Source organism: Trichosurus vulpecula, chromosome 4, assembly GCF_011100635.1.
Source record: "Trichosurus vulpecula isolate mTriVul1 chromosome 4, mTriVul1.pri, whole genome shotgun sequence".
Taxonomy (NCBI): domain Eukaryota; kingdom Metazoa; phylum Chordata; class Mammalia; order Diprotodontia; family Phalangeridae; genus Trichosurus; species Trichosurus vulpecula.
In genome coordinates, this window is record NC_050576.1 from 233,648,269 (window position 1) to 233,792,447 (window position 144,179).

At 45.5% G+C, this 144,179-nt stretch overlaps 2 protein-coding genes across 3 annotated transcripts in view; one reads left to right on the plus strand and one right to left on the minus strand.

The window, feature by feature from the left end:
* Nucleotides 1–36,275: 36,275 nt before the first annotated feature.
* On the plus strand, nt 36,276–120,767 carry PPM1L (protein phosphatase, Mg2+/Mn2+ dependent 1L). The gene is made up of 4 exons (XM_036755671.1): nt 36,276–36,302; nt 36,763–36,937; nt 98,036–98,197; nt 115,970–120,767. Exons 1-4 carry the CDS (start codon nt 36,276–36,278, stop codon nt 116,314–116,316), a joined length of 711 nt encoding a protein of 236 aa, XP_036611566.1. The 3' UTR covers nt 116,317–120,767.
* A 19,769-nt stretch (nt 120,768–140,536) lies between these two features.
* The window catches only part of B3GALNT1 (beta-1,3-N-acetylgalactosaminyltransferase 1 (globoside blood group)), an 11,563-nt gene continuing 7,920 nt past the window's right edge, over nt 140,537–144,179 (minus strand). Inside the window, exon 4 of one of the 2 annotated variants that reach the window (XM_036756304.1) lies at nt 140,537–142,873. In XM_036756304.1, the coding sequence (XP_036612199.1) occupies nt 141,846–142,799 (954 nt within the window). In that variant the 5' untranslated portion in view covers nt 142,800–142,873 and the 3' untranslated portion in view covers nt 140,537–141,845. The remainder of the gene's footprint in view (nt 142,874–144,179) is intronic. The other variant, XM_036756303.1, reaches the window with a different exon arrangement.

Consider the following 144,179-nt stretch of genomic DNA (forward strand, 5'->3'; position numbering starts at 1 on the left):
TTTCTTCATTTGCACAATCCTCTTCACACTGCAGTCAGTGGGCTGGGTTCCTCAAATATTAAATGTTCCATCAGGGTCTCCAGAGGGGACCATTTGTTTACAGTGTGATTTCCCATTAACAAAATGGTATCTTAAAATATTAGGTATTGATTGTGTAATTATGCCCGTTGGTTTGCATCATCATGCAAAGAACAAGGGGATGTGATGCTAGGGAAGGTGGGATCCAGGTTCTAGAGCTGGGGGGTGGTGTTGGGGGCCATCCCTCTCATTTTACATGTGAGAAAACAGAGACCCAGTGAGGAATGTCCCATGCCCAAGGCCATATAGCAGTGGAGCTGGGCCATGGACCCAGGTGCCTCTTCTGTGCAAATCCAGTGTTTTTTCCTCTCTGCCTTCCCTCAAACGGATCCCATAAGCCAACCCTGGTGGATATTGCCATTTTTCCAATGGTAATTCACTCCATTTCTAAGAAGAAAAAATGGAGGGCACAGAAACAACTTCCGTTGGCCAGAACCGCAGTCATTTAGTTGTTCGGGGCATCCCAGCAGTCTTAGTGCCTTTTGGAATTCTATAGCTTCTCTAGCCTCTGGCCTTCAACGTGGCATTAAGACTTTTGGGATACCCTGCCTAAAAGGATTTTCAGTTAAACGAGCATTTATGTTCCAGTTTCCTTCTTAAATGTTTTATTGATCCTCTTCCATTAGCGTGTGTGTGTCTATGATATCTTCCTACCCACTCCATTCGCTCTTATGCGTCGTGCCTTGATTTTCCTGTGGCTCCATCGCAGGCCCTTTGTATCACTTTAGCTGCCTTCACTGAGGTTTATTGAGTAAGTCGCTGCCATTTAATGGATGGATTTGTTCCCTGTCACTAATGTGTTAACATTACTGGGATCGCTGGGGCCCTTCCTACTCTGTAGCTCATTTGGATATCACAGTAATGACCTTGCACTGACGATTGGTGAGCGCCAAGTCACTGGCGCTCTCTCACAGGTTTAGTGGAAGCTTTGGGCCTAATGATACATGAAATTATGTGCGTATTTTTTTTAACCTTCAGGACAATCCATATGCCTTCTGTTTGTCAGGCCCAACCAATTTAACTTTGAAAAAAGTCCTGCTAATAAGTGAAATTGAAAGTCGAATTAGGATTGTCCAATGTATTTTTATTTGTTCCCCCTGCTCTGTGAATCCTGTCAATGTTATAGCCAATCTCAGTTATTCCCAGTCTGATTGTGGGACCCTTGTTGCCTGGGTTTGTCCATTATGTGATTCATTAACCATCTCCTGGAGGCTGGACTAAGTAGAGAGAAGTATGAGGGAGCTACCCGGTGAACCCAGTTGTGGATGGCTTTGAGTAGCATCCATGCTTTAGTAGCAATCGGGCGAGATGACGTCCTAGAACCCCTCCAGCTCAGGGCTTTCCCTGCCGTTTACAATGCAAGACAGTCCAGTCAAAAGCATTTGTTAGGCGCCTACTGTGGCAGCTCCTTAGGGCCATCACCAGCCTGTACTGATGGGGAGTGTCCTACACTTGTGAAGTCATGGGTCTGCCCCAAAAAGCAACACAAACACGTACAAAGTCACCTGTTCCTGACTTCAAGGCACTTACATTCTGGGGGTGGGGATACAATGTGCAATGAGTAAGTAAAGTATAGGAAGAATAATTTAGGGATGGACAACCAGGAGGACTTGGGAAGCCTTCCCATAGGAGGTGGCTCCCAGGCTGGGCCTTGAAGGAGGCGGGGGTGAGGAGGGAGTGCAGTCCAACCATAGCAGAGACCCATTCTGAGCCAAAGCTAGACACAGACAAAGGAATGCGAATTTGGGTAATAGGAAGTAGGTGAAATGGACTTCTGAAGGGCGATATAGGTCTGGAAGGGTGGGCTGGGATAGATCAAGGGTTCACACCCTCAAGGCTGTGAACTTGGGTTTTTAAAAGGTGCTTTGATAGCTGCCTGCCAGTATCCCCAATGTCCTTGGTAACGGGACAGATTTTGTTTTGTGCATTTAAAACCATGATCCTGGAAGGAGCTTCAGCAGCCTGCCAGAGCAGCCCATTACACAGCCCAGGGCTGAGAATCCCCAGTCTGGTTTGTGAGGTACTTAGAATCTCAAATTGAAGAGTTTGTATTAAAACAGAAATGAAGCTGTAAGAGCCGGAAGGACTTGGGGGATCGTGGGAACACAGATTTAGAACCGAAAATGACCTTAGAGGCCACTGAGCCCATTCCCTTTGATTCACAGATAAGGAGAGTGAGGCCCAGAGCAGTGCAGTGCCCCTTCCACTTCACTAGTGGGGCTAGAACCTGCGCCTGGGGAATCCTAGGCAGTCCTCCCTCCACCGGTGCTAGCATGGGCCAGGGAGGATTCAGGCACCATGCTGGAAATTTGTTAGTGAACAGAATATCAGAATCATCTAAGTCCTCCCTGATATCCCCAGGGCAGGGAAGAGTTATTGACATATCTCTCCAAAGGACCTTGTCACAAGACAGTCCTGTTCTGTGGACTTAAGGCCCCCGGGACTCATCATGGCCAGGCTCCAATGGATTTCTAACTGGAGATTTGGGGATTAACAGTGGATTTCATTTTCATGTGATATCCACAGACAGCTGAATTGGTTATTCTGAGCAGAAATCACTTCAAGGGTTTAACCATTTGTAAATAAGTCCCCAGTGAATGAGATTCACCAGTACCCAAGGACAGGAAAGGAGAGTGACCTCGAGGCTTACCTTTCTTTGTCCCCACCCTGGCTGTCTGGTGTCCATTTAGAGAACAAAGCCCAGCTGAAGCTTAATGTCAGGATTCGGGGGGTCAGTGGGGAGTGGTAGGGCTTGATTGGGGAAGGCCATAAGAGCTAAGGCAGGGGGAAGAAAGCAGCCAGCACTGAGTGGAGTCTTCCTAGCCACGGAAGCTCTCTCTGCAGTGAGGAAGGTAACAGAGTATGAATCGGTCAAACAACATTAAACACCCTGTAGTGACTGGGCACAGTGTTAGGCACTGGGGGCGCAAGGACAGAAGACCTACCTGGTAGACCTGACAACATCCATGAGTGAATCCAGATGCAAACTGGGGGAAAGGAGGGGTCTCCAGAGCTGAGTCAGGAAGGTTGTCATCGAGGAAGAAGTTGGCCGTGGGTGTGTGTGTGTGTGTGTGTGTGTGTGTGTGTGTGTCTGTCTGTCTATGTCTGTGTTTTAAATTCTCACTGGCTTTGGAGCCTCTTTAAAATGCTATCCTCTGTATTCATTTGGTAGAAAAAACGTTGCTTATGATAGATTATAACTTAGCCAGTTACCCTCCTTGGATCATCTCTAAATGGCGCTTCCTGACGCTGAATGGTATTCAGTGCATCTTGGTCTTCATATTTGAAGATAATTCTTATGGCGCAGTTTTTTCCCTTGGACTTATTTCTGACGACTGAATCATGGTGAGAAAGTTGGACCATTCACAATCTCTTCTTTTTCACAAAGTCAGTGCTCAGCCCTTGCTTTACCCTCTCTGTCCTTTTCCTCCTCATGCTCTTCTGACCCATCCCTGTCCTAGCTCCGTGTGTCCTGAGGTCTCCATCCATGTGGCCCTTTTGGAAGTGTATGCTTCTGATCTCGCTTCTTAGCCTTATTACTGGAATGATAACAACCACTATCCCATGGTTGAACTCACACCCTCCCTGGGGCCTAGTGGCATTGAAAGCAAGAGGATCACTGGGGACAGAGGTGTGCTTAGTCCCACAGGAAAGGCACATGCCTGTTTGTCCAAGGCTAGATATGGAGAGTCCAGAAGAGTGGACATGGGTGATGGCTGTGAGCCCCTGAAGTGTGTAGGTAGTAGTATATTACAAGTATATAAAATGCATGGGAAAATTCACTGTAACGTTGAATGTAATCCAAATCAGGGGGCCTCATCTCAAACTCTTATCCCAGCAAGATAACTGGGTCAGTTATGAAAATATCCTGAGAGGACATTTTCCTATAAAATAAATCCAGAGAATATTTTAAGAAGGCTCATCTAGTGCCGTGCAGGAATGTTCTTTTTTTTTTAAATTTATTTACTTATTTTTAGTTTACCACACACGGTTCTACATAGTTTTGAGTTCCAGATTTTCTCCCCTCCTTCCCCCCTCCCTCCCCAAGACGGCATGGAATCTCATATAACTGTCATGTATAACTTCGCATTGAATTAATTTATGCACTAGTCAAGTTGTGGAGAAGAATTTTGACCAATGGACTGAATCATGAGAAAGAAGAAACAGAACCAAAAAAAAACAACCCAAAAACAAAAACAAAAGAGAAGCAAAAAAGGCGAGCATGTAGTGCGCCTCTATCTGTATTCAAACTTCACAGTTCTTTCTCTGAATGAAGATAGCATTCTCCATCATGAGTCCCCTGGAGTTGTCCTTGCCCCTTAGGTTGCTGAGAAGAGTGCAGTATGTCAGGGTTGGTCCTCACGGAATCTATATATCTGTGGCTGTGCACAACGTTCTCCTGGCTCTGCTCCGCTCACTCAGCATTATGTCATGTAGGTTTTTCCAGGTTGTTACGAAGTCTGCATCGTCCCCATTTCTTATGGCACAATAGTATTCCATCACCTTCATATACCACAGCTTGTTCAGCCATTCCCCAATTGATGGGCATCCCTTTGATTTCCAATTCTTGGCTACCACAAAAGAGCTGCTATAAATATCCTTGTACATATGGGTCCTTTTCACGCTTGTGTGATTTCTTTGGGATACAACCATAGAAGTGGTATTGCTGGGTCAAAGGGTATGAACATTTCTATAGCCCTTTGGGCATAGTTCCAAACTGCTCTCCAAAATGGCTGGATCAGCTCACAACTCCACCAGCAATGCAACAATGTTCCAATTTGCCCACATCCTTTCCAGCATTTATCATTTTCCTGTTTTGTTATTTTAGCCAATCTGACAGGAGAGATGTGGTATCTAAGAGTTGTTTTGATTTGCATTTCTCTAATCAGTAGTGATCCAGAGCATTTTTTCATATGCCTATAGATAGCTTTAATTTCTTCCTCTGAAAACTGCCTGTTCATATCCTTTGACCATTTCTCAATTGGGGAATGGCTTGTATTCCTATATATTTGGCTCAGTTCCCTGTATATTCTAGAAATGAGGCCTTTATCAGAGATACTAGTTGCAAAGATTTTCTCCCAATTTTCTGCTTCCCTCCTAATTCTTGTTGCATTGGCTTTTTTTGTACAAAAACATTTCAATTTGACATAATCAAAATTATCCATTTTGCATTTTGTAATGCTCTCTATCTCTTGTTGGGTCATGAATTCTTTACTTTTCCATAAATCTGATAAGTAAACTATTCCTTGCTTTCCCAAATTACTTATAGTGTCAGCTTTCACTCCTAAATCATGAACCCATTTTGACTTTATTTTGGTATATGGTGTAAGATATTGGTCTATGCCCAGTTTTTGCCCTACCATTTTCCCAACAGTTTTTGTGAAATAGTAAATTATTAGCACAGAAGCTGGCCTCTTTGGGTTTATCAAAGAGTAGATTGCTAAACTTGTTGATTTCTCCTACTTGTGTACCTATCCTATTCCACTGATCCACGCCCCTGTTTCTTAACCAGTACCAGGCAGTTTTGATGACTGCTGCTGTGTAGTACAGTTTAATATCTGGTGTGGCTAAGCCACTTTCTCTAGCATGTCTTTTCATTAATATCCTAGATACTCTAGACCTCTTGTTTTTCCAAATGAATTTTGTTATTATTTTGTCCAGCTCAGTAAAATAATTTTTTGGTAGTTCGATTGGTATGGCACTGAATAGATAGATTAATTTAGGTAAAATTGTCATTTTTATTATATTAGCTCGGCCTAACCATGAGCAACTGATATTTTTCCATTTATTTAGATCTGATTTTATTCGCGTGAAAAGTGTTTCATAGTTATGTTCGTATAGGCCCTGGGTTTGTCTTGGCAAATAGACTCCCAAATATTTTATAGTGCCTTCAGTAACTTTGAATGGAATTTCTCTTTCTATCTCTTGCTGTTGGGCTTTGTCAGTAATGTATAGGAATGCTGAGGATTTTTGTGGGTGGAATGTTTTTTTAATTATGTTAAGGTCATTGTGGCTGGGTGGCAACGTGGCTAGAATGCTGGACTCAGAATCAGAAGGACTTGAGTTCAAGTCCCACTTCATATACTTATGTGACCTTGGATAGGTCACTTCATGACTAACCTCTGTCAGCTTGTTTCTTCATCCATTGGGGTTGGGCTCAATGGACCTTCTAGAACCTATGATGGATTGCTGCACTTGGAGTCAGGAGTCCTGAATTTGAACCCCCTACAACATTTTATCACTGTGTAACCATGGATGCGTTGCTTTACATCGCTGAGCCTCAGCTTCCTTGTCTGTAAAATGAAGTAAATGATACCGGAGTGTTTACCTCCCAGCCTTGGAATGAGCTTCAAGGGAGATCAGAAATGTCACGGCTCTGAAAAAGTACCCTATGAGTATCTTTTCATCCTCCTCTTCCTCCTCCTCTTCCTCTTCCTGCTTTTTGACTTCATCGTCATCACCACTGTCATGGTCATGTTGTTACGATTGCTGATGTATCACAGGAGAAGAGAGACTGACAGGAAGGTTGAGTTTGAGAGCACTGACGAGGACAGACAGGTCTAGACAATGTGCCTTTCTGCCCGAGAAGAAGGCTTTTTGCAGATGGCGAGTTGTAAGAAGTGCTTAATGAACGCTCTTAAAAAAAGAACAGCACCGAGTGTTGAAACTGCTCATTTGTCTCCATCACTGCCAAGATTTGGAAACAGAGCCCCAGGTCCCCAAATGCTGTCTCCAGAAGGCAAATTAAAAATAATAGCCAAATTCCTGATAGAGGGAAAACAATCAAACCCTGGGAATGGCTTGCTATGCGATCAGAACCCTGTCTGCACTAGAGTCCTGGGAGTCAGATTTTCCAAATTAAGCATGGGTGCCATGGATGGTTCCAGAGATGTCATTCCGGCACTGTGAGGATGTCCTCTTTCTGTCATTCTGCAAAATGGAATTCCTTTATAATTTTATTACTTGTACTTTCCAAAGGATTAAAAAAGTTTTTAAATACTTTAAAGCAAACACTTGGGAGCACTCCAATGACTGCCATGCCCAGGGCTTATTTTAAACATAGACTATGATGGAATCAGAGGGCTGGAATCATAAATTTAGAATCAGAAGGAGACTCTAAGGTCAGCTGGTCCAACCCCTTCATTTTATAGATGAAGAAACGACCCAAAGATGCAAATGACCCCCAAGGTCACACAGCTAGGAAGTGGGATGTCTAGAGACTTGGAACTTGGCGTTCTGACTCCACAGATGTTGGAGCACTGACTTGAGTCAGGGGAGATGGTTCAGATTCCAGCTTGGAATTTTCTCAAACTGTATGACTTTGACAAAGTCACTTGTCCTCTGGGGGCTACATGTTTTTCAACTGAAAAGTGAAGGGGCTGGTTGGACTAGATGGTTTCTGATGTAGAGGCTTCCAGACTTCCGTCAGCAGTCTGTGGATCTTTTTGGAACCCAAAGCCTTCCTTGCCATAATTCATCATTTCTTTTTTTAGGAGCAGAAACGGTCGTTTTGGTTTCATGGCCAAAATCGTTGACTATATAGGCATATAAAACCGAATAAAATTATGTAACAAGATTAATATTTTTGGATTCACATGAAGGTTTATATTTGAAGGTTGGTTCCCTTATCTCAGACTCCTTGACTCTCCCATGTGTACCCTTGGTGTTTATTGAGGATCTTCATGGCCAGTTTTTCTGTAGCATTTTTAGTGATGTTTCTTCTCACAAACCCAGACAGGAAAACTCTCAGTGTGCTCCTGGGCAAAGAGGAAATATAGACTTCTCATTACACATTTTCACACATACTGTAAAACCCCACATCTCTGAGAAATCAGCTTTCTAGCAAACTCAGCCTTCTCGAGAGTGGTCTTGAGCCTGGAAGGAAGGGGGGATGGCATCCGAGGAGCAAAAGAGCCCACTTCTCTTACTTCTCAGGAAAGATGGAGCACATAAACTCTCAGGTCAGACGATTGTATAGAAAATTAAATGGAATTTTAGGAGCAGGAACACAGTGGCAGCAGAGAAAGAGATTAACTGAGATCAAATCTCCAATAATCTAGGGCCCTGCAATCTCGGGGCACGAGCTACTAAGGACATAGCTGAATAATGGCAGACCGTAGTAAGCGAGATTCATTATAATGACCTCATCAAAAAAATTAAATTATACTTACAAGCTTAGAGCTGAAAAGCACCTTGGAAGGCCGTCGAATCCAACTCTCATTTCACAAAAGAGGGAACAATACTGCTTCACAGGATTGTTGTAAGGATCACATGTCATATATATCCATCCATACGTGTATACACACACACACACACACACACACACACACAGTGCTTTGTAAACCTTAAAGCACTATGTAAATCATATAAATATTTGTTGTGGTTCATTCCTTTCAGTCACGTACAACTCTTTGTGACCCCATTTGGGTTTTCTTGGCAGAGACGCTGGAGTGGTTTGCCATTTCCTCTACAATTCATTTGACAGATGGGTAAACTGATGCAAACAGGTTTAAGTGACTTGCCCAGGCTCACATAGCTGGTAAGTGTCTGAGGCTGGATTTGAACTCATGAAGATGAGTCTTCCTGACTTTAGGCCCAGCACTCTATCCACTGTGCCACCTAGCTGTCCTTCTATAAATGTTAGCTATTATTATTAATAGTTTTGTGAAATGATGTTGGTCAAGGCAACCTGTGTTGACATGTTTAAACCAGTAGAATACACCTAATAAAATGTGAAAGTCTTATTTTAAAGTTTGTTCAAGTACAAAATTTCCTTTTGTGTAGTTGTGGAGTGTGTGTGTGTGTGTGTGTGTGTGTGTGTGTGTGTGTGTACACCTACGATTTCATTGGCATGAAATCAGCTTCCATAGTGTAAACTCTACAGATCAGCCACTTTTTTATTACTCCTACTTTTGGAATCGAGGGTTTAAGTGACTTGCCTGTGGTCCCATAGCTAGTATGTGCCATAGGGAGGACTTGGACCCATGTCTTCTGGACCCCAAAGTCTGCCTTTTATCAACTGCCATGCCATCTTTCCTGGTGGGAAAAACCCCTGGTAACCTGACTCCTCTGCTTCTAATCAACTACTGAAATCCTATTGACCCGAATAGAGTTATATGATTAATGTAAGGAATCCAAGACTGTACCATTTACCTTACAAATGGTGTTGACTTACTGAATGACTTCTTTATCCTCGGGTGCTTGAAGAACCCTCTTTTCTTTAGGGAGAAAGTGGCTATATCTTGGAAAATGAAAGTCACGGTAATTAGGGGCTCTCCAGGGTTGTTGATCATCTTCTGGCTGCATTCTTCCTTGATTCAGTCTCCAGGGATTCAGAGCCTCAAACCAGGACTTCAGCTTCAGCCAGATGGCCCTTTCTTTCCATTCCGTGGACAACGGCTCTCACTAGACCGTTCATTATTTTCTACAGTTGAAGCAGCTGTGGATTACTGTAATTATGGACTTAATATGTCCCTGTCAATCCGCTGTGAATCCTAATTCAAACTTTACATGTCTCTTTGGAGCTGTCTTCATTTTTTATGGTTGTGCTATGCTGGATAAAGGCAGAGTTCCAAGAAGCTCAGGACACTAAGTCTGCATTTGCTAGGCTCCTGCGTTTGCTGGCCTCCCTTGTTTTCAGGAGGCTGGTGGCCTTTGCAGTTTTAATGCTACAGAAGGAATCAGGAATCAGGTTTCCAAGGTCTGGATGGTCATTAAGAGAAAAAACAACCACATCCAGCCCATCCTGCTTTTAACTGAGAAGGGCACATATTCTCCAGACCACTCTTTGGTTTTGGAGCTCTCCTTAATATAGCTCTTTCTTTCCAGAATGATGCATGTTATTAGAATGTGATCTCCTTGAGGGCAGGGGACAATATTGCCTTTCTTTGTGTCTCCGTGCCTTACATATAATAAGCCCTTAATAAATGCTTGTTGGCTGACCTGCTGTTTTACTCAAGACATCTTACTGAATCTCACTCAACCTGGGAAAATCTCTGCTCTGTCCCTCTGCCAGTGTGACCTTGGTCAAGGCACTAGCCTTTCCAGGTGTCAGTTTCCTCATCTAGAAAGTGAGGGGCTTGACCTTGATGACCTTTAAGCTCTCTCCCAGTTCTAAATCTGCACCTGTGGCCTGTTCCAGTGCCCTTTGCACTCTCTAATCGGGGAGAGTCCACAAAAATGGGTTCACTCAGAGGGTAGTAGGTCTTTGGGTAGATAATTTCTTGGGAGTGAATCAGGGAATTGGTTTGAATGTTGGGAGAAGTAGCTTTAATTATAGAAGATGGTTCAAAATTCTGTCAGTGAGGAATCCGACTTACATTTTCTGCCCCCTCCCCAGCACCTGCCCATTTAACGCGTAGTGATGGTGCCATGGATGTTGGATTTGGAACTGACCTGCTTAGGAGATCTCATGGGATTGAAGGCAACGGATGCACCCAAAGAGATCATGGAGCTCAGTGAGGAGGAACGAATGCTGGGCTCTTTCAGGACATCAGGGTTTGTCAGAATCCCAGCTTTGATACTTACTCTCTCTGGGGTTATGGGCAGGCCTCCTCACCGGTGGAAGCCCAGTTTTTTCTGTAACCTGGGGAAAACGATAATCAGACAATAATCAGAAAAGTGCTTTGGTGAGCCTCACAAACCTTGTCCTCTGATGTTTTCCAACTCCAATTCCTATAAATAGAAATTATTATTAATAATAATTTAAAAACCAAAAAAGTTAAGGATTTATTGCTTCACTCTGTGGTTCAGGGCCTGTCAGACCAATTGCTAACAAAACCTGTGAATGTAGAAGACTTCCAAATTATACCATACCTAACTACACTTTGCAAGAAAGCAAAAATGAAGAAATGCAGAGACAACCACATGGGCATTGGATGTCTCCGTGCTTTCCTTGGTCTGAAATGCTGATGTCCTTCAGTCCAGTGTGCAAGAAGTGAAAAGAAGGAGCAAGCAGATTCAGGGGTAAAGATAACAACTGTTACTTTTTTTCAGAAATGAGAAATAAATTTCATAATTTGCTAAAAATAGCTACACCCCATTCCACAGGCAGAAACCAGTGGGAGCTTTGCCAGCATGGGAAAATAGGAAAAGTCCTTCTTATTAATCGGCCAGCTGCCCTGTGGCCTTTTTTGGAGTTTATCTCTCAATGCTTCCTCAGCCTTCTAGCAGGCGTCTGCCCCCCCTCCCCGCCCCCCCTCCCATCAGGCCTTGACCACATCTCTGGTAGTAAGGGTGAAGCTGGGAAAGCCGGGCTGATGGGGCTTTGGAGAAGTGGCCCAGGTGTCTGTGTATTCTCAGTTACTGTTTAAAGGCTGCCTTTTGTGCTTACCTGCTATTTTGGGGCCAGAGAAGAAGGACCGGAGCACCGGGTGGGTACTCTGAGGACCTGAGTTCAAGTACCAGGTCTGCTGAATAAAATAACTAGCATTTCTGTAGCACTTCAAGGGTTGCCTAATGTTCTACCACTGCTCATTTTATCCTCAGAACAACCCTTGGTGGCGGGTGCTGTTATTATCCCCATCTGTCAGACAAGGAAACTGAGGCAAACAGGCTGGGTAATGTGCCCAGGGTTACACAGCTAGTGTGTCTGTTATAGGACCATAGACCTCTGGTTTTATGGGCTGAGAGAGGGTTAAGTGCCTTGGAAGGGGAGCTTTCAGGCCGAGTGATTCCATTGTACCACAGCGCACCTTTACTGATCTGTGTGAACGTGACCTTGGGCAAGTCCCTGGATTCTCTTCATGAGCTTATCCATAATGGAAGGGTAGGAAAAGGCAGCTTCTATGGTCCCATCCTGCTTGAGATCTTGTGAATTGCCATACCGTATTGTGATGCAATATTGAGAGTATTACGTTATATCAGGATCTCACGGCTCTCTGTCGTGATACTGGTGATCTACACTGGCTTGGAGCTTGCCTCTATATGGAGATTTTGCTACGTCAGACCTCTGGGGGAGCTAGGAGTGCCTCCTGCACAGATTTGTGCCTAGCACAGTGTGAATGACACTTTGGCCCAGGGACCCAACATGGTGGTGATGGGATCTCTCTGCCTTCCCAGCCAACCGCTGTTCCTTCCTCTTGCCTCCAGAGCCTCTGATGATGAGCATTGTCCCTTGGTGTAACCGGCCTGGGCTGCTCCCCCACCTCTGTCACTGCAGAGCCTTTCCTGCAGGGCCCCTTTCTCCCTACATGTCCCCAGGAATGAGGATCACGCTGCCCCTTCTTCCAGGATGAGAACATCCACCTGTGAGAACATCTTCTGGGCTGCTGTCCCTGTTCTTGACACCATGCAACAGTTTCCGTTTTTTATGTCCCAGGGAAAAATATTCATCATTGTAGTTCTCTTCCTATACATAGAAGTCTGTGCACCCCAGAATGCCTTCCTTAGCTATTCTCAAGGTTCCCCACTTCCCACAGTTCTGTCCCACCTGTCATGGTGCCTGTCTCTGCCGGGGACCCTTTCCCCCTTCACCCAGCCCACTTGTTTCTTAGGAGCTTTGCCCTATTTCCCAGCTCCAAAATTAGAGACAGATGTGGTCGTCATCCAGACATATGAGATTGCATGGGATGCTAAGATTTAGCGTTAGAAGAGACTTTGGAAATGGTACAGTTAATGCCCTCGTTTGGCCAGCAAGGACAAGAAGGGCTAGAGAGGTGGCTTAGCTTGCTCCAGGCCACAGAGGTGGTAGCAAAGGGCAGCGCCATCGTGTGGTGGGGAGGCCTCCCTGCCCATCTGAGCTGGGTCAGCTCTTGCTGAGAGGGGAGGGGAGGCCCTGGGTGCGCACACACACACACACAAATACACACATACACAAACATGGACACACATATTACACATGCATGCTCACACAGATATAGGCATACACACATACACACATATTACACATCCCTGTGCACATACACACACACTCTCTCTCTCAGAGAATTTCAGATCTGAAGGGATGCGCTAGGCCAGCACATGCCTGACCAAGAACCCATCCTACAAACAGACCCCAGCACGTCCCCTGTTGAAGATGGTTTCCCTTGCATTCAGCTCCACCCCCTCCATTTCTTCTCTGCAGCTGCCTCCCATTGGTTTTTGTTCTGTGTCCTGGGGTTCCAGCATGCCTGGCCTAGGCTCCCTTCCATATCACAGCCCATCAGATAGTGGAAACCAGCAGCCCCTGCCACCACCCCCTTCCCCAAGTCTTCTCCAGGCCAGACTTTGCCACTTCCTGAGAACCTAGTCATTTTTATTGGAGAGAAATTGTGGTATAAATCGAAAGGTGGTGCTTTTTTCCCTTTTAATATACTAATTAAATCTTTGCAGGATGAAGGAACGACTTGACTTCAGATTGCAAAATATTATATCTCTGTAGGCACTTGTTGGGGAAAGGAAATTGGACAGAAGAGCTAGATTCTTATGACCTTCCTAAGTGTCAGAGTCAGTGAGCATTTATGAAGGGCCTACTGTGTGCCAGGCACTGTGCTGAGGCTGGAGATACAAAGAAAGTCATCAGACAGTCCCTGCCCTCAAGGAGCTCCCTCTAGCTGGGGTGGAAGATGACCATAAGAACTGACTTCATCTTGAAGAAAGATCATGAAGTCCAGGAGGGAAGCCAGGTGGGAGGTGAAGGAAGATTGCTTTCACTTGCATATTTGAACGGTCTATTTTTATAGGGTCATCTTTTTAAATGAAGTATAATGTGCATCCTAGATGACAGATCATGGGGTCATAGGTTTGGAACTGGAAGGGTCATCTCATTGTATAGATGAAAAATGGAGCCCTGAGAGGTCAGGGGATTTGCCAAAGTTCGCAGAGCTAGTAAGGATTCTTCCTCATTCAAACCCAGGTCCTGGGACTCCAGAGCCTCTAGCCTCTCCATGGGGCCAGGCTGATCAACATCTCCTGTTTATCAGATAGCTTTGGAGCAGGAGTTGGCAGCCTTTGGGGAGGGGGCAGGGGGAAAGTGCTAACTCTATTTGGGGGGGCAAGCTGGGGGTGGCTGACCATCATAGACCACTTCATGAGTATTTATTGATTTTTAAAAATGTTGAATTTCTAGGCTCTCCCTACCCAGCACTTCCTCCTACCCCCCTTTCAAAATATTTCCCTAATACTTCCCAGCAATTAGAGATCCATTTGGATCTCATGTTCCTCTTTGGAAACCCCAGGAGTGTTAAGTTTCATTCTCACTGTACGGTGAATTTCTTTAATCGCATAATTAGATTGCTTTCTTCCTAGCCGAGACCAGCTGCATATAAAGGGAAAGTCTTAATTGGGGAAGAAGGAGGGCAGGTGGAGTGGAGGAGGAGGGTAATTTTAGAGGGTGGAGTGCTTTAGGGGAAGGCAGGCCTGAATGGGGAGGGATCTCGTGGGGTGCTGCGCATGGTGGGGAAGAAGAGGTGCCCTGAACTTCCAGAGGTGAGTGGGATGGCAAGAATCATTTGGGGACTAAGGGAGAAAGGCTACCAGGAGCTGATTGAGGGTGAAGAGAGGTGAGGAAGGTACCTGGCAATGCCAAGGACCTAGAGGCCCCTTCCTTGGGTTCTGAAGACCATGTTCAGTTCGGATGCACTCCTCTCTTTCTATTATGTATAATGTTAATAGGGGAGTAATGAATGTCCAGATGCCATCAAAGAAAAGGTGAGAGCCAGGGGTGAGCAGCCGATAGCCTGGTCAACCTCCAGTAAATGTCAGAAAGGCTCCCCTGTATATAGGTCTGTATATGCATGTACACACAGACACATGCACTCACATATACACATGCACACATACTTACACACATATATACATATTTGATCCCAATCTGAGATTTCATCAGTGTAGGGAATTCCCAGTTAAGGAAGCTCCCTGCACCAATGCAGATTGGCACCTGCTCTACCAGCTATAGTCTGCGAGGGTTGCCTGCCTGGGGTCACATGGCTGGAGCATGTCACAGGTGGGGCATGAAGCCAGCTTTTATCCACCATGCCACACTGACACACACATCTCTGATTTTACTTGAGTTCGCTCCCAGTGTGGGAACATGAGGCCCCAGTGCACGCTGGCCACTCGTCCATAACGCGGAGTCTTTACAATTTCATTGATACTTTATTGGTCTTTTTTTTTAAGCATCGCTGTCAATTCCCCCACCCTCCTCTGCCCTTGTAACCAAGAAGACTGTTGATAGTTTAGGGGTCCAGAGCAGGCCCCCAGGTGGTGCAGCGGGTAAGGCATGAGACTTGGGACCTGTGTTCGGATGCTGTGTGCCCCTGGACAAGTCACTCACCTCTCTGTGCCTGTTTCCTTGTCTGCTTTTGTTGTTGTTCAGTTGTGTCCAACTCTCCCTGACCCCATCAGGGTTTTCTTCGCAGAGTTACTGGAGTGCTTTGCCGTTTCCTTCTCCAGCTCCGTTTACAGATGGGGAAACCGAGGTAAAGAGTTGAGTGACTTGCCCACAGTCACACAGCTAGGGAGTGTCGGAGGCCAGATTTGAACTCGGGAAGATGAGTCTTCTGACATCGGACCGGGTGCTCTATCCACTTTGTCACCTATCCGCCCTATAAAATGCCCGATTGGCAAAATGAGATAACAGTACTTACCTCCCAGCTCACAGGAGTTAGCATCCATAAAATGCTGCCTGTTATGGTGGTGCTGTGCCCAGGGGCTCATGGCCAGTGTGTGACAGAAGCAGGGTTCTGGGCCTTCCTGATTCTTCACTGGGCCGTGCTGCCCTTCTCTAGCCCAGGGCACTCCGAGCCTTTTTTGTGTCTTGGACCCCTTTGGTGATATGGCGCCTTCTCAGGATAATGGTTTTCAGTGCATGAAGTAAAATTTTATTTTAAATTTATTTATTTAACATATTTAATTTTCAGCATTGATTTTCACAAGAGTTTGAATTGCAAATTTTCTCCCGATTTCTACCCTCCCCCCCACTCCAAGATGACGTATATTCTGGTTGCCCTGTTCCCCGTCAGCCCTCCCTTCTGTCACCCCACTCCCCTCCCATCCCCTTTTCCGTTTCTTTCTTGTAGGGCAAGATAAATTTTTACGCCCCATTGCCTGTGTATCTTATTTTCTAGTTGCATGCAAAAACTTTTTTTTTGTTTGTTTTTGAACATCTGTTTTTAAAACTTCGAGTTCCAAATTCTCTCCCCTCTTCCCTTCTCACCCACCCTCCCTAAGAAGTCAAGCAATTCGCATGAAGTAAAATGATGAGTCCAAAAGAACAGATCGCATTAGAGTAGTTAATGTCCTCAAACAACAAAGGCCATGCTCACAGAGCCAGGTCACAAAATCCCTGCTAGCGGTGGGTCTCTGCAGATGGACAATTTAAGGAGGAAAAGGTGGGCTCAAAATGGAACCTGAATGTGGCTCATTGGGGTGATGATGAGGAGTAGGACAGGAGCCCAGATTCCAAATGAAAAGACCGGGAGACTCAGCCTGGAGGACATTTACCAATGAGGTGACTCATTAAGGGGGCCCTACCAGCATCTGTGATCAGGCCCTGGCCTTCTCTGGGCATCTTCTCAGGAACCCAGTGAGCTGCCTGTCCTCACGGGCTCCCCACAGGTCTGTTGGGAAAAACCTGACGGAAGATCCCTGCTGCCCGGAGCTCATCCTTATGGTCATCGTCATTTCCAAGGTTTCACTTAACCACCTAAAGCTGCACATTTTCATGTTTTTAAAAGGATGGGGGGTGGGGCTAGACCTGTGATTTTATCAGAACAGAAGTCCTGGATGATAAAACGCCCTCAGACAATGCAGATGGGCACCTTCTCCACTGCGCAGGGCACTGAGGGGTGAAGAGGAAAGACTTGAACCTGGGCCTTGCTGGCTTTGAGACTAGTCCTCTATCCACTGTACCATGTTTCCATTAAATGCGCATGCGCACACACTCACACACACACACGCGCGCGCCCGCGCTCACGCACACACACACCCCAATTTTTTAAAAAATGTCAATGTTACTAAGACGGTGGATAGTGATCCCTTTTGGGGCTGGGCAACATCGGCGGTACGGAACTGATTTCTCTTTGGCATTGGGGAGTGTTTTTGTACCTTATTTAAATATGAAGGATCACAGATGAAGTTCGTCATTCCCTTTCTGCAGCTGTGGCCCAGTTTCTGAAAGTTAGAGTCCGGGGAAAATCACCATTGACCACCCAGTATATCTTTCTCAGCTCCCTTCCTGACACAGTGATCCGGGTAGGCAATTTTGAGGAAGATACTGTATCTGGTGAACACCCTCCAATGTTTAAAGGATGAGAAGATCTCCAAGTTGGAAAGGACTTTGGTGGCCGTGTGCGCCAACCCCCATTGGAGTGAGAATGGACACTCCGCAGGTAGTCATCCAGACTTTGGGCAAAGAGGAACCTGCCACCACAGGAGTAGGTCCAATGCACTCTGGTTTCTGTCCTCCCATGATTGCACCAAGATGGCGGCCTCCCCATCATCTATCACCTGCCCTGGCTGCATCCTCAGTTCTCGTTCTCTCCCTCTTTCTCTCTCTCCCTCTCTCCCTCTCTTCCCCCCTGCCCCATCTTTTGGGATCCAAATGATGCATGGTACAATGATAGCTTATATTTCTTTGGAAATGGTTCTTGCTAGTCTAGGAGGTGCTTTCACAGGCAGTATGTCCTACGGCGCTCCGTGCTACTACCTCTCATTGTCAAACGGCATATGACTAACACAGCCTGGTGTAGTGGAGAGCGCCAGGAAGGCCTGGGTTCGAGTCCCCACATCTAGCACACCTGGGTGAGTGACCTTGACCTCTGACCCAGAGCCCCAGGCAGCTGTCTGGGACTAGACATGGCCGAGGCTGGGCGACCTGTATTGGCCAAAGGAGTTTGCTCATCCCAGTGAGATCGTGGGTCCAGTCCCTATTCCTCTCCACACAATCTGCCAAAATAACATGAAATAATGTATATTTTATACCATTACGATCCTTATATCATTGTCTATTCTGTTAACCATTTTTGGTGACTTGTAATTAGAAACCCCAAGGAAGGGATTTGTGAATGTAATTAATGAATATTAATTGGATAACTCTTAATTATTTGAATTACAGAAAACTCCGAGAGGCTCACATAACTTATGTGGTTCTCGTGTCCTACAAGGGGACAGAGCTGGATCTTAAACCCATCTATAAACAGGGCTTGACACCAATATTTATGTGTAACATGTGTGGTTTTTGCCAATGTTCACTGATTTTCATCTCATGGGGGAAATTTTTTTGGTTCCTGTTTGTGACGAGTCTTTTCCCAGTCTTATTTCATATTATTCCCTTCACAAGAGCATTTTTTGCTGTAGTGGACTGAGATCTGGTCCAGAAGCCAGAAAGATCTGTGTTTGAGTTTTGCCTCAGATACATTGTGGCTGTGTGACCCTGGGCGAGTCATTTATTTAACCTGTCAGGGTTCTAGGCAGCTCTCTCAAGTCTATGACTTGTAGGCCTGCACTGCTAGAAGGTTCTTCACCTGGGAGGTCCCAGGCTCTTATGCCCTCCCTGTTTCAGCCCCCTGGCTTCCTGGCTGTTCCCCAGCTGTGGGCGCCACCTTCTGTCTCCCACCCAAGTACCCTTGGCATAGGCTGTCTGTCCCCAATATCCATCCTGACCCTAAATGCGCTCCACTGACTCCCTCTTCTTAGACCCCCTAACTTCCTTCCAAGCAGTCCAGGTGCCTTTCCTGGTCACCTCCCCCTCCCCAATTGCACTTCTTCTCTCCCTCTTGAAGTCATACAAACTTTGTACCTATTTATGTCTGTACGTGTCCTGTCTCCCAAGTAGAGGCTAAGCTCCTTGAGGGCAGGAACCCTCATTTTTGTCTTTGTAAACACAATGCCTTCTACATATTAGATCCTTAATAATTGTTACACTGAATTCTACCAATGTGTCTATATGGAGAGTCAGCCTGATAGCAGAGCCTGCATCCGACCCAGAAAGGCCTGGGTTCAAGTCCTACTTCGGACATATTTGTCGGCTCTGTGACCCTCTCAGTGTCTGAAGCAAGTCAACTCAGCAAACGTTTATTAAGTGCCTACTAGGTACCAGAGACTTTAAGACCACCTGGGCTGCAGGACAGTTTCAGGTCTTCATTGGTGGAGGGAATGACCTCCCTGTGACTCACAAACTACCAAGGAAGGCGGGGGACAGACCAAAGGGAAAGAAAATCGTGTGTGTGTGTGTGTGTGTGTGTGTGTGTGTGTGTGTGTACATGTACATGTGCCCATGCAGAGAGCCTGTTAATAACATGGTGGGTGGCCTAAGGGTCTGGACACAGTGATTAGGCCTCTTTGATTCCTGTTTTGCCATTGCTGTATTTTTAGACTTTTAAGAGCAAGGCCATCTGAAGTCTCTTTCTGGCTCTAGGGTCCTGACAGGGGTTTCTTGCTTTAGTCTCTGCTTGCCACCATCTGAAATTCCAGACTGATTTCCATAACCCATGTTTTTAAGGAGACTCAGCCAAGGGGGGCCAAACCCCACGAGAGGGGCCTGTGTTTCCAGAGGGGTTGGCTTCAGATCATTTTGGATTCTCTTGCCCCCAGTGTTGACGAACATCACCTGATTGGCACCATGAGTTGCTGGAGAAATGTCCCCCAGGGCTCTGTGCATCAGAAATTGTCACAGTTGGTGTGTTTGCTCTGACGGAGACCATGAAGTTTGGGGGCTGAGCAGATGGGCCATCCCTGCCCATGCAGTCTGTGGCCCTGAGTGCAAGGGCAGTATGTGGGGCACACCCGGGCACCTTGTGGTGAGCCTTGGAAAGTCTTTGTGGATGAGCCAAATGCAGCATGCATCTGCTCAAATGGACCGGTCTGGGGGTCAAGATCATAGATTGCGACAGGCAGAAATGGCACCTTTAGACCCTTGCTGGGCACTGTTGGTCAGCATCGTTTTCCACTCAAAGTTTTTCCTCTAGCCTTTGCCACTGCCCTGGGATCTGTCTGCATATTCACACTGGACTTCTAGCGTTCTCACTCTTCTCTCCCCTCCCCAGGCTACAGTCAGAGAACCTGGGTTCGAATTCGGCCACTGCGGCCTATGTGACATTGCCAAGGGGTTGGGGCCTCAGTTTTCTGACAGGTGAAATGGAAGAGCTGGGCTAGTTGACCCCCACGGCCCCCAAATGTTTGAGGTCTGCTTGTTCTTTTTCCTTCTCAGACTCTTTACCCTTTTTTCTCCTCCCCCATCCTAGTGATCTCCAATCTAGTCAACCCTTACTAAGTGCCTACCGTGTGCCAGGTGCTGTGCTTGGCTCTCTGAGACCTTGTCTCTGAAGTGCATTCAGTTTAGTGTCAAATCGATGCTGTGATTTCACGTTCTTCTTATCACATGTTGAGGCCAATGGAGGCTTCCTGAAGGCCTCTTCCCGAGTCTGTAACTTCGTGCTGTCCAGTCTGGGTTTAGAGCTTAGCCACCAGTCCTTCATTAGGAAGATGGCATGGCACCATGGGAAGTGCCTTGGAGTTGGCTTCACAAGGCCTAGTTCTATCTTTTATCTTGGGAAAGTTCTGGGATGTGCTGGAGACAACTGTGCACCTGCCTCCCAGGGCTCGGTTTACTGTTTTGTTAATTGTCTGGACTTAATATCAATAATGCAGATTAAACCTAAAAGTGTGGCAGATATGCCTTTTGTTTTCTTTCCCTGAGAGCCGGTTGTTAAATATTTACTAGCACACCGTTGCTTATGCCCTCTGGGCCTCAAAATGAGGGTTGGATTAGATGATATTTCAAGGTCCTTTCCAGCTCAAACATTTGGTGAGTCTGCGTTGTTTATGGGAGTTTCCCCAACGTTAACCAAGGAAACCAAATCTCCAGAAATGATGCATTTAGCGTTAGATGAGCAGCCAGGCCTACAATGGCCAACGTCACGCAGGTCCAAAAGAGCAGCAGCTGCACAGATCGCGTGCATCTTCTCTGTTCCTCCAACTGCTTCTAGTCAGGCCCGAGTGAAGGTCACTCTGTCATCTTCCCTAGAAGGCTCATTTGCAGCGAAAGAGATGGATCTTACCTGCTTAAGGGAAAGATGAAAACACAGTAGGAGACTTAGCTAAATTCATTCACCGTTTACTCTTGAGTTAGAAAGAGTCAATATGTTTGGGTTTTGTTTTTTTTTTTTGCTAAGTTAGCCTCAAACGTACTGCGATCGCAGAGCAGATCTGGAAGGTGAGATGCCCCAAGTGGACGCGAGTGAATCCTTCAAGCTGCTTAGAATTTTTATAAAATTCCTGAGATTCCCGATGATGCTGAACCACTCCCGAAAGAGAGGGGGTCTGGCTTCTCCAGCCCTGGAGTCAGGAGGGCCTGAGTTCAAGCCAAAGCTCTGGATGGATGGATGTGTATGTGTGTGTAAGTGTATATATGTGTGTGTGTGTGTATAATTATGCACATATATATTTATATACACACACATAATACAGGACGGGGCCACCCAGTGACTCCGGACAAGTGAGTGCCTTCACTTCTCACTGTCCCACACAGCTCTAGAAAGTGCAGGACTGTTGACCTCCACTGGTAAAATGCCCAGAGTCCACATCCCGAAGAAATCAAAGACCTGAAGAAAACAGAATCAAAACCCAGCTCTCAGGCTGTATTTAAAGCCTGGCCTTGTTTAGATTCATCATCGCCTTACAGGGTTTAGCTTCTCAAAGTCTCATCCAGCTGCCAGTTGTGTAGAGATGGAAGTTGAGGCCAAGAAGGAGAAGTAAATTCCCTGAGATCACACAGGTCTGAGGTGGCAGAGGTGGGTTTTGAACCCAGGTCCCTAGTCTCAGATCCACCACTCTTCTTGACTGATCAGAATCAATAACCATCCCGAGGCCCTGTGACAGGAGCAGGAAGAGCCCCCCCCAAGGGAAGATGGTCAGGTTTGTCCTTGATTCCCTCCCTTCTGCCCTCAGGGCTTCCAGGTCATCTCAGGATCCCCAGGGATTTTCAGACAGGCCCTGCCTCCTCGGATATCACCCAAGGCTCTGGGTTTCTCATCCCCTTCTCAAATGAGATCATACTTGTAATGTATTTAGCAGAACTCCTGGTATATAGTAGGCACTTAATGAATGCTTCTTCCCTCCCCTCCCCTTCCCTTTCCTCCTCCCCTTTCCCCCTTCCTCATTCTCCATTGTCAAAACCTCTCTCAGCTAGCTGTAATCGTTGCCCAGGATCATATGAACTAATTTGGACTCAAGCGATCATGGCTGACAATGTCTTGCAAGTGTTCACCTTAGGTTGAGGCATTTGCATTTTGAGGAAACAGTGCCTTCCCTCAAAAGCGTGGTGTCTTAAGTGTGAGAGCTAAGTGGAAGGGGGTAGGATATTTGGGGCTGGCTACCTTTCCTAATGTTCTCCCAACACACGTAAGCCCTTGACTGTTCTCCCTGCAGGTAAAACTAGTCCTGCCCCTATCTATTTCTAGACAAGCAATGTATTCACAGAATCCAAGTGTCTTCTTTAAATTGGTGGCACACTGGAGAGCACCAGGCCCACTAGCATCAAAATGGGCCTGCCAGCCACCACCCAAGACCTGGAAGGGAGCCCTTGGTTCCTTCCTTTCTTTCTTCCTTCCTTCCTTCCTCCCTCCCTCCCTCCCTTCCTCCCTTCCTCTGTCCCTCCCTGTCTCTGTCTGTCTCTGTCTCTGTCTGTCTGTCTCTCTCTGTTTCTCTCTCTGTCTCTCTCTCTCTGGTTTTTTTTTTTTTTCCTGGTCTACTTTCTGGTCAGGTATGGACTAGCCAGGCCTTGTGTAGCAGAAGACAGCCCAGGGACAGAGGGTGCAGTGGCCCCCACAGACACTTGGCCCTGGGCTCCCTCTGCTTGAGAGCTGGCTGCCCACCGAGGAAGGCTTTGTCAGCCCATGGATTCAGGCAGTGTCGTTGCTCCACTGAGCCCTACTGCTCAGCTCTCTTGCTGTCGTTGGACTTTTTAAAAATGAATAACTCATAGGTGCTTCATAATTTATTTATAACAGCTGGTCTTGTCCCTTTCTGGGTCTCCAAGGCTGTTCTTACTTAGCATTCCAGGGCTACCTTGAAAATCTAACTTGCACAGAATCCATCGGGGCTAATATCCTTTTATGGTGTGTGCGTGGCAAGAGACTGGAGCATGGCAGAGCTCATGATGGAGATCATCAGGGATTAGCTGTCCTTTAGATGGGGATGACTTTTCTCTATATAAGTCGAGAGGGCTTTAAAAACACCATTCGGCTGGTGCTTGTTTCCAGGGCTGCTGAAAAAGGACAGGAGATCACCTAGCCAAGTAATCTGATGTGACTGCTTTGGCCGGGCGCCACTCGCGTCTGCAGGAGATTTATGAAGGGCTCTGAGAGGAAGCTATTTTTAGGATGACATCTCACAGGAGAATTTTGGTGTTTTTTTTTTAAAAGAAAGTGGCTGCTGAGGAAGCGTGGTTACATTGAGTGAGTAGATGAGTTTTTCCTTAGAATGTGTTGTGAGAATTGAATTGACAAGACTCAGACAAATCATAATATTTGCAATAGATTTGAAGTTGGAAGGGACCTTAGAGGTCATCCTGTCCAGCCCCCTGGAAAGTGAAAGTCTAGGTTAGGGGACTTGTCCAGGGTCACAACAGTAAGTGGCAGAGTTGAGATTTGAACCCGAGACCTGTACCTCTGAATACAGTACATTCTCTAATATATCACACTATAGAGAAATGTCATTATTAGCGCCTGCTGTGTACCAGGCACTGTGCCAAGTGCTTTACAGATGTTATCTCACAACCACCCAGGGAAGTAGGAGCTAGGATTATCTGCATTTTACAGATGAGGAGACCGAGGCAGACAGCAGTTAAGTGACTTGCCTGATGTCACACAGCTAGTAAGGGCCTGCTGTGTCACGTAGCTGACTCTGCCCTAACAATCTTCTGTCTCCTTGTGACTAGAAAACAAGAAGGAAGGGCTTTGTTTTCAGAGTCATAGCTAACGAGCTAATGCAGTAGACACACACTTCAGAGGCCTTGGGCTTTTTTCCTTTTGGAAGCTGCTTTTATGAGGACACCTGTGGGCCGTGGTGACGCCCTCTTCTCTAATGATACTTTCCAGTCTGTTCGTAGAAAATACGGGCGTGATTTTCATGAGAGCTGCGTTCTGTAAGGGCTAGAGGCTGGCAGTGCCCGAGACCTCAGTGTATAATGTGAGTCCGTTAGAAGGTGAGGGTCCCTGCTGCCCTCGCAGGCGGCCTGAGGTGAAGGATGGGGTCGCTGCTGGCCTTGGAGCAGCCCGGGTGAAGGAGGTGGCAGGAAGGTCAGTGAGGTCTTCTACGTGGAGGAAGGGGGGACGTGGGAAGGGTCAGCAAGCACTGGGACTTGTGTGATGCAGATCTCTGAGAGATGCCCTCCCAAGGAGCAAGAAACTGAGAAGTCAGAGCCGGTAAATCTCTTAGCACAGAAGCCTCTCCCTGCCAGTCTCACCCATCTTTAAGAGTCTTTGGGGATGGTAGAAGGAGGTGGCTGGGAAGATATTTTGCAGAAAGGTACTCTATTCTTCACCTCTGCCCCCTTGCCTGTAACAACCTGTGACTTAGGTACCACAGGTTTGTCTGTATTTTACAGATGAAGTTTAGGTAACAGATTAATGTCTTGCCACACTGGCTTTGAGACTAAATATAATAACATTAATGTTGTAGTATACAATTACACATTATACAATATATAAATATATAATATTAAATATTATAAAATGAATAAATGATATTTTTTAAAAATTTGAGAAGGGTACTTGGAGAAGAAGGGCTACAGTCAGCGTTGCTGTTATCCTGCCCTAAGACAGACCGGTCTGTTTGTGGCGGGAAGTAGGCCGCTTCATCATAGTCTGGAGCAGAAAATCTTGAAGCTGATAGGAGCTGTGGATAACGTCCCAGTAGTTAGCCTATTTGTGAGATTGGTGAGCCCAAAAGGATGCTGATTTGGCAGGAACTGTGATGCCAGAGTGCGTGAAAGCTCTCCTGCTCTCTTCCTTTTAAAATATAATTGAGATGGGTAGCGGGCTGTGCTCCTTTATTATAAAAGATAAGCCCAAATCAGAGATTTTCAAGATGAAAATTACCATCACCTCTCATTTTTCAGATCACTAGAAGCTCTTATATTTCTATTTTTCATAATTCTGAAAATGACAATAATTTGCAGACTGGCTAATTTGAGCCTTCTTTCTGCCTTTATCATTAATACTCTCATTTTGAAATTATTTCAGGAAAGGGTGCTGAATGCCAAGATCCTGGGGTGGTGAGAAACAGTCAAAAAGAACAAACTTTCTCTGAATTAACTTAAGAAAGGTTCTTTCCCCACTTTTGTCCTCAGTGGTACTGATTGCTTCAGGAAGATGTCTGCATGTAGCACAGATAGACCTCTAACCTGGAATTAGTTATGCTTTCTAAAGAGTAAAGAAACAGGGAGAACTTAAATGCTAGTGGCTAAGGAAAAAGAAAAAAAAAATAACTGGGCAGAAAATATCAGCTTGCTTTGTGAAATGTTTGAAAATTCACTGTTCCCAAAGTCCAGGAATAATAGACAGGGATTCTTTGTATCTCGATTTTTACCTGAATTATTTTGAATAATAAGGGCCATTGCACTAGGCCTTTATAGGATCTTTGGCTTCTTGGCTAATGTCATCCCAGATACACTTCTAATTGCGCATTCTTGTAAGAGATGGTCCACCTTTTAAGGAAGGTGACTTGGCTTTTTTATTTCACCATCATCGCCTCTTCCCCCACCCCCATTCATGCATATCCTAGAATGCTTTGGTTGTTAGAGGTTTCTTTTAATGATCTTTGAAGGTCTAGTTCTTTTAGAAGATGAGAACACACTTATTTTCTGATATTAATTACTGTAGCAGAATTGCTTCCTACTCTCTAGTGGTCATAGAAGGAGATTGCCTTTGGTAAAATGGATTGTGTTTTATGAAAGCTGAATTTGAGATCTGAAGTGCACGTGAAGTGAAGGGGCATAATAGCCACTTGTTTTTCTTTTAATATTGACTAGGGAGCTGCCTGGGGGTGGTACAAATCCTTGTGACAGCATCTCGACAATTCACATCTCTAATTCGATCAGAAACTACAAGAGCTAATAAGATCATAGGGTCACAGATGGAGAGCGGAGAGGCACCCCAAGGCCAGGAAATCAAATCCCTTCATTTTATGGATGGGGAGACTGAAATAGGAGCCTAGGGTTGAGAGGGACCGATATGTTCTCCATTGTAAGCCTCTCAGTGCTCAATCCATGTGAGGCAATGCTCATCCTTAGGAGGTGAGAGGTCTTCCTGGAGGAGGTGAGATTGGGCTTGTACTTTCATAACTGGAACGAGAGCGAGTGCTGACCGATTTTCCTGTGTTGTGCTGTGAGGGTGTCTAAGGGACATTGATTTGAAGAGTCCAGGATCAACTGGGTGAATTCTCCTAATCTTATCTGGATTACAGATTGTGGGCCTTTGATTGAAGGCATCTTAGAGGTTCAGAGATTCTTGATCTCTGAAACCCAATCAGTGGTCCTCTGTTCCCTCCCCTCCTCCTCCCTTTCCTTCTGTTTTATTACTGTAAGAAACTCCTGAATGAGAAAGCTCCCTCTGCCCATGAAAGCTGGTACCTTCTGTGCTCATCGTCCACCTTGGGAGTCTTCTGGAGTATTGCGATGTTAAGTGACTCCCAATATTTAGTTCCATAACAGGTGGGTGTCAGAGGTGGGACTAGACCCAGGTCTTCCTGGTCCTGAGGCAGGCTCTCTGTTCACAAAGCCACATTCTCTATAGAGCGATGATAAAACATAAAATTAGAAACCCACACATATCCCTTGTCATTTAGTTACTCAGCAGATAATTATGGATCCTTAGAGGTGGAAGGATCTTTGCCTTCTTAACCTTCTTCATGTCATGGGCCCCTTTGACAACCTTTTGGAGTCTATGGGCCCTTTCTCAGAGTCATGTTTTTAAATTCATAAAATAAAATACATAGGATGACAGAGGGAAGCAATTATGTTGAAATAATTATTGAAATAATTAAAAAAAACAAATTTGTGCTGTAGCCATCTATCTAGTGGCAGGTCTAATTACAGTAATTTTGAAGTCATGATGAACGTAAGTGATATTTAGAAGTAGTTGCAACAACTGTCATGTGATATGAAAATATCTGTGATTTCTATTGGCGACAAAGTCCCAGGTACTGCTCGTGCTACTGTGGTTTGTTGTCTACATGCATTATTGAAGGAAATGCTAAATTTCAGTTAGAGATTAGTGAAAATAAAAATGCAATTTTCCCCTCATTCACTTTCACAGATTCCCGCCCCCCATACAGACCTTCTCCATGGATCCTAAGTGACCTCCCCCCCCCCCCCGATCTAGTCCAACACTGTCACTTAACAAATGGGAGCCAAAGGCCAGCACAGAAATGTCGTTTGTCCAAGCCAGTGTATCTAGTCAGTGAGAGAGCCAAGTCTTTTGCCTCCCGGACCAGTGGATATCCCATAACATTATTGAATGCCTGTGATGTGCTCGTTTTTTTGGTAGAAGTGAGGGACATACAACTGTGTAAAATGGAGTTTCCTGCTCTCAAGAAGTTTGTAGTCTTGGCGCAGGGTGTTTTGTGTGTGTGCATGTGTGTGTCTGTCTGGAGAGGAGAAGGGTAGTTCTCGTTATGTTTTCTCTAGGACAGGCGCTAGCTTTTTGTGTACTTAAAGTTGGACTTCTTTTTCATGATCTTTTCATTCTTTCTGATTATAACCATTGTGTGTGTATTGTCATAGAGTTCTGCTTAGTTTTTGTCCCATATTTTTTTCATCACATCTTTGCATGTTTCTCAGAATTCCTTATTTTGGTTCCTTCTTACCCCACAATACTGCGTGGGCATGCACACCTACCACGTTTTGTTCAGCTGTGCCCCACTGTTCCCACTTCTTTTCTGTCACCAAAAAAAAAAGTGTTGGTATGGATATTTTGGTCCATGCTGGGACTTTGATTCTGTCTTTGACCTCCTCAGAGTTTGCTTCCATTGTTGGGATTGCTTGGTCAAAAGTAATAGACGATTAAGGTCATTTTGTTTTGGGAGTTTTTTTTTTTTTGCATGATTTTGCATGGATTCCCCCAGCCCTTCCAAATCAGCTGTTGCCAGGTGACCTCACTTGACAAAGTGGCTTGGCCTTTTACCCCCGGACTTGGCAGTGAAAGCAGAGGGGTGGCCACTGACGAAGATGCCTCCCTCCATTTACGTAATACTCCCAGCGAGGCTCAAAATGTCGTTGGGTGTTGTTGCCAGCCAGAATCCTACCAGCCCTCACAGGGGGAAGAATAACTCAATCTAGTCCTTGATGTTTTCTAATTTAATATCCTGCGCTCCTTTCCGAGCAGGCGAGTGGACTCATTCTGACATTGTTTTCCGAAAGAGCCTGGAGCCAAAGAGCAGCTGTCAGGAGTTAATGATATGTTACCATAAGGAAGATGAATTCCATGGTAGACACGAGTAAATTAAAGTGCGAGGCTGTGCCTCTCGCTGCTGCCAGATCATCACGTCCATCCAGCATCCCGCAAGGGCAGTGAAACCTTGCCCATGTCAGAATGTTTGGCCTCCTCTCATGGCTGCCCTGGCTCCTAGCTCTCCGCCCAGGTCCTGCTGGGCCCATGTGACTTCTCCTGTTCTTTACACAAACCTTTCAACGTTACCTCTCCATGAAATTCAGCCCCCTTCCTAACTATTATTTCCAGGGTGGCTCCTTCATCTCCTTGCCCTTCCTTGATGCCCAGGCTTATGTGCTCAGGGAGGCAGCCCCAGTATGCTCAGGGGAGCGGGAAGGGGAGGAGCAGCTGTCCTCTGCAGTTGACCTTGGCCCAGAGAACTGGCACTGTCTCCTTCTGACCCAAGGGAAGAGGGGCTGATTCTTGTCCTCATTCCCATCCGCCTCCCAGTCTGCAGCACAGCCTGTTTCCAAGAGGATTCAGTGCCTGCCCTGCACAGTGTGTGGGAGCACAGAGATGTTTGTGTAAATAAAACTTTATGAAAACTTCTACTATTGCCTCCTCAAAGGGAATATTTGTCCCATCCAGCTCAATGGGCCGTGAAGATTCCTCGAGGCTCAAATGTCAGTTTGCAATAAAATTAGAGTGAAATATGCTTAATGAAGTCAAAAGGAAGTCAGAAGACTCAAGATGCAGGAGCTAGTTTTATGTAGGACCCAGCCCAAGCCAATGAGCACTGATTGAGTGTCTCCTAGCTAGACACAGGGGAATAAAGGCAGAATGAGAACTCTGTCCTGGCCTCAGGAAGCTCCTGTTCCACAAGGCGAACGCAGCACTCACCCATATCATGAAAGGCCCTCGTGAAGGAGGTGGCACTGGAGTCCAGCCCTGACTAGTGTCAGTGAGTGTCATGGTCATGGTGTACTGGACAGAGAACCAGCCTTGGAGCCGGGAGGATCTGGTCCTGCCATGCGGGCGCCGTCAGTCATTCACCCTCGGTGCTCCTGGCAACTATCTGAGCCGAGACCCTCTCCCAGTGCAATGACAGGTCCATTCCCCATTGCCATCCCTCTGTCTGGCACTCTTAGGGTTTGCAAAGTGCCCAGCACACAGGAAGAGCTTAATAAATGCTGTTTGTTGGCCACCTGTGTCTCACTGGGCCCTTACAACCATCCCATTATCATCATTTTACAAGAGGAAACAGGGTCCCATGGTTTGCCCAGATCCTACCAGGGTCCCCGGCGCCTGGCAAGCTTCATAAATTTAGCCTGTTGACTGAGGAATTAGAGCTGGGAGGGAGCCGAAGTTTTGCAAAGCCCTGGGGCAGAGCCTGGCTTGGGCTGGACTTTAGGATGGATATCTTTGGAGGGGTCCTACAATCATTGAATCTCAGCCACAGGACTTCTTCCCAAAGGCACTTTGAAACTAGTGCTGCTTCAGCCCCAGCGACTGAGATCCAATTCACACCAGCCTTAATGGGAGAAAAAGAATTCTTAGTGCTATTTTGAAAGTAAGATTTCATGGAGTTTTTTGAGTTTCTCAGAACTTGGAGGAGTAGTTGCTTATCTTTGGGCTTACACATGTTGAGAATCTGGCTCATTTTAGCCCTCAAATGTGCCCCTTCTCAGCTTTTCCCATTAAGACCAAGGGAACTACCATTCTCCAGATCAGCCTGCCTAGTAGCCCTGATGACTGTTTCTCTCTCTCCCCCTCGATTTCCCCTCCTTCCCCTTCTTTCTCCCCCACTCCCCAGCTCTTTCTCACTTTACCTGTCCCTTCCCTCTTCCTCTTCCCTGCCTGTATTTAATCTGTCCCCCCAGACCTGCTATTGGCACTTCATGCAGTGTCCTTTGAATTGGCCTCTTTCTATTTCCAAGCTCTCACCCTAGTCCAGAACCTGCCCCCTCATGTGGATTGATCCCCAACTTCCTCAACGTCCTTCCTGCCTTCACCCTCCCACCCACCAAAGCATCCTTCCCCTGGGAGCTGCCCGAAGAGTGTTCCCTCGGCACCATTTCGCCACCCTCTCTCCTTCCTCACAAGCTTCCTGTGCTCTCTTACCAAACATGAACTCAGTGTAGGAGTCACACGTTCCTGGAGCTTCCCTGCTCATGTTTCTGTGACTAGCCTCATTTCTCATTTTCCCTCTACTTGGAAAGCCATCTTCTTCTCTCGACAAATCTGTCACCTTGAAAACCTGTTTCTGATATGACCGATGTGCCAACGTGTTTTGTGTGACTTCATCTATATGATGGGCATGTATTTCTTGACTTCTCAATGGGTTGGGGAAGGGTGGAAGGAGGGAGAGAAATTAGAACTGAGGGAAAAAATGAAAACCTGTTTCTGAACTTCTCCCAAAACATCTCCTGCGATTGATCCTTCCTCCCCTGCCCCCATATTCTGTTTACTGTGCCTTCTCACTCCTCTGGTACCCTCTTAATCCTTAGGAATCCACTCTGTAATCAATATTGGTAGTGCATTGGATAGAGGTTTGGCCTTGGAGTCAGGCAGACATGGGATCAAGTCCCATCTCTGACCCTAGAAACTTACCCTCCCTGGTGGCAGACACTCTTTAAGACCGTGGCATCTGGTCATATTGTCCATCTGCATCAGTGAAGGGACCACGAATCTCCACACTAATTAAATCTCAGGTCTGGACAGTGACACAATAATAATGATAATCATGTTATCTGCTCGATGGATTCTCGTAATTTCTCGATGCTGGTGTCTCCTTCAGTTTGAGCCAGTAAGCTTCTGCTCACACCTGCTGAGTCTGTTTTTGCTTCTTGCTTATGTGGGCACCAGACAGCAGAGGGCAATGTGAGCACAGGTGTGTGTTTACTACCAAGAGGTATCACAGGAAGGAGGAGGTAGTGGTTCTGGGGATGCACACTCTCCTTAGTAGACCAAGTTAACATCATCAGCCTCTACTCCAAGACAGAGCTTCGTAAACAAACCATGAATAAGTGGCCTTCTTCCCAACGTTGTGCCTGAATCTCTACCGTGGATCTGGGGCAAATGATACAGGTCTTAGGGTCCTTTCTTGTTAACCTTCCTAAGGGAGAAAGCAGTCAGCAGTCAATAGACATTTAAATGGCTGCAGTGTGTCAGGCACTGTGCCTATACATATATATCAATCTATACAACATGTACAATATATTAATTGTATTTACAGTGCCATTTTTAACACTGTCACCTTTTTTAACATTGGAGACTCTTCCAAGCATTCCTAGGTTGGTGTGGTATTCAGGCAGATGACCCTTTAAAAATGATCCATGGTTCCTTTGCTCTTTAGGAGGAGAAGGGTATGTTAATAGTTTGAATTCCACATGAGCCTGCATTCACTGAATAATATATTCATGTAATTCATAGAATCTCTGAATTGGGGAAGGGGTCTCAGAGGTCAGCCAGTCAACCCCAGGTCTGGAAGAAGAAGTGTCTGCATTATACCTGACAGCTGCAGCTCCGCCTACTCTTAGACAGTGTTTAGGAAGTTTGTCCTGAGCAAGCCTACATCTGCCTCTTTGCCACATCTGTCCATTCCTAATAGTTCTGCCCTCTGGAGCCAAGCGGAAAATGTCTAATTCCTTAACCGTAGGGAGTGATTGAGTGATTCGTAGTATCCTTGTTCAATGAAGGAATGAATGAGAAAAGAAGTTCAGCAGAAAGAACCCGAGTTCTTGACCTCGATACCCATGTTCTCCTCCTAGCTCCTAGATGTACTAGCCACATGACCTGGGAGGGCATAGTCTTTAGAGCTGGGAGGGACTGTAGTGATCATAGGGGCATAGGTCTGCCATCCTAAGGGATTCTCCAGGTCCACCAGGCCCTTTCCTCCTTCTACAGAGGAGGAAACAGAGACCTCAAGAAGTGAGGGACCTGGTCAAGGTCCCACAGGTTGGAGTGACAGCCAGGATTTGCACTCGAGTCCAGGGACTCCCAAACTCATCACCCTTTTTGTTTCACTGTGTTGCCTCCCATCTTCTTATCTCATGCCCTGTTTTCACAGGTGATGAAAAAGGCCCAGAGAAGGCAAATGAGTTAATAAACAATTTCTCTAAGCCTCCATTTTGCTCATTTGTAAAATGGGAATGAACATGCATATGTTATCTAGTTGACGGGTTTATTGTGAGGAAAGTACTTTGAAAACCTTCAAGTCCTATAGAAATATGAATCCAGTGAACAAGCATGAAGTACTTGCTCTATGCGATTCCCATAGTAACATCATGGTAGACTCAAATATCATTCCAAACATAGCGCACTGGGCACTAGGGACCCAACACGGTGAACGAAACACTCCCCACTCACCCAGAGTTTCTGTTCTGATGGTACTTCATCGTAGGAGGTATTTGAGCAAATAAATCCTGTATAGAAGACGCCCTGTGCCATGATGTATTCTTGGCTTCATGTTGGTCACTACTAATGGTCCTAATGGTTTGGAATGACCCTTAATGAATCTTCACATTTGGGCTGGGTTCACTGGGCCGCTCCAAATTCGGTGTCAATCTGTAAGTGAGCAGATTTGTGAGCAGTTCATTTAATGGCTTCTGAATGGCAGCTGCTAACGCCATAGAGCAGTTCCATTTGCTGGGGACGGAAGCCCTCTTCTCTCTCTGGGGTCGTGAGAGTGGTCCTTGATGGTGCGCCTTCCTCACGCAACCAATACGAGCTTCTGGAAAGCTTTTTCTAGGGGCCAGCTTGGATCAGCCCTTATCAACAGAACACCGGCGTCCCCTGCCTCAGGTCATAGACAGGAAACACCTCGAAACGTATGAAGCATTCCATAGATACGAGAGAGAGAGACCATGACAATCGCCGTTGTTATTTCTGAAATGAATACTCGGTTTGGCCGGCCCAGAATTTAAACTCCCCCCAGGTAAAATTTAAGAGGATAGACTCGAATGATGATTTTCTTTCTAGTGGCATTAACCACTAATGTCGGATGATGATGGTGATGATAGCACATGTGTGTATTATATATATACACATACCACTTTAAGGTTTTCAAAGTACTTTATGGATATTTGATTTTAATCTCACAACCCTGCGAGGCAGGTGCTGCTATTATCCCCATTTTACAGATGAGAAAACTGAGACAAACAAGTTAAATGACTCGCCCAGGATCACACAGCCAGTAAGTATCTGGGGTTGGACTTGAACTCAGATCTCCTGACTCCAGGTCAGGCGTTCTATTATCCGTGCCTCCTCTTCCACTTCAGTCAGTTCATTAAGCATGTATTAAGCACCCATCCTAGGCCCGGGACATATTCATGCTCAGGGACCACTTGAGCATCGGCGATCTCATCCCTCTGGTTCTTCCCTCCAGCGGCGCTGACTGGCACCCATCCACGCTTCCCCATGCTGGGGATGCTTGTCCATGCCCTCCTGTGTGTGTCCCACAGATAATCCACTCAATATGCTAGAACCCTTCCTCAGTTCTCCTGCCATCTCCAGCGTCCCAGCGGGGAATTCTGGGATATACAAAGACAACAAAGAAAGAGACCCAATGTTACTCCTCTTCTGAAAGGTTGCACAGGAGGACCGTTTTAATAAGGAAGCATTGTGATGATATTCAATTTCTGGAATTCCACCAAGGTTCTAGAATTTTAAGTTCTCCTTTTTGTTGTCCGTTGCTTGCTCACATTGTATTATTTCCACAGGCAATTAATAATCTGGCAGAGAGTCTGTGTAGGCTTCTCTTGAACATGAGGTTAAACTATCATATGAATGCATTTAGAACATCAGCCGAGTGTAACAGTGGTTTCCTTGACACAGCCTGGGAAAAGGGAAGACGTGGCCCGGGGCCATTTTCCTCCCAGAGGTTTCAGAAACCTCTCACAATGAAAATAGCCTGCACCCAGAAATGACATTGTTTATAAAAAATAATGGAAAGGATGGACCCCAGTTTTATCCGGCTTTGCATTGTGATTTTGACAGAAAAAAAATTAACCTAAATGGGAAGGAAATACAGCGTGGTACAGATTCACCAGTATTTGGTCCATCGATTCTTTTAAAATGTGTTGGGGATCTATTTCCTGGACATCTAAGTCATTTCCAAGGAAAAACCAAAGCTGAATGTTGTATTCAACACAGCTAGATATTGTGAGTTAAAAATAGTCCTTCTCAGATGTGCCTCTCAGGCTCCCAGTGTCAGAAGGAAATCATTATTAAATGCTAGAATTAAATGTGTTGTGCTTATGTGGTGAGCTCATTTACATTTTATGGAATAATTTCATTCATTCTGTACTGACTGGCTTGCATGCAAATTGAACACAGTTTCAGTGAGATTTTCAGGTTGTAATTTAATCAGCAATTGACTTACAGAATCTAAATATAAACCCAGGAAGATGTCGTTAGGTGCTAGCATCTGGCCACTCCCCAGGCTGAAATATTCCCCTTTATTCTCTGGGGGGCTTTTCTTGGTGGGCAGGGGTTCCACTGGCCTTACTTTCTTTTTCCACTCTGAGTTGCAAAGAGGTAGCTAGGAAAATGCCAAAGAAACGGACTGAAGAACACGAGAGCTGGGCTGGGTCCTCTCTTTTTTCCCATCTCCACCCACACCCCTCCCCCCCATCCCAGTAACACAGTACAAATGAAGAAGAACACAATAACTGTCTAAAAGCATGTAGGGATGTTACACAAAGGGTACAAGATAAAGTACGTGGCATCTCACTGCCCTCCAACAACATGGAGCCCCTTTGTCAGAAGAGAATGAGTCTAAATCAGGAAAGCTACAGGAGTGTCCTCGTCGCAGGGACCACTGGACCCGGTGCTGGACCGCATATGGGCAAGACCATATACGTACAATTAAGAGTCTTCCTTTCCATTCACTTCAGCAGTTACTAAGCACCTACTGTGTGCAAAACTCTAAGTGAGCAGCTGGGAACACAGTAATGAAAATGATAAGGTCCTTTCCCACAAGGAGCTGTCTCCTGTTTCCAGATCCTCTTTGGAGAGCTTTAATGCCACCCTCAGTCCTTCAGAGGCGTGACTGAGTAGAAGACCACTTTGGCCATAGGGTCTGAGGGAGATTGGAGACTGGGAGGATGGTTAGGAAGCCGTTGCAGTCATCCAGGGATTAGGTATTGGGATATCTCTATTTTTGGGAGGGGACAGATGGGCCATGCAATACAAAAGGAGGAGCCCGCACATGGAAGAAATGGGAAAGAAAGACTCCAAAATGTTGAGCCTCCTGCTTTGGGGATGACAGGAAGAGAAGCGCATTTTAAGAATATAGACTCTCTTTACTAATAATTGTCCTTCCAATGGCATTTACAGTGGATGCCCAGTGAAGAAAATAATCCAGTTCAGCCATCATTTATTAAGCACCCAGGTTGTGCCAGGCGCTGTGAACTCACTAAAGAAGAATCCAATCGAATGTGAGGACCTTCGCGGCAGAGACTGTCTGTTTTTTGTCTTGGATCTTTAGTGCTGGGTTTCAGAGTCGGGGGGGACGCCTAGGTGAAATTAGTTTTAAATTTAGGTCATAAAGGGATATGTAAATGAAAATGCCCTCTGCAGTTGGGATCCTGGGGACAAGTTCAGGGTCATCTGTGAAACTGTGATGATTGTATAGAGGTGTACGTTGAAAAGTTCTCCCCAGGAAAGTGAGGAGTGAGACGGGTGGAGATTCAAGGACTGAGCCCTTAATTTAGGGAGTAGGGAGAGAAAGAGGAGGCCAAAAGGAAAAGAGAAGGTAGGAGACCCACAAGAGGATAAGGAGTTAATGGGAGAATTTCCAGCGATATTACTGTGACCCTTGGACCCCAGACCTTACGAGTACTCGGCATGCCTTCATCCTTGTCCATGTTCTCCGTAAGCTCACAATGGGCGTCCGGTCAACATGCTAGAGGCCTCCTTCTGTTTCTCTTGACATCTCCAGATACTAGTGACAAAGAACTTGGGACAAAGATCTTTTGGAAGGGGGAGACCGAGGACCTCTTGAATATTCACTGTCTGTGTTCAAAATGAACCCTTTGTGCCTACTGGAGTCTGGGGCTGGGGGCCAGAACACAATGTGTAGCTGTCATAGCCTAGCTGACTGGCCTGAGGGTTGTTGCAATCATCTGTGTGTTTTACTTCTCTCTTGTCCTATCAATCCATCAGTCTTTGATTGATTTTTACATATCTCTTGCTCTCTGTGTCCCCTTCTGGTTTTCAGGTTCTGGATTTTAAGCTGCACCTGGAGCTCAGAACTCTAACCAATATATAAAGGTTCAGGTTGAATATGTGAAAGACTAATCGGGTTTGGTTTTTCCCCCTTGTTTTATGACAGTCAGCTGCTGAATATGTGAAATCCCGCCTGCCTGAAGTCCTGAAACAGCATCTTCAGGACTACGAAAAGGACAAAGAGAACAGCGTGCTCTCCTACCAGGCCATCCTGGAGCAGCAGATTCTGTCCATCGACCGAGAGATGCTAGAAAAACTGACTGTCTCCTATGATGAAGCAGGTACGTCTGGTAGCTTCCTTCTTTGCCAAGGCTAGAAGAATGTATCTGGGCCATGGCCAAAATCTGTGCATTTTAAAAAGGGAGGAGATGAATGGCAAACACAGGGTTCAGAGCTATAAAGCATGTGAGAGAAAATTTTCTTATACAACATGAAATGTAAGACATGTCTTTTGATTCCCGAAACAGGTGGTTAAATACCAAATTACTTTAAAAAAAAAAGCTGTTTTACTAATAGGATTTTCTGGTCTCTTATCTATTATGTGTTCCTATTGATCTAATCTTAAATGTCACTTCTCTAGTTTGCTCTCCTTCCTTGAAAACTTTGTTAGTCTAGCTGAGAAATCATTTACTCATTCATTCAGTAGGCATTTATTAAGCATCTACTGTATGCAAGGCACAGCGTTCTCTTCTAGGGTAACAGAGGCAAAAATAAAAATGGACTCTGCCCTCAACATGCTTATGTTCTGTTGGGGGGCAGAATATCTAATGAAGGCATGAGAGTCTGACAAACCTTTTCCTTACTCTGGGCCTGACACATAGTAAGCACTTGATACATGTTTTTTCCTTCCTTTCTTCCATGAGGGTTATTTGGGGTCCGGGCCTTCCTCAGTTTGGAGAAGGCTTTAGAAAGCCAGGAAGATGCTTAGCTCTAGGCAGGATGGCTGCGGTGCCCTGAGAGCTGGACCAGAAGAAGATGGTGGCCCCAGTCATGCCCCTCAACCACTGTATGGCTATTGGTCGAGGCACTGAGTCCCAGTGGTTTTTGGTTTCTAAATCTATACAGTGAGGATTAAATAACTGTGAAGCTTAAGTAATTTAACATTTATTATATGTTAACATACAGTATGTGTTATAACATATGTGTGTATATGTATCTATATCCATTCATCCATTCATCCGTCCATCCATCTCTCTCTCTCAAATTGTCTCCCCTTCCATCTCCCCCTTTCCTCCAACCCCCATTAGATTGTGAGCTCCTTGAGGGCAGGGACTGTCTTTTGCTTCTTTTTGTAGCCTAAGTGCTCAGCACAGTCCCTGGCATATAGTAGGTGCTTAATAAATGTTGATTGACTGAGATAGCTCTCACCTGGAACACTGTCTTTGCCCTTCTCACCACCATTGCATGTGCATCATCTCCCTCAGTCTTGGGCTTAAAACTTGTTTCTTCTAAGGCCAATAATAATTGCTAGCATTCATTTGCAAAACACTTTACTTATGCTATCTTTGAGCCTCATAATAACCATCGAAGGCATTTTAGAAGGAGCTCTCCCAAGAGCATTCAGCATTTCATTAGATCCTCTTGTTAAGAAACCCTACTCCATGCTCATTGAAGGAAATCTTTTCAATAAACAGAAAAGAAGAAATAAATTAGGAAGATCTGTAATCTAGTCAGGAACAATTTTTCCTAATAGCACAGAATATATCTGGGTCTGATTTTGGGTGGGTGGGGGCCTGTAGAGATCAAGTATTTCCAACAACCAGTGGGAATACCACTGGACTTTGAAGCCTGTGATATGTGTGTGGCTCCGGTGCTTGGTGCTGGGTTAGTACCTCGCACATTTTCCACTTGACTCCCTCCTCCTCCTGAAAGGGCCCTCTGAAGTTTAGGAAGTGGCTCACTGGAAAGTAGCCCAGTCTCTAGGGAGGCCTGTCCTTGGACAAATCCTCCTGAGCCACATAATGGAGATCTCCTCCATCTGTGGCTCCAGAAGCCAAAGAGTGAGGAACAATTCCTGAGGAATTGCTTCAAGAATTGGCACAGAATGCAAGACCGCAAGTGCTCGGCTCCCCATCCTGCTCTTCTCCCCCACCTCCCCTTGAATTGGTGTGGATGCCTATGCCTACACCTGCCCCTCCCCCGTGCAGAATCTTAGGATGACAAAGCTTGAATGATGGTAATGATGCCCTGGAAGGTTTGCAAAGAGCTCTGCATAGATGACCTCCCGACTGTTCTTCACCACAACCCTGGGAGTTAGGTGCTCTTTTAGCCTCATTTTACAGCTGAGGAAACTGAGACCTGAGCGATTAAAGGACTTGCTAATAAGTGTCTGAGGCAGGATTTGAACCCAAGTCTAGCACTTAAGACCTCAGCAGTTAACTGCCCGGAAAAGGACTTCAGTAATCCTCTAGACCAGTCCAGTCTCTCATTTTATAAGTGAGGACAGAGAAGACCCAGAAGGGGATGCACAGCTGCTGAGTGATGCAGCAGAGAGAGTGTGGGACTTCTGAATTCTCAAGAACTAAGTTTGAGTCCTGCCTCAGACGTTTGCTGTCTGTGTGACCCTGGGCAAGTCACTTAACCTGCTTCGTTTTCTCATCTGTAACATGGGGATTATATTTGCACCTATCTGATGAGATATTTATGAAACACTTTGTGAGCCTTATGGTGCCATATAAGTATTGTCATTTATTGTTGTTATAGCAGCGTCACAGCCTGATCTGGAACCCAGGGGTGCAGATTCCAAGCCCAGTGCTCTTTGCCTTGTACCCTATTGCATCGATTCAGTTCACTTCCACAAACACCCACTAGGTGGCGCCCAGGCCTGCCAAGGACTAGGGAAGCAGTTCCTGTCCTCAGGGAGATTATAGCCTGCTCAGAGAAGGGCACAGGTGTAGAACACCGGCATGGATGGAGGAGTCCAAACCTCCTTTGTCTGGATCACCAGATCCTCCCTTCAAGGAGTGTCCCTTGGGGGAGCCAGGCCGTGTGCACAGATTAAATCAGTCCCTTAATTACCTGGAACACCGAGAACCTGAAAGTTTCCCAAAGCGCTTCCGAGTCACTGAAACACTTGTCACAACCTCTGTGGCCTAGAGCGGTGTTCTTTACCCCGAGGAGAACCGCCAGCCCCTAATTTATGAGCCGTGCTTTACCCCTGAGCCTCGTGAAGTCAGTGTCCTAGTTTTCAAGATTAGATGAGAAGCAGCCCCCATTAGAAATGGAGCCGAAAGCAACGGCAGAGAGAGAGAGCAGAAAAGGACAGACACATGAGCTCAAACACACTGTTCCTGGGGCCATTTAGTGCTAGGGCAGTTCACCCCTGTGCTCCTTCCCTCTCTCTGAGTGGGCAATGCTGGAACACAGCGTAGGACAGTGGGGGGCCAGAAGGCCCACCCCAGGTTTTAGACCAGCATGCTGTGTTCCAGAAAAAGATGGAACGGGCCTAGGCAAAGATGTTCACCCAAAGGGTAAAACAGAAACAAGCATTTTGGTGCTCGGAGGGTATGCTAGAAATGGCAGGAGCCTGGGAGGTGGGGAACCTGGGTTGTTGTCTGAGTTCTGGCTCTGGGCACCCTGTGACCTGGAGAACACCACCTGACTTCTCTGGGACCTAGCTTCCTCATGTCCTTTCCAGCTCAAGATTCCATGCTTGTAGACTTAAAATACCTGGAAAGCTTGGCTCTGTCCAGAATAACTTGTTCCTCCTGGGGTATATGTGTGTAAATGCATTTGTGTTTATATACGTACCCACTTGTGGCAACGTTCATGGCCTAGAGCTACGTTGTTTACTTGAGGGAGTGTATACATTTCAAAGAATGAAAAGGACCAGAAATTGACTTTTCATGATTTGTTACATATGTTGGCATTCTTGGTCTTACACATTTGCATCCTTTCAGTAAAAGTACAGGGAACCTTCTTGAAGATTAATCCTTAACTCATACCTCTCACCTCTCAAAGGGGTGGCCTGTTGGTGTGGAAGGAGGCATACGTTACCAGACTGGCCAGTGTGCTACTTTACCTTGCTATACCCTACCCCTTTGTTAAAAAGTGTTCTCTGGATGTAGGGGGAAGGGTGAGGGTGGAATCATCAGGAAGTGATAGTTATGTTTTAAAAAGACTATTAATAAAACACTTATTGAAAAAATTAATCCTGAAATATAAAAATACAAATGGGCGTATCTCGTATTGTTCCCTATTTATACATGCAAAGACAATACAAGCCCTCCCCAGGTATCTGCATTTCGTTATCTTCCTGAGGGAAGGAAACTCAATCTGGCTTGAGTCTCTCTGCAGATCTATTCAGTCTTACATTTCCTGGTGGTGTGGGTTGGTTCTGAAAGACTGTGAGTCATACTGTGTTTTGAGAGAAAAAAGCTTTTCTAAGCTATCTGTCTTTTGTGAATCGATGTTTAGTTTGGGAGATTCCCACGTTCATATATCCCAATGCTCAACGAAACCCAAGTCTATGCTCTTGGGACCATTGGGATGGATGGGTGCTAATCTGTTTCAAATCGTGACAGAAACTCGGCCTCTGTAGAAAAAGGGCTTTGGGTAGAGACCTTTCTGAAGAAGTCACTTACATATATGCACACGTATTTAGGCATATACAGCCATCCATATATATGCATACATAGATACACACACATGCGCGCGTGCGCGCGCACACACACACACACACACACTAAGCAAGAGACCTATGAATGTCCTCCATAAGGGAGAGTTTCATTAGATCTCAGGGAATGTCATGTCCCAGAGAGGAAACTTTTATAATTATTTGGGCAGAGAACCATTACATTCTCCTCCCCTGATTCAGTCTCCATATTCTGAAAAAGAGGATGGGGCCTAACCTATGGGGTCAACAGAATTGAGAGAAAGTGGTTACTTACATCTGGAAGTTTCTGTTCCTTCTTACCTTCAGGCTGAATTTCAGAGTGATTGGAGCACACACACCCTACCAAAAGAGGAGGAAGAAAAGCTGAGTGATTTTTCCTTTAGGGGAAGAAAGGAGCCCAGCCTGTAGAACCCTTCTCAGAATCATGTATTTAAATACAGAACATAAAATGTTTAGGATTACCAACGAATCCAACTTTACTGAAATTCAGCCATCAAAATATTTTTTAAAAAGTTGACTTCCCCAGGTTAGGAACTCCTGAGCCAGAGGGAGTGTAAAGCAGCCCATAGGATGCTGACTCCTGAGTTATGCCCACTACAGGCCCGTTGGCTGCCCAAGGCCCCTCCTCCTCAGAGATGAACACTCAAACTTAGCTCTTATCAATGGTTTTCCTCTTGTGGAAGTGGGGGCTGCTAGAAGCCCATCATCTTCCAGTATTTGCTTACTGAGGGCTCCATTCAGTTCCACAAACACTTATTAAGCACCTGCTGTGTACCAGCCTTGAAGGTGGTAGGGATACAGAGACCAAAAAAAAAACCCAACCCCCAAAACCAGGCCCCATCCTCAGGGTACTTAAATCTAACTTGGAAACAGATAAGTAAATACAAGATCATTTAAGGAGGGAAGGAACATGGACCAGGAAGGAGAAGGGATCATCGTAGGCTGCATTCCTGGATTAGTGAGGCCATCTATTAGGCCAGTTCTTTATTGAATAGAGAGGAGTAGTCCCACAATGAGGCTGTCTGGTGGCATCAGCTGACCCTTGGTCATCAGAGGTGAGGCAGTGAGGCAGGACCATGGAGAGCGTGCTGGGCCTGGAGGCAAGAAGATTCATCTTCCTGAGTCCAAATATGGCCTCATTACTAGCTGTGAGACTTGGGCAAGGTCTCTGTTTGCCTCAGTTTCCTCAAATGTAAAATGAGAATCATAACAGTGCCCACCTCCCAAGGTTGTTGCAAGACTCAAATGAGATCATGATTGTCAAGCACTTAGCACAGGTCCTGGCTGACAGTAGCTGCTATATGGAGGCTAACTACTGTTATCATTACAATTAGTTATTCCAGTAGGGCACAAGTAGGAAAGGCATTGAGTGCCAGCCAGGTAACAGACCATCCTAAAAGCAACCTCAGGACCCATGGAGAGGCTCATCATCAGAGTTGGCCGTGAAGTTATACATCTTTCAGGCACAGTAACTCTCGAAGCTGGCCCCTGAGGGGATGATGGATTTACTCTTTGTGTTGACAAAGGGAATTACCAGCTCTCTGAGCAGAGAGGAGCCTCTACATCCGCCTTATCTAACCCATGCCTGCATAAGAAGCCCTCCTCAAACATACCTGACAAGGGGCCAGCTGGCTTGACTTGAGGTCCTCCAGGGAAGGAGAAGTGACCCCTCGAGGTAGCCCATGCCAATGTGGCCAGGGTTCCTAGTTAATCTGAAATGTTGAAGTATGTATGCGTTGGTTAAGCATTCGCTTTGAGCCAGGCATTGTGCTAAGCACTGAGGAGACAAATACAAGTGGAAAAGATGGTTCCTACTCAAGGAACTTACATTTTAAGGGAAGACAAAGCTTAAAAGGTGGTGGAAGGGTGGGGAGGTTTCTGGGGAGGAGGCCAAAAAGTCCAGAGAGTCAGGAATGAAGTGAGCATGGTCCAAGCATCTCGTGAAAAATGGTGATCCTGGCCAGGGACTCCCTGAAGAGGAGGGGCCACAGGGTAGAGGCATCACCAGGGTGGGGAGGCCAGAGCACTCAAGCATCCTTTTGAGAAGGGTCTGCTTCTACCCACAGGCCTTACTAGAAGAGGGAAGGGAGAAAGGAGGAAGGAAGGAAGGAGGGGAGAAAGGAAGGAAGGAAAGAGGGAAGGGAAGAAGGGAGAGGAGGAAGGATAGAAGGAGGGAGGGGAGGAAGGAGGGAGAAGGAAGGAAGGAGGGGAGAAAGGAAGGAAGGAAAGAGGGAGGGAAGGGAAGAAGGGAGAGGAGGAAGGATAGAAGGAGGGAGGGGAGGAGGGAGGAAGGAAGGAAGGAGGGAGGGAAGGGAAGAAGGGAGAGGAGGAAGGATAGAAGGAGAGAGGGGAGGAGGGAGGAAGGAAGGAAGGAGGAAAGAGGGAAAGGAAGGCCGGCATCTTTTTTTCAGATTCCACACTGCTTCTCCCACCCAACTCTAGATGCTGAAGACCTTTGAGACACAGCTGCATGCAGTTAAGATCCCGGGAAGGCAGTACTGTACATTCTGCATAAAGAACATTTAAAAGGGAAAAACAATTGCCCTCAGCAATTCAGAAAGTGGTAACAAGAGGATTCTTTGCTATTGAGCTTTTTTTTGATGGTTCTAAAAAGCCACCTTAATTGTGCTATTAGAGGCCTTGTAGCTCGGGGCTCCAGAAAGAAGCTGATTTGCCATCAAGAAGAAAAGAAATGACTAAGCTTCAGAAACTGAGCCTGGGAAAGGTCTTGGGAATTATTTAGGATCCTCTTCAGTTTTTTAGGAAACATAAAAAATGCAGTAAAAGGCTCTTTGCAGGAGAGTCTCCCGTTCAAACAAATGAGGTGCATTTCTCAGCTGTGTCTGAAGGGGGCAAAGCTGCCCGAGGTGTGTCTTCAAGCTCTGCCCCCTTCCAGCTGTCACAAGCTTGGCTTTCAGGCAAGGTCTGGGGAATCTGACAGGCAGAGTCAAGATGGGGAGAAGAGAGATGTTTGTTACCCACCTTTGGCATTCTCTTAAGTCTCCAGTGATTTTGGGGTTTAGCCCTTGTCTCTTTTTCCTTTAATGCAGTTCTCATTACCACACATGCCCTTAGCTTGGGGGTCTGCCTGGACTGGGTCAGACAGCAGAAGATGGAACTAGCGTTTTTGGCTACTAAGGCAGGTGGCAGGAAAGGTGCTTTCAAGTGGCGATTTTAAGGACAAATGGGGGCAGGGTGGGGAAGGTAACACTTTTGGACTGTGTGAGATGCCATGAAATCACTAATGGGGAGCTTGGTGGAGAGGGGGAGGTGGTGTGTGAAGGAATAGTCCATGGATGGGGAGGAGCTGAGTGGGCTTGGGAGAGGCCCTTAGAGGGAAGAGGCAAACTCTCTGGAAGTCTCCTATTATATTTGACTGTTCTTGTTAACTAGGGGCTAAGCTGGGTTGTTTCTAAGCAGCTGAAGGAGAGAGTACAAGCGCTGATAGCACCCTTTAAATTTTGGTGCCTGGGGCAAAGCCCGAGTTTCTTCACCCTGGTTCTGTCTCTAGAGAGCACTGTGGTAAGATAGTTCTTCACTAAGTCACACTGTGATGTCTCATCGGTGTAGAGAACCTTTGGTTCTCAGGGTCAATGCCATAAGGTCTGATAGGTTCTAGGATTCTGGAAAGGTATCCAGTTAACTTCCTGAAGCATGTGGAGTCCGCTTCCCGAGGACCAATCTAGCTGAGTACTAGAGGCTCATCAGCAGTGACCTTGATAGCTAGCATTCACATAGCCCGCTAGGGTTTGCAGAGTTCTTCACAAATGTCATCTCATCTTCTCTGTCCAACAGCCCTAGGAGATAGGTGTTTTTACTCTCCCCATTTTACAGATGAGGAAATTGAGGCAGACAGAGGATTTGCCTAGGGTCACAGGGCTAGTAAATGTATTGGCAAAATAAGTATTTGCAGAAAGACCAGTCATTCAATAAACATTTATGAAGTACCTACTATGTGCCAAGCATAATGCTAAACACTGAACCACCATGAAAATAATAGCAACTTATTCACTACCATGTGTTGCAGAGGGTTAAGAGGTCAGAAATTGTATAAACACTAATATATACTTTGATAGTAACATCTGTGAAAAAAAAGCATTAGTAAGGATGGTAAAACCTATTTGGACGGGTCAGAAACGAGAGAGGTCAAAGCTGAGAGACAACTCAGAGGCCTTCTGCAGACCACGCCAGAAATGTTTTAGAGACAAGGATTGCTGAGCAGCAGCTATGGCAGGCCTCAAACCGCATCACCAGAAAATGAAGTCGGGAGTGTTTTAACCGAGAGGAGATGACTCCATTCTTCTAAGAGAGTCATTCCTGAATCTGCTGTCTTTGTTCAGTGAGACTGTGACTCCTGCCTCCCACTGATGAAGAGGGTCAGGCCAGACACAATGTAGGGAGCCCCGAGTTTGTGAAGAAGAAGGTCTGGTAGAGAGTCCTGACTGAAAAGGGCTTCCCTGTGGATGGCAAGCTCATCGCCATCCTCCCGACATGGTGCTGGTTGCCTCTACTTCCAAAACACTGTACTCATTCAAAAGAGTTGGGCCTGACCATCCGCATGGGAACAAGAATTTTTTCCCTTAAAAGAGAATCACACTGGTGTATTTTTTTCCCCTGTGAACAAAGATAAGGTTTAAAATACAAATGTGTACAGCAGAATGCTGGGAATCAAGAGCCGATGCTCAGCTCCATCATTAGGAGGTGGCAGCCCTGCAATTAAACCATGCACATAAGTGGGAGATGACAGGGGTCGCCATCTCATCAAGCCGCCATTGTTTTCCACAAAGGAAGTAAATGTTTCTACCTGCTTCCTGAAACAGCATTTGATTACACAGACTGAACAAGATGTAGCCACTTAAAAGAAAACTGTGGTGGCAGATGTTCACCCTTCCCTTTAGCTGCCTAGGGACAGGTCAGGGGTATCATCTCCATGTCTTTGTCCCACGGTACAGAAAAATTCTATGATTCCCTAATGCTTGCCATTCCTTTGAATAAGATCCGAGTTCAGACGAGATCTGTAGTCTGAAAAAATAGATGTACTCAAGTCAAATCACTGCTGCTACCTGCCAGTAGCACATAACTGGATGTTGGTCACGATGGGATGTTCTTCTGAGTAGAAAGCAAATGCATCTAGGACCTGATAGTCTGGAATAAGCTGCAGCTGGGTGGCTTCATGTCCCACTGAGATAGTGTTCAGTTCAACCTTGGGGAGTGAGTAGCCCTTGAAAATTCCATCTGGTCGATGGCCTACCAAAAGACAACATTTGTGTGGCCCCTTTTGGCACGTGAGATCATTTGGCTCCTTTGGCTACTGCTGGAAATTCACTGTGTCATCGGTATGCTCTTATCTAAAGAACGTGTGCTCAGGCGGGATTGATGGAGAATTTTCACTGTGTGCGCTGTTCCCTGCACATAACCTCGCTCCTGGGGCTTTGCTATAAATCTGAGGGAACTTTAAAATAATCCTGCAGAAGTTGCTAAGGCAGTTTGTCACCTGAGAAGCCTGAGGTGGAGCAGCCGAGAGATGGGAGCAGGACGTCGGCCGTTGCTGGAATTTGGAGCTGTTCTCCCTCCTGCCTTAGCCATGAGCCAGCAGCCCCGCTCCACGCCTGTAGGGGCCAGCTCCCTGGCTCATTGTCAGTTGGTCTGTCAGTTCAGCAAGCATTTCATTAAGTGCTGGGCACTGTCCCAGGCACTTGGGATACTGAGATGAGAGTCCTCAAGGACTGCCCTTAAGTGAAAATATATTGAGGGGTAAAGGGGTGGATACTTACAAAGGTATGTACTGCAGAGGAATTAGGTGGGAAAGGTAGACACTGGCAGTTCTGAAGATCTCTAGAGGCTTCACAAAGGAGGTGGTCCTAGAGATGAGTCTTCAAGGAAGCAGCAGAAGGAGCATGTTCCAGGCAAGAGGGCCCAGCCTGCACACAGGCCTTCCTTCCTTCAACCTTTACTCTTCACCCAGGGGCCTGAGGTAGGCCGTCCATGCTGTTTGTCGGCTTGGGAAGTTTGTAAGGTCTCTATAGCATTTTGATATACCTCATTGCAGAGAGTTTCCAAAGGAATTTATATGAAATCCCATTTATGAGACAGAGAACCAAGCACTCTTCAGGGGAGTAAGGCTTGCTTTTGTTTTCTCTTCATCTTTTTCTTCTCCTCAACGTGAGGTCCCTGCAGAACATGGCCATGGATCTTAGGGTTTAGAATGGGGAAGGGCCTGCAGAGGTCTAGTCCAGTCCTCTTGGTTTTATAGAAGAGGAAGCAAAGACCAAGCTTGTTGAAGTTTTGTAAGGATTAGCAGGGCTATGATTTGAACCCTGGTCCTGGGCTCCAAATGTATGACTTCTTTTGTTACACCAAATCTACAGTGGGCCAATATCAAAGTAAATTAATCTACACTTTTATGAACAGTGAGTTTAGGAGTAAATACAGAAGCAGCGAAATCTAGAAAGGCCTGACAATGGATTGTACAAAAGTTTGGAGGTGGAACACCAGCAATTTAAGAGTGCCGTGTTGAAATATAGTTTTTGAAACATGTGCTGCTTTTCTGTGCTAATGTAATAGCCAGGCCCCTGGAGCTCTGAGGCCTCTCGCTCTGGACCTCCTGGCTAGCAGCTTCTGTAGGTCCCTTTTAGGTGATGAGTACCACATCCTCTGTTACCTGACCATACAGTAGCAAAAGCATTTAATTAAGATGTAGAGGGACCATCTGTTGATTTTTTTTTAAGCAGATCTAAACTCTTTGACTTACTGTGACATGAGTCTGGGGTTTGTTTGAGACCCTGGTGGACTACCGGATAAGGTTTACCTCTTGGCCAAGAATCTCCGAGTAACCAACCCTAAACACTTAATCTTTTTAAGGAGGGAGGCTCATGAATCTTTGAGAGTTTTCTGAGTTTGTTTTAGGTTAGCCTGCTTATTCTGGTGAGAAGCGAGTGTGGACCTCCATTGGATTGCTCTTTGTATTTCAAAGACCCCCTCGAGATGTTTCAGTGGTCCTATGTATTACAGGGTCCCAGAGGAATTTGCTCTTAGGACAGCTTGATATTTACCAGAAGGTGAAGGCATGACTCCCAATCAATCCCAGGTGGGAAGAGCCCACATTATGTCTGGAAGCTCTGGAGGGACTGGGCTTTTCCTCTTATGGGGTGAAGCTTAATTTCCTTTTGTTTTCTTGATTGTCTTTGAGTTGGAGATTTTGTTATTGTTCAGTCCTTTCAGGATTAGAGAAGGGCTTTGCAAATGCCAAGCTAGGCAGCAGCTTGGGCTAGCATCTGGGGAGAACCAGCTTGCTGTGTAAACACGGCTCAGACTCCACTTTTACCCCTCTGGGGACTAGACGCCTTAGTCATTCATCAAAGCCTTCTTCTCTTTCCACTGCCATGATGCTCCTGGCATCACTTCTCCACCCCTTGTCACTCAAGCATTAATCCCAGTTATTCTGCCTCTCTTGTTTGCCTTCATGAAAATATCATTAGTAGGGAGTTAGCATAACCCTGTACCAGCTTAGTCCAAGCTCTGTTGTTGGGGGAAGGAAAAGATTCCCCCCTTGTCTTGGTAATGTCCTTCCTGCCCTTGAAATTCAGTGGTGGTTCAGTCATTTTTCAGTCATGTCTGGCTCTTCATGACCCCATTTGGGGTTTTCTTGGCAAAGTTACTGAGTTCATCCTCTGGCTCCTATGGGTTCTGCTGGTCCTGTGTCCCTGGGCTCCTTTTATGGCCTTCTGTTCCATCCTGTTCGTGTCTAGCTAGTTCCATGGGTAAATGTCCTTTAAGGATAAAGGGTCTGCTTCCTTTCCTCCATCTGGCCTCCTCTGATTCCCTTGAGAGTTTACATTTGAAATAACACATCCTTCCCAAAACAAAACAAGTATTCAGGTTATTGCCAGTATCCTGAGAGGCCCTCCACTTTCACATGCCTCCCATTTAAAATAGGATAAATCATCACACTGTAAGCCTTTATTCTTTAATGAAAATGGAAATTTAAAAAATTTACAATTCATGTAATTAATTTTTAAAAATTTTAGTGTCAAATTCTCTGCCTTCCTCTCTCCCCTTTCATTGAGAAGACAAACAATTTATAGGTTATATATAGGTTATACATGTGCAGTGGTGTAAAACATATTTCCATATTAGTCATGCTGTGAAAGAAAACTCAGGCACTCCACCCCCCCCTCCATAAAAACACCAAGACAAATAAAGTAAAAAAAAAGTATGCTTTGATCTGCTCTCAGACACTCTTATCAGATCTTTCACTGAAGGTGGATAGCATTTTTCATCATGAGTCCTTTGGAATTGTCTTAGATCATTGTATTACTGAGAATAACTAAGTCATTCACAGTTGATCATCCTTACAATATTGCTGTTATCGTGTATAATGTTCTCCTGGTTCTGCTCATTTCACTTTCCATCAGTTCATGTAAGTCTTTCCAGGTTTTTCCAAAAGCATCCTTCTAATCACTTCTAATAGCACAGTAATATTCTGTCACAATCATGTACCACAACTTGTCTCAATTTCCCAAACCTTTGCCACCACAAAAAGAGCTGCTATAATTTTTTTGGTACATAATAAGTCCTCCTCTCTCCCCCCTTTAAAATCCCTTTGGAATATAGACCTAGTAGTGCTATTGCTGGGTCAAAGGATATGCACAGCTTTATAGCCCTTTGGGCATAGTTCCAAAGTGCTCTCCAGAATGGTTGGTTCAGTTCCACCAATAGTACATTAGTGTCCCAATTCTCCCACGCCCCCTCCAACATTTATCATTTTCCTTTTCTGTTATATTAGCCAATCTAATAGGTGTGAGGTGGTAGCTCAGAGTTGCTTTAATTTGCATTTCACTAATCAATGGAGATTTAGAGCATTTTTTTATATGACTCTAGGTAACTTTAATTACTTTGTCTGAAAACTGCCTGCTTATATCCTTTGACCATTCATCAATTGAGGAATGTATTCTTAAAAATTTGACTCTCTCTCTATGTATTTGAGAAATGAGACCTTTGTTGGAGAAATTTGCCATAAAAATGTTTTTTCCCAGTTTTCTGCTTTCCTTCTAATCTCAGCTGCATTGATTTTGTTTGTGCAAAAACTTTATAATTTTAATGTAATAAAAATTATACATTTGACATCCTGTAATGCTCTCTATCTCTTGTTTGGTTGAAAAAGGAAATATTAGGCAAGCCGTCCAAGTCCCTGTGGGCAAGGCAAGCAGGTGGGCCATGGTTGGTTAGAGGAGGGAGCACCTTTGAGTCTCAGCAGCCTTATCCAGCCCCTGCACACCTCTCATTGAGAAGAGAATTTATAGGTTTTATGTATAGACACACAGCGTCTCCTCTATTTATATGGTTCAACCTGGCAAGCATGACCTTTGGCATATTAGAAAAAGAGCTGGATTTGGAGTTAGACGATCCGAGATCCAGTCCTGGCTTTGCTGCTTAAATGCCGTGTGTTGACTGGTAAGCCAGTACGCTTCTTAAGGCCTCGTCTTTCCCATCTACAAAATGAGGGATCAGATGATTTCTGAGTCCCAGGTCTCAGTGCTGTGGTCATCGCCCCTCCTAGCTCAGCCTGACCATTTGTCATAAATGGGGTCAGACTTCTTGTGTATTCTAACTGGAATAGACCCAACCTGGGGAAATGCGGGACTGGACAGAGAGTTAGTCAGGGCCACCAGATGGAGGGAGGGTGGAGGGGAGATGAGGTGCCAGGGCACGGAAACAAGGCCAGGTTGGTTTTTTCTAGAGGTTACTAATGAGGAAATGGGCCCAATGTGAGTGGCTGGTCAGGTGGGGTAGGGAAGGTGTTATCCTGTGCCTGGCACATAGTAGGTACTGATTGAGTCAGAGATTCCAGGAGTCTTTTTGGCAAAGCTGGGGTGGGGTAAAGGGCCTGGGGAAGGCCAAGGGCCTAATGACAAGGGTCCTGAGGTTTGGAAACAGAGAATGCAGCTTCTGGGGACACAGGTGAGGAGGCAAGATGGGGACGCTGGAGTAGCCAAGTCAGAGTAGAGACCAGTGGTCAGCCTCAGGATCAGAGGATCCTGGACTGGAGCTGGAAGGGGCCTCAGATGGCATCATTTTATAAGTGAAGGTACCAGAACTCCAAGAGGTGAAACATCTTTTCCTTGGTGGGTCTCGGTGGCCCCGGGGCTAGAGCAAGGCCCCAAGTCAGGAAGTGCCAAGTTCTAATCCTGCCTTGGACATCTCAAGCTCTGTGGCCACTCTGTGACTCTGTCAGCCTCAGTTTCCTCTTACGCCCATGGTCACTCAGGCAGTAAGTACAAAGCCAAGGTTAGAAGCTAGGCCCCCTGACTCCTTGCCTACTGGAGTATGCTGATTGCCACAGCCTGAAAGCAGGAAGGTGAGTCATGTAAAATGAGGCTGAAGTGACTTGCCCAGGGTCCCCCAGCTAGTAAGTGACTGAGGTGGGATTCAGAGTCCGTTGTGGGTTAGAGGCAGATGAGGCTCCTCCATCTAGCCAGGAGACCCACCTGACCCCAGGACAGCCTCCCCACTAAGTCTCAAGTGCTCCTGAGGACGTTGCAGGGTCATTCCAGTGTGTAGACAGTTGTTCATGGTGATTTTGCCTTTCTCCCCGTGGCCCTGTGAAGGCTGGGGTGCCCCAGACTTTAGCAGGCCCCCTCAGCTGCCTCTGCCTCCTTGCCAGCCATGCTCCATGGGAAATCAGCATTCCAGAGCCGCCAGAGAAAATGCGCTTGTCTAAAAATAGCTCCACGTGGAGAAGATGTGAGCCACGTTTAAGCCACGCTATAAAAGCTTTAGAGAAGCGAAGGAGGTCGAATGGGACAGATGTAGTCAAATCCCTTTTAAATCCAGAAATCCCTCACTAGCTGCCACAGGGCTCATTTTTTAAAGTGTGTTTTGAAGTCTTGTAGAATCCAATCTCATCCTCTACATGTTCCATATCTGGAGGTTTTTAGGGGTACTCCGTAGGACTCTGTCCTCTGTTCCCTGACATTGGGTCCTGAGGTCTCAGTCATAAATGTGAGTCCCTGGCTTTCATTGACCAGGATTGGGTTTTTTTTTTCTGAAAACAATGACACCTTGCTGAAATTCGTTGCTTTAGTTCCTAAGCAAGTTGTTTTAACTTTCTGGGCCTGAGTGGGTAGGACTAGATGACCTCGGGGTCACTTCCAGCCCTGGACCCACAAGAAGAGGCACCTGGGCCGGGGTTGAAAGAAGCTGGTTACAAGCCCAGAGTTTAGAGATGCCAGGTGGAGGTTCTCCATACCTAGACTGTGCCTCCTGACATGCTCACTAAGGCCATACTGTACCTAGCATACTGACTGTATCTGCTGAGGGCCCAGTTGCCATGGGTGTAGCCAGGCCAGCACCACACACACATCATAAGGTGACAGAGATATGGTGAAGGAGGAAGGATGTTGGGTTTGGAGTCCGAGGACTCAGGCCTTCCACTTATCCTCCAGGTCAACAAGTATGGTGCCTGTGATCTTGAACAAGGCCTGTTTCTTCATCTGTAAATTGTAGGGGTGGGGCAAAGAACTGAATGTGCAGGAAAATGGAATAATATAAAAGAAAAGACAATGAGAAAGGCTTCAGCTCAGCCTCTAAGGTCCTTTCTGGCTCTAAATCTGTGCTCCTTGTCTCTGTTCATCTCCTTGGTGTGGTGGTATTCCTATAAACAAAAGTCCCATCTCAGGATTCCCCATCTAAATCTCTGCTCTTTCCCCCTTTATTTCTCAACAACCCCGCCCCCCCACCTTTAGAATTTGGGTTTGACACCATCTTGGGAGGAAAGGGCACCCAAAGAGCTTTGGCTGTAATGTTGTTAGATGATGGGATTTCAGAGCCCAAAGTAGTTCCAGAGTCAAGGTCTAAGGTCCTGGTGAGAGGGAAATGGGGGAGACTGAGAACAGTGGCTAGAAACCAGGTGACAAGATTTGGAAATAGACCACTGCCAGCATTGTTTCGAGAGAACCCTTTCTGGGTGTATCTGTGCCTCTCATGGAGTTAAAGAAAACCACATTTAGGGAAGTGTAAGGGAAACAACCTGTCTCTTCCATCTCACTTTTCTTCTGTATACTTTGCCATCTTCTTCTCCATGTCTTCCTCCCTTCACACTTTCTTCTCTCCCTCTCCCCATTCTTCAGTTCCGTTGTTCCCCTATCTCTTCCTCTTCCTCCTTTCCTTCTCTCTTTCTCTCCTATCCCTTCCAATTCCCTTCCACTTTACTTCTTTCTCTTGCTCCCTCTCCCATCCAGTCTTCTGTTTTCCATTCTCCCTTCATCTTTCCCATCTGTTCCTCTCTTTTTCACCCTCTCATTTGTTTCTCTCCCTACTCTCTGGTCTCTTTCCTTGTCTTCTCTTTTCTCCCCCTTTTCCTCTCACTTTCCTTGTTTTATTCTGGTTCTGTGGACTTAAGAGGACCTTGGTTTACATTCCTCCTCTGACACTTCTTACCTGCATGACCTTGGACAGGTCACTTGGCCTAAGTTTCATGATCTGTAAAATGAGGGGGGTGGACACGATGCCCTACAGAGGTCCTTCCTTTTTCTAATTCTTTCTGCCTTCTGCTGCAGCCCTGTCTCCCTCCTCCCAACACTCTTCTTTCTTTTTAAAACAAGCTCTGAGCCCTGGAACACCAACAAACAAGACTATTGATCAGTGGTAGGGTTTCTTGAAAACAGGAGACCTCAAAGAACATCTCCAATCATGTATTTCCAGAGAGTAACCTCATGTATTAGACTCTGGCAAAAGTAGCAGCGTCTTTCTGGGCCATATTAGTGATGTTTTCCACTCACTTCCTTTGGCGATTCCTTTCAAACCTAGTTCCATTTTGTGGCCAAAGAGTCTTAAAAACTGCTTCATGTTTTCAGGAAGATGAATGGAGGTGGGGGTTTTCAGTCAGGATGAGGCAACATGAAGATCTATGGATGTGTGTATAAATGAATGAATGAATGACTAGGAATGAAGGGGGGAGAGCCTTTATTAAGCACTTACTGTATGCAGAGTACTTTGCTAACATCTTGAGGAGCTTTTGGTCCATGGGGAACACCACTCACAGGGAGAATTTCAGCTGCTACTCAGATGGGAAGCTGCCATGGTCCTGGTGGCCCAGCTGCAGAGCATATGGTGCTAATGCCTCTTCCTTAATGCCATTTCCACTAACAAAGTCACATTCGTTTGTGATGATGAACCATTTGACAGGGCCAAGGACTTTGGGACAAACACTTTCTTTCCTGGGTCTCCATTAGCTGTGGCTGTAGCCTGTGCAGGAGCAGTCCCCAGGCTAGGTCTCTGTAGGAACTGCTTCCAGGCTGGGGGCCTGGGCTGGAAGCCCAGCTATTCCCAAGGCTCTTGGGTTCAGGGCCTGAGGGGAGATGGAAGTCTTGGGGCAAGGAGGTGACTTGCCTGCCACATGCTGCCTCCTGCCTCTCCCTTGGAGTGTCTGGCTGCTTCGGCTAAGCTGCCTTTTCTGCCCTGTGCTTGGCATTTGGTTGGCTACGGCTGGCCCCTTCTCTATAGGAATTGTTTCCCTGAATAGTGACTGTGTGGACTGTTTGGAAGCAGGACCGATGGTGAGGGTGGGAGTCTGGAAGACTGCCTTTCCCAGGTCTCTTGTGCCTGTTGGTAGCACTTGGTCCGCAGGTGTTGCTAAAGAAGATTGCCCCTTCAGAATAATGATTTCTCTCTTCAATGGTGGCCACGGGGGCTGGACTAGAAGTTGGCTTGGCAGTTTGTTGGTGGGAGGGGATGACTTCTGTTTCAAGGCTTTTGGTGTCGGGGTACTGAGCTCTCTCCGTCAAGGTCAATGGGAGATGGTGGCCGAGGTGATGGTCATGTGTTCTCTGCTTCTAGTTCTACCGGAGCCCCTGGGTCTGATGCCCTTGAGGAAGCTCTGGGCTTGCCCTACCAGCTCTGCCCCTCACCTGTGCACCCTTGGATAGGTCATTTTGCTCCTGGGGCCCAGCTTTGAACTGAGCAGATTCTGAGGGCCCCTCTCCTTCTAAAGCTATCAGCCTCTGTTAGGTGATGGGCAGGATCACAAGCCAGAAAGAATCGAGAGGATGTGGAGGGAGACACGGCCACCAGAGCACTGTGAGGATGCACTTTAAAAAAGAAAGAATGGAATACCTGCGTAGAGATCTGTCACAGACATAGTTCTGTAGTTCATTCGTATCGTAGACTCATAGGAAATTGAATTTAGAGAGAAGCGAGGTGAGGCTGTCAGCCCAGCCCCTTCATTTACAAATGAGGAAACTGAGGCCCACAAGGTGAGGTGGTTGTCCCGAGGTTACATTGACTGCCTGGCTGATGTACCCACCGACTCCCAGATGCTCTTTCTACTATACCATGATGTTGTACCGAGTTTTGAAAAGGCCCGAGAAGCAGGTTTTCCAAACTCCAGGCATTTGATATTTTTTTAAAATAAATCACCCAGGAGAAATCTGGCACTTACTAGAAATAATTTGAATTGATCCAGAGTTCAATTGAGTCATTTACAGTTGTTCCCCCAATAGCAATTTCTAATGGCAAGTTGTTTGGCCGTATTTTTCGTAAATGCGTAGCATTGTACCAAGGCAGATCTTACTGAAATCTCATTAATCTATCTGTAATCGGGTTAACAGAGATACCAGATGCTTTCCCTTCAGTAAAGATGAAGAACGTGGTGATCGATAGGTCATTTACAGAATCAATTCTACTCACTCAAATCTAGGTGCTTTTAAAAGGGTTTCTAGATATTTAATTTCATTGACAACATGATCTGAAAGCTCTTTACCCTCCTTGGGCTTGAGGCTTTCTATCAGTAACTCAGACCTTCTTATTAAGTCAAATGACAGTAATTGCTTGTTCCTCTCCCGTATCACCTCTAAGAAGCACAAGACGATTACTTAACCAATTCCTAGAACAGCCTGCAAATGAGATGTCAAGGAGGATTTTTTTTTTAAACCGAATGTAGTGTTTCCCAGAGGTTAATAAACCTGATGGAGCTCCTAGCCCCAGGAGAGAAGAAGGGAGCACAGAAAGATTGCAGTCGGCTTCCTGGCATCTTTGTCTATAGGGCTTGATGTAAGGGCTTCGGACTTCCCTAAACTTTAAATGCTTGTGGAATTATAGAAGTTTGGAGTTGTGAAGGCCATCCAGATCCATCTCGTCTGCTACAGACCCAAAGAAGAATCCACACTACAGCCCACCCAGTGCAGGATCATCCATCCTTTCCTTAAGCTGGGAGCCAGCATCACTTTAGGACAGCTCCCACCATTAGGAAGTTTTGTTTGTTTGGGTTTCCTTTCTCAAAAGCAAACTTAAATTTCCCTCTCTGTAACCTCTACCCATCACTCCTGGTTCCATCTGATGGGGCCAAACCAAGCAACCATAAGCCCTCCTTGCCATGCCAGCCCCTCAGGCCTTAGCAGACAAGCTGCCTTTTCCCAGCCCAAGTCTCTCTTCTCCAGGTGATACATCCCCAAGCACCTTCAGCCTGTCCTCATGTAGCAAGGACTCTGCAGCCTTCGCCAATGTGGCCATCTGCCTCCAACTCTCCCCAGCTTATCGGTGTCCTTCCTATGCTCTTTTGCCCAGAACTGGCCACAGTGCTCTAGATGACCAGGGCAGACCATCTGCACCGCGGGACCACGACCTCCTTATTCCTGGAGGCCATGCAGCTGTTAATGCAGCCCAATGTGGAGTCCACTAAAACAGTCCAACCCTTTCCAGACAAACTGTATTCCAAACATCTTTGCTGCATTTGTGAAGCTCATTTCCTGATCCGTGTTGAAGACATTACATTTAGTTCCTATTCACATTTTATGTTATTATTTTCAGCCCATTATTCCATCCTATCATGTCATCCATTGTGTTAATTATCATTGTTAGCTTTGTATCATCTAGAAACTTGATGAAGATGCAACTCAGACCAATTTTCAAGTCACCGAAAATTTTAAACTGCATAGGGCCAATCCCTGGGGCACTCCGCTGGAGACTTCCAAAAACTTCAAAGTTTGCATGGAATCATTAAAGCCCATCCACTTAGCCAGATCACAAGCCATTTCACTGCACCCATGTCTAGTTCACATCTTTTTTTCGCAGCAGCCCGGATAGACTTTATCGAACACTTTGCTGAATCTAGAGAAACAATGTCTACACCAGTCCTCTGACTGACCACTTTAAGTGACAAGTGAGAAGAGAAATAAGGTTCATCCCACATGACCTATCTTTACTGAAGACATGAGGATTCTACAGTTGCTGATTCCTATGCTCTAGGAGGGTCACCACCACCACCACCCCGGGGATAACAAGTCCAGCTCCCTGGCCTGGAGTTGGCAGATTCCGTTATCTCCCCTTTCCTGAAAATCAGAACAGCATTTGGCCTTCTCCAGAGCTGCAGTACCTTTCCTGTGTGCCCCAATTTTTCAGAATAAATGGGCCTAGCCTTTTAGTTTGTTATTTTTAAAAGAAGGAAATACAGTAACCATAGCCTCGTATTGACAAAACAGTTCTGTAAAAATATCACACCACTTTCTAAAGCACAAGCTCGTTAAGTTCCCAGCAACGGCTCATTGTGCCAAAGAGCTGTGTGTGTGTATGTCTCTGAGCCGCACCGTGGCGAGGACAAGGCAAGCAGGCCTTGGTGTCAAAACCTAGAATTTGCTGAAACAAAGGGAAGCTGCTTCCCGGGCAGAGGAATTAGTCTTTGTTTTTCTCACTAGGGGCATGGTGGCAGAATTAATACAGACCAGCAAGACCTGGGTTCAAACCTGCCTCTAACCCCTCCGACTTTATGACCCATTGAACTTCTCAGGCCCCTTGCAGGTCCCAAGCCATTAGCATTCCCTCTACCCATGAACACAAGTCTTCTTCTCTTCTTGAATTGCAAAGCTGAGTGGAGGGCCCATTTTCTTGCTGCTTGCTCTGAATGCCTTTCATGGTGCTTGGGCCTGGTCCTGAGGTGGCTGCCTCCATCCTTTAGGTGCTCCCCTGATGACTGGTGTCAGTGGATTCTGAGCTGAAAGGGTTCCAAGGGCCCACTCCATGGCCCTTCAGCCCATAAAAGGGAAGCTTTCTGGCCTGGGAAAAGGAAAACCCCCAACTAACCCTTGACCCCTGCCACCCTCAGAATCCGTGTGTGAATTCCTGGTGTTCCTGGTGTACTTCAGCTGGTCTGCTTCAGCCAACTGGATGCAGATTCCTCAGGGTCTGGCTTTTCAAATGTCCAAATCCTACTCCTGGTTTTGAAGAACGGGCAGGATTCAGAGAACTGAAAAGCTCAACCCTGAGGAATCTGCATCCAGTTGTTTAAAGCCGAACAACTTGAGTGCACCAAGCACACTTAAGTATTATTTGCCAAATTAGAGACTTAAAATATCCTTGATGTTGACTGATGCACATCTAATCTATGAAGAATTAAAATTGCACATGACCCAAAGGGCCGTGGGAATGAGTACCCAATGGCATGTTGCTAACAATGAATTATATACAAGAAAGGACCCCATGTTTGATCCTCACAGCCACCCTGGGAAGTGTCTTTGTTATCATCCCCATTTTTTTGATGAGGAAACTGAGCCTGGGAGGTTAAGTGACTTGCCCAGGTAGTCACACAGGTAGTCAGTGTCTAGAGCAAGAGTCACACTCGGGTCTTACTAGCCTGAGTCCAGCCCTCTCTCTACTCTGACACCCAGCTGGCAAAATACAAGGAGAATTCAAAGATGTCTCTCTCTTTTTTTTTCTTCCCCCAGCCTGGCTGCTCCTGCCATTAATGGAGTTTACAGATTCTCTTTGCCTCTCAGTGGAGATGACTGTGTGTGTGTGTGTGTGGGGGGGTGTTTTGGCCAAAAATTGCCTCAGCCTGACTGAGGCCACCCTGGTGACCAGTGGCCCCTAACTTAACCGGGCTGGTCCTTGAAGGACAGGTGCCTGGCCCATCACTGGAGTGTGCACCCCAAGCCCTTCCAACATGAAGAGCCTTGCAGAGCTTGTCCCTGCTTACTGAGGCAACAGCCAGCCATAGTCACTTCCACATTGGGCTGAGACATCACCCTAGAGATTTAGTGGAGGACTTCAGCTGCTCTGGATCATAGGCCCACAACACTCATACCATTGACTGATTCAGCTAGGCACTCAATGTATAGTGCTCAGGAAGACCTGAGTTCAATTTTAGCCTCAAACACTTAATAGCTGTGTGACCTGGGCAAATCACTTAAACCCTGTTTGCCTCAGTTTCCTTATCTGTAAAATAGGGATAATAATACCACTTATCTCCCAAGTTTGCTTTGAATATCACATGAGATGATGACAGTAAAATGCATAGCCCAGAGCTTGGCACATAGCAAGCGCTGTATAAATGTTAGCTATCGGCTATTGTGAGTCCCATCTTTCATAGCTGACAAGGAAAGTGTTAAGCTTTAATGGATTTCCCTCTTGGATGAGCAGAAAGAACCATTATCACATATAAAGCCATAGAGTTAACTGCATAACTTTAGCAATGAAATATTGTGCTTTAAAAAATAATTCAGCCCAACTTCTGAAACAGTCTCAAATGAAAAAAAGTTAGAAATCCAACTATTGGTAAAAGGATATCAATGGGAAGCTTTTAGATGAGGAACTCCAAGCTGTTAATAACTGAATTTAAAATACTCCAAAATCGCTAATAATTAGAAAAATACAAATGAGGATATCTCCATGGTTCTATCTCACACCTGTCAGATTGGCAAAGATGACAAAAACAGAAAATTGTTGGAGAGGCTGCAGGCAGACAGGCATGATTGGTACAGTCATCCTGTAAGGAAATTGAAAGCTAAACTATATACCCTTTGACCAAAAAGAACCATTACTAGGTAAAGACCCTCCAAGAGATCAGTGAACAAATTATGTACAAAATTGTTCACAGCAGCTCTGGGTTGTAGCAAAGAACTGGAAACAGAAGGGGGTACCCATCACCTTGGAAATGACCAGTCGAATTATGGTCTATGGATGTAATGGAATGTTAGTGCACTATAAGAAAACATAAAAGGGGTCACTTCAGACTTGGGAAGACTTTTATGAATTGTTGTGAAGTGAAGTGAACAGAACCAAGAGGGTAATTGACACAGTAACAACAGTATTGTAAAGATAAACAAGTTTGAAAGACCTAAGAACTCGGATTGATGTAGTGACCAACTATGCTTCCAAAGGTCTGATGATGAAACGTGACAGCCACCTATTGACGGAGGGACGCAGAATGAGACTTGCACCTCTGGACATGGTCACAATGGGCATTTGTTTTGCTGAACCATCCATGTTTGTTGCAAGGTTTGGGGTGTGTGTGTGTATGTGTGTGTATGTGTGTAAAATAATGGCAGGGGGAGAAGGAAGGAGGAAAAAATAAGAACAGGGTCCTCCCCCCAAAAAACCCACCCCAAAACCGAGAATAGAAGGAATCCAAGACAACCAGGACAACTTTGAAAATTACATGTTAGATTTTTTGAATGTCCTTTAAAAGAAAAGCAAACTCTGCATAATGGAGACTTACAGTTTCATGGATAATCTTCTCTAGTCCTATAATATATGTGTAAAGGTCTATATTGTTTGGTGTTTAAGTTCAGATTTTTTTTTTCAAAGGTTGGTGTTTAAGTTCAGGTTTTTTAAAAGGAAAATCTGAACAGAAGAGAGCAGAAAAAAGTTTAGAAGGAAACAGACAAGCTAGACAGCTTTAGAATCAGATGGTGAATTTATTATATCCTTTTAAAAAAGCAAGCTGTACATAAGAGAGATTTCCAGTTTTACATATAATCCTCTTTTTTCTGTTCTACTTTATATATGGAAATCTCTCCCTCCATCCCCCTCTTCTCTTCTCTTCTCTCTCTCTCTCTTTCTCTCTTTCTCTCTCTGTCTCATAATTTTTTTTTCCCAAATGAAATCCAACCACTGCCTAGGCTAGTTTCCTAGCAGCCTGTTTCCATTCCCCACTCATCTCACAGGCCTCTAAGAGGAAGGAGGCCCCCTTCTCCCTGGTGATGTCTTGAACTGTTGTGTCAGACCCTATTGATTTCGCTTGTTATCTCTCCTCTTTCTTCTCACACCACAAATTAATCTTTGTCAAAGGCAGTGGTGAGATAATAAGTCTCTATATAGACTGCCCTTTTCTCAAAACATCCCTTCTATTCTTTCTGAAAAGCCTTCTTCAAGAGAATTTGAGGTAGAGGGGTCTAGGATTTAGGGGGATGTGGAAGGAATCCGGGCACCAGACATCAGGCATCAACAGCAGCCCAGAAATGGAGAGTGCATAAGTGCCCATTATATGCCTGGGGGTGGCAATTTATTTTGCTTTAAACCACAGTGTTTGGTATGGTATATGGTGGCATTCAACAGCATAGAAAATGCCTTCTCCATGATTAAAATGAGACAGCACATTACATTAGGAGAGGGACCAACATTCAGTGTGAACGGCGTTCTCCCATTCCACAAGTAATTCTGATCAACATCAGGGTAAAAATGGAAACTCTTCACATCTGCCTGCTTTGATATCCTCATTTTCCAGAATAACAGACGGACACAATTATACTCGTAAATCCAAATCACATCCTGGTATTTTTTCAGGTTAATATGTTCAATGGGAACAGGAGCCAGTTTAAACACTGAGGCCCTAAGATTTTCACCCTTGTTTTTGCCTTTGGGATTTGGTGGGGGAAGACTCATGGGAATCATATGTACACAAAAGGAGTATTCCTTCAGTCTCCCATGTGTCTGTGTTCAGGACCCCCCAGTCCTATGTGTGGCCAAAAGGCCAGCCGTCGTGTTTGGGGAAGGTGACCTTGACAAGCAGAAATGCAGAAAAAAGCAGCCTGATGGATGGGTGGGGATGAGCAGGTGGGAGGAGAGGACTAGGGAAGGAGATGATAGACAACAGGATGAGAAAGGGTTGGACTATCCATGGATTGCTGTCTTAGGTTGAAAAGGAATTCTGTCCCACTGCTGGCATCTTAAATGTCATTATATATGTTACATAAAAACAAATCAGTGCATCTTCATTATGACAATACTGTTTTTACTTGTAAGTTACCATATGGAACATGATATCTCTTAAAAATATGAAAATGAACTCACTCAGAGCCATGGAAAGGTGCGTATAGGATATGAGAGAGGACAGCAAGATATCACAGACAGGAAATGAGGATGGAGAAGCAAAGAAAAGGATGGCATCCCAGAATTGTCTGGGCTGCTTAATCAATAAACAAGCATAAGCATTTAACACATCCCCACTGCGTGCCTGCACTGTCCTTGATACTGGAGATGATGCAAACATAGGAAACCATCCCTACCCTGCAGCATTTTACACTCTAACCAGAGGAGACAACGTGTGTGTGTGTGTGTGTGTGTGTGTGTGTGTGTGTGTGTGTGAGAGAGAGAGAGAGAGAGAGAGAGAGAGAGATGATTGGATCTGTGAGCTGAATGGATATGGGAAGTGAGTGAGAGTGAGGACTTGAGTAGGACCCCACGCTCATCCTCAGCAGAAGGAAGAAACCACTTCCTGCAGAAGAGGAGCGATTTTGGGAGAAGACGTGTTCAGGTTTGAATAGGAAATGTGGAGAAAGTAGGGGTGAGCCAATGGAGGACCCATGTGCTCCTTACTATATCAAGAGAAACTAGAAGGTCCAGTGTAGGCAGGCTTGGATGAGTCACTGCCTATAGTATCATAGGGAATGTGATTACAGCTCCTTTCAAATATTGGAGTATTCTTTCAGTTGATACCATGTGATATCAAATCATGGAAGACCCCATTCTCTGAAGAGTTAAACTTGAGGGACCTCCAAAGAGCAGTGGAGAGGGGGCATTGTGGGTGTGAGTAAGGTGCAATACCTGACCAAGCCAGAAGTCTATAAGAGAAGGTGACATAAGGAGAATCTAGAAGAGGTGGTGTAAGGGAAATTTATAAGAGAGGGTGACAAGAGAGATGGATGTCCAGCAAAGAAGATGGACTGGTCATGAGATCTAGAAGGGGGGTAATAAGAGCAAAGTTCCTGTATTCCTTGGAATCTAGACAATGTTGAGTGTTTTCCAGTAGAGTCCCCAGCATACCGGTCAGACTCCTCAGGATGATTGATGGGAAGGTGTGGACAAGCGTTGCACCAGAGGAGAGAGTATGGATAGGTTGTGGCCTGTATTGTTGGAAGGGGTGCCTCCATTAACAAGATCAAAGGTTTTTTTGGTGCTTCAGGAAATTCAGAGTTTTATCCCAACACTTCTTCCCCTTAGCAGGGAGTGTTCAGGAGTTGTCATGGCCAAAGATTTCATCACCTGGTGACTGGGCCTCTGACTAAGCCTTCAGCTTAGCTAGACTAGTCATTGGTAACAGACACCAAACCCATCACTAAGCACCCCCACACATACACCCTGTGCCCTCAAGGAGTTTCCATTCTTGGAAGCTTTTCTGTCTTGCCAGGGTTTGAATTCTTCTCTATTAGCAGCCTTCAAAAGCCCAAACTGCCTCCGTGGAACAGTAAGCCCATCCAAGTCAGGCACTAGTGGAGGGGGTAAACGAATAGATGAGAAGAACATCAGGTCACCACACCAAGATCTCTATAGCTTTTTCCTGTGGTTGTCAAAAGCTTTTTTTGTTGAGGAATTAATGTTGGTGGTCTTTCTTTCACTTAAGGGCCTATGAACCAGCAGGAAAGCAAAGTGGTTGTTTACAGGGCACCTCAGTAAATTAGCTGCCGTCTGAGAAATGATTGTGTGACGGACATGTGCTAGTCCTTCATAAAAGCTGATTTCCAGAGCACAGGGATGGTGTAGTTGTAAAACAATTCGTCAGAAGCATCTGAAATCCTGGAGGGGGTTTTCCGGCAGCTGTGTCCTGTTAATTCTGTTGCTGGCTGAGTGAGCCAGGGATGTGGGCTCACATCTCTGAAGCGGTCATCATTTGTATGCTGGCGATGCATCTGCTAATTAAATCCATGGAGTTCTCTTCGTCACCTTCCACTCAGGACCCACTTTCCTTGCTGTGCTTTGCTGTGGGACGTAGCCCAGCAACATCTGATACCTACTTCAGGGTGGAGCTGGTATTTTAGCTCTGGTGTCTCTTTCCCTTTTTTTCCCAATTGGATTCTGTGAAATCCACAGACTGTTTTCCATTACTTCCCCCTGGAGAATCTGTTTTCCAGGCTAGCACCTGTTTAGCCTGGCTAGTTAAAATCTGCTCAATCCATGTGGGAGATTCCTGTGAACTGGATGCCACCAGGCATGGAGTAAGCAAGGAGGCCTGGCAAAGGACTGACAGTTTATTCGTTAGAGTGAACGGTGTGATGTACCTTCTAACAGCCAACCTGACCCTTGGTTCACTTATTTATTGCCTACTCTGGGAAAGATCTAACCATAAGATGCCCAGTGACCTGTGCCCAGCTTAATCCAGACTGAGAATTGGAGGAGCCTGTAGCCCAGAAGTTCTTAAGAGAGTCTCTGGACCCACCGTAAGTTCAGCTGCTGACTGGATGGCTAAGATGATGTGGCCCTGGAGGACCATAGAGGCTGGGGCCCTTGGGAATGAACATTTTAATCTCTGGATCCTTTTACATTCTTAAGTATTGATAGAAGAAACTAAAGAAGTACAAGGTAATTTGGGGGAGGGAGAAAGCTCTATCAGCTGGGAAGGATCAGGAAAGGTTTTGTGTAGGTTTGTCGTATCTCTCTTCCCCACTGTCTTGTGTCCCCAGCTCTCAGTAGTTGTTTAGTAAATATTTGTGAAATTGAGAACTGTCCCAGATAACTACAGCAAGACAACCACCTACTCACTGTGTGGCCTTTGGCAAATCACTGAACCTCCTGGCTTCTCAGTGTCCTCATCTGTGGAACAACAGGCTTGGTCTGGATGGCTCTGAAGCCCCTTCTGTCTTCAGAACGATCCCTATTGTCCATTTCAGTCCTCTTTGGGGCTTAGAGATGTTCCTCCAGTGCCAACCAAATTCATTCAAAAAATGATGAAGGCATTTTCCCCAGTGAAACCTTGGATTGGGAAGTACCAAGAGTGCTGCTTTGAGGAGGGTGTAATCTGAGGCAGGGGAGGGGGTGAGGAGGAGAGAAGATGATGTTTGGTTGACAACGAAGTAAGATTCAAGGCAGAGTATGGTAAAGGCAAAAAAAAGATCTGAACAAAATGCAATCAGAAATTTGAGTGCTTCTCTTATGTGGGAGGCTGTGTCATCATCATAGGGAGGACAGAACACTGGACTTGGGATCAGAGGGCAGGCTTGGAAGCCTGGCTCTTCCAGCATGACTTGGCCCAGTCACCTGAGTTCCTTGGCTCTCAGTGTTCTCTGGTATAAGATAAAGGAGTTGGGCTGAATGATCCTTCCAGCTCTAGGAAGGAAAGGGTGAGCATCTCTCAAGCGCTTATTATGTGCCTGCCAGTGCTAAGTACTAGGGATACAAAAACAAGCCCCATAGAAGACAGTCTTGGCCCTCAAGGAGTTTCCATTCACGCCAAAGTCAGCTGAAAGGGGGTTGGAGGCAGGGCTGAAAGGGCCCCCCTTGGGAACATGGTTTTGAAGTCCAGAAGCCTGGAACAGGTTCAGGCAGGGAATACTAGATAATATGCGAGAGGCTGCATGGTTCAGTGAGGGCCTTGGGCTAGGAGTCAGAACACCTGGGTTCTGATCCATCCAGAGCTCTTGGTAGCTTGTGACACTGGACAGATCTCTTCCCCTCATCTGTGAAATGAAGGTGTCAACTGGATTACAGTCCAAAGCAAGGGTCCAGAATCACAGTCTTGTTTGTGATTTCTTGTGCATGTTGCATTTCTCATATAGCATTTTTCTATCCAGGGTACGTAGTATCTGAACCAAACAGAATCCACCTTTATAAAAAAATTTCTCTTTGTTAATATATTGATAAAATAGGCAGTATCTCCTTATAACATAGGCAGGCAGGGGGCGGAGCCAAGATGGCAGTTGGAAAGCAGGGACTTGCCTAAAGCTTTCCCCCAGGACCCCCCAAACACCTATAAAAAATGGCTTTGAACAAATTATAGAACTGTAAAACCCATGAAATAGCAGAGGGAAGCAGAGCTCCAGCCTAGCAGATGGTCGCTGGGTGAGGTGTTTCATATGGAGCTGGGAGCTAAGGGGAGCAGAGCCCAGCGTGAGCCATGCCCAGACCAACCAGACCAGGAGCCGGGGCAGAACAGGCCCTAGCACCCTGAATCAGTGAGCTGTGGCAGTTAGCAGACTTCTCAACCCACAAATACCAAAGACAACAGAGAAGGTTAGTGGGAAAAGCTGCTGGGACAGAGTTAAAGGAGTTTGCGGTTCGGCTACTGCCCTGGGGGCAGCAGAGGTGGTGCAGCTCTGAGGACAGAACTCCAGCTGCAGTTGCTTCCAGCCACAGGCCCACCTGGTGGGAGGAATTAAGTGGCAGATCAGAGCAGAAGTGCAGACCCTGCTTAAGATCTGAGTCACAGTCCAGGTTGGCGGTTCTTGGGGAAGAAGGAGTGCTGCTGTGGCAGAGCTGGCTGTGTAGAAAATGCTCTGAAAACAACAGCGCAACCCTTCAAGCTTGGGACAAAGTACTCTCTACTCTACAAGCAGTCATACCCCGACAAAAAACTCAAGGGTCAAGAAAGCTGGCTGGGAACATGGCCAGGCAGCAAAAACAGACTCAGATTCAGACTTTGGAATCTTTCTTTGGTGACAAAGAAGACCAAAACATACAGCCAGAAGAAGTCAACAAAGTCAAAGAGTCTACAACAAAAGCCTCCAAGGAAAACATGAACTGGTCTCAGGCCATGGAAGAGCTCAAAAAGGATTTGGAAAAGCAAGTAAGAGAAGTAGAGGAAAAATTGGGAAGAGAAATGAGACTGATGCAAGAAAACCATGAAAAACAAGTCAATGACTTGCTAAAGGAGACCCAAAAAAAATACTGAAGAAAATAACACCTTAAAGAATAGATTAACTCAAATGGCAAAAGAGCTCCAACATAGGCAGGCAGTGTGGTCTAATGAACCTTTTGGTCTCGGGACCCTTGAAGACTCACCTCTCCCCAAAGAGCTTTTGTTCATGTGGGATAGATCTATTATATTTATCATAATAGAAATTAAAAATCTTGGTTTATCATGAAAGTAGTTTTGACTTCCAAGGACTCCTGGAAGGATCTTAGGGGACCATAAGCCACACTTTGAGAACTGCTGGGGGACACTCAGCCCCCTGGAACCAGGAACAGCTAGCTTTCGACGGACCCCAGCAGCTGCTTCTTGAGGCCGGGTGACCCTGGTCAAGTCTGAGGCTCTACTTTCTTCTCTGAAAGAGGATGGGTCAGTGACCTCCAGGGTACCTTTCCAGCTCCAAATCTCTGATCCTGTAGGTCCTCCATGGCTGGAACTCAGGTGGCATATTGACTGTTTTAGAAGCAGCAAAGGGAAGGGGCTGCCTTGTGGCAGGGGTGACCAGCCCTGGTTTGATGCAGTCATCGGAAGAGGTCTGTGTCTATCCCAGCAGTGCAGGGGATGAGAATCTCCAGTGTCTTGCAGACAAAATTAATTTGGGCTTTTTAAAAAAGAAGCATTTTTGGGAATGGTGGGAGTAGCATCAGACCCAACTAATTGTGAGTTTTGCCACTTCCGCAGGGCCAACGCAGCCTGAACACTTCTGTTTTGTGATGGGAGTCACTAACCCTGGAGGCTTTGCTCCAGCCCTTTGGGAGGAATGGGGATTGCTCTGGTTTCCACAGCCTCTGGAGGGTTGGGAAGTGCTCTCCTTACCCCCAGCAGCCCTTAGAGGTCAGTGGTACAGCAGTATTTAAGAGCCTTGTCCAGCTGCCATGCCCCACTCTCACAGCCACCGCACTCCTCCCCTCCAGCTGTTAACTGCTAGAGGTCCCCAGAAAGGCAAATCCATCCCTGCCTTCAAGGGCCTTACCTGCTAAGGGGGAGGATTTATCTAAGAATGGAAAGCCAATGAGTGGCAGAATCAGGATTTGAACCCAGGCCTTCCCTGTTGACTGCTCCTCTCACCATGCCAGACTTTCACTCACTGTATTTCAGCCTCATCAGTCAACACCCTTTATGACCATCCTATTACCATTTTATAAAGCCTATGATTGTATTTGGATAGTGAAGCCTAAGAGAGAAGGCAGTTAACTCATTTGACTCTCTTTGGTGACTCATCTTGGCCTATCTTTACCAGAGTAAATTAGGTTTTCACTTTGACATTATTTGATTCACCTGCCAATGTCAGGAAGCACTGAGTGGACCGTGGACCAAAGAAAACCGATACCAAGTGCCGGACAAGGCATCAGCCAGGTTGCCACAGATTAAAGTCCTTTCCTTACAGTGTGTCACTTACACCCTTCTCTGCAAGGGTATTCAGGGGGGAAAGAATCTGGAGCACATCACAAATATGTCATTTCTATATTCATGTCAAAGAGGTTGAGGAGGTGGTTTTTACAGGCCTCTCATAGGATGTTTTTTTTTTTGAGAGGGGAAGGCAAGGCGATTGGGGTTAAGTGACTTGCCCAAGGTCACACAGCTAGTGAGTGTCAAGTGTCTGAGGCCACATTTGAACTCAGGGCCAGTGCTTGACTCACTGTGATGCCTGGTTGCCCCCCTCTCATAGGATGCTAGAGCCAGAAGGGACCACAGAAGTGGTCTTGTCCAATATTGTCAGTTTATAGATGAGGACATAGAAAGGGGAAGGGGCTTGGAAAAGGTCACCCTGCTGGCCAGATCTCCTGATTCTCAGAGATTCAGGATTTGTTTCTCTCTATTTCATTGCACCGGTCTTCCCTTCGTTTATTAATGAATTAGCCTCTAACCTCAAACAAGAAATTTGCAAATGTAGCTTATCACATCCTGACGATTGCTTGATGAGGCTAGATTCCTGAATAATTTTCATTTAGAAATAAATAGAATAATAACAAATTGATAATAGAATATTCATCTACACAGAAGGCAAAGCCTATCTCATTCAGATAATTTTATGAATTGTAATTGTAAAATGTAACTTTTTGTATTTAAATTAATGTCCCACACACATCATGCAAGATATAAAAAGACCAGTTATGAAAAGGAAAATTAGGCTCAGTTTGGGGTTAATTTCACATTGGTGAACATGACCCATACTTCATTTTTAAGCAATTTTTTTAGCTTTCAAAATGCATTTTTTTCTTCTCATGTACAGATATTCTAGATTGCCTGACCCCAGTGAAATGCTGGATTTTAAATTTAAACTCAAGAATATTTTTTCTTATCAATTCACTTTCACAATTCACACAAGAAACCACAGAGAGGAAGCTGTGGAGAGAGAGTCCTGGGTTCAAGTCCTACCTCAGACACCTATGGGCTATGTGACCCATGGTGGGGTAGAGGGGTGGGCGGTGCTAAAGTCAGCTTTTACAGAGAGCTCGTTGTTAAATTTTCATTTTGGGGGGCAGATCCAAGATGGCAGCTGGAAAGCAGGGACTTGCATGAGCTCCCCACCAAGTCCCTCCAAAAACCTATAAAAAATGGCTCTGAACAAATTCTCGAACTGAAGAACTCACAAAATAGCAGAGAGAAGCAGGGCAACAGCCTGGATGGTCACTGGGTGAGGTCTATCACGCATGGAGTTGGGAGCGGAGCCCAGCGTGGGTGGTGGCAGGACCAACCAGACCAGGAGCCAGGGCGGAACAAGCCCTAGCACCCTGAATCAGTGAGCTGTGGCTGTTACCAGACTTCTCAACCCACAAATACCAAAGACAACAGAGAAGGTTAGTGGGAAAAGCTGTGGGGAATGAAAGGAGTTCGTGGTTCAGCCTCCACCCCAGGGGCAGCAGAGGTGGTGCAGCTATAGAACTCCAGCTGAAGTTGCTTCCAGCCACAGGCCCACCTGGTGGGAGGAATTAAGTGGAGGATCAGAGAAGGAGTGCAGAGCCTGCTTAAGATCTGAGTCACGGTCCAGGTTGGCGGTTCTTGGGGAAGAAGGAGTGCTGCTGTGGCAGAGCTGGCTGTATAGAAATAGCTCTGAAAACAACAGCACATACACTCAAGACAAGGTACTCTCTACTCTACAAGCAGTCATACCCCGACAAAAAACTCAAGGGTCAAGAAAGTTGGCTGGGAACATGGCAGGGAGCGAAAACAGACTCAGATTCAGACTCAGACTTTGGAATCTTTCTTTGGTGACAAAGAAGACCAAAACATACAACCAGAAGAAGTCAACAAAGTCAAAGAGCCTACATCAAAAGCCTGCAAGAAAAACATGAACTGGTCTCAGGCCATGGAAGAGCTCAAAAAGGATTTGGAAAAGCAAGTAAGAGAAGTAGAGGAAAAATTGGGAAGACAAATGAGAATGATGTGAGAAAACCATGAAAAACAAGTCAATGACTTGCTAAAGGAGACCCAAAAAAATACTGAAGAAAATAACACCTTAAAAAACAGACTAACTGAAATGGCAAAAGAGCTCCAAAAAGCCAATGAGGAAAAGAATGCCTTGAAAGGCAGAATTAGCCAAAAGACCACTGAAGAAAACACTACCTTAAAAATTAGATTGGAGCAAGTGGGAGCTAGTGACTTTATGAGAAATCAAGATATTATAAAACAGAACCAAAGGAATGAAAAAATGGAAGACAATGTGAAATATCTCATTGGAAAAACCACTGCCCTGGAAAAGATCCAGGAGAGATAATTTAAAAATTATTGGACTACCTGAAAGCCATGATCAAAAAAAGAGCCTAGATAGCATCTTTCAAGAAATTATCAAGGAGAACTGCCCTGATATTCTAGAGCCAGAGGGTAAAGTAGAAATTGAAAGAATCCACAGATCGCTTCCTCAGATAGATCCCAAAAAGAAAACTCCTGGGAATATTGTTGCCAAATTCCAGAATTCCCAGATCAAGGAGAAAATACTGCAAGCAGCCAGAAATAAGCAATTTGAGTATTGTGGAAACATAATCAGAATAATCCAAGATCTAGCAGCTTCTACATTAAAGGATCCAAGGGCTTGGAATACAATATTCTGGAGGTCAGTGGAGCTAGGATTGAAACCAAGAATCACCTACCCAGCAAAACTGAGTATCATGCTCCAAGGCAAAATATGAACTTTCAGTAAAATAGAGGAATTTCAAGCTTTCTCAGTGAAAAGACCAGAGCTGAATAGAAAATTTGACTTTCAAACACAAGAATCAAGAGAAGCATGAAAAGGTAAACAAGAAAGAGAAATCATAAGGGACTTACTGAAGTTGAACTGTTTTGTTTACATTCCTACATAGAAAGATGACATGTATGATTCATGAAACCTCAATATCATAGTAGCTGAAAGGAATATGCATATATATATATGTGTGTGTGTGTGCGTGCGTGTGTGTGTATGTATGTATATATGTATGTGTATGTGTGTGTATGTATATATATATATATATACAGAGAGAGAGAGAGAGACAGAGACAGAGACAGAGACAGAGAGACAGAGGGCACAGGGTGAGTTGAATATGAAGGGATGATAGCTAAAAAAAATTAAGGGATGAGAGAGGAATATATTGAGAGAGGGAGAAAGGGAGAGATAGAATGGGGTAAATTATCTTGCATAAAAGTGGCAAGAAAAAGCAGTTCTGTAGGAAGGAAAGAGGGGGCAGGTGAGGGGGAATGAGTGAATCTTGCTCTCATCAGATTTGACCTGAGGAGGGAATACCATACACACCCAATTGGTTATCTTACCCCACAGCAAAGAAGGAGGAAGGAGATAAGAAAGGGGGGATGATAGAAGGGAGGGCAAATGGGGGAGGAGGTAATCAAAAACAAACACTTTTGAAAAGGAACGGGGTCAAGGGAGAAAATTGGATAAAGGGGGATAGGTTAGGAAGGAGCAAAATATAGTTAGTCTTTCACAACATGAGTATTGTGGAATGGTTTTGCATAATGATACACATGTGGCCTATGTTGAATTGCTTGCCTTCTCAGGGAGGGTGGGTAGGGAGGGAAGAGGGGAGAGAATTTGGAACTCAAAGTTTTAAAAGCAGATGTTCAAAAAAAAGTTGTTTTTGCATGCAACTGGGAAATAAGATATATAGGCAATGGGGCATAGAAATCTATCTTGCCCTACAGGAAAGTAAGAGAAAAGGGAATGGGGGGGAGTGGGGTGACAGAAGGGAGGGCTGACTGGGGAATGGGGCAATCAGAATATATGCCATCTTGGAGTGGGGGAGGGTAGAAATGGGGAGACAATGTGTAATTCAAAATCTTGTGGAAATCAATGCTGAAAACTAAAAATATTAAATAAAAGAATTGTTTTGAAAAAAAAAGCATAGATAAAAAAAGAAAAAAAATTGCATTCTGAGCATTTACACTGCAGAAATCATCAAATGCTACAAACCAGGGCTTGATTTATTGTTTTGTTGATTGGGTAGGCTTAAGAAAATGTTAATCATATAGATGAAGCTTAAAAATGTGTTGTACTTTTCAGAGAGCCAGTTGTTAAACATTTACCAACAGACTGTTGGGCCCTGGGTACAGCACTTGACTTCTCAGGCAGCTCTGTAAGACGGCGTATTGCAGAGCGGTTACCAGCATCCATGAGCCGAGGACGTCCCTCACCAGGAGTCCCTTACCATGGCCTGTTTTTGCACAACTTCTGTCTAGCTCACTATTTAAGCATGGACTTTATGTTTTTAAAAAGCGTCATTGTATTTAAAAATACTAACGCCAGCCTTAGCTCTCAGGCTGTCCACAAATAGAGGGTGGCTGGATTTGGCCCTCAGATTCCGTGGCCCAGCAGTTCGCTGGCCACTCCCTTAAACTAATAAAGTCACGGGTCCAGTCAAAAAAGAAAGAGGGGAAGATACCAGTCCTGGGACACTTAGGGCCAGCAGAGTGATCGATTCAGGGTCATTCAGTGGATTGAGACAGTCCAAACATCCAGCCCACAACAGAAGATTGTACTATTTCTTAGCCCACTATGGTGCTTAAAAGGCCTAACTCAGAGACACATTTGGTCATTTCAGGCCCTGTCTGAAGTTTATACTTAAAACTTTGGACTGTTTTAGCTTCGACAAATGGCTTTTCGCTTGGAGGAATGCTGTCAAATCCAAGACAGCTGTCTCGAGACCGGCTTTTTTCAGCTGTGCTTTCTCAGTTCAGTTCAACAGACATTAAGCCCCTGCTGTGTACAACACACTCTGCTGGGCACAAGCTATACAAAGACAAAAATAAAGCAAGGCTCTGCCCTCGAGGGGCTTACATTGTACTGGAGAAACACAACATCAGGATGTCTCACACAGAGTTAATACCCTGAATGAGTGAATGATGAACGAATGACACTTATTAAAGGCTGATTATCTGTACCAAGCTCTGTGCTGAGTCCTGGAGATACAAATACAAAAACAAAGATGCTCCTGGACCACAAGAAGATTACGTTCTAATGGGGACACAATGCACAAAGGGGAACGGTGGCCAGGAAGAGTGACTTTGGTCCTCAGAGGGACCGAGATGGTGAAGAAAGGCATTGGGGTGAGATCGACACACCTCATCCAAGAAAAATGGTGGAGTTGGTTTGGTCATGGCTCTGACTTGGTTGTTGGGGGAGAGAGGGAAAGCATGGCTAGGGCTTTCTGGAAATAATATTCTGGGAGAAGCTGTCTCCAGTCAGGAGAGAATTTTCCACCTGGAACATCAGGAAAGACATTAAGTAAGAGGGGCGTATGGCACTAGCACCTGTAAGGGGTGGGGCTGAGAAGGGAGAGCCTTTCAGTCAGGGAGGTCCAGCCAGGTGCATGGAGGTCCAGACCAGTCTGATTGGGATGGAGGGTACGTGAAGCAGGGTAGTGTGAAATCACAAAATTGGGGATGGAAGTGGAAGGCTTTAGAGGTGGGCTGCAGATTTTGTACTTTATCCTACAGTCAATAGGGAGCCACTAGACATTTTTGAGTAGGGGTGTCAGATCAGTATTTTAGGAGTGTGGTTTTGGCACTGTGTGGAGAGTGGGTTAGAGACGGAAGAGGTTGGAAACAGCAAGGCAGTGAGGATGCTGGCCAGCAGCGGGCAGTAAGGAAGGACCTGTCCTCTGGGTAAAGGCCTCATCAGTGCAGAGCAAAGGACAGATCCGAGAGATGTCCTAGAAGTGGAATTAACCAGATGGCAAATGACGGGAGCAGGGGCATGAAGGAGGACAGAGAGTTGAGGATGACGCAGGGTGGGGAACCTGGAGGTTGGGAAGGATCATGGTGTCCTTGGCTCACCAAGGGGGTGAATGAAAACCGATTTGTGCTAATAGTCAGAGGAGGCTAAATTCATTTATTTAGTTATTTTTGGTGCCAACTGCAGGTGTGAGCACCAGGAACCACTTGACCCTCTGGGTCTCAGCTGCATTTTACATATGAGACATTGAGGCCCAGAGGACAGTGACTCGGCCCAGGCCTGTCAGGGAGCAGATCACAAAGGCAGGATTCCAACAGACATTCTCTGACCCAGTCTGGTGCTGTTTCTCCTGTATCAGTGGTGTCCTGATGCAGCTCAGAACAGATTAAAATGTAATTGGGAAATAGTAGCAAAGCATAAATCGTAGTACATTTTAAAACTAAATCAATGTGTGGCCCACAGGGATCTTCCTATATGGATCATTATGGTGTTATTAATTATAGCATACTGATTGTGTTACTATTACACGCATTAATGTGTTATTATTGACGATAATAATAGCCACTCTGCTAAGTGCTTTATAGTCGAGGTCTCATTTGGTCCTTACAATGCCCGGGGAGGTGGGTGCTGGGATTTAGGGGTCCCATTCCTATTTGGGTTGGACACCGCTGCTCTAGATCCTTGCCTTCACAATATTATGTGAGAATATTCCCCATTATTAGTCAGTCATCAGGTATACCTCCTCTGTGCCCAGAACCGTGCTGCTTACGATCTATAGGTGTGTCTGTGTGCATATACATACATCTATGTATACATATGTAATTATAATGCAAATATATATTATAATACGATACATTACAATATTTTTATGATATATGCAATACATAAAATACAAAATTATCTTTGGGCTGACCCCAGTGGAAGGATGGGGCATTGTTCAGCCAGCTGACCGTAATCTTCAGAACTTGTTAAAGTTAGAACAGAGAGCACGTATCCTCAGACTGGGATGTGTTTCTGCCCCGTGGTACTACTGAGCCATACCCATCAGAAGCCCCCCTCTCCATTCATCGTTCAGATCGTGAATTGGGCAGTCAGGCATATTTCATGGGGCGGCCCCTGTAGTCCATGGTCCCATCTCATCCATCCGTCTTAAAGTGAAAAGGGATTGGAAGAAGGTGATCTGTAGAGATGGTTTTCCTTCGCTTTCCCTCCTTAAGGAGAGCCTAAGAAGGACCCTCAGATTTAGAGCTGGAGGGTCTTGGAGTTTCTGTTCATCATTTGTCTAGTCCATCTCCCTCCTTTTACAGATGAAAAGACTGAACTCCAGACAAGTAAGTGACTGGTCTAAGGTTCCAGAGGTACTAAAGAGGGCAGAAGCAGAGTGGGAGGGAGAGTCAGAAAATATTTCACCGTCACGAGGATGAGATCTCTAGAAGAGCATTATGCTGGGGGGCAGCTGGAAGCCTCAGTCCATGGCCCACGTGTCTCCCCTAACCCATGGAGGTTATCAAGGGTGCATATCACCGTTTATGCCAGTAGTCATGGAAACACCCTTCTAAGGACCCTCAGCTTTTGTCTGCTAAAATGTACAAGATGAAGCTGTTCTTCCACCAGAGCCTGTCTCTGTAACTGGTCAGCTTTCCTGGGTTCTCTCTGTGTCTGTCCTCAGCCACTGGAGCACTCACACAGGCCCTGACTACGGAGAGTTTATAATCTCACCCAGGAGGCAGGATGGGCACCTGCACGGAGCCAAGCCAGCATCCTTCTGAATTGGACCAGGCTCCTCACAAATCATAACAATGGCTTGAATTTATATAGAGCCCTAAGGTTTACAAAGCGTTTTACATACATACTACATTTGTTCCTCACGATAACCTTGGGACACGGAGCTGTTATCCTCATTTTTGTAGATGGGGAAACGGAGGCAGAGAGAGGTTAAGTGGCTTGCCCAGGGTCACACAGCCAGTAGGTCAACATCTGAAGCAGAATTCAAACTCGGGTCCTACTGACTCCAAGATCAGCGCTTGATCCACTGAACCACATAGCTGTCTCATAAAAATGCATACCCATGGCAAGCCTCATGAAATGGGCTATCCAGCCAGCTTTTGAAAGAGAAATTCATTGGCAGAGAGAGAGAGAGTCTGGGGTACCCGCTGGGCTGGGTTAGCACCTCCGGGCGCTTAGCTCCCACCCCTGCGCGGGTCTGCCCTTCTCAGACGCATGTTTGTTGTCTACATCCACAAAGAAAGGGAAATGCCAAATTGCAGTTCATAAAAATCAAGGTGCGATGGATTTTCCCATCTGTGTTCACAGCCTCCCTGTTATGTCTGTGGACCCTAAGTAAAAAGCCTCCTACTGGAAGGCCTCCAGCCTGCCGGCTCATCTGGGTGGAGCTGAGAGTCACATCCTCAAGGCTTGGTGTCCTCACTCATCCCATGACAAGCTTTTTCACCAGGCCCCGAGGTGAGCCAGGGCATGGAGAGGTTCCCCACCCCCAACCCCCATCGTCCTCCCTTTCCTTTGGGAGAAACATCCACCCCACACCAGGGGCCCCAGGAGAAAAAAATCTCCAGGACTCGTATCCTCAGTAGCCCCAAAGCCTATTAGAAGGCAGAGTCTGCCATGGCAAGTGAGCATGGCTTTGACCACCGACCTCTCAGTGACTGGCCAATAAATAGACTCACATTCCCTATAAATTAAAAAAAAGAGGGCTGATGGGATATTTTATACCTCTTGCAAAACAAAATCAAATCAGGACCCTGGGCTGTAGAACAGGAGAGAACTTGGCCATGATCCTCGAGTTCCACCTGCTCATTTCACAGCTGAGTGACTCTGGCCCAGAGAGGTTAAGTGTACCGTCCAAAGTCACACAGTGGGTAGCAGGGCCCAGAACCAAGCCCTGGTCTTGTGACTCCAAAAGCCCTGTTTTTTCCACTAGAGCAGGCACTGTTTTCAGGGCTCTTTTCTTTTTGGCACCTTAATTGCTTGTTTAAAAAAACATCCACCAAGCGTGGTGTGGTGACTGACCTTCAGGAGGAAGAGGCTTCTTCCACAGGGGGCCTAGAAAGGTGGTTTCTGCCACCATGGCCACTGAGATGACCCAGTTCTGTGGCTGGGCTGTGGGGCTGACACCACATCACATTCTTTGACTTGCTGGTGGGTGATAAAGTGGCCTGGGCCAAAGCGGAGGTGCCACCACCTTGTTGTTGGACATGACCCTTGGTCAGCCTCTGCTCGGTCCTTCCGACCCACCTCTTCCAATGTGACCGATAGCCCCAGACAGCTGATGGAGACCTGCCCTCCAGACCTCATGTTCTGGGGCAGATGCCCTCCTCACTGCTGACTTCCTGCCTGACTCCTGGCTAACACTTAAATGATGGAAGCCCATGGACCACCAAGCCCCCTCTGCCCTGGCCTGGAGGGAGCTAAACCTGTTCTGCCTGTCTCATCTCACCTAAACATGGAAGGAAAGGGAAGATAGTGCCTACTGTGTGCCATAGCATCTCATTTTGACCCCACAACCACCCTGGGAGTTAGGGCCTGTTATTATTTCCCATTTTATAGATGAGCAAACTGAGGCAGGCATCAGTTAAGTGACTTGCCCAAGGTCACCCAACTAGTAAGAATCTAAGGCTGGATTTTAACTCAGGTCTTCCTGATGCCAGACCCCTTGGACCACCTGGCTTGTCTCACCAGCTGCTCCCCTTCCGCTTCCCTATTTTATCTCATCTAACATGAACTCAGTTTCTGTGATGGCTAGTGAGGTGCCCAGGTGTGGTAGAAGGGAAAAGAACATTGTATTTGGAGCCACAGGACCTGGGTTCAAATCCCAGCTCTTTTGGGCAGGTTGGGTTAACTCTGGACTTTGATGACTGGAAGAGAGAATGAGGCCTTGTACAGTTAGGCCTCTCTTCAGTCCAACTTCTGCTCTAGTCAAGCCATCACCCACAATGCCATCGGTCCTCTTTGAACAAAGGCGAACAACAACGCAACACACTGGCCTGTGTGCCCAGGATGCCAGGAAAAAAGCAGAGGCCCTGCCCCAGGACCTTATGTTCTCCTAGGGGGAAACACAGCTTCACCCATAAGAAAATGCCAGACAAACAGGAAGTGGGGGAGCCAGGGAGTATTTGTGTTTTGTCTTCTCCTACTGGACCTGTGCTGCTATCCCCACATCCCCTACACCATCCCCCCCCCCCCCGCCCCCGACAGACAGACACACGCGCACACACCAAACACACCCCAGAACATACTTGCACACACCCTTACAGGGAGGCCTCCACTCTCTTCAGCTCACTTGGTTGTGGTTCAGAACTTGCCCGGGGGTGTGGGACGGATCTTTTTGTGATCCCTTCCTAGTGGGTTGAGTCCCCAGCTGTTGGTTTTTGAGGCCTGATTCCTCAGTAGATGGGAGCCAGGCCGCTGATGGCTTCTTCTAAGAGGGCAGCATTTTGGCTCCAAGGGTCAGTCGTGTGTCCCTTCAGAATCACGGTCCCCCAGAGTGGCTGGAACCCAGCCAGCAGGTCGGCCACTCATCCCTGCAGCTGCCTGTGCCTTCGGACTCCCAGAGATTTTATAATGAGAACATTTGAAGCTTGTGATAGGTGTTGAAGTAGATGAGCTGAACAGGGTGTTGGTAATCTGCCCTTGCGCTGTTAGAGCTGCCTGCACACCTGGCTGTTTGAAACCAAAGACAGGATTGGAGGAATGTGGTCAGTAAGAATGCAGCCTTTAAGACAGGGGTCTTGGTGTAAAATTACCACCCAACCCACCCCCCACACACACACACACATGCACTCAGTATTCTCTGAAAAGAACTCTGGCCAATATTCGATCTGTGAATGCAAGGATATTATTGTCCCATAAGAAATGACAAATGTGTCAGATTCAGAGAAGCGTGGGAAGAGCTGAATGAACTGACCCAGAGTGGAGTGAGCAGAACTCTGAGTGAGCAGGAGAGCAGTTTATATGATGACCCAACAGTAAGGTCACGAAGATAACTTTGAAAGACTAGAAATTCAGTCCAAACAGGGAGCCCCGGTGACTTCAGACTTCAGAAGGCAGTTGATGAAACAGACTTTCCACCCCTTGGCTGGTGGTGGCCTAGGGGACACATTCACTCTCAGATGTGGGAGAGGGGTAATCAGAGAGAGAATAGAATAGAATAGAATAGAAGGGATTGGGTTGGTAAATTCAGAATAAAAAAGAAAACTTTGATGGTTTGTTGGATCAAGTTCCAGACTTAGAGCAGAAAGACTTGAGTTCAAATTCCGCCTCACTTACCTGGGGTGAGTCGGCTCGAATCTCTCAGGTTCTTTCCTCCTCATCTCTAACATCAGGGTTGTTGTGACCATCAAATGAGATAAGCTTTGTAAAGCATTATGTAGAACTCATTTGATGGAACTGTGGGCTCATTAGGAGCCCCCCCCAGGCTTGGCAGATTATGCACCCCCCCCCAGGCCTTCTCATCCTACAGAGTGCTGTCCATGTTCTTGAATCCATGCCACCTGACTAGAGACCTTCTCACGGCCCTCTCCTTCTCTCTCAGTCTTTCAGCCCTTGTCTCTCGCTGCCTGACTGGTCCGTCTTTCCTCCTAGGCACACGTTTTCCTGATGATAAGATCATAGAGACAGAGTTGTATGAAATCTTCAAGGTCACAGGGTCATGGAGGGGACTTTTGAGGCCATTGAATACAATCCTCTCATTTTACAGATGGAGAAACTGAGGTCTGCCAGGGCTAAGAGTCTTTACTCTTAATTGAGAATGGCAGGTCCTCCAATCTCCAAATTCTGAGCTCTCGTCACTGCACTGAGACTTCTGGCGATGATAACATTTATGCCCCTTCTCCCTTATGGCTCCTTGTTCATTGGAGGCTGTAGCCTGACCTTTGGGTCACTTGACATTCTGATTCTTCTGATGATCTCTCACTCACAGCCATGAACCATCACTGGAAAAGTCATTTGGAAACAAGTAAATAAATTGTGAACACGTTACCAAACTCTAAATAAGGTCCCTTCAACATAATTAAACCCTTAAGTAAGAGTTGGAAGAAAGTCAAGCAAAAAAAGACTAAGAAAAGCTGAACAAAGATTTGAGTGACAAGGGAGAGAGACAGAGGTGTGGGCCTTTGGCTCAGGTCCGAAATGCAAGGACAGCTCTGCCTTTGCAGGGGTCAGAATGGAATGATATCGATGTGACGAAAGGTGAACGGTCACAGATGCCGAGGCCCCTCAAAAGCAGTCCTTTTCTTTCATGATTAACTTCTCTGGCTGAATTATGTACACCATCATCAATGTCATGAGATGGCTGGGTGCACTTTCTTTGTTTTTAGCATGAAATGACATTTGCGTAATGTCATTTCATAAGAAGAAAAGGGAACTTAGAACCTCATGTCAAATTAAACCTCCCATACAGAGAGATCCTGCCTGCTGACATTATAATTTTATTTGGATTTTTTTAGCCAGCTTACTAAACGCTGATTTTTGGAGGTGGGCATGGTACAAGCTGTGACATCTGTAATTTCACTCACGTAGAGAACTCCCTGTGTGCAAACTTCCCCCACTGGTATAGACTGCCTTCTTTAATGTATCCTCAGATAATTGTGTGGGGCAAAGAGGCATTAAGTGACTTGCCCGTAGTCGCACTGCCAATAACTCCAGTCTGTTATATCAATGAGGCAGCCAGGTGGTCCAATGGCCAGAACCCTGTACCTGGAGTAAGGATGACCTGAATCCAAATGCAGCCTTAGATGTTTCCTAGCCATGTGACCCAGGGCAAGGAAGTCACTTAACCTTGGTCTGACTCAGTTTCCTCATCTGTGAAGTATGGGTATTAATAGCACCTATCTTTGTAGGGCATCTTGAGGATAAAATGAGATTGTATTGTGAAGTAAGTGTTTTGCAGACCTCAACGCACTTTAAAAATGGTAGCTGTTACGAATATCGTTACCATTGTGGTTGCCTTGTTTCTCACATCTCATCAGTTTGTTCTGATTGGATACTTGGACTGGAGGATAGGGCCATGGGCTCCAGGGCCTCTATTTATAAAAAGGGGACCGGCACAGACTTCTCCCCATTTCCCTCCAGCTACACGGTTTTTGGACTCGTCCATTGTGCCTGGCAAATGGTAGGCACTTAATAACTGTTTATCGATGGGTCGATCGATGTTATTGTTATATTCCTGACCCCAAGATTGGCTTTGGATCCACCAAGCCGTTCTGCTTTGGCAGGATCAAAGGTTTTGAGTGGGAGGGGTCCTCAGAGATCGTGTAGACCAGATGTGTCGTCTCTGGCCACAGTCCCCATGTGGCCCACCCGACTCCCACCTGAGGCCTGAGCCAGATCAAAATGTGATTGGGGCGTGCTTAACAAAATAAATAAAAATGCAGTACAACATAGATAATATTAATTTGGAGTTTTCTAAATCACATCTGACCCGTAGAAAGATCCATTTGTGTCTGAGCTTGACACCACTGGTCCACACCAACTCTCTCATTTTACAGATGACGTGACTGAGACTCAGCGAGGTCAAGGCACTTGCTGAAGGTCACGCAGGTAGTCAAAGGTAAAACAAGACCTGAACTCAGGTCCTGAGATTCCACATTCATCACTCTTTCCACTAGTCAGCACTGCCTTGAGGATACACGAGGAGAAACAGGTTTTGCCCCAAAATGTTGCAGCCTAAATGAAGGTTTCCCATCTAAATTGGTTAATCAGCATTTGTCAAATGAATGCAGAGGATGAGAGAGATTAATTTTAACCTCATGCTTTGGTTGGCTGGAAGGAAAACCACTGAAAAGCCCCTTAATGAGGGGCCTGTGAGCCTCAGGTTCTAATTTGTTGGACTGCACATTGAGGCCCATTGAGAATCCTGAAGGGCTTAGTTTCTGTGTCTGGGTTTTGGTTCTTGGGAGGTCTTATTCAGTGTCAAAGGGCTACACTTATTGGTATGTACAAGCTAGAAATTTTTATTCTTTTTAAAAAAAATTCTTTCTTACATTGAATTCATTTTCTGAATCAAAAAGAAAATTGGTAGTTTTGGAAATTCTTGTGACAGACACTCAAGAATCAACTTGTACGCCCCATGGTGGGAGTTCTGAATAGTGTGATATTGAACCTGAGGGAATAGACCCTCGAAGGACAAGATGGGGACATCATTTGGTTTCTGGCCCCTGGAAGGAAGGTGGGTGAACTTACTGTCCTTGTCATTCTGTCACTTCCTTCTGTAAGCAGAAAACGAATTCAGTGTACAAAAGCCAGAAAGCCGGTGTCCTCTGCTAACGTCCTGGCGTCAAAGGATGGCCAGACGTTGACTCAGAAAACCCCAAATTGATATTATCTATGTTGTACTGCATTCTTATTTATTTTGTTAAGCGTGCCCCAATTACATTTCGATCTGGCTCGGGCCTCAGGTGGGAGTTGGGTCTTGGGAGTGAGTGACCTTGGGCCCTCCAAGGCTGTGCCAGCTGAGCCCCAGCTCTGGGAAGTGTTTCTGTCAAGCTGGAGAGACTGCAGGCATCCAGGTGGGTGCCTGGATGTCCGCTGAGGATGGCTGGGCTCAGCCACCAAGCAAGGAAGGATTTTGACCCCAGCTGCTCATGAAATGGATGGGTTGTGTTTGGCGCAGTGGAACAGACAAACATTTATTAAGCACTTACTACATGCCAATTCTGCAGACACAGATAAGCCAGGCAGTCCCGAGGGACAACGCACAAAGGACACATGTTGATATTTAATTCATGGCAAATGGACACACCATAGGCAGGGGAAGAAGGCCCCTGAGAACCTTAAGGCCAGTGACACTGGCCACAGTGGTCAGAGTGAACAAGCATTCTAGGATAACTTCATCTGGGGAATTGGCCAGAACTGTCACTGAGGGTGCAATGAAAGCTTCGCAGCTGAGTCCTTCAGTAGGTTGGCCCCAGGCAGGTGAAGGCCAAGGGACTTGTGTCTGGGAAGCCCAGAGCTGGCTGTTGGCTTGCTAGCGGCCCCGGCTCCATCCGCCAGCACCTGGCTGAAGGCCAAAAGGACCTTGGTGCCTTCTGCATGCTCCAGAAGCAACAGCATGAAGCAACATAGGGCAATGTGCACATGGACTTAAATGTTTGAGATTTAGGGCATTTGTCTTCCAGAATTCCAAGTATCCAGGAAAACAGTTTATGGGGGAAAAGTCACTAAACCGTGCCCTTTGACTCAATCATGCTGGACTCATACCACACCCAACCAGCAAGAATTTAGTGGTAAGAAGGAAACATTTGTTTGTGCCAGGCCCTGTGCTGGGTGCAGGAGATTCAGAGACAAAGCACCAAAACCATCCCTCCTCTCAAGGAGCTGACATCACGTAATGACAGCATGTGCTGTCATGTAGGCAGAATAAAGAAGAGATAAGTACAAGGTGGGCACATGCTCGGTAGTTAGGGAATGGAGACCCAGCTGTCACTTGGGAGAGGTCAAAAAAGACTCCAAGGAGAAAGTGCTGCTTGAGCTTGAAGAACGGGGTCTTAAAGGAGAGACGAGGAAAGGTTGCATTCCCGGCATCAGAAACAGCCCGAGCAAAGGTGCGGAGAGGGGAGTGGAAGCCTAGAGAGATGGCCAGTATGGCTGGGTCATACCATGCCCAGAGCAGAGCGGGGCCTGTGCTGGGCCTGGAGAGAGAGCTGGGGCCCGAGGTGCAGGAGGCTGAGGGTAGAAAGAGCCCCCACAGGGCTCCTCATCCAGAGCCGCAATCTGCACCAGCAAAAAACTGCAAACAAAGTGGGTGCCTCTCAGCTGAGGCTCTACATTAGAGCAGAATGGGTTATTAGCATTTCAGTGGCATTGGACGTTTGCAAAGCACTCCCTTGATTGTCACAACAGCCCTGCGAGGGAAGTGCCGAAGGGGAAACTGAGGCACGGAGAATATAAGAGACTTGCCCAGACTCACTGTATCTGAGTCTGAGGCCAGATGGTTGCTACGTGATATGTATTCAGTGTTACTGTACTGTAAGAAACATTCCTGGGCTGCAGAATAAAAAGAGCAGTCAGCGATAGAACGTACTGTACGTAATTACAGTAATGCAAATGGAAGCGATTCTCACAGGCAGCTGAACTCAAATTGAAGACAGGCAGAGAGGCGGGGGACCACCGGTGCTGGATGCTGCATGCTTTGTCAGCCACAAACAATGTGTTAGTTTCTTTACTTAACTGTTTTCTTCCAGGTTTCTTGCAGGGGGGATGGGGCAGGATTGGAAATGGGATGGCACTAAAAGAAGGTTTGTGTTAAAAAAAAAAGACATTTAAACTTTAAAAACAAAACCAAACCAACAAGGTTGCCCCCCTCCAGTAGATCTCTGTTTTATTATAAGTGATTCTGTTAAACTGTTTTTCAGTGTATTCTCTCTCTCTCTCTCTCTCTCTCTCTCTCTCTCTCTCTCTCTCTCTCTCTGTTTTTTCCTTTCAGAGATCTTATTTTGGAGGGTGGCTGTGAGAAGCTAATATTCAGACCAATAAGGTGTTTATCAAGGGGCAGATAGGATGATAAATAAACATTAAATAAAGGGGGGGGGGAATCCACAAGAAAATCCCCACAAGTGGCCCCCACCCAAGATCTCTTTTGACCCAGTTTCCCTCTTTCTGGGTTTGGGGAGGGGGTGTTGGGAGGATGTGTGCCCAGTGATGGCTGCCTCCTGCCAAGACTTACAGACAGTCCTGGCTCCTCTGAAAGCCCAGCTTTGGGCTTCCACAGTCACCTGCTCATTCTCTTTATCTGTGAAAACGTGACTTCACTCCGAGCCGACTTTCTCAGATGATGGAGCTGTAGGAAAACGAATCTTTCGGGCCATAATCATTGAGCACAAGCCGAATGGGGAGTGCTGTGCCACGCCAGTGTTCTCCTCTAAACAGGGCAGCATGTTCCTTTGGGAAAATGGCAGCACTTAGTGGTGTCACATTAATTTTGTGGTGTCATTGTGGACTCAGGCAGGGCATCGCTCCCAATAGAATTGGGTTTGATCCTGGCTAATGGAGTGGACTCATGTTGTGTAAAATTACACCCATTTAAAGTGGTTTTAACTAAGATTATGGGACTTTACATGTAGAGCTATAAAACCCCCACCAAGCCCCCACTTTAATTCATTCATTTAACCATGATGAACCCAAGGCCTGGGGACATTAAGGGACTGGCAGGGTCATGTAGATGTAGTAGTTGTCAGAGGCAGGATACAAACCCAGGTCCTTTGATTGCAGAGTCTATGTTCTTTCCCCTGTGGCATGTGGGACAGCAGAGGATATCAGTCTCACATCTTCATTTTACAGACGGGGACCTTGAAGCCCAGGCAGGTCAAATGTCTAAGGTCACACCAAGTAAGTGGCAGAGCTGGAATGTGCATTCAAGTCCTTTGTTCTCTCAGGTGCTGTGACTCCAAGTTTGGCGTCTTTGGCCCCTTGATCGTTGGTGATCGTTTGTTCGTTGCTTCTGCCATCCATCTACTTATCCATTCATCAAGCATTTTTTCAGCTCTGGCCATGTGAATGAGTCTAATGAGTAGGAACACAAAGACTGCTGTACAAGACAATTCCTGCCCTAAATGCGCCTCTCCCAGTACTGAAACCCAACTGGTCAGCTCGTCTTGGAAACTTGGGAAGGTAGGCCTCCACCCAGTTCAGCAAACATTCATAATGGACTGCTGTTTTGCAGAGCATTGTGTTAAGTATTGGGGAAGTTCCCAAAGACACAGTCTTTGTAGGTGCTTAACAATTTTCCAGCCTGTTAGGATGAGATGACATCCATCAGAGCTGTAACTGGAGTGGGGTGACTGGGGCTTTTCCTAGGGGTGCTGACATTTAGAGGGTGCTCACAGCAATAAACTCCTTCATCAGCATAGAAACAAGTGAGCTGAGCATGTAGTAAGAATAATTAGAGTAGGATGCTGCCAGATGGCAAGCCCTAGTCCTCACAGCTTTCACCGTATCTTTGTGGGTTTTCTCCCCGACCCACCCCCGCCCCAACTCTGTCTTTAACAGTCATAAACCTTGTTCTTACCTGAGTACGCCTTTCATGCTGATTGTCCTGGTGTTGTTTTAGGAAGCTTGTCCCAGGCATTTAAAAATGCCAGTGATAACTCTTTCACACATGCACATAACCATAACACAAAATAAAACATGATTAGTGAACGAGAGGCATACAAGGCAGAATGAAACAGGAATGTGGAGGGGGATGGTCGTTACCCGCCAGGGCCTCCAAGAGGTGGATCAGATGTACCACAAAGTGCATTTGGAAAGAACATACAGGATTGACATCCTAGGGTCTCCTGGACCAAGCCCCCTTTTCTACTTAACCCTGCTATTCGTGTTATCTCCATCATTGATATTAGAGGCTGGGGGTCTCTACCTCAGCATTCTTCATGCTAATGCTTCACTGGAAGATGTCTTCCTCACACCTCACGCTCTATAAAGTAGGTCAGGAAAGTAAGATATCCCCGTGTTACAGATGAGGAAAATGGGGCCCAGAGGAAGTAACTTACCCAAAGGCCGTGTAACTGTTGAGAGCTGGCATTCTCTTGAGGAGGTAGAGCGGTGAGGATCGGCCTTCACTGGCTGGCTGACTTCTCTGGCTGACTGACTTATCCACGTAAGGGGAAGGTCCTCTGTACCCAGTAACCAACTACATTTAGGCAAAGAATACAAAGTTAGCAAACTCTCAGTTTAGGAGATGTCATCTAATCCATGCCTGAGGGCTTGTTTGGAAGTTTTCCTAATCCCAGCGCCTTTGTGGTCCATGCCAGGGTGCAGAGGTGGGAGTCATAGACCAGACCACTCATTGACTGACTGTCCCTGAGGGTCTCCTTCTCCTCAGTCTCTGTGAATCTGCCCAGCAACAGCATCCAGGTAGAAGAATAGAGATTCTAAGAGCTGGGCTCTTGATTGGAGAGCCCATCCTCTAGCTCTCATGAGCACCATTGGGCACCTGAAGAGCTTTGGGGCTGGGGAGCCAACCCTGACATGTACACAAGCCTGACTCATGATCCTTGGAATGCTTAGATTCATTCTCAGGACCTTCTCACTCAAGATTACCCCACAATAGCGTGTGCAAATGAGCAAACACAGAGTAATCTGAGGAGGGAGAAGGTAACATTGAGGAAGGGGGGAAGGAGTGTGAACCGGCCATTGGGACAAGGAATAGAGGTGATGGAATCTTAAATTCAGGGAACAACTGCCAATAATGCAGCTGAACTGAAAACTTAGAGTGTGAAGGCAGAAACTTGAAATAAATTTGGAAAGTGAATTTGTGGCCAAAAGCCAAGCTGAGGAATATGTGTTTTTCCTGGAGCAGTTGGGAGCCAGTGAAGGTTTTTGAGTGAAGAAGTGACCAGCTTGAGCCTTATTAAGGTTAATTTTCAAGCTATGTAGGGGAGAGACTGAAAGCCAGGAGACCAAGCAGGAGGCTTGTTTAACAGTTCAGATGAGAAGTCCTGAGCACCTGGTCTAGGACATGGACTGTACAATGGAGAGCAAAGGCCTGTTCCTTTCAGCACAAAGTAGGCGCTTAATAAATGCCTGTGTTGGATTGGATTAGAGATATGATGAAGATAGTATCTATAGGATTTGGCAACTTGTTGGCTCAGGTGTAAAAAGGAGAGGTAAAAGGCTGGAATGATTTCAGGTAGCTTAAGATCTGAAATCTAGAGCCGAAGCAGAATTAGGAGGCCATCCAGTCCAGCCCTCCCATTTTTCAGAGGAATAAACTGAGGCACAGAAAGGTTACAAACTTAAGAGCTGAGAGGGTGGAGAGGCCCTCAAAAGAGGCAAGGAAAGAATGAATTTCTTTGAAAGAAATTTTGGTGATTTTCTTCTTTTTCATGTTTTCTTTTTTCTCTTAAGCAGTGCTCTTTTTTATCCGTATTTATTGCTAGATCAATGCCTAAGAGCTCTGACATTAGGGAATGTCAGTTCAGTAATTTCCACATGAAATTTGACATTTGGACTCCTCCTAGTCTTATGGTATGTCAAATATCATGGCGGTCACCATCAAAATGATAATTGAAGGTGATAAAAAAGCCAGAAGGGGCTGGAGGGGTCCTCCTACTTCACCTCTCTCTTTTTGTGATTTTTTTCTATGCTCCACGCTGGGCCTCAGGCAAACATCCAGGCTTCTGCTGAGTTTCACCCAAGAGTGTTGTGGGAACACTGGCATACCCATGGAAGCCTGGCAGGGTGAACACCTTAAAGAAGATGCCCCTCCTCAGGGCAAAAAAATGTCAAGCATCCTCTGACCAATCTTGTCTGTTATTCCCTAGAATCCTCTGATCCCACATACAGTTAATAAGGCTGTGCCCTGGCAGAAACAGACTCAGCCTGGGCAGATCAATCTGGGCGGGGGGGGGGGGGGGGGGGGGAGGGGGGGAAGACACACACACACACATACACACACACACACACCCCTCTCAGTGGGGCCTAACCCACAGCTCCCTGGAGAAAGTGAATCATGCTCATTATTTGAAAACCTAATTTCTGATTCACTAAATGGTGTTTGCGCCATCATGTTGGGCCCTGGAAAAGGCCTCTTTGGCAGCTGGTCTGTCTAGGGAGCCAATTCAGAAAGGCCTTTTTGGCATTTGGGGGGAAGGAGGCCTTTGGGTCCTCCCACACCTCTGCTGTCATCCCTGGGAGAGGTTGCCTTTTAATCCAGTGAGTGAGTCTTGGATAAATGAGGTGGCATTCTAGGTCTTTAATCAAGAGAGTGGGTGCTCCTTTAATCAAGAGAGTTGGTCAGGTGGGGAAGGGCCTGGTCTGCAAAATGCATTGTTCTTTGTCCAACTTTGGAAACCTGGGGCCCCTCACTCATACCTGGTTCTTAGAGCTTTGCTCCATCCTTCCTAGAAGAGCAGAGTGCAAGCTGGTGCTAATTGGATTGTCCATTTAATTCTCAAAGTTGGTCAGCCTTCTCTAGAGTTCAGAAGACAAGATTTTCAAATGAGCTAGAATTCATCTCCTACACACACACGCACACACACACACACTCTTTCTCTCTCTCTCTCTCTCTCTCTCTCTCTCTCTCTCTCTCTCTCTCTCTTTCTCTTTTTTAAAAAATTTATTTAATAATTTTAGTTTTCAGCATTAATTTTCACAAGAGTTTGAATTACAAATTTTCTCCCCATTTCTACCCTCCCCCCACTCTAAGATGGCATATATTCTGATTGCCCTGTTCCCCAGTCAACCCTCCCTTATGTCACCCTACCCCCCCACCCCCTTTTCCCTTACTTCCTTATAGGGCAAGATAGATTTTTATGCCCCATTGCCTGTATATCTTACTTCCTAGTTGCATGCAAAAACTTTTTTTTGAACATCTTCTTTTAAAACTTTGAGTTCCAAATTCTTTCCCCTCTTCCCTCCCCACCCATCCTGCCTAAGAAGGCAAGCAATTCAACATATGCCACATGTGTATCATTATGCAAAACCCTTCTACAATACTAATGTTGTGAAAGACTAACCATATTTTGCTCCTTCCTATCCTATCCCCCTTTATTCAATTTTCTCCCTTGACCCTGTCCCTTTTCAAAAGTGTTTGCTTTTGATTACCTCCTCCCCCATCTGCCCTCCCTTCTATCATCCCCCTTTTTTTTATCTCCTTCCTCCTTCTTTCCTGTGGGGTAAGATACCCAATTGAGTGTGTATGTTATTCCCTCCTCAGGTCAAATCTGATGAGAGCAAGATTCACTCATTCCCCCTCACCTGCCCCCTCTTCCTTCCCAACAGAACTGCTTTTTCTTGCCACTTTTATGTGAGATAATTTACCCCATTCTGTCTCTCCCTTTCTCCCTCTCTCAATATATTCCTTTCTTATCCCTTAATTTGATTTGATTTGATTTTTTTTAGATATCATCCCTTCATATTCAACTCACCCTGCACCCTCTGTCTATATGTGTGTGTGTATACATATATATATGTATATATATATATGTATATATGTATATGTATATGTATATATATATGCATATTTCCTTCAGCCCCTAATACTGAGATCTCATGAATCATACACATCATCTTTCCATGCAGGAATGTAAACAAAACAGTTCAACTTTAGTAAGTCCCTTGTGATTTCTTTTTCTTGTTTACCTTTTCATGCTTCTCTTGATTCTTGTGTTTGAAAGTCAAATTTTCTATTCAGCTCTGGTCTTTTCACTGAGAAAGCTTGAAAGTCCTCTATTTTATTGAAAATCCATATTTTGCCTTGGAGCATGATACTTAGTTTTGCTGGGTAGGTGATTCTTGGTTTTAATCCTAGCTCCATTGATCTCCGGAATATCGTATTCCAAGCCCTTGGATCCCTTAATGTAGAAGCTGCTAGATTTTGTGTTATTCTGATTGTGTTTCTATAGTACTCAAATTGTTTCTTTCTGGCTGCTTGCAGTATTTTCTCCTTGATCTGGGAGCTCTGGAATTTGGTGACAATATTCCTAGGAGTTTTCTTTTTGGGATCTATTTGAGGAAGCGATCTGTGGATTCTTTCAATTTCTACTTTACCCTCTGGCTCTAGAATATCAGGGCAGTTCTCCTTGATAATTTCTTGAAAGATGCTATCTAGGCTCTTTTTTTGATCATGGCTTTCAGGTAGTCCAATAATTTTTAAATTATCTCTCCTGGTTCTATTTTCCAGGTCAGTGGTTTTTCCAGTGAGATATTTTACATTGTCTTCCACTTTTTCATTCCTTTGGTTCTGTTTTATAATATCTTGATTTCTCATAAAGTCACTAGCTTCCACTTGCTCCAATCTAATTTTTAAGGTAGTGTTTTCTTTTGGACCTCCTTTTCCATTTGGTTAATTCTGTCTTTCAAGGCATTCTTCTCCTCATTGGCTTTTTGGAGCTCTTTTGCCATTTGAGTTAGTCTATTTTTTAAGGTGTTATTTTCTTCAGTGTTTTTGTTGTAGGCTCTTTGACTTTGTTGACTTCTTCTGGCTATATGTTTTGGTCTTCTTTGTCACCAAAGAAAGATTCCAAAGTCTGAGTCTGAATCTGAGTCCGTTTTGGCTGCCTAGCCATGTTCCCAGCCAACTACTTGACCCTTGAGTTTTTTGTTGGGGTATGACTGCTTGCAGAATAGAGAGTACTTTGTCCCAAGCTTGAGGGGATGTGCTGTTGTTTTCAGAGCTATTTCTACACAGCTAGCTCTGCCACACCAGTGCTCCTCCTCCCCCAAGAACCGCCAACCTTGACTGTGACTCAGATCTAAGCAGGCTCTGCACTCCTGTTCTGATCCTCCACTTAATTCCTCCCACCAGGTGGGCCTGTGGCTGGAAGCAACTGCAGCTGTAGTTCTGTCCTCAGAGCTGCACCTCCTCTGCTGCCCCTGGGGCAGTAGCCAAACCTCGAACTCCTTTTACTCTGTCCTGGCAGCTTTTCCCACTAACCTTCTCTGTTGTCTTTAGTGTTTGTGGGTTGAGAAGTCTGGTAACTGTCACAGCTCAATGATTCAGGGTGCTAGGGCCTGTTTTACCCCGGCTCCTGGTCTGGTTGGTCTGGGAATGGCTCATGCTGGGCTCTGTTCCCCTCCACTCCCAGCTCTGTGGGATAGACCTTACCCAGTTACCATCCAGGCTGTCCTGGACTGGAGCCCTACTTCTCTCTGCTATTCTGTGGGTTCTGCAGCTCTAGAATTTGTTCAGAGCCCTTTTTATAGGTTTTTGGAGGGACCTGGCAGGGAGAAGCTCAGGTAAGTCCCTGCTTTCCAGCCACCATCTTGGCTGCACCCCCAAAACACACACTCTTTAAAAATGTGACCCTTTGGTATCAGAAGTGTGCACATGGCCAACCAGGTAACCTGTCCGTTACAATCACATCCCATGTTCTAAATCCAGGTTCAAGTTATAATCATTCACACACACACACACACACACACACACACATACACACACACACACTTTATGATCAGTGTTTTAAATAGCACTTGTTTCCAGGTGCTGTGTTATGCCAGGGCTAGACTACATGTGCCAAGAGGTAGGGTACTATAGTGGGAGATGCTGGTTTTGAACTAATTTTGGATCTAAGGCTTTGATCTAAGCCTGGATTTGAACTCAGGTCTTTCTGACTCTGGGTCCAGTGCTCTCTCTACAGCACCACCTCGCTGTCTCAGCTGATTTCCCTGGGCCTCAGTTTCCCCATCTGTAAAATAAGAGGGTTGTACTAGCTGAGAAGGACTTGGCTGTCTGCCTTCTCTTTTTCACAGCTCCATCCATGTGAGCTTCTGTGTTCATTACAATTAAGGGTGACCCATTGGAATGTTTTCTGTGGTCCCTGCTCACCAGGGTTCGTGGCACATGCTCTTTTGCTTGCTGGGGACCCCCAGAGAGGGGGCAGATGTCTGACTGATGAGTCATCATCAGCATCATCCGATGTTGTGAGGAAATTAAATAAGCACTACCCTGGCTTGTCAGGAAGGAAACCTGAGCAAGTATGACATGGAGGTCCCCTGGCAAGTCGTGATTATGTAAATAGCCATCCATTTCTGGGGCTCGTGGTAATCAGGAAGAAGTGGGAGGGCCAGTGCGGTGGCTGCATCTGTGGCACCGAGTGTCAGTCACTAGGCCCAGCTGTTCTCCTTGGCGCCGCACCCCCCCCCCGCCCCCGAGCCTGCAGAGGGGCTGCAATCTGTCCAGCCTCCCACCAGGAGCCAGCCAGCCCTCGGAGGCTTCCCGTGATTCCTGATGCTTGTCCTCATTGTCATGTCAAGTGGTGGTCATTAAGAAGGAAGCCTCTACAAGGGCTTCCCGGGCCTCACCAACATGTGAAATAAATATTGTTTTCATGTCACTGTCTGAAATGCAAAACTGAAGAACATTTCCATTTCCAGAATGGTCTGGTGGAGCATCAGGCTGACACATCTCTATTTTATATCTGTCGAAGTGTGAAAATTAAATGAATAATGAGTCACATTCTGAAGGTTTGCATTATGGAGGGCAATAGTATTTTCCATACTTAGCGTGGCGTGTGTTACTTGTTGTAGAAGCTCTGTGCATGACCCACGTATAATTGTGCTGGAAAGAGACTTTTCTCGTTTCTTCAGTGAGACCATCTCCATTTGCTGCCTGTTACCCCTGAGCCACTTTATTCAGTTACAAGAAGCAGTTTGTCTACCGGTGCAAGAGTCCACGAAGCAGAAAGGCTGACAGCCTGTCCCAGGACAGTTTGTGATTGAATTCCCTTGAAAAGCACGAGAGAATAAGAGTTATCAGCCGAATGTCTAATCTCTCATCTGACTTCCTCCCGACCGCCCTGTGCTCTGGATGCTCTCACCAGCAGATGAGGAAGAAAAGAAGCATTTATTAAGTGTCTACTATGTGCCAGGCACTATGCTATATATATTTATTGCACATGCATACCCCCTATACCTAGACAGATTGATCAGGAGACTGAAGCTCATAGTTACGTTGATAGTAATGGAATGAGGTGAGATTCAAACTCAAATCTTCTTGACTCCAACTCCAAGATTCGATCCCCTAAATCATGGTGCATCTCAGGACTCCCTCCTGCCATGACAAAAACTGGCAAAAGGCCCAAAGTGAATCTGGATCTGGAATGACCTCTGCAGCCCCTTCCATGATCTATGATCCTATGACCCCTTGAACTTTGCACTACAATCAATCAACAAGCATTTATTAAGTGCTTTCTGTATACCAGGTACTGTGTGAGGCAAAGGCAAGAAGGAAGTAGCAGCTCATGCACTCTTGGGGAGGCTACATGAACTTGAATTTGGGGTGTTGAGCCGTGTTCCCCATGGAGTCAAAGGGAAGGCAAATGACCTTTTTTGTGGGTGTGGAGTGGGGCTGCTGGCTTCTGCCCAAGGGTCTGCCTGATCTCTGCCATCCCAGCAGGAAGGTGAGGCCCCAGGTGTGCCATCATCACTGCTTCCTCGCCACCTTGGTGTTGGGGGGCTTACCTAGCCAAGCATGTGTTTCCACAATCTGGCTAGCAGCTTCTGTTGGGGTGTAAGATCCACCCACAGCTAGCACCCAGAAAGCTGCCAACAGCACAGGTTCTTTTGATCTGCTTAACTAAGGAAAGCAAGGTGAAGGGGTTGACAAGCTTACTTTAATTCAGCATACCAATATCATTCACTTAGTTCAGGGGAAAAGACCAGCACACTGAACTTCAGAGCAAAGTACAAACAAATTACAAACATCAACAGACAGACCCAATACAATTCATAGTTACCAACATCTAGGTTCAGCTCGGGAGCTCGTAACAGGGGCTGGTCCAGAGTCACATGTCACCACGGCTGTGGGTAGGAGCTCTAAGGAAGAGGAGGCCAACCCCTGGTTTTATATCTTTTTCAGCATCAGGGGTGAGTCACACATGCGACTCACCCATGTGACCTAGAATCCTCACAAAGAGGCAACTTAAACCCATGTGGTCTAAGAGCCTCTGCTGTCCCAGACATGTACACTAGGCCTTCCCTGGAGTTAGCCCCACCTTGGGCCCCACCTTAGTTGCCAATCCACACCCACATAGGTTTTACACCTAATAGGGGTTTGGGCCTGGGGCTTAGCACTTAGTAAGACTCAATGAAATACACTGAATTACTCAAAGCAAACAAAAGCCAAACTCTTCAAGGGCACTTGTTGAACTAAGTGCTAAGGAGCCCATTTTGCTTACCAACACAGCATGGTTGTGTGGGAAGAGAGAGAGGGAGGGAGGGAGGGAGAGAGGGAGGAAGGACAGTTCTCTTGTCTTTGAGTCTCTCTAGTTTCTCCAGCAGTCCCTCCTATTAGGATCTCGAGGTCCTTCATCTATCTGTCTGTTCTCCATCCTCCAGACAACTCTGGACACCACTGATAAGCCACAATACCCTTCCCCTGTTGTGGTGCCCCACTTGGCACACAGTACTCTGACCCTGATGGGGGCAGAGATAGGAGGACCATGCCTGCCTTAATGTAACCTAAAATTTCATTTAATCAGTTTCAGCCCAACATACTCTGTATGTAGCCTGTGCAGAACTTTTTGAATCCTTCAGGAAATTTGCTTTTTTGTCCTCTGACAAAATGCACACAACATTATTCCTTTCACAAGTCCCTGATGAGAATATTCCCCAGCCCAGGATCCAAGGCCAATTACATCCACAGCCTTCAGCTGATCTAGCTGTGTGTCCCCTGAAGTGCTGGGCATTCCTTGCTCTTGATGAAGCCTCACTGGCCCTTTGAGATCCTTGATTCTTTCATCGATCCTCCCTCTTGGTCATAGGTTGTTCTGAAATTGTGCTGGGACTTGAGAGCAAGCTCCCTGGCCTACATTTGGTGAAAAATCAAGATTCTTCCTCTCTCCTGGGGAGGAGGGGGCAGCTCCAGAGAATTTTGTCAGCAACAGGGCAGTTTTCCCAGTGAAATAAGACTGGGAACCAAGATTAAAAATAGCTCTGGGAGCTCCAGTCTCACAATGTAGTGCCAAGATGAGAAGGAACCCCTCTCCCCCAAATATGGTACCTACACAAAAGAGTTATTACTGTTCCATTCCTGTCTGTGCTTGGGTCCGTGCCACAAAATATTTTGAGAAGATCATTTCAGCTAAGTCTTACACAAGACTGGGCCAGATCATAGGGCACAGATAACTTTGAGAAAAGAAAAAAAAACATTTAAAATACAAAACTGAGGGCCATGCAGTCATAACGACCAAGCTTGAGCCCAGAGAAGAGCTGAAAAAAGTGGTCCTCCCTTTCTTCTTTGCAGATGTGGGGAGCCCCAGATGTGGAACATTGACATACATTGCCAGATACAGTTGATGTATCGGTTGGTTTGGCTGAAGCAGGTGTTTTTTTCTTATAAAACAAAGGCATGGCTTGCATTGGGGAGCAAGGAAGCTTAGAAGTAAAATATAGCAATAAAAACATTTTTAAGAAAATATCTTTTAAAAGGATAAATATGAGATAGATAGGAAGGGCATGGTCCTATCACAACGGTGCTGAAGCAGGACTGGGGAACAATTCTGGCCACAGAATTCTTGTATTCAGCCTCCTCTAGGGCTACTCAGATCAGAGACTGTGCCTCATGAGGGGCATCGTCTCCCATCACACATCATCAGCGTCATCAGTAATTCGTGTCTGTATAAAACTGGCTTTATGAAGGGCTTTCCTCACTGTAACTGTGGGTAGGATGGTGCAGTGGGTGGGGTTACCTCTGGCTGGCAGATGAGGAAGCTAAGGCTGGGGTTCCCTGGCTACACCGGGGTCACATCAGGCACTTGTGTGCGTCGGCTCACAAAGTGCAACGGGATAATAAGAATTTTAATTCAGGTCACATTTTTATTAAATTCCTATTCTCTAATCCTATCCAACTCTGTCCTCAGGGAGTGAATATTCTAGGGAGTTTTGAGTTGGATGAGAAAACATAATTATAGAAGAGGGAAGAAAATGGGCTTAGAAGATCAACCCCTCCTCTCCCCCGCCACCACCTCCCAATTCTTTGATTATGAGAAGAGAGAACACTTTATAGATGAGAAAGCTGAGCCTGTGATGAATGAAAAACACAAGAGAGAGTTTCTGGATAGGTTAGGTAATCAATAAATTGATGGTCATTGGTTTCTCTTGGTAACCAAAGACACCTAATGAGAAAATATTTTTTTTTTGAAAAGGAATGCCCTTACAGGAGAAATAAGTTCTGATTGGTGAACAGTTAATGAAGGGGGTGGGCATTTAAATGAGGAGGTGGGCTAAAAGTCTTCAGCTCCTCCTGCTGAGAACGTGGCTTGATCGTGAGACTCAACCACCTCCAGCACTTTGGACAGAGGAATCCACATCCACTCAGACCACTCTGGTTGATTTTCTCCTTCATAAGCTGGGCCACCCTAACTCTATTGGAGGGGTGCAAGGGCATGCAATGGGCTTATTCCCTAAGGGCAAGAATTCACCTAGAATAGACTCTGTTTACCCTCTACACAGAAGTAAGTTCTCCTGGTTGGGCAGGGTCCTGCCCAAGATAGAGGAAACAATAGACAACAAAACAATAAATTGAGCCTAGATTTGCTGTGTTTTCTCTGGAGTACAGACTCACACTGAAAATTTAGCAATCAGATCACCCCTAGGGGAAGAGTCCACACTCTACAGACACATTATGTTCCACCAATTCAGACCAAGGTAGAAGAGTCTAAGCAGTTACCCTTGAAAACAGAAGTGTAAACAGAAGCCCATTCTTGAACACACTCATTGTACTGATTCCTTTAGTGATAACATGTACATTCTGGAATTCCCTGGTGGGAACATGATGACAGTTTTTTTCATCTCAGTAGCAGAGGCAGTCAGGAGGTTAGATTTTTCCAACAGTCATCCCTCCCAATGGAGAACCAAATTCTAAGGCTCTGTTGTCACAAGAGCTTATGACCAGGCTTTTTAGTAAATGTTTACAGAGTATCAATGAAGCTGTTTACCTCTAGAGAAAGTGACAGGTACAATGTCCCCTAGCAGTACAGATTCCTGTGGACAATGATTCTGGCTCATTTGTGAGCCCTAAGGCTCAGGCACAAACTGAGGTGTGGAAATAGATCCGAGGCAACCCAATTTGGAGATGACCCAGTGGTGGGATCCAAGCTCCCTCTGGTCTAGCTCTGCAGTGGCTGGGGAAAGCTGACTGTCAGAGCTCATGAGTTACATTAGGCAAGCTCTAACTGGAAGACTTCCTTATGATGCCTGTGTGTCTCTCCTCCTCCCTCACTCCTGGAGCTGCTGCCTCACATCCCCTTCCTCTTGTCTTCCAGGTACAACGTGTCTGATTGCGCTCTTGTCAGACAAAGACCTCACTGTGGCCAATGTCGGCGACTCCAGGGGGGTCCTCTGTGACAAGGATGGGAATGCCATCCCCCTGTCTCACGATCACAAACCATACCAGCTGAAGGAAAGGAAGAGGATTAAAAGAGCTGGTAAGCCAATGGGTGCCCTTTGGATTTCTTTCTTTCTTTCTTTTTTTAATAAAAGTCATTCTTTATTTGTCATTTATTTATTAATTATTAATTTATATTCTTGCCTTTTTAAAAAATGGATTTTATTGATGCATCTTGTGATTGTGTCTCCACAGTTTCTACATTTCTCCCTCCCTCCCAGTGGGTCTTCCCTTCTCTTTAAAACTCAGTGCACATTTTCAGTGATGTCAGACATCAGACAACTACAGCAGAGAATAGATTGTCGAAGTGAAACTAGATAATGTTAGTAATTGTAAGGCTTACACAAAATGCTTTGCATGTATTATCCTTACTGGCCATTACAGCAGCCCCAGAAAATAAGTATGTGAGTGGTCTCATCCTCATTTTGCCAGTGAGGACTCTGGGATTTCTCAGAAAGGTGAATGACTTGTCCAAGATCACACAGCTGCTAAGTGTCCGAAGCAGAGTAGGAACACAGGTCTTTCTAGCTCCAAGTCCAGAAAAAAATTGTGTCAAAGAAATATTAAAGAAATTATTATGATCCAATTAAGGAAAATAAAACCGGGTGTCCGAGGCACTCTGACCTTTCCTCTGAAGACAAAGGTGAGTGAATTCTAGCCTTTCTCAAGTCTGGATTTGTGGATCTCTTTGCTGTTGCTCAAGGTTCTGTGCTAAGGCTACCTCTTGCAGCAGTATATAAAAGTAAGCATGCCAAGAACAGCGGGCACACCCCAGTTGTTGGGCGTGTAATTGGAGTTAACCATCTTGGATGCATAACTTTATCTAAAACTGGGTTCTAAATGATGTCACGGAATTGTAGATATAGAGCTGAAAGGAAACTTTGAGGTCATTTAGTTCAAATTCTTCATCTTCAAGATGACTCATTTGAGGCCAAGAGAGATTAACAGACTTGCCCAAGGGCAGACAGATGAAAAGTGGCAGGGTTGGGTCCTTTGGTGCCAGATCCTCTGCCCGTTTAATTGTACCACAATTCTCCAACATTCTGATCCTGATCATAAAAGCTCATAAACCAAGATGGCACTAATGAGTGTGGCCCATGGTGCAGGATGGTCATTCTCACAGGTCCCAGTGAGTCAGTCCTAGAGGATCAACTCGCCACGAATAGGGAAGAATAGAAGGGGGCTGCGTTTGGGGGAAAGATCAGGTGATTCACTCTGGGGTGCAGTTCGTGATCCATCCACGTCCATGTGTCTTTTGGATTTCCTCTGCCCCACCTAAAGGGAAAAGGGGGGATGAGGGACTCTTATTCATTGGTCACTGTCCAAGCACAGAGTCCCCTTTCAAGGATACCTGCGGCCAAGGTGGTTTGGGTGCTATAGGAGGAGGGAGATGGGAATTTTCCCCATGTGACCTGCACAGCTTCTCCTTTGGGTGGGTAAGAGGCAGGGACCAAGGGAAGGGGAGCTGGAGAGGGGGCAGCATCAACTCAGCAGAAGGGAAGGGTCGGGTGGGGGGGACTGTTAGAATATAAGGCTAGGTTGAGTTGGGTTGAGATGACTGGGCATTCTAATGGAGCTGGTGTTTGACCCATCCTTCCAATAACACACTCCTTGACGAGTCGATCTGTGACCCCTTTCAGGCAGCCCCAGTTTTGGAAACCACTGATATAGGGAGCTCCCAGCGAGGAACCTTCCCCTAGCCATGGTCTTCAGCACTTAGGGAGCCGCCCCAGCACCAAGAGGTTGGATGACTTACCCTACGTCACCTGCCAGCACCCAGCAGAGGCAGAATCAGGCCAACTTCCACCTCACCTCCACTGCCTCTCTACTCTCTCTTACCTGGGCCTGGCTATCACACCGATGTGCCATCCACCGTGCCAGATATGGGGATGTGGGGGGAGATTCAGAGAATGTGAGAGGGACTTTGTCCTGCCGGAGGTGGTGGCTTGGCAAGAGGAGATGTATGTTGATGGCAGGAAGAGAACATGTTACCATCATCATCATCATCATCATCACCATCATTATCATCATCACCATCACCATCACCCTCACCACCATCACCATCACCCTCACCACCACCACCATCACCCTCACCACATCACCATCACCATCACCCTCACCACCACCACCATCACCATCACCATCACCATCATCACCCTCACCACCATCACCCTCACCACCCTCACCCTCACCACAATCACCCTCACCCTCACCACCATCACCATCACCACCATCACCATCATCACCATCACCATCATCACCCTCACCACCATCACCATCACCCTCACTACCATCACCATCACCGTCACCCTCATCACCGTCACCCTCACCACCATCACCACCATCACCATCACCACCATCACCATCACCATCTCCACCATCACCATCACCACCATCACCATCACCATCACCACCATCACCATCACCATCACCATCACCATCACCATCACCATCACCCTCATCACCATCACCATCACCATCACCATCACCATCACCATCGTCGTCATCGCCAGCATTTATGTGATGCTCTCAGGTTCCCAAAACCCTTGCCATGATGATGATCTCACTGAGCCTCCCAACAACCCTGACTGTTTAGTGCTAGCATTAGCTTTCTTTTACAGATAAGGAGACTGAGGCTGAGAGCCTAAACGCCTTGTCCACACCTCCATAACTAGTGAGCGTCTGGGATTTGAACCCAGGTCTGTCTGACTCCAAGTCTCTTCTCCATTCACTGTGTCACCTGCCCCTGTATTAGATCGATGGGAAGATGCCAGAGTTCACCCGGAGCCTGTGGATGACCTCCAGGGGTCTGTGCAGAGATCTCAGGATCTCCGGAAGCATCCTGATTTTCACTAAACTCTTGCTGAAATTGAGCATTTTCTTCAGTTCTGAGTATAGACAGCAAACACAATTCTGTGAGAGGTTTTACCAGACTGTAGCCAGAGGGGTCTATGATAGAAGAAGGGTAATGACCCCTGGTGCAGAGGACAGAACGGTGAAGCACCATCCGAGGACCCGAGGTCAGGCACCAGCTTTGTCTCTTTCCACCTCATCGACCTTGATGGCCTAACTTCTCTGGGCCTCAGTTTCCCCATCTGTAGGATGCCAAGTCAGCAAGCATTTATTAAGCTGTCACTGCATGCCAGGCACTATGTTGGGTGCTGAGGGTACAAAGCCCCCTTAAGGAGCTCACAGTCCAATGGGGATACAACATGCAAGCGATTCTGTGCATGCAAGATGATATACAAGGTTCAGTGGAAGTGATCACAGAGGTGGGGCACTCACTTAAGGGAGAGAGGGAAAAGCTTCATGCAGAAGGTGGGATTTTAGCCAGGGCTCGAAGGAAGCCAAGATAGTAGGGGGATAGCAGGGGACAGATAGCCTGGGGACATTCTTTGGTCCCTTCCAGCCTAAAGCAAGAATACAATCCCATCCACTTATTTTATAGATGAGGAAAAGGGAGGTACCAGGGTCACAGAGGCAGGAACATTGTCCAGGTTCAGAGTCAGGCCCTGAACCCAAATGTGTCTGTCTGTCTCTCTCTCTCTCTCTTTCTCTCTCCCCCCCTTCCCTCCCCCCTCTTTCCCTCCCTCCCCCTAGGATGTTTTTGCTTTGTTACCTCACACTCACTTTCCAACTAGCCCAAATTTCATTTTTATCTCTGTATCACCAGGGCCCAGGGCATAGTGTCCTGTACATACCAAGGACTTAATGAATTAGATTGGAAGAACAGTTATGCAAAGCCACTTGACCCAATGCGTACAACACATAACACCCATGGGTTCTGGCAAACTGTTAGGAGTGGGCAGCTTTTGCCTGTATCAGCTGCAGCACTCAGTCTCCTCTTGTGCAGTCTATCAGTCAATCAAGATTAGAGATGACCACAGGTCAAGTGAAGGCCCTGAAGTCTCTACAGAAAACCCAACCAACCTTTTCATAGAATTCCTGAAGCAAGGTTTTAAGTGAAATAAAAGGCCTTGGAGGTCAGTGCTCTCATTTGCTCCTTTGAAAACTCCAGTGTTTGTCAGGCTCTCAGTGACAGGCAGGTGTTAGGAAGCTTTGAGTCTATCTATGGCTCAAACCAAACTGCACAGGGCTGATCCTGGTCAAGTCTCAGACTAAGTACCCAGAGGCCTCTGGGTCACCAAAAGAGCAAATGGAACATGGATTGGAGGAGCACTGGTGAGCTGCCTAGGCCTTTAAGTGGAATGTAAAATGCCACACAAACAAACCAGGGGGTCAGAAAGTCTGCATTCCACTAAAGCATAAAGCAGCCCCCCATGAAAATGCCATTAAATGCTATGGAAAGTGCCCGCTTTGAAAGGACTTCCATATCTGCAGGCCAAACATTGAAAACTATGTCCTTACTCCTGGGGTGATTTCAGCTGTGGCCCTGTGTAATGGGGAGTGGGACAGAGAGGGAGGTAAAGCAAAAGAGAGAGAGAGGAGAGTGGAGGGAGAGAGACGGGGAGGGGATAGAGAGAGAAAGGTAGAGAGAAGGAAAGGGAAGGAGGGAAGGGGGGAGAGAGAGAGGTAGGAAGACAGAGAAGAGAGACAGAGACAGAGAGAGAGGGAGAGAGAGAGGAGAGATGGAGGGGGCGGGGGGGGGGGGGGCCCAGTCCAGAAGCTCATTGAGATGCAACAGGCACCTCCCATATAAACAGAGGAGAGTATTCTTTGAAATGTCATCCTAATATCTAGGTCTCTCCAAATGCAACTGATTTCCACTACCCCATTCTCACCACCACTACCCCATTCTCACCACCACTACGCCATTACTCTTTACAGAAAGTAGCACCCAGAATACCCTTCTCATATATGGGCCCCCCAGAAAATCTGCCCTGGGTCAGGGTACCCTGTGACTATTCATTCACTCAAAAACATAGCTCGCAAGCCCCCCGCCATGTGTTTTCTTTTATTAGTCAGATAAAGAATATCATGTGACTAACACAATACATGAGAAATACATGTGGCTGTGTCATGTGGAAGAAGAGTGGTAGTGAGCACGCACGGCCAGTGCACGCAGTGAAGGGCACACATGTGGGGAGCAGGTGTGATCAGCGTACAAATGAAGATCCCATAGAAAGGGTGCCTGTGAGCTGCCAAAGAACATCCTAGCAGAGCACACCTAGGTTAAGACTGAATCTACCATTTTAATGGTACATCACAGTCTCATGTTCCCGACAACTCTCTGACTCAGGGGTAGAAATGTCTTCTAACTTCTACCTCACTACTTACACAGATCCTCTCTCCTAAAACCCACACATCAGAGGTCTCTGACAAAAGACCCCTTGAAAGAACTTCCAATTCTCAGCTCCCAGGATCCTTTTTGAATCAGTGTGCAAGTAAAACCCTGCCAGAAAAAAACAAAGAGGGCCAATGCATCATTCTCCATGCAACTGGCCATCATCCCAGCCTTTATTACATAAGTGTGGAAAGCAACAAACTTCCCCAATTTTCAGTTCTCCTACAAAAACAAATAGCTGCAGGCCCTAGGAGGGAGTTAACCCCTGTGTTCAGCTTTTCCAAATGTTAGAGCCACAGCTTGCCCAGCAATCTATTTGGAAGTTAGCTTTAATCAATTTTATGAAAACTCTTAGATAAAATTATTTGGTTTGTCTGTGGGATTTTTGTAAGTATGTTTATTTTGTTCTGTTTGTTTTGTTTTGTGCATGTTCTCAATACCACCCCTTGTGTTTGTCTTTGAAATATTTCATGAGAGGTCTATGGGTTTGTTGGTTTTTTGGGTCTTTTTCAGATCACAGCAGGACTTTTTGAGGTCATCTCTCTGATTGTCCTGAGCTAAGGTCACATTGCAGGGTGTGCTTGAGATATTTCAGGATTGGCCGAAAGATGTTTAAACTCTGAGAAGAACCACAGGCCGCTATAGGATTTGGGGAAGATGTTTACGTTCCTGAAGAGAAGAGAAAAAACCCAATAAAACTTTGAAGGAAAAGCAGCGTCCAGGACGTATTTCATAAGATTTAGGGCTGGAAGAGTTGTTGAGGTCTGTAGGTTCCAACCACCTTTAGTTTTGCTGATTGGGAAACTGAGTCCCTGGTGGAATAAACAGTCTGTCCACAGATCCATGGGCAGCCGTAGCGGAGCCCGGATTCCAGCCCAGGTCAGAGGATCATGGACTTAGAGCTGCCAGGCACCTTAGGGGCCACTGAGTCTAGCACATGCACTTTACAGATGAGGAAACTGAGGTACAGAGAGATTAAGTGATTGGTCTAAGGTCACAGGGCCAGCAGGTATCTCAGGCAGAATTTGAACCCAGGTCTTCTGTGCCCAGTCCAGCACTTTATCCAGCACACCTCCCAGGTCTTCTGACTCTGAAGTCAGCACTTCGTCCCACCATGCTGAGAGCGGAAACTCACTACTTATTTACAATTCAGAGAGTACCCCATGTTCTGTGTGAGCCAGCCTACCTGGGCCTGACATTTTGGCTTCCTTGCACATTCCTCCCATTTACAGCATCCTCTCCTATTGATAAAGAGACCAGCCTGAGTTATGAAGAACTGAGTTTCCTACACAAGCACTGAAGCCAGCTGACTCTGGCTTACAAACTGGTTGTTAAATTTTGAAGTGAGGATTTGTACCTTAGACATCAGCAAATGGTATAAATCGGGGCTTAGCACTGTTTTGTTGCTTGTCTAGGCTTGAGAAAGCGATTTTTAAAATGGTAATAATGCAGATTAAACTTAAAAGTACATCACGTACACGTTTGGGGGAGAGCCAATTGTTAAACACTTACATACCGGCCGCTAGCACCCCTTCATACACATATCTTCCTGTCCCCTCCCCCACAATATATATTTTTCATGCCCAGAAATCAGTCTGATTGAATGGCTTGAGCAGCAGTCTTCAAGTTGGTAGAGCTAAGCTTGAGACTCAGTTCTGACACTGGCTGGCTGTATGACCGTGGACCAGTCACTTGGCTCCTCTTCACTTCAGCTTCCTCATCTTCAGAATGGGGACATTCATAGGTCACTGTGTATTTCACAGGCTCAATGAGAGGGGGAAACACTTTAAATAAAAATGTTTACCTAAATATGTTACTCTTTATTATTCTCTTTGTTATACGAGGCAAGGCTATAATTAATTAATTCTTTCTTGTTGCACCCATTAGCAGTTTGGTCTTTAGCTGAGAGAAGTATATAGAGCCATGCTTAATTAATTTACTACAGGAGATGTCTCTCTCTTATATAAATATCTTGGCTAAAGACCAAACAGCTGAGGCCAGCATTAGGGGAGGGGGAGGAGCACATTCATAATTAATTGTAGCCCACCAGACTGTTGGCCAGAAAAGCCTCTTCTTGCGTTTCATCCTCTGGTAAATGAAAGTGTTTGCATTTCCCTGGTTGGGGTTCAGATTGCCTCGGCTTTATTTTGTGTATGGGGCAGGAGGCTCAGTTAAGATCTCGGATGCTGCCTTGCTTCCCAAAGAAACAAACAATTATCCTTGCTGATGAAAGGGTAAGCATGGGCGTATCTAATGACTTTGATCATCTTCCCCTGTGGAAATTAGCCAACCTTTGGTCTTTGGCATCATCTACACTTAACATTTTATTCATGCTCTCAATGATCGTCTACAGTAAATCCTGTTTTCTTTGGCATTGTCGTAACTGAAAAGCTCTAGAAACTGCTATTCCTGTTATCTCCCAATGACATATCATCCATTTAGTGCCAGCCAGCATGGAGAAATTAAGCTGTGGGCAAAGATTCCTAAAGGATTATTGTTTGCTGTTTGTCTTATCTTGTCAGCAGAAGAAGCTTTCGTGGGCTTTCCCCAAAGTGGAAAATCCCACGAGGACATCCCTGGATATCCTTTCATTCACTTAGGAGTAAGAGTCGAAGGGCTTGGGCAGGGACAGCCTGAGCCCAAGTCTGAGTCCGGAACAATTGCCCTGGGTGCCAAAGAACCTTTTTTTGAGCTGGGTCCACACTGGCACTGTAGGGTAGTTTTCTTTTCCTGGAGCTGCCCTGTAGGAAAACTAAACACAGAGACGTTATTAGAGTCAGAAGACCTGTGTTCAGATCCTCCCTCTCTGTGCCGTCGAAGGCCCCCAGAGCAGCTCAGGCCTTTTAATACAAAAACTAGCATTTATCCCGTGCTGTGAGATTTACAGATATGGTCTGTAAGGTATGGGATGTAGATAAGATGATCTGCATTTTGCAGATTAGGAAACAGGCTGAAAGGGATTAAGTGCCCAGCTGGGGTCCATGACTAGTAAGTGGCAGGATCTGAACTCTTCCTGGCTCCAGGTCCAGCACTTGGCCTGCTGAGCTACCTCCTTCCCTCTCGTAATTGACCAAGGCCAATACACCTTCCTGATGAGAAAAAAGTCTCATCTGGGTTGGTGGTGGCGTCTGCCCTTTGCCTCAAGGCCAGGCAACCTCTGCTAGTTACCAGCCCGGTCTAAGATGAAGGGCATAGACGTCCCAAGACAGACCCCATTTCTTTTGGGAAGGGAGAGGGGAGGCAAAGGTTCTGACAGCCCAGTGCAGATAACTTAAGGCTTCTGCTCTGGAGATCTTCGTTGGGTAGGTCTACACTTGGACCCTGCAGCTCCCAGTTTGGCTGGCCTAGCCTTCCTTCAAGGAGCAGGTCACATGTTCCCTCCAGGCCAGAGATGGTAAAGTCAGAGACTGAGGTCACCTAGTCCAACCCTTCACATAGGAGAGACTGGAGTCATCCAGCATTTATTAAGCACCCTGGGATGCCACCTTCTACCGGAAGTCTTCCCTGAGCCTTTCCCCTGCCCCCACCCCCAAGCTGTGGTTTGCATGACCTTTATATGGACATGTCTGTCTCCCCCATAGAATATAACTCCCTGACAGCAAGGAACAGACTGCTTTACTCTGTCTCTGTCCCCAGCACCTGGCAGAGTGCCTGGCACATAGTAGGTGCAAAACAAATGCTTTTCGAGGATACACTAAGTTGGCCCATGGTTCTGATGCCCTTTTATAACTCTTTCAAGCATAATCCCCTCCCCCTCCCCATTTTATCTGTCTTTGCTTTGATTGGTTACTTGTTATCTCAGTACACTTGCTTCTGGTGGGGTTCTTTCCCAGGCAGAAAAGAGCATATCTCTTCTCAAGGAGCATATTTACATTCTCTCACGCTGACCTACTGGGGCTCCTTAAAAAGAAGAAAAGGAAAGGGAGGAAGAGAAGGAAGGAAAGGAGGAAGGGAGGAACGAAGGAAAGGAGGGAGGGAGGGAAGGAGGGAAAGGGGAAAAGGAGGAAAGAAGGTGGGAAGGAAGGAAAGGAGGGAGGGAGGGACCGGCTTTCTGAGAGTTTCCCCCTAAAAAAGTTAGGTTGCTCTCCTTATGCTGAGGTCCCCAGTCCCAAAAGCTTTAATAATTTCTCTATTAAATTTGCCACCTGTTTCTGGCGAGCTGGCTGATATCAGGGTGCCCTGGGATCACAAAGTGTTTGGGCATTCCTCACCTATGAGTGGCCTCTCTTATTAAATTAGGTCCCTTTTCTTAGTTTTCTGTCTACACAGCCACAAAAAAAAATGTCCTTGATTTTTAGACTAACAAAAGGATGGCTTAGATCAACCAGTCTTAAATATTGTGGTCTCTGGACCCATTTACACTCTTAAAAATTACTGAGGATCCCCCTCCCCCAAAGCTTTTGTTTATAAGGGCTATATTTATCAATTTATATTATATGTATCTGAAATTAAAACATCTTAGTATGATGATGAAAGTAGTTTTTATCTCATAGGCCCCCAGAACACACTTTGAGAATCACTAGTTTGAATAAGCTAAAACTGCTAACCACAGGGCAGTGGTTCTGGATGGGGAGGCAGAGGACTTGTGTTCAAATGCAGACTGCTGCTGACTTAGTTGTGTGACCTTGGAAAACTCATTTCCCTTTGTGGGGGCTTTAATTTCCTCATCTATCAAATGAGGGGGTTGGACCAGCTGAACTGTTGAGGCTCCTTCAGCTCTGGGTCCTACAATCCAATGAATTGAGATGCTCACATGAAACAGTTGGTAGAGGTAGAGGAGAAGTTATCAGAGCTTATGAGAGTAAGGTTGGGGGAGAAATTCGCTGGGGACTGGGCTCAGTGTAACTCCATAAATGCAGTTAGAGAGAGGAGAGCCCTCATAAGCTCAGTACAGTCACGCACATCGTTTTCTCGTTCGATACCTTGGTGGGAAATCCTTTTCATTGATCTGGTTTCTCTAGGCCCTTCTTGAAGACTCTTCCAGATTGGAAACAGGGATGGATAAATTTCATTAAAAGGACATAATTGGGCTTTACTTCCATATGTCTTTGCATTCAGAAACTGACACAGGACAGGTTGCTTAAGGGGGGAAAAGCCTAGCAAAATTGTGAATTATATTTTGAGTAGCTCCGCATTGATCCGACTCTTGTCTGTCCTGGTGAATATTAAGAAATCCTAAAGCAGAGCAGGGCACTTTGGTTTTCCTTGGGTCAGTCTTGGTGATTAATTTCACTTTCCCTCTTTCTAATTTGCCCAGCACACGTCTGCCTTGGTGCTCCCTGCAGAATAGCTAACTCTAGTGGCATGTTGGGTCTCCTTTGAGCTCTCCGCCCTCCTCGATGCCTGCGTGGATGCCTCCAATCCACCCTTGACTCCAGATGCTCTCTATCCCATGTATCTGGCCCTCACACACATATGCATGCGTGTATGCGTGTGCGCACACAAACACACACATCCTGAATCACGGCCTTCTTAGGTCACCTCGGTGCCCACTGAAGCTCCCCACTCCACCCCCCCCCCCCCCCGCAATCGTGGGCTCCTTGAAAGCACTTTGTAGGCATTGTCTCACAGTCACAGGACGTGTGTCCAGCAGTACTGGTATTAGGGTTTAGTGTAGGTATCAGGATTTTACAGAAGAGAAAACTAAGGTTCATAGATTCTGAACTGGAGGGGACGTGAAGATCGCTGAGTCCGGCCTCCTCGTTTTACAGGTGAGGCTCGGGTTAAGAGTAGTAACAGTGACAGCAATTACCACTTATAGAGTGTCACCTTGGGAAATATGACCTCTCTTTATCCTGACAACCACTCGGAAGGTTATCCTCATTCTACAGTCGAGGAGACCGAGGCAGATGCTGGTTACGTGACTTGCCCAGGGTCACACAGCTAATGTGACCATGCCCAACACTAGCTACCGAACCGGGCAGCCTCTCAGAGGTTCCTAGTTTGGCATCAGGACCCTCCATGCCTTGGCCCCAGCCTCTCTGTGCAGCCTCAGCTCCTGTTACTCACAAACAAGAGCACGCCCCCTCCCCATTGCAGTCTGAAAGGAAAACTCCAAGGCACATGACTAGTCAGTAGGTCCCCATTCACCTGGGATTCAAAGAAGGCTTAGAGGGAGGAAGGGAGGGAGGGGTAGAGAGAGAGAGAGACAGAGAGACAGACAGAGATAGACAGAGGGACAGAGAGACAGAGACAGAGAGGCAGAATCTGGTCACAAACTAAGAAAAAACATTTTTGTATTAATAATGTGCTTGTGATTAGGCTCAAGTCTGCCAGAGATGATGTCACTTAACACAATGCTCATGCATCTTCATCCGGAGGTGGGCTGGAGCTGGCTTATACCAGCTTGCAAAGCTGTTTGTTAAATTTTCAGTGGGAGCATTCACACCTCAGAAATTGACAAAAGCCACAAATCAGGGCTTGATTTATTGTTTTATTGATTGTCTAGATTTGAGAAAGTGATAGAGAAAATGTTAATAATACAGATTAACTTTTAAAAAGCAGTTGTGTGATATTGGGGAGCTGGTTGTTAAACATTCACCAGTGCACCACTCTGTATCCAAGACATTTCCAACTTGGTGAGAGAGATGTCCAGACTGGCATCATCTCCCATGGCCTCCAATATGACTTTGCTCCCAAGAGATCTCAGTTAACATTTATGAGAGTCCTTAGGGGGAAAAAGTCATAACCACTTACAATACAGTTCTCAGTTAACATGCCAGAATTGGGCAACTGAGTCATCGTCCTATTCTGTGGGTGCATACAGAGGCTGCTCTCTTCGCATCCAGATCTTAGGCCTTCATCTCGGGAGAAGCACAGGCCCAAGGCCCCCTTCTCCAGGTGGCTGCGGAGGGAGTGATTCAGACCAGAGCAGAGTTACTCTGGCTGAGGCGCCACACTTCACCCACCTCCCTAATGAAGGCTGAACTTCTCCTTTGGCCCTGACCTATCCCCCGCCTCCCCAAAAGATATTTCCTAGCATATAGAAAGAGAGGATTTCATAATATTTTTTAGGAAAACTTAAAAGGGAAGCTTTTAACAGGCTTCTGTAAAACTCAGCTTGATGTTTCTCTAGAGCTTGTTTTATATAGAAAAATAAACCCAGGGAAATCAAGGACAAGGCTCCCTCTGTTCTGACTGGCCAGGCTACCAAGGTGTTTTGTGATAACAAAGCATTTTACTAACAGGAGACAAGTAGGTGCGGGAGGGAAACCATTCTCATCTTCAGGAAGCCTCTGCTTTCACCAAATACAGATAATTGGAGCAGGGTGCTGGTGACGTACAACACGCTCAAGGTGGAATACAGATGGTTAACTCACATTAAGAAGCTTCTGATTTAGGGTGGAGGGAGTCCTTACCACAGACATGGAGAGAGCTTTCCATGTCCCATGAGTCACAGCTGCCCTAAGATTTTTGGGACACGCTTCAGACAACGGCGCTCTTGTTCAATCAAGGTGGACATCCTCAGGGTCAGGGATAAACTCCATTTTGTCCATATTATTTACTACTTCCTCCATGTGCATTATATTTCCCCTCCTCCCTGCCTTTCGTATGTCATTTCCTCTTCTTAAATCCTACTGTCATCACTACACAGCAGACCCAGTCCAGGCTCTACTTATTTTTTCACACATCACCTCCTCCATGATGCCTTCCTTGATCTCTCCCTTTTTTCTGTGCACCGTTACCCCCTTCACAAGAAGCGACCCCTCCTTCCTCTGTACTCCAGTAGCCCTGAATTTGGACCTGGTTACATGTTCTCTTGGACTGTAGCTATTTGTGAATGTGCCTGACCCTCCAGAAGTGCCATGTGTCCAAGTACCAAGCTTGAGAGAGACAGAGGAAGGAAGGAGAGAGGAGAGAGAGGGAGTGCGTGTGTGTACATATACATATGTATGTAGATGCGTATACATATAAAAATATACATACACATGCACACATGATGTGTGTATACATAGTCTTGCTCTCTCTCCACACACGCACACATGCACGCACGCACACGCGCACATCTTTTATTTCTTCATCAGCTACTTTTCCAAATGTCTCCTAGGGGAATTACCCCAATATGACAAAGAATAAAAGAAAGTGGGGTAGGGGAGTGTATTAGGAGGGCAGAGTTTATAATCTCAAAGAGGATCATAAACATGTCTGAAACGTTCGGAACCGCCGGATATAAGAAACTCTCAAAGTAGAAGGCAGAAGAATCAAAACATTTATTTAGGCTCCACAGTAACCAACCCATGAACCAGCAACCCCATTTTGATATATTGATCAAAAGCTTCCAGGCCCAATAAGTACGCCTTGAAAGAGTAACCAGGAGGCTACAGAGAAACATGATTGCGTAAAGCAAAATCATGTTTCCCCCTCTATGGTAATAAGATTACCCACTGGACTGAAGTCTTTGTTCAGCTTCCTCCCGTAGGTCAGCTCTGCTACTGGCAGCTCCTGCTTCAGCTGTGGCTGTGGCTGTAACTGTTACTGTAACTGTCGCTGTAACTGTCGCTGTAACTGTCGCTGTAACTGTCTCTGGCTCCAACCGGAAAAGGAAAAAAGGATCTTCAAGCTGTCCTCTCCCCTCTTATAGAGTTTTTGACATCATCAAGCACCGCCTGAACGACCAGGGCCGATTGGTTCTTGACTTGGCCCCTCCCCCTAGCGTAGCCGTTAACACCTCCCCTCAGCCAGCCCCATGACTCATCACACAGGAAGTTGTCTGCTTCCTGGAATGCTCTTTGGGCTTCCTGCCCCGGAAGAGCAAGCCACAGTGTCCAGAGGCTCAATGAGGTAAGCTGAGTCATTCAAAGAAAACAAAGGCCATTCTGGCTACACTCCACCCCTTGTTATAGGATACATAATCTAATCAGCCATGTATCCTAGAACATACATTGTGATCCAATTACAAAGGAAACTAAAACATATCATTCATTATAAAGCAAAACATATCATTTGGTGACATTCCTAAATATTGGTTTATGATTCAAATGTGATCTACCCCTAGATCCCAGCAAGATAATCTCTTCAATCAATCATCCCCAAAATAATTATTAATAATTCAAATGTCCACCCCTAAATCCTTGTATCCATTACATAGGATCAATAATATCATAACAATAAAACAACACAGCAAGGATAACACAAAATAAGTAAACAGAACACTATCATCATTTCCACCCCCCTTGAACGATTGGGGCTCAAAATCTTGGGGTGAGGGGTGAAGGTCTCATTTTCCATAGCTTCTTCATGCTGAAATTGGATGTAGAGATGGCCCTGCCCCCAAAAAGTCCCATTCCAGAGGTCATTTCTTTAACAAGCTGGCAGGAATTCCAAGAATGCTACATGCTTAGGCAGTCACCGGAAAGTGCAGGGTGCTTAAGCCTGAAGGAAACAAAACTAGCAACAAGGTTAGCCAAAACAAAGGACAAAAAGAATAGACAAGTATGGACTATAATTCTTCAAATAAAATCATCTCAAGTTTGGTTGAGATTTCAGTTATGCAAAGATCCAACATCAGAGCCAAACTCAGGTGGGAAATGTTTCTTTTCAAAAGGAACATAATGAGGAAGCCAAGAGGATCCCACCCTAGATAGAGACTAAGATTGTCCTCTCAGCCTTTCCCCAAATGTACAAGTTTTCATCCGTTAATCACACAAGGTCACCTTCAGTCTGAGTGGCTTGTGGGCTTGCAGGAGCAGTTCTTATTTCCCTATTTCTCGTGTTATCAAGTCCTCTATACATTCTGTATAATTCATTGGTTGGAATTCCATCTATCATTTCAAAACCTACCCCTGCTCTCAATAAAGCAGTAAACATTTCTTTCCTTGTTACTCTCCTTTGATGCCAAGTTTGCTGGTTATTCACCCTTCTCTCTCGAGGAGATCTATCCCTTCCCCAGTCACCTAAGTCATGTAACTGTAAAATCTTATTTATCACTGTTGTAAGACGGCTCCCTACTTCTCCAAGTAATAAATTCAAAATTAGTTGTTTATAAGCAGGGGGAGCTGTCCTAATTATTAAATTCCTATGAGGCAGTCCCATTGGATCATTGTAATATTTGTCTGCAGTTCCTATCATAATGGCAGTCTTCATTACCTCCTCCTTTAGTCTCATGATACAATCTCTAAGTGAATACCAGGGTCTGTGCTCAGTGGGCCACATAGAATCAGTAGCATATCTCTTATTGCATCCCACAGCGGCTAATGCCAACAGAGTAGTCCTGCTATCACCATCTCCTTGCTGATGATGTTCCCTAAAAGCTTGTTGAACTAGAGGATCATGGCTGATACCTATGAATCTCATGCAGTCTGTCCTATCTACTGATATTCCACTGGCCCCTTGATCACTGAGTCTTACCATCCAAGATATCAATGGTTCTCCTATTCTTTGGCTGAATCTACTCAAAATATCTGTGACCTCTTGCGGTGAGAAATCTTCCTGAATTTCCCTTGTAACTGAATCTTCACCTCGGGTTTCTGTCTTCCTCCTTTGTATGGGTCGAGCCCTTGTCTGATCATTTAACCATCTCCTATTCTCTGTGTGAGGCACATCCTGAACCCCAGTAGTGTTTTGTGCCTCAGCCCCTAACATTGTCTCATTCTCTCCCCACTCACTTCCTCTGCCACCATGGCTAGGACGAAGCAGGCAGTCAGGCTCTTTCTGGGCTGGGTTGAAATGCACTCTGGGCTTTTTTGGTCTCCTGTTGCTCTTAGCCACATTAATAGAAAAGTTCTCATTTGAGTCAGTTTGGTCTCCTGCTATCTGAGATTCCCCTTCTTCCTGTGGGGTAGGAGTGCCCCCATGTCTTTCACTTAATCTCAATCTTTCGTATACTAGCCGGTAGGCTGATAACACTATCCAGCTTTGCCTAGATAGTGATGCCCCTGACTGAATCCCAACTTCTCGTAAACACTTTTCCAAATCCCTAGGATCTCCTCTCCGTAGCCTTGTTTCCCAGTTTTCACAGGGTCCAGCTTTTTTAGCCAATTCTTTTGCTAGGGAGGAATAAAATGGATCCTCCCATCCTGGGATATTCATCTCTTCCTCTGGAATTGTTCTGCTTCTAAATAGAGATCTTATACCTAGCGATCCCATCCTCGTCGCCAAATGTATTAGGAGGGCAGAGTTTATAATCTCAAAGAGGATCATAAACATGTCTGAAACGTTCGGAACCGCCGGATATAAGAAACTCTCAAAGTAGAAGGCAGAAGAATCAAAACATTTATTTAGGCTCCACAGTAACCAACCCATGAACCAGCAACCCCATTTTGATATATTGATCAAAAGCTTCCAGGCCCAATAAGTACGCCTTGAAAGAGTAACCAGGAGGCTACAGAGAAACATGATTGCGTAAAGCAAAATCATGTTTCCCCCTCTATGGTAATAAGATTACCCACTGGACTGAAGTCTTTGTTCAGCTTCCTCCCGTAGGTCAGCTCTGCTACTGGCAGCTCCTGCTTCAGCTGTGGCTGTGGCTGTAACTGTTACTGTAACTGTCGCTGTAACTGTCGCTGTAACTGTCTCTGGCTCCAACCGGAAAAGGAAAAAAGGATCTTCAAGCTGTCCTCTCCCCTCCTATAGAGTTTTTGACATCATCAAGCACCGCCTGAACGACCAGGGCCGATTGGTTCTTGACTTGGCCCCTCCCCCTAGCGTAGCCGTTAACACCTCCCCTCAGCCAGCCCCATGACTCATCACACAGGAAGTTGTCTGCTTCCTGGAATGCTCTTTGGGCTTCCTGCCCCGGAAGAGCAAGCCACAGTGTCCAGAGGCTCAATGAGGTAAGCTGAGTCATTCAAAGAAAACAAAGGCCATTCTGGCTACAGGGAGTAAAGCAGTTGGACAGAACTGATCCATACATTAAACCTCAGACACAGGGCCCAGTCCCATGGCAGCTCCCCTTTTGTCATGGAGGCCAAGCTTAGTGGGCTTTGCTTGTGAGGTTGTCGCTTTTTCCCTTAGAGGGTTTTGAATCCACCCAGAGGGCCCTAGGGTGTGACTCTCGCCTTCTCCCCTTCCCTTCTCCTCCCTCGCTGGCCTGCCTGTTATGCTCTCAAGCTTCTTATTCCCTGTCGGCCAGCTCTTAACTACTTCCAGCCAAAGTGTTAGCTAATTAATCTAAGGCATCCTGCCCTAAGTGCATTTTGATTTTAAAAGGAGACTGTTTAAGAGGAAAAATCTTTAAAATTAAAAGGCATGAAAATCTGATGGTACAATTTCAAACGCCATGCCTTTGGTGGGAGGAGATAGTTTTGGACAAGGAAACATTTAGGTCATATAAACAACCTAGCTGTAAAGAGGTTAGGGTGCTGAAGCAGGAGTCAGGAAGACCTGAGTTCAAACCCAGACTCAGACAGCTAATGGCTGTGTGAGCCTGGGCCAGTCACTTAATCTATATCAGTCTCAGTTTCCTTATCTGTGAAATGAAGATACAGTAGCACCTACTTCCCAGGGCCGTTGTGAGAATCAAATGATATAATATTTGGTTTTTTGCAAAACCTTAAAGCATTGTAGAAACAATAGTCAAAGACCATGTAGATGTCTGAACTCCAAGCTAATGGTCCCACTGTTTTTCAGGTGGCTTCATCAGCTTCAATGGCTCCTGGAGGGTCCAGGGCATCCTGGCCATGTCTCGATCCCTGGGTGATTACCCACTGAAAAACCTGAATGTTGTCATCCCTGACCCAGACATCCTGACCTTCGACCTGGACAAGCTCCAGCCCGAGTTCATGATCTTGGCGTCAGACGGCCTCTGGGACGCCTTCAGCAATGAGGAGGCGGTGCGATTCATCAAGGAGCGCTTGGACGAGCCCCACTTTGGGGCAAAGAGCATCGTGCTGCAGTCCTTTTATAGAGGCTGCCCTGACAATATCACTGTCATGGTGGTGAAGTTCAGAAACAGCAGCAAAACGGAGGACCAGTGAACTCGTGCCCTGCGGGTCCGCACCCCTCTGGACTGAAGGACTTCCAATAACTGGCTTTACTTTGATGTGGTAGAAAAGTAGCGAAACTCCTTAAGATTGTGCCCAGAAGATCCAGGACAGCCCCTTCCCTAATGGTCCTTGATCTGTATCCAGGAATGTAAGGATGGAGGGCGCTGGCCACCAGGACCCACGAGGCTGGGCCAACAGCTTCTTCCACCTTCCTTCCCGCCTTCCTTCGCCAGGTTTCTAATATATATCTATATAAGCATATACGTATATCAATGAAAATGAGTAGCATATATAGGCATATGCTGCCCATTCTCAATTTTAAGGTTTCTTTTTAATCCCCTTTACAATGTCTTCAGGTTTTAGTCTCCTTAAGCTTGTTTGGAGCAGTTAGCTTGGGCAGGGTAGGAAAACCCACCTAGCCAAACACTTTGCTGAAAGATATGATTGTCTTGGGAAATGACTCCACCCTCCCACCTCCAGGGCTGTTTTTCTGTGCCCTGGCAGCTGAGAGAGTGATTTTAAGTAATGTTAGGATCAGCTGCCTTTTTTTTGTTTTTGTTTTCTGGGGACTTTGGGGGAAGAAGGAAGAAGCCTCTGTGGGGGCAGGATGGGAAAGGTCACAGAGTCCAGTGGCAGCCCCTGACTCATCGAGGCCCCTTAATTTGCATCTTTCAGTAAACCCTGCCCATCATCTGACTGCCTCCAGCCTTTGTCTAAATCTAGCCAGGCTTCCCTTAGCTCCAGCCTGCCTTTACTCTCAGCAACTGAAAACCGTCCAGCTTCCCCCAAACCAGCCACATCAGAGTGTTGACTTAGATCATCAAGGAACCGGATTGTCCTAGGAAGCCAAGCCCACCATCACTGGATGCCCTCAAGCTCCCTCATTTTGAATTCTCATGGAAGTTCACTCACTAGCCAGAGAAGAATGAGTGGGGCCTCTGCTGAAACCCTGTGTTTGCATTAGACCTGAGACTCAAGAGGCATTGGCTGGCAAGATTCCCAACTCATAGTTCGGGATGCCTCTTAAGAGACTTCAGAGGATTGATACAAAATGTTTATCGGGTCATCCTGATGTATACATGATCCTCATGTATGTCGGAGTAGGTCCCAGCCATCTTGGCCAAGAGTCGAATTGTACCCAAGCCAAAATTTGGTTAGTTCTCTTTCATTTTGGTTGAGAATGAACACCCCTTTCCCCCTCCTCCTCTGCCCTCAGGATCATGTGGAACTTGTGGCTGCTGTCTGGGGCTTGGGTCACTGTAGTCACTTCCTCCTGCAGTAGCCTAGAGATCTCTCCATTGCCTCACATTCCATCAAACCCGCCGCATCCCCAGGCGGGCTGTGGAAGTGGCTCAGGTAGCAGACTGAGGCATTGGGTAGCTTAGCTTCAGCAGGTCCTTTTCGAATGACTGAGCAGAGACAGAGGGAGCAAGGCAAGTCTGTGGAGTCAGGTTCACTGAGGCCCAAGGTATTAGGTCTCAGCAGGGGATGTTTTAGGGGCATCAGTGGCCAAGTTGCCTTGGTTCTCCAGGCATTTTGATCAGCTAGTGGGGAGTCCGATGGCAGCTTTCATCTCTTGCCCACAGTTCTTTGTGTCGGGTACCTGAGAGCTTTGTCCCTTTGGAGAAGGCTCACCCTTCTTCCTGTTTTCCATGTCCCTTGGTGCTCCCATTATCCTCCTGAGTTTCCATGGCAATAAGAGAGGACTGACTCTGCACAGCTACCAGAACAGAAATAGGGAAGCCGGTGATGAATGATAGCCTCACAAGGTGGAACAAGGGACAATGGATGGTGTCCTGAAGAGGCAAATTTAGGATTGGTTAGGGGGGAAAAGCCTTCCTAATAGCGAGAACTGTCCATAAGTGGAATGAGGCTGCCGGGGTGGGGGGTGGGGGTCACAGTGTCAGAGGCAAGCAGCTTTAGAGGTGTTTTACAGAGAAGGAAACTGAAGCTAAGTAGTTCACCCATGGCTATACAAGCAGTTGGTGTCAGGGCAGGATTTGAACTTTGGGACGTTGTCTCCAAATGCAGTAGGTTGCTCATTTCTGGAGCTCTTCTAGACAAGACGCTGTCAAAGATGTTAGAAGGGAGAGCCCTTAGTATGAAGTAAAATCTGAGCTGGACGTTGAAAGAAAAAAAAAAGATTTGGACAGGCAGAGATGAGGAGGGGGAATGAAGGGCTATTGTAGACGTCCTATGAATCTCCTGGCTCCTTGTGGCTCCCGCAGAAATACAATGTGAAACCAAGATCCCCCTTTCCTACGCTCCTAGGGGTGTGACTGCTGGGGGCAAAGGCACAGGAATCAGATCTTTAGGCTCCCACGTGGGCCCTGGCATCAATTCCATTGCCAGAGCATGTGAGATAGGATGGGAGAGTGAGAGGTAGGAAGCACTGCCTTTTCAAAGAGCCTTCTGGCTTTTCTAGAGGCAGACTTCTGTCCATGATCCTCCTCTGTGCCAAATTCAGGCATGGTTTCTGGTCTGTCCTGGGAGGCTGAGAACAGCCACACTCCCTAGAAGCCTGCCTTCCTCCTGCACCTCTGTGTAACTGACACTCCTGAAAGGTGGGGTCTGGGTTCTGCTGCTGCTCAGTACTGGTCCTGTGTCTCAATCCATCTGTCAAAGGGAGAGCCTCTCTGGGTGATGCCTTAGGAGCAGAATTAACTTTTTGGAGTGAGTGCTCTGAGTGGAGTCATGGATTAAAGGTGGATGGGACCTTCGAGGCCATCTGCTCCAGCCCCCTCCTCTTACTGTTGAGGAGACACAGGTTGGAGACTGGCCCAAGGTCACTCAGCTAGTAAGATTCAGAGACGGTATTTGAACCTAGGTCTGCTAGCACTTTTTACTGTGTCCTGCACCCTCTCCAACAGACGGGTACCAGAGTGCACTTTTTGGTGATCCAAAGACCCTCCACTAGTCATGGCTACGCAGAGGAGTTCTTGTCAGTGGGAGGATCACCCGGAGCATTCTACAGAAGATCCCTTTATCTAAGGTATTACCCTAGCCACAGAGAGGCTGGCCCATTGAAAACAGATCTCGCTTAAGTGATGGGAACTGTAAATGGCACCATTCTGGTATGTGGGCATCTCCCTCCATTCAGCCCCCACAGGCTCAATGGCAAATCCAATCCTTTTCTAGAAATAAGCTTAGGGATGCCCAGGACTCCATTAGAGGGAGCAGAGGTATGCAGATCATGCTGGGGCTCTCGCCATAAATCAAAGCTACCCACAGGTAATGGTCAGTTTTTTCTTTCCCCCTCACCCCACCCCCTAATATTTGTCCAAAGCGGAAAAAGTCCCTCCCATAGCTATCATGTTAGAAAATTTAGCAGTTCTTCGATCATGTAGAGCACAAGAAAAGGCCTTAGAGGTCGCCTAATCCATAAAGCAGACTAGATTTAAAGCCAAAAGGGATCTTAGTGTTCATTCATCTTGTCCAACCCCCTCATCTCACACACAGAGACACTGAGGCCCAGAGAGGTGACAGAACCTGCCCAAGGGCACACCTTTATTAATTAAGCACCTACCTTGCTAGGCCCAGGTGATGCAGAGGGGAGGACGAAACAGTACCTGCCCTCAGGGAGCTGACAGTCTATCAGGAGAAACTCATTTCAGTATACACAAAATAAACACACTAAGGACAGGCGTCACTAGGATTCAAACCCAGGCCATTTGCCTCTTTGGTCCAGCCCTCTTTCTGCTCTGCCCTCTTGGCTAATAGAGCATACTTTGTTCTCTGTCGTACCCACATGCACCATTACAGGCAGATTCTTCAGGAAGGTTCCAGAAATGGTTTTCCTTTTTGACTCATCCCTAAGCTGAACTTCCTCTAGTCTTCCCCAGCCATTGGCTTATCACACCAGACTAAGCTGCTCTGCTCCCAAGACTGGTGTCCAGCTCTGTCATTTCATTAGATTGCTTTGGTTCCAACACCAAGCTCCAGATGCAGTATCCTCATTCACTGCTTCTTCAGGCTCATTGTCAGATGACTGTCTCTTATCAGCTGTAACCTGTAATTATAACATTAGGATTAAAAAATGAATATTAATTTCCTTTCCCCTCCCCCAAGAGAGTCATCCTCTATAACAAAGAATAAAAGAAGAGGAAAAAAAAATAGTGCTCCAAACTCAACCAGACCATCCGAAAAAGCCTGACATTATATGCAGCATTCCACAGCTTCCTGTTTGTGTCAATACTTGAGGGCCAAGCTTGGCCATTTTCATTTTCCAGCATTCAGTTTTGATTCTAACAATAGGATTTACACTAAATAAGGGATCATTTCAGCCCTAGTCCAAAGGGTTCTACTTTCTAACAAAAACAGCATAAGGAATCAAGTTTCTTAATATGACCAATAATATTGAATAGATTAAGAGTGAATGAGATGAGCAAAACCATCACAAAAAGCTTAGCTTTCAGCTGAGTACACCTTCCCATCCTTGTTACTGATATATATATATATATGTATGTATGTATGTACATATATACAAATATGTATATGTGTGTGTATTACATATATACATGTGTGGATATATATATACATATATATACATGTGTGGATATATATATATACACATATATATATACATACACATATTTTTAAACAGTTGCTGTTAGCAAAAATGTTCTCTTCTACATGGATTTGGTGTTTTACGATGGCATTTTATCTCTGACCCATCCAAGAAATGGAAGATCTAAATTTGCCTGTTTAGTTATTGTGTGTTCTTTATGAAGCTGATAACCATGTTAGGTAGTTACCACTTAGATACATTATAGGATGTAAAAGTATCCCTAATCCTTGAAAGGATTTGAATGTTTTCTAGACCACATGCTTGGTTTTTTGTGTGTCTGGAGTGAGGAGCTTAGAGTTATGATTTCACCAGTTTAAGGAACTCCCACCACCAGAACACATCAGCACTTCTGTTGTTTATGGTTTTTGAGAGTTTCATAGACTGTTGAGAAGTCAGATGACTTGCCCAAGATGACAAAGCCAGTCTGTGTCAGAGTTGGGACTTGAACCCAGGTGTTTGAGACTCCAAGGTTTGCCCTTGACCCCTGAGTCAGTTACCACCTCATGAAGTCACTGTCTTAAAACCAAAACAAACAAAACCATAGAATAACTATAAAATTTTCCCAATCCTGGAAAAGCTATTACTGTTTTTCCAGAAGAATTGCTGGATTTTTAGTTCTGTTGGTGGTACTTTTAGCAAGCTCCTGAATCTGTTGGGTAATTTACTAGATTTCTAGCTCTTTCCTTTGTGTGGTGATGGCTGTGGATGTGATCCACTGTGGGAACCCTCTTTCCTTGATTATCCAGGTATCGATGAATAATTTGAAAGTAAGTGAAATGAGGAAGTCCTGGAACTGCGTATTTAAATGGAAAATGTCTATTTCTGAATATGTAAGATCTCTTTATAGGCTTGCATCTCTATAGACAGTCAATCCTCACCCCCACCCCAAAAACCCCGACAACTCACCATATGTTCAGCAACCACAGCGTCCTATGTGCAGTTAGCTTTCTAAATCCAAGCCGAGGATTTAAAGGAGAACAAATCAACCTTAAGAGACTCTCGTGACTGATTTAGAACCTCATCAAGAAATTCCTTGTGGGAGGGAGCAGCCGTGTCGGGTCATGGTTCAGGCTTGGTTTCCTGTGGCCAGATTCTCTCCGGCACCTCCTTCTGACATGGACATGTAGCCGTTCACTCGTCACCTGGGCTCATCACCTTCGAAAGCAGAATCTCCTTATGGTTTGGGGTTTTTTTTAGGATCATATGCTGACACTTCCCTTGAATGTGAACGGCTTCTAGATTTAGAAGCATCCTTTTTCTAGGGCTTCGTGACGCCCACAGAATCATGCTACTGGAACAGCATTGTGTGAAGGAGGGATAGAGCAGCTGTTATTTTATTCCAAGACAAGACCACAGAGTTGACTTTAAGTGGCGATGGACCCTTCAGCATGATGAGGAAGTAGCCACGGCAGACTCGAAAGGGCATAGGATAAAAAGCGGACCCAACCTGTTTTGTGTTGTGGACCTCTTGAATAGTCTGGGGAAACTTAGGGACCCTTCTCAGAATCATCTTTTTACATGCATAATATAAAATACATAGGATTACAAAGGAAACTAGTCATATAAAAGTAGTTAACAATAGTAAAAATCCTTTCCCAGATTCCAGGTGCTCTTATTCCTGTAGTCCAGATCAGAGCCCATCCATGCCTTGTTCCCCACAAGATTCTTGTCTATGCCTGCCTAATGGGCCTCCTTCCAGACCTCTTGATGTTGTATGCATGCCAGGAGAGCACAGAGGCCGTTCATCAGTCATCCGTCTCTCTTACTGCACAAGAGCCTACCTTCTTTCCATTCACACTTCTCTGTGATGACACCCTTCATGCTGTTTCTTTATAAAAGGCAAAACTTCTTTAAATCTTGAAAAAAAAAAGGTATTACATATTGTTGTCCCACACTCCATATACTCGGTGTTTCACCAGAGTTAATAGGAGAACTGAGGTCAGGAAGACAACATCGCGAGCTCTTAGACAGGCCGAGGACAATCATGGCCCCCAAATGTCTTTTCCAAGATAGGGGACACAAAATTGGAGCTAGAACTTATGCATATTGTTTGCATCTGAAAGATCTAGCTAATCCTTGTATAATTAACACTCATGTTTACTTAGATTATTACAGACCTGGATGACCTCTGAGGCCCTTTTGAGTTGTAAATCAAGAATCCCAAGATGTTCCCCTTTGTTTTCTAAAGGTAGTTATCTCCCAAACAGTTTCCAATACCATGAAAAATCTTTGAAAGGGAAAACAAATGTCTATGTATATGTATGTCTGTATATCCACGTATGCCTGTGAGCATACACTAAAAAACATGCCAATTGTAGGCCACACAAGTTTGGAGGGGAAATAGGGTGTACTTTTGAGCGAATCCAATCTATAAAAATAAGTATAATGCTGAAAGTGGAAACCAGCTCTCCTCATGGTTAGTTTCTTCACAAACATGCCTAGTTTGAAGTTCTTTTTTGTTCCTTTGGTAGATGGGAGCCCCTTGAAGGGAGGTGCCATTTTTAGTCTTTATCATTGTTCCTCCTGGGGACTCAACACAGTGCCTTGCACATAGCATACGATTAATAAATGTCTGTGGAATGGAATCGTTGAATTATAAGAGCAACAACAATCGCTGCTCTTTCCAGTAATCAAAAATTATAAAATGGGTGGTCTAAAAAAGGCCATCACAGAGAGAGGTGTAGATTTCCTTAATCTAGGCACCCGCTCAAGAGCCAAACACACGACACAAGTCTTCAGGTATTTTTAACTTTGGCTATAGTTTTCATTGAGTTTCCAAGAATATATGAGAGGGGCGTGTTTATGTGTCAAAATGCCAGCATCCAGAAAGAACAATGGACAAATTTGTGAATCAACTCTTTGTTCACATGTCGATTATAAAAGGAAATCATTTGGGGGAGTCAGTTTCATTTAGGAAAGCAAATGCCCAAAATGAAAATTTGTCTCCTATAAGACTAAATATCACTAGTGAATTTATATGGATTTTCCATGGCTTATTTGAACATGGCCAGAACAGTTCAGTTTTCCATTCCACTCGCCTTTAAGGTGAGGCATTCTCCCACTTTGGGCCCCCAACCATGATCATAAGGACATGTTTTTAATGATAATGAATGCTTTCTGAGGCAACATCACATCCAGTTTCACAAACATCCATTATCCACGTTTACAAAATGTATCCAGGTCATGTGAAATGGATCCTGCCATTAGAATTATCAAATTGACCCCTTTCTTGTAAAGTTTTCCCATGGACTTGACCTTCTGGTGATTTTGATGCAGAAGCTGGACCAAAAAGAAGAAATCATCAACAGAAAGGACAGAAATGAAATCTTTATGGTCCAGATGAATGCAGTGAATGTTGTTGGCACCAGCACAAAATTAAACAGTTTCTCGCTACATACATGGAGTCACTGTCATAAAGGAGCATATTAGAGATTTAACGGGCCCTGGCCATGCCCATCCATAGCCTGGGTGCTTCCAGATTGCATAGCCTCAGATGGGGTGGGGTGGGCATAGCAGCAGAGTCCCCTTGACTTCTCTCTCTACTATGATTCACTCAGCTGGGCAGCTGCTCTTCTGAGGGGCTTTCCTCCCCTCCAGGGAAGAATCCCTAGAGGACAGCCATCATAAGATCACAGAGTTAAGGCAGGAAGGGACCTTGGAGCCTTCTAGTCCAACCCCTTCATGTTACAAATGAGGAAAATAGACCCAGAGAGGTTGTGTCTTACCCAAGGTCACACAGCCAGTTAGTGGCATAGGAGGGGATTCCCAAACCATGACACATTCTACTGAAGTACACTGCTATCCCCCTCCTCTCTTTGCTCCTCTGGGTCAACTTCTATGAAAAGGAATGCTTAGGTAGACCCATCCCCCTCCTCCTCTTACTAGACGTTTTCTAGAGAAGAGATGGGAAGACTATGAGGGATGGAAACAGCTCCACAGGACTCATTTTTCTTTGGTTCCCAGGGGGCTACAAAACAGCAGGTGAGAGAAGAGGCAGGGATGGCATTTATCACCAGTGTGTCTCTGGGTTTCTCATTGATCAGTGATACGGAAACAGTAAGAATGCCATTTCTAATGACCAGCTCCCTCTCTGATAATTGCGTTTGCCTCGTTATCCAGGCTGAAAACTTGGCTCATGGCAATCCCAGGTCCTAGGCTTGGCCTTGAGTCTCACATCTTGACCAAACATAGGAGTCACTGATTTGTTTTCTATGGCAAAATAAAAATGGAAATTCCAAACTTCATCCCCAACCCATCCCTGCAAATAGTGGACCCATCATCTCTTTAAAGAAAAGATTTGGAAGGGGCTTTAGTGAATTGTATGAACTTCTCCACTTGTAGGAATCATGATATAAGCTTTTCAAACAGCTATACTTATAAGGAGAGGTTTGGACTTTTTGGTTTTCAGCTTTTCATAAAAACAGTCAAAAGAAATACCATCTAGTAGCTTTCAAGGAGAATGTTTAATGTATGGTTAGGCGTATTTGCCAAACTCTATTTTTGTTTATTTGAGTGATGAATCATAGGAATGTAGATTTGAGGGTGAAATGTATGGGTCTACAGAGAGAGAAAGGGTCTTTCCTGTGGCCCCAGAAGCAGTTAGTACCAGGAATCAGGGTTCATCCCCAAGTCCTTTGGATCCAGTTCTTTCAGAACCTTTGCCTTGTTTCCTCTCATTACCAAGACACATTTTGAAGAAATAAACAAGAGCTGCTATTTGTATGAGACTTCTATTTTCTTTTTTCTTTCTTTTTTAAATTGAAAGCATGGTGTAGTAGAACTGAATTCGAGTTCTGGCTTTGCTGTTGGCCAGGTGGCCCTGTGCAAGGCACTTCTGGGTCTCAGTTTCCTTATTTGCAAAATGTCAGGGTTGAATTAGATGATCTTAAAAGTCTATCACAGTTTTGTGATTGCACATTTTAGGCCCTTTTCTGGACTTCCTCCATGCACAGGACAAATGCTTATTAAAGTATCCATCATTTATTTTGATTATACAAAATGAGAGAGCCAGAGGTGAGATAGTGTCAGGAAGACAATCCTTTGGAGGACTGAAGATCAAGAAGGAAGATTAAGCCCTTTCCTGACATTCCCGGTCAGATTAAAAGTAACTCAACCTCTGAGTGCCCTCAGAGAACTCTCTAAGACTATAAATGGCAAAGCAATTATGGATCTGCATTGGTGGAGGAAGCGTCCTCACTGGGAATTCCCTAGACTGTTGAAATCATAGGACTGGACAAAAATATTAATGTAAAACAGACATGGAAACTAACTAGTAGTAGGAAAATTACCTGAAATATGCCAAAGTGAGTGACCTACCCTTGGCATCTTGAGTTTCTTTATATTAGCTAAGGAGACCCAATGCTTTTCTTGATGAAGACATTTTAGCTTCAACGTATGAATGTCTGAGAAATAAGTTTTAGCATAGGGTCTAGTACACAGTAGGCACTTAATAAATGCTTAATTGAACTGAATTTTCTCATCTTCATGCACAATGGAACAGGGCCTGTCATTGGTCAAGTATGGAAGTAATTTGCAAGAATGCATTTTCAAGCTGTCCAAGGAATATTTCACTTCCCATAGGGCCATGAAGTAAAGAGAGGTGACAACCATAGAGGGTCTCTCCCTTCCTACCCCCTTTAAGAATAGTTGGCAATTACTATTTAAGTCCAGGATAATCATTTGCCCTTCTCAAAACTTCCTCTGCGATCTTTGATTTCTTTCCAATTTTGCATCCTAGGAATGTAACTAAATAATGCCTGTCTTTCCTTTGGAAACCATTCTGATTTTCCTCCCAGGCCTCTTCTGTCAGATCCACAACAGTTGAGCTTCTTTACCAACTGCCTAGTCGATAGACACATTCACTGTCCCAGTCACAGTCATGTAGCCAGCTGACCCCTAAGGGTATCTAAAGCATTTTCATGAAAGTAACAGAAAGGTAGCCAGCTTTGGAGTGAGAAGGGTTAGACGTGAATCCTAGCAGTCACTTAGAAGTTCATCCTCATCTAAATCATGAGGAGGTTGGTGTAGCCAGCCTCCAAGGTCTTCCATTCATTAGGCTGTAAGGTCCTTGAGGGCATGGACTTAGCAGGTTCTTTTATCTCCACATCCACATGCTCTTACATGTCATTTTATGCCAATGCCTGGCATGTAGCCAGCACTTAATAAGTGCTTTTTGAATTGCCAGAAGTATATTACCCAATCCCTTTCCCAATTGATTCATAGTGCCAGTATTTGGAATTGAAGATCATTTTCATCAGGACCAGAAATTCTTCATCATTATAACCAAATCAGAGTAAATTCAAAGAAAATCAAAATCTTTTCTGGTTTGATCATATCTCAGAGTAGATGGAGCCCAATTTTAGAAGAAATTAGACATCATACATCCTTGGGCAATGGAAGCAATCTCAAAACATTGTAATATCTTCCAAAGGCCAATTTTCTAATATTCGATAGTTGAGATTTCACAATCAAGAAGAATCTTTAGCATTTTTTTTGTTCATAAGAATGAGAACAGATTATTATTATTTTTGGTCTCTGAACTTTAAATACTTGAATTGATAGTCTATTGTAGGTCAGCCTTTTCAGGGCCATCAGCCTGTGTTCAGGGTAGGAAGTTGCACATCTCTGTGCCTGAGACTTTCCCACAAAGGCTCTCTGACACGTTGGACAGTGCGTCAAAAGCCAGGTTGGCCAGGAGAACAATGATAAAACCTCGGGGCAACCTCATTTCTCCTGTTACTCGTCAAAGGGTTTTATAATGACTATTCTACATTTGTCTCTAAGAGACAATTTGAAAAAGCAAAACCGACGTGTCAATACGCCATTGCGTTCACTGTAGCCCATCACAGAGTGGATGGCAGTGCTTGGTTCCACCATGGTAGGGAACTCTGGCCCTTCCTTTCCCATGTGTATTCCAGTTAGCTGTAGAGGTGTCCCACCTGATCCCTGTGTCTGTGCAATTTCAGATCCTGTATTATTGTATCCAAAATAATGGACTACTGAAATTTCAGCCTCAATGATATGATTCCAATGAAAATAAACCCATTAAAGTTACCTGACTTTACATATGGACTCCTCTGCGTTTCTTTTGTTCATATTGTTCAAGGCTGCAGTGCCTGAGTGAAGCTACAGTGCTGTGGGAATTACTTGAGACAAAGAAAATGTCTTAGATTTAATGACATCCAAAAAACTTTACAACCTTTTTACACTTTAAAAAATTTTAATATACAGGCTGGCCTTCATTCACTTTAAAAATCACTTGTTTTATATAATTTGGCATTGAGTTCACAAGATTTTGAGACATGTTCTTTAATTCTTCATGACAAAACCATACATTCCAGATATTAAATGTTTTTGAAGAAGTCCATATTTTTCTAAGTCTAGAATTGGTAATAGCCCATAGATCTTCAGTGAAGTTCAAATCAGATGAGTTTTCGGGCCTTTGAAGCCTGTTTATCTCAGTCACTGTAATAAATTGCTTAACTTTTCATGACACGTGCTGCTACGTAAGCATCATCTTGCAGTATTCCGTCTCTAATTGAGAATCTCTACAATTCTAGAACAATTTTATTTCCCAGCAAATCAATATATTTATCAGATTTTATAATTTATTCAATGAAGAAGTCTTCCAAGATCAATGGAAGTTTAAAAAAAAATCTTTTTTTTTAAATGGGAGATGAATGTTTTACTGTGTGATCAAAATGACAGATCTTACAGACTCACCCGGACTTCTTCTGACAAGACTTTGGGTATGTTCTTGAACTAAAAAGTGAGCTTAATCGGTACAATTACTTTTTTAAAACCTTTAGTCCTCTAGTCTTCCAGTTGACGTGCTCATGACAAGCCCTTTCTTTCTGTCCTATACTTCAGGGAAATCGTTAGCAGCCCCACTAGCTGGCAGGTCTCTCTCAAGGGCTCTGCTTGTTTTCTGAAGATTCAGAAGAAGGCTCTTCTGAAGTACTAGTTGGTGGTTCTTGGCATTGCTCTTGGTTTTTTATTACACTTACGTTTGCTTTTCAGAATGACTTATTTCATTACGGGCTTTAATGATGCTTGAAACCGTTAACTGCACCACACCAACAACCCCTGTAATATCTCTACCAGTCACTGCAGTGTACTCTTTAAGATCTACAACTTTTATACATTGTCTTTGAGTAAGAGCCATTCTTAAAAACCATTTAATTAAAAACTCAATAAAAGAGAGCGATGGAATATGTGCACTCAACTGACAAAGAACTCACTCAAGGTGGCAAAGCTAGGTCAATCCAGTTTCGTCTGCTCAGATCATCTGTTTTGAGGCTATCTGGGTAGATGATATTCAATTAATCAAATATTTACTGAGCACCTATTATGCACTAGGCATTTGAGAAGGAGTTGGTTATAAAAAAAATAAAATACAGCCACCATCTAATGAACCCTATAATCTATATTATGGTGGTGTCAACATCCAACAGCAATAGGGCCCTGTGGGCTCATAATGCCCTAGAAAACCACAATTAACATCTATATTGTATTCTATTTTTATTTATTTTTTTAAACATTTCCCAGTTACATTTTGATGTAGTCAGGGCAGCACCTGCCCTTCCCTGCTCCCATTTTGACATATCAGATCTAGGAGATTGAAAACCTAGAAAGAAATAATTAAGACTAGAGCCAAGCAATTGTAGAATTGTTAAAGAAAACATGAGGAGAGTCTAATTTAGAATGGCAATCAACCTTGCTCCAAGAGCTACTAAAATTAGGATAAGCATGCATTTAATAAAATAATGAGGTTACAGGTTGTGGCAGAGTGCAGGAAGTTCTGACTTTGAATACTGCTTCTGACACCTATTAGCCTGGCCATGCCTTGGATTGAGCTCTCAAGTGAGGGTCAAGGGTCCTTTGATGGAGGCATGTGCAAAGGTTTTCCCCTTTGCATCCTACGTAAGAATGCTAACTCAGATTCTATGTGGGGAAGGAAATAAAAGATCATACATAAAATGGAGGGAGGAGGCCTGTTATGAATATAGCTATGTATGGATGTGTCCATGCATGCATGCATATACATATATGCATATATATTACATATTAGATATATTTCCCCCATTGTAATCAATACTAATTCATTTGCATTCCCCAAAGAAAGGGTGGAAATTTCACTTACAGACTTCTAAAAAACAAACATATCCCACTGCCTGAGAGACAGCGTGATACAGAAGAAAAAGTCTAGATTTGGGGTTAGAGAACCTGGGTTTGAAACTCAGCTCTGACATTTCCTGCCTGTGTGGCTTTGGGCAAGTCACTTATGGTCTCTGGGCTTCATTTTCCTCCTCTCTAAATCAGGGGATGGGAGGAATCAGCCTTGGTAGCTTCTGAGGCCTTTTCTAATTCTAAAGCTCTGACCTTTCTACTCCACCTAAGAAAGGTCATCAGAAACCACAAGCCAGATGCTGTGAAGGAGTCACAGTTTAATGGCACTTAGAAGAACAATGGAAATGTGGACAATAAAAGGACTCCTTGGAACCCATGAGCAAACACGAAAACCTATGGAGGAGCTGCCCCTTTTAGCATCACTTGCCTGTCCCTCCAGGGAGATGTAGTGGGAGCAGAAAACACTCGGGCATCAGCAAAAGAAACTGAACCCGGCCACACAGTGCTCTCTGGCCCAGCAAGGGAAGGAGGACCTGGAGGTAGGACCTCATGGGGTAGGTGGCAGCAGCCACAGGGTGGGGCAGCAGCTGGCAGGGCTGGGAGGAGCCTCCTCATCGGAGAGAACTTCCTTAAGGAGGCCCTGGGGTCTGGGAGCACTGAAGGACCTGCACAGTCAGCTTTTCGGGCTTTGTGACCAATGGGTCACCTTAGCAAGTCCTTCCCCTTTGGGTGTCAGTTTGCTCATCTGTAAAGTGTGGGATTTGGTGTAGGTGCCCAAAGGTCCCATCTATTTCTGTGAGTAGGGGCTGGCCTCCGCTAGAGGAAATCTCAGTTGAGACCATGAGGAACCACGGAGAGTGAATTTCATGGACCCAGTGGTTTTGAAGGGTGTCGTAATTGAATCACAGAATCATAGGTTTAGAGCTGAGGGACCTTAGACCCATCAAATCCAGGGGTTCTTAATGGTTTGGGGGTCATGGACCACCCCCCCCCCAGCAGTCTGGTGAAGACTATGGGCCCTTTCCTTCTCAGAATGTTTTAAAATTAATAACATAAAACAGATAGGATTACAAAGGAAAATATATTGAAATAGTTACCAAAACACTTTTAACAAACAGGATCACAGGCCCCAGATTAAGAACCCTTGCCTAGCTGCTGTGAAGTCAAACCTAGGAGTCTTCCCACGGAGCCTGGCTGCCTCTCATGATTTGGAGGCAGTATAACATTGAATAGCGTGTGGATCTGGAGTCAGAAAGACTTGTGTTCCATTTCTGATGCTGACATTTCTTAGCCATGTTCTCTGAATCTGAGTTTTCTCATCAGCAAAATGGAATGATAACCTCACAAGGTTGTTGTGAGGCTCAAATTAAGTGTATACACCTGCTCAGAAAAGTTAAAGGTGTCTGTGCCTGTCCACTATCAGCCAATCAACAAACATTTACTGGGTGCCAGGCAACGGAGATATGAAGACAATGCTGAAACAGGCTGTGCTTTAAAATCCGCTAGCTCCCCCCAAAAGCCCTTCTCTGAGGCTGAGTTGGGACTGGCGCCACTCCTGCAATGAGAATCACAAGGCTAGCTTCTTCCTGGAACAGCAGTATCCCTGGCCTACCTGGCCACCTGAACTGATGCTCCTGGTTAGAGACAGAATTAATGTCTTCCCTCCCCATCCCCTGGGCTACCATGAACTGGCATGAACACTGTCCTGGCAGCTGCCCCTCAAAACCAGTGTACATGGGAGCAGCTGGAAACTGGCCCGACCCCAGCTCCCCTGGAAACACACAGGCTACAGTTCAATGAGCCCAGAGACCAGGCATTATTACACACACACACACAAGCCTGCCCCACCCCACACCCCCAGCCATTGGCATCGTTAAATTTATGGAGCCCTGATCCTTATTAGGCAAGTCAGAAAATACTCTCACCTCAGTGGTCCACACTATCCTGCTACATCCTCCCCACAGACAACATGGCAGTCTATTGGTGCTCCATCACCTCTTTGTTTAAAACTCATCAGTCTGAACTCCAAGGGGCTTTGGAACTTTTTGGGGACTGAGGGCGATGGAGGCCACACCCCAACACTGCTGCCCAGTGGCATCTGCTCCCTTGCACCCTTATGAGGGACAAGAAAGCTTTGTTATCTGCTACCCTGTGTGGCCCTGTCACGCTACATCCAAACCATTCCCTCCCAGTTCAGCTCTTGGGGCTCTGCACCTCACCCAGACCAGTACCCTTCATAGGAATAAACCTGACCAGTGCCCATCTTGTGGTAAGGTGCACTACCTTGGTGCCCGTGCCATCTTCCTCACCTAGCATGTCAAGCAATAGGGTTGTCTGTTCTCCAAATAGAGGATATTTTCCTCCCATGAGCTAGTTTGCATTTGGGGTGGGATCTTTTCCTGTACCACTGACATCACTGCCTTCCACCAGTGGGTCTCCTCATCACATGAGCACGAGGCTGAGGGCCGGAGGGGAAAACCTGGAGGTGAGGGGCTTCATCGGGGGATAGTTTCATTTTAGCCACTATATGGATGTTCTGAGCTTACAGGAAGGTATCCGTGCAGGTGAGTCTCAGCCAGGGATGTGCTGGAGCCAGCTCTCGCCAGGACCCAAACGTTACATTTTCAGAGTGAGCATTTACACCTTGAATATCTGCAAATACTACAAATGAGGCCTTGACTGATTGTTTTGTTGCTTATCTAAGACTGAAGAAAGTGATGGAGAAAATCTTACTGCAGATTAAACTTAAAAGTGTGTTGTGTCTTTTCGGAAAGCCAGTTGTTAAATGTTTACTAGCATCTCCCTGATGGTCTCAGCCCTTTCTCTCCACTGCCCCAACCAGGTGGCTCACCTAGTTATGAGTGAGTTTTCCCAGCTGGGGCATTGAAGTTGAGCTGGATGATTCAGTTCTAGAAAAGAGGGCAGAGGCCGAGCTGAGAAGCAAGGACTGCCCAAGCAGCCGGCTTGTTCCCATGCTGAAGCTTTTGTCCTCACAGATTGGCCCTGGGACAGTGATTCTGCAAAGTCACTTCTCAGAATCGTCATGAAGGTGGCTAACATTTCAATCCTTTCAGCAGCCAGAATCAGAAACTGGAGATCAACATCTCCCTTATGGCAGGGGGAAGAGAGGAAGTGTACAACTGCCTTTTATTAAGGTGCTGCTCTCTTCGAGCTAGGGGAACAGAGAAGCCTTGGGTCTGAGACGTCTGTCCCCTGAAGATTACCTTTTGGAGGCGTCCCACATCTCTTGGCTGGAGACTCGTCCCAGTCTCTTTCAGCAGTCTGGTGACTTCCCAAAGAATCAGTCGCAGCAGCAGCAGTGATAACAACAGTAACTAATAGGGACATTTAAGGTTTGAAAAGCACTTTCTATTCATTCTGTCATCTAAGCTGTGCAACAACCCTAGGAGGTAGGCAGGGCTGGACTTGAAGGATCATCTGGGTTCAAATCTTGCCTCAAATAGTGCTAAGAGCCACGTGACCCTGGAAAATGGGAATAAGAATGATAAGAGTACCTCCCTCACAGGGCTATTTTGAGAATCCAATCATATAACCTGTGTAACCTTCAGGAGGTTACACAAGAGCATGGGGGCCAGAGGCAAGGAGGGAATCTGAGGCCTTAAGACGTTCTGTCATCAGATAACCCCAAGCCCCCATCCCAAACCTGGTCAGTCCACACCCATGTGCAAACACTCTGGCCATGAGGTATAAAAATGAAAAGTGGTTAATAACAGTCAAGTGGGGCACCAAATCCAGGGCAATTCAGAAAGCAATGATGATCCTAGAGAACATATGATAAAATATACCTCACTCCTTCTGACAGAGGTAGAGGCCATTAGGTAAAGTGTTGTATACATTGGCAGATGTGGTCACTGATACTTCCTCATATTGTTTCTCATTGCCACAAAAGAATATTTAATCTGTAAATGAAAGGGGGAAAGAGAAGCTTTTCCCCCAGAAATGACAGATATAAAGACAAAGGGCATTAAAACAAGTCTTACAATGGCCATAGATCTCTGACATTCCAAACATGAAAGGAATTCCTTGGGAGTTCTCCACCCGATTTAGTTGATTCTAGTGAACTGCAAGAATCAGTGGCTTCTCTTCTTAAATTTGCCCTAATTGCAGCGAAAAGTACATTGGGAGTTTCAGTTTAAATCTGGAAGGCACCTTCGAGATAATGTAATTTAGTGGTTGCTATTTAATAGTTCACAAAACTCTTAAGAGTTTTGAGTTGATGGTCCAAGGGGGTCACACCAAAAAAAAAAAAACAAAAAACAAACCAAACCTGTAATGATATTTTAAGCAGTAAATAATTACCCAATTATGTTACAAATAATTATTTTTCCCTGTGATAACAAGCATGTGCATGTTTGAAGCGGCATGGGGTTTTTTTTTTGGTTTGTTTCGTTTTTTGCAGCTATTCAAAACCATCATGCTCAAGCTCGCAATGATTTTGGGGTCTATACAGCAATCCCATCAAACTGACTACTTCTGACCAAGCTCCTCGTGTTCTTGCAGTTTCTCAACCTGTCATCAAATTGTTTCCAAATCTCCACAAGGGTTTAACATAGGAACTAAAACTGATTCTCAGGTCTATCTCTTTAAAGATATATATACCTTTACATACATATATATTATTGTATATGCACACTATACATATGTGTATGTATGTATGTATATGAACTAACCTCAGTAAGGAAAGACTCTTCCAGTGCCATGCAGGCCACACTCAATACAGAAACTGTATTAAATGCCTGACCAGTTCATTTGAAAATCTGACAGATAAGAGACTATTAACATGAGTAGAGGATAAATCTAAATTGGAAAACAGATTTAAAACTGAAAAGAGAGGCCATATAAGGTTTTTTAATACATATATCTAGATAGATTGATCGATAGATACAGAAGTCACATACACACACACACACACACACACACACACCACCTCCCCTTTCTCTACTTCAAATTTCCTCACTTGTAAAATGACAAGCTTGAATCCATCAAGAATTGAAATGCTTACTATGTTCCACATCCCGTGTTAAGTACTGGGGATACAAAGAAAAGGCAATCCCAGACCCTGCCCTCAAGGAGCGCACATTCTAGTGAGGAAGACAACATGAGTGTAAATAGGCGTACCTACCAGATCCATACACTGTAGATGGAAGGTAGCCCTTAGAGGGTTGGATCAAAAATTCTGTGACGACCTCAGGATTCATTCACCCGAGGCCCAAAGGACCCCCAAAGCGAAACTTTTATGTTAACTTTCAGTGCTACACCTCCTCCCTTCTGGAATTTGCTTTAGCCTTGACTTAAAATCGTAGGGGTGGGGCAGGTAGGGGGTCATGATTATCATTGGCCTTATTAGCAGAATAACATCCTTTGTCCCAGTGTCTTCCCAAACCTCCTCAGAAGCAAGGGACATTACCTTATGCAAAAGCCATTAGGCTACCTCCCAGGGAGCACTGGGGCACATTATGTAAATTGAAAAACACACACACACAGACACAGACACACACACACACACACAAACACACACACACACACACACACGCAAACACAATTCCAAACAAAACCCACATGGGTTACTCAAGCACACCAACCGAAGCTGACAGAACCTCATTTAAAACATCTCCTTAGGTAATAAAAGTTAATCTTTATATTTAAAATCAATTTTAAATGGAGACCTATGGCTCCAGTGTACAGAGGATGATTTTTTTTTAAACTAGGAAACAGGATCATCATTTGGGAGCTGGAATGGATCTTAGAGGCCATCTCTTCTAACCCCCTTGCTTTATGCATGAAGATACTGAGGCCCAGAGAGGTTGTGCCCAGCCCAAGGTCACACAGACAACAGGTGGCAGAGCTGGATTCCAATTCAGGCCCTGTGACTACACTCAGCAGTCATTCCATTTAGTCACACCGCCTCCCTCCAGATCACTGCTTTTTAGATTGCTCAGGTATGGTGAACACTTCATTTTGCACTGCATTTGCAAGCAGTAACAAGGGTTTCTGGGCTTTGTGGTCCACAAAGACGTCTTGGGGGGGTTTCCCTGGATATGGACTCCGGGGTCTCCGGCAACAACCAGGGAAGGAGATTTAATCAATTATGCTTGTATTTAATTAGAGGGAGCCTCACAAACATTTGTGTTGGTGTGTTCAGGGTTGATTTGCTTTTTCCTTGCAAATCTGGGAAGGGACAAATGCAGGGAAGTCTACTAGTGAAGGAGCGCTTAACAGCAACGGAAATTCGGGGACAGGTTCTGGGAGCATGGATTATGCACTTACTGTGTGCTGGGGGCTGTGCCAAGCACCAGAGACACAAAGGAAGTGAAAACCAGGGCCTGCCCTCCAGAAGCCCACCCCCTCATGGAGAGACCATGTGCAGGGGACTGGGCACACAGAAGCTAGATGCGAAGGAGATGGGAGCCAGTCTGAGGGAAAGTCATCAGCAGCAGCGGGGTTGGAGAGAAGCCTCTTGAAGAAAGTGGATTCTGGGTCAAGTTCTCAGGGAATCCAGGAGACAGGGGTGGAAAGGGGAAACACCCCCCACAGGGGACACTCCACACAAAGGAACTGAAACAAGATGCAAGTTCGTGGAATGAGTAAGCCAGTGTAGACAGGATGTCAAGGCTAAGAATTCTGGCCCCGTACAGGAGGTGTCAGGTTGTAAAGAGCTTTAAATTTGATCCTGCAGGTGATAGGAAGCCAAACAATGAGCAGAGGGGCTTGACTCTGGGAGAACTGTGTGTGTATTTGCTCTTGATACATTTTAAAGCCAATGTTCCTTTTGCTCACTGGTGGTAGGTGATTAAAAGGAACTGGGGTTGTGGTTACTGGCATCAAAGAGTGGGAGATGGGGACACAGCCAGGTGGGGCTTGAGCAGACACAGAAAACACCCCCAAACCCTCAGGGTACCCTAGAACTGTGAGAGGAAGATGTGGCCTGCCTGGCTAGGAGAGGGAGCCAAACAAAGCGCACTTCCTATGAGAGTGAATAGGGAGGGTGATGCGGTCAGACCTAAGCTTCAGGAAAATCATGATGGCAGCTGAGTGAGAAACACACTGACATGGGGAGGGACCCTATAGGAAGGGTCCAGGCTGAGGTGACAGAGGCATGCACAGAATTGAGGATGACCCACGGTCATGAGCCTGGGTCACTGGGAGGATTCTGGTATCTTCAACAGTAACAGGCAAGTTAGGAAGACAGGAGGTTTTGGGGGGGGGGGAATGATAATGAATTCTGTTTTAAACTTGGTGAGCGTGCCATACCTAAGGGACTTCCAATTCAAAATGTCCAGCAGGCAGTGGGTGATTAAGACTAAAGCTGGATAAACTGATCTGGGAATCATCTGCATAGAGACAATAACTGAATCCATGAAGAGAGCATACAAGTGAATGGGCGGCCCAAAGTCTGGGCCTTGAGGGACACCCACAGTCACCTGCCATAAAATGGAGAACCCACAAAGGGGACCGCAGGAGTGGTCACATCAGTAGAACCAGGAAAGTGGGGTCATGAGGACAGGGATCATCTGGTTCTCTATCATGTAGCCCCAAGTGGAGAATTCTTCTCTTCCACTTTTTCCTCTCCTCCCCTACCCATGCAGCTTCCCCACCCCACCCAAACCCTATCTTATGGGACCATAAAGGTGACAGGGATCTCAAAGACCAACCTTATTTTATAGATAAGGAAACTAAGGTCTAGAAAAGACTTTCCCCAAATCATATATCCTTAATTAAAAATTAATTGAATGATTAATTGATAAATAACCAATATCAGAATTGACATTTGAACCCAGATTCTATGACTCCAAGCTGTCTTCTTTCAACTGTAACACCTCTTTCCTTTTTAGTCCTCTCCCCATCTCCTATTATCTGCCCTCCTGCTCCCAAGACCCTTCCATTAAAGGCCTACATCATTCTCTCTTCTCCCTTTTAGGGATCCTTTGGATGCTCCTCCAGTGCCTGGCTTTCCACTCCCCCTGCTTTTCTCTGGGGCAGGCTGGACGACACCATCTGTCTTGGATTTTCATCCAAGATTCAGTAATTATATGTGGGAGGGGTGAGAGCAGGTGTGCTCAGTGAAACACCTAAGGGAATGATCATTACCGTGTAGACCCTTAGCAACAGCTTCAAATCCAGCTCCTCCCATTCCAAAGTCAGTCTTGATTGTTGAGCATCATTTTTCCTCTCACAGAATCTAACCTGTGTTGTGATTTGAGAAGCTGTATTCACAGTAGCCTCCTACACATGTTTACTTCTTACCCTCTCATGAAGCAGACAGCGTTTTCCAAGCACACATAAATAGGAAGAAAGGTCAGTGAGTTGGTCTATACCAAGTGTGACAGGGAATGATAATGTCATAGGTACTTACAAGCAGTCCCCAACAGTGTCTTCCTGAGTTATTTTTCCTACAGTGACCTTGAGTACCATAAAGCCAATGTCCACACAGCCTTTGGAACAATAAACACCTTAACTCAGTATCGTTTCACCTCTGAGCCTCAGTTTACCCATCTGCAAAAAGAGAACAATGCCTGCCCTTCCTACCAACCTCCATTGGGATTGTCTGAAGAAACAACATAGAGGGAAGCTGGTTGTGGACCGTATGCAGGCTTGGAATACAGGTTCTCCATATCCAGAATACACTCCCTTGTCCACCTTGACCCCTTTCAGACCACCTCTACTCTGTAGAGATCCTCTATGTCCCTAATTATTTATATCTTGTCTCCATCATTTGAATGTAAGTTCATGAGAGCAGGGATTGCTTTGTGCCAATTTTATTTTCACCCCCAGCACTTAGCATAGTACCTGGAACACAGTAAGCACTTAAAAAAATGTTTGTTGACTAACAAGTCAATTCTGAGACCTCGATGAATGTGATTTCAGCAGGGTATAACCCCTAAGAACCAGGTGATGGTGAAACTCCAGTGTGGCAAGAATGTGTTTTGATTGGTTTTTGTATCTTTGGGACAAGCGCTAAAAATCTTGGAAGATCACTGTTTTCAATGTTACATTTCAGAAGCGAGTGTTCTCCCTGGCATCCTTGGAAGATTTGGCTTAAATGACTCAGTATAGGAGGCCCATCCTGAGCCCCACAGCTGCTGGGCCCTCCCCACAGAGAGCAGATTGCCTATAGTTGGTGTTGAATTTTAATTACTACAGGTGTGCTGTTCCCACCCGCTGGTTACAGGCAAAGTCTGTTTCATTTGCAGGTGTTAAGATATATGTCTTTGCATCCTTATTACCTAACAGTGCCTGGGACACAGTGGGTGCTTAATAAAAGGAACAGAATACAAACATAAAGAATGAGCATGGGTGTTAGCAACTGGGTAGTTTGATGGGGAATTTAGTCCCTGTGCCTCTGGGAGAGGAGCCTTGGGACCCCTGCACAGGGAGAGCCTGACACCCTGACCTCAGCTCACTTCGGAGCTCTCTCTTTCCCACCCCAGGGAGGAGCAAGTGACACTTGACAGAAGGATTGTGTTGTAGTGTAGCCAACATTCTCCTTTCTCAGAGGGAGGGAGGGAGGCAGGAAGGAAGGAAGGGAGGAAGGCAGGAGTGGAGGGAGGGAAGGAGAACATTACAAAAATAATTCTCAAATATAGAGAAAACAGTCTACCAAACTCCTTTTAGGAAGCTATATAGAGCTAGTACCCAACTCGGGCTAGACAAAGCAGAGAAATTATAGATTAATTTCTCTAATGAATACTGATGAAAATACAACCTTAGCAAAACGATTAGACCTGTCACCCTCCCTTCACCCTCTTCCTCCTCCCCAATATAATTACTCATTATAACCAATTTAGATTCTTATCAGTGAAATACTTTCAGAGTACTAAAAACAATTAGCCTCATCAACAATATAAACAACAAAAACAGAGGGATGCGCTCCTCTGACCGAAGAACCAGTCAGTCATTGCTGTGTTTTATGCTGTGGTTTCAGAAAGCTTAACTCCCATTCTCCACCACCACCTTCTTAGCCAGCTAATACTTAACTGTTGATATCCTATTTTCTCATATAAGATTCTTACCTTAAGCAGGCAATAATATGTCTTTTAGTCTCCTATCCAGAGCTTCATAACCTGTAGAAATTCTTTAGGAACAAGAAAACATAGCCTTTTAAAATTTTTTATCAGTCATTTCAAACCCTTCTCCACCCCATGGATTCAGCCCTCCCTTGTCAAGAAGGAAGGAAGGACATCAGCATTTATTAAGCTCCTACTATGTGTCAGGAAGCAAAATAATTAAGCCAAAATACTGACTACAGAGACCATATCTGACAATATGTGCATTTTGTCTAGTTCTGCCTCTAAGGGTAGGATGCTTTTCGTTATCTGATCAAGCACTTTAGAAATACCCATTTATCATTAGTTCATCTGCCTATTAACACTTTTTACTAAAGCAAGTGACTTGTCTATTTGCAAAAACTTTGTTAGCTCTTTCTAGTTGCCCTTTGTATATGAAAGTAATAAAACTTTATTTCTTTTAAAATAAAACAAACAAAACAACACAAAATAACATTTCCAAAAACAAGACATATAATTCGGGTCTTTCTTCATCAGCACCTGTACATAGGAGCAAATGTTTTCTGAAGTCCAAATCTGCCCAGCCTTCAATATGTTATAACACTTGATGAGCATTTACTGAGCCCTTAGCTTGGGCCAGGCACCATACTAGGCTGTGGAGATGCAAGGAGAGAAAGGAAACCATGCCTGCCCTCAAGGTGTTCACGTTCTCTGGCCCCAAAGGGTTATTCTACAGTCATTCATCTCTGTCATTAAAGTGTACACCATGAAGTGGTGGTTGAGAAGCATTCCAACCCAAAAAGGGCACCAAATCTATGCAGAATTTAAATGTAAAAACCTGAGTTAAACCCCATGTTTTTTTACTACCATTATAATAGCAGATGATCAAAATAATGACCCAGTGGACACCAAGAGTTCAAATGTCTTCTGGCTTGGGGTAAATCATTTAAATCTCCCTGGGACTCCATATTCTCATATGCAAAATTAGAGGGTGGTATAGGATTCTATAAACTATTCAAATTGAACCCTAACCATAATTCTTTTCAATGACACAGATTGCAATTCACCCACGCCTGCCCCTCCTAAGTCTGGCCAAAATAATGCCAGCACTAAGAGGCCAGCCTACAGGTGATGTGCTGCCCCATAAGCTAGCTTGATCTTTGGAAAATCAACTTGGTCTACAGGGGCCATACTGAAAGCCTTTTGTATGAAGAAAAAATTAAACTATATTCAGTACAATATTAGTGTTAAGTGTATTACAACGCTGAAAATGGTTAATCCATACATCACATCTCTGGCAAGACTCTTCTTTAATCTTCATTATCAAGTTGGTTTTTTCCCAAAAAACCCCTCATTTTTACCAGTAGTCCTGAATAACCTGAATAAATGAGTCTACTATAAATAAAAGAGTTGTATTAAGTCCTTACTGGTAAAATTTTCCTGTGACGTTAAAATCTTTAGGCCTTTTTTGTATAATTGGCAAAATCTACCATTTTCCTTCTAAGGAGATATTTTTTTAGTATTCATCTCTGTCTCTCTCTCTCTCTCTGTCTCTCTCTCAACGCCCCCCACCCCCAACAAGTACCACAAAAGATCTCTCCTCTACTGCCGACCTCAAAAGCAAATACACAGGAATACGCAAAATGAGACAGGAAGCAGCCACTTTGAGGAGGGGTGGGATCTGAATGAGTCACAGTGAAGTGGGCACCAGGAGCAACACTGCCTTTGAAAGGACTCTCCCAGTCCAACCTCATGGGCTTTCTGCAAAGTCCCTGACTTGGTCAGAGCAGAATGGAGGGTCAGCATCTGCTTTCCTTTTGCATGAGCTGCCAATACTGGATTAGTTCCTTGGGAGAATAGCTGTGGGCCGCAATCAAGCGCTTGAATTTGCAGGTATTAAATCTAATCCGGTACAAAAAAAAGAGGTCATTGGACTTGGGAAGATGAATGTCCACTTTTAAGATGCTCAGGATGATCCCAACATAAACATCTTCAAATCTGATGGGCTTGACGTGTGCCATCATTTCATAAATTTGGAGAACCAAGTCTCTGGATAGCACGTAACCCAAGCCACTGCAGTACGGTGGAAATACCCTAAAAGGATACTCCTGGTAGGAAATATAGGTTTTTTTGAAAAATTCTCTATTGGAAATATTCTCTATGAGAGGGTAGCCCATGAAAAAGTTCTCAGACTGGTTGTACGTCAAAAGATATTTCACTAAGTTTCCAGTGTTAATAAAAACATCAGAATCTGCCTTCATCACGTATTTGGCTGTAGGGCAAAACTCTGTAACCCACCTGAACGCCATTATTGTCTTTAAGGTCAGGTTATAGTACGTGTCTATGAAGTCTTGGCGGATTATGTCACCATAAAGGGCGCTTTCATCTTGTACAGATAAGGCCAACACGTTATCTGCTGGCTCCACTCGGTGGCCTAATAAAAAGTATGTTAGGACTTCTTGTCCCCACCAAGACTTCTTTGTGCCCCAAGTAACCCGAATGGCCTGTCTGGCTTTCACATCTTCAGGGCGTGAGGTCACCAAGATGACAAGGAAAGGGTCCTGCTCCAAGCAAGTCACCCGCTCTCGGAGCGTAAAGGCAAATTCTGAGCGGTTAATGGGCTCATACTCATAGAAATACATCCAGTTGAGGTTCTCAATCACAGTGTAGGAGGGGAGGTTGAGGTACCACAGCATGGTGACCATGAGGAAGCAGAGTAGCCAAAGGCTCCATCTCAGGCATCTCACAGACATTCTGTGCCGTTGGGTGGTCAAAGGGGAGGCTGGAGTTGGAGGTTTTGGGGGCTTGTAAAGGAGAGCCCCAAAATCTGAAAAAAACCAAGGATGCCTAGATGAGTACTTTCCCATCCAAGGGGTCCCTTTTCAAATGGTTTGTGATATACACAGTCTGGCTGCCTGCAAACTAATACCAACATATGGAAATGCGTTTGGCCTTGCCATTTCCTCATTCCTCTCCAGGCTGACCTTGGGACTTACTACCATGACCCCAACCAGATTCCCACCCCACACCCTCCAGCTTCTTTTTATCCCATTCAGCTAAGAGAGCAGATTTCCTAATGGTCTTCCATTAGACTGTGAGCGCCTGGAGGGCATGTGAGTGAGTGCCTGGAGGGCAGAGACGCTCTTTTGCTTCCTTTCCTATCCCCAGCACATGATAAGTACTTAATAAATGTTTATTGATTAATGGATGGAAACAGGTTGTGTCCTTTGATGAAGGTTTTTATTAAAATGTAATTGGAAACTATTTAACCAAATAAATAAAAGCAGGACACAGATAATGTTAATTTGTGGTTTTCTGAGTCAGTACACAGCCCCCAGGGCCCCACCTTTCTATTGGAGTTTGACGCCTCTGGGCTAGATGACATCCAAAGACCCTTCCACTTCTACCAGGAGGCAAAGGAGTGAATGCACCAAAAAACGCCACCAGCAAAATCTGCATCTCACCTTGATGTGCTAGCTGCTGATTCAACATGCACTTAGGAAGCACCTACTATGTGCCAGGCCCTGGGCTAAGCACTGGGGGATACAGAGAAAGATAAACCAAAGCCTGCAAGAAGCATGCACTCTAACAAGAGACCACATGCAAACAAGATACAGGCAGGAGAAATTGGAGGTAACCAGCAGAAGAAGGCATTGTCATTGAGGGGAATGAGGGGGGCTTCCTGTATGGAGAAGGTGGGATTTTAGCCATGATATGAAGGAGGCCAGAGAGGTCAGGGGGCAGAGATGAGGAGGGAGGGCCCTTCAGAGGGGTGTGTGTGTGTGTGTGTGTGTGTGTGTGTGGAACGTGGGGGTGGGGGTGAGATGACCAAGAAAAATGCACCCTGGTCTTCCTGACCCCAAATCCACCCCATTCGACTTATTACTCAAAAAGACAGACTAAGAGGAACTCAAAAAGCCTGGTCTCCCAGCGCCCTAAGATTAGGCCAAGAGGAAGAAAACTTGAAACTCTGCTCCTATGGGTGACAAGAGATGGGCACTGAAGGGAGATAAGGACCTTACACTGGATGAGGCCTGAGGGGTTTGTGCTTGAAAAGGCTACTTATCCTTCTCTGGGAGAGAGGGAATTGGAACCCCAGGGGGCACTGGACATCTGGAAGAGTAGGAGAACAT

Bases quoted from the DNA above. Each gene is read 5' to 3' on its own strand.
- PPM1L (XM_036755671.1), top strand. From the start codon at position 36,276: ATGCCTTCATCCTTGTCCATGTTCTCC. The intron at 36,303-36,762 runs GTAAGCTCACAA...GTTTTATGACAG, and splicing joins CATCCTTGTCCATGTTCTCC to TCAGCTGCTGAATATGTGAA. The intron at 98,198-115,969 runs GTAAGCCAATGG...ACTGTTTTTCAG, and splicing joins GAAGAGGATTAAAAGAGCTG to GTGGCTTCATCAGCTTCAAT.